General features: G+C 39.2%; 1 protein-coding gene across 6 annotated transcripts; it reads left to right on the forward strand.

The window, feature by feature from the left end:
• The first annotated feature begins 20595 nt into the window (after positions 1–20595).
• On the forward strand, positions 20596–119993 carry Tnfrsf19 (TNF receptor superfamily member 19). Of its 6 annotated transcripts, none has more exons than XM_026394920.2 (10): positions 20596–21048; positions 37820–37922; positions 39967–40077; positions 54632–54810; positions 72606–72691; positions 106428–106592; positions 107424–107549; positions 112214–112316; positions 112866–113271; positions 117277–119993. In XM_026394920.2, exons 2-10 carry the CDS (start codon positions 37854–37856, stop codon positions 117283–117285), a joined length of 1254 nt encoding a protein of 417 aa, XP_026250705.1. In that variant the 5' UTR covers positions 20596–21048; positions 37820–37853; the 3' UTR covers positions 117286–119993. The 6 variants fall into 6 exon arrangements, with proteins under 6 accessions (XP_026250705.1, XP_026250703.1, XP_026250706.1 ...); XM_026394918.2 differs by having other exon boundaries at positions 20596–21017; XM_026394921.2 differs by having other exon boundaries at positions 20596–21017; positions 112920–113271.
• Positions 119994–124330: the final 4337 nt, after the last annotated feature.

The raw sequence follows: 124330 nt of genomic DNA on the forward strand, positions 1-124330 counted from the left end.
TTACCTGAGAGTAACAACTTAGAGGAGGAGAGGTTTATTTTGGCTCACAGTTTCAGAAGTTGCAGTCCTTGGTTGGCTAGCTCCATTGCTTTGGGCTGAACATCATGGCAGAAGGGTGTGGGGGAAGAAAGCTGTTCACCTCATGGCTGCAGAAAGTCAAAAGAGAGAGAAAGGAAGGGGCCAGAGGAAAAATATGTCCTTTTATGGCATGTTTCCAGTGACCCAATCAGGTTCCACAGCCTATAGTTTCCATATCCTCCCCATAATGCCATCAAATATGAGTTGTTCAATGGATTAATCCACGGACAACGTCAGAGTCCTCGTAATCTAGTCACTTCCCCAAATACCCATTTCTGGACACTATTGCATCGGGCACCAAGCCTTCAGCACATGAGTCTGTGGGGGACACTTCATATCTCAACCACATCACCTGCATTCACTTGTTTAGTGTTTGGAGATCCCTTTTGGTGAAATGCTTAGTTGAAAAAATCAGATCGTTTTTCTTTTCCTCTTTCTCTGTAAGAAATTTTCATTTATTCTGAAGAAGTTTGTGTCTGGCACACTTATTTGTGAATATCTTCCCATAGTCTGTGGTTTGCTTTTCACTTGCCAGATGATGTTTTTGGTAAATAGAAATTTAAGATTTTGATGAAGTCCACCTGAATGCATTTAGATAGATGAAATACTTTTAATTAAACACTTAAAAAGAATATGAACGGTCGTTCCCTTTTCCTCTTAGAATGTTTTAAAGGATCCCTCCTTCCTTCCCTACTCAATTCCTCCTCCTTTTTTCTTTCTTTTCCTTCCTTCCTGATCTTTTTTCCTTTCCCTTTTCCTTTCCCTTCCTTCTCTCACTTTTTTTCTTTTTCCCTTTCTCCCTCCCTCCCTTCCATTTCCCTTTTCTTGTCCCCCTCCCCTCTGTCTCCCCCCCCCCTTTATATTATCACAGTGACCTCTAACTGAAAGATCCACCTGGAGGGTGATTTCTAAACAGGATCCACTCCAGCAATGCTCCCCGCTCTGCAGGGTCCCCTTGGCTGGCTGTCCCACTAGCATTCCTGGTATCGCCTCCCCCGACCTCCAGGACCCACAGCACCGAGTGAGAGAGACTGGGGTGAAGGGCCCAGCGCCGCCGCTGCCCACGTGGCCTGGGCACCAGTCACAGGGTGAGTGCACCCAGTCCCAGGGTGAGTGCTGCGGTGCAGAAAAGCGTGAGCTGCAGGCGCTGAGCAGCTGCAGAGGTTTCTGAGGCTCCTGTTTCAGCACTCTGGGAAATGGTCACCCAGACAACGCTGTAAGAAAACGAGCTGGCGACGCAGGACGGACCCAGAAACACTCACATTCTGGAATGTGCAGGTTCTGCTTGAGACGAAATTAAGTCTTGGTCTTTGCCTCCTCGGCTTCAGGCAGAGCCACGGGAGTCCACAGACCTGGCGTTTGATCAGTGTGCTGAGAGGGCAACCGCTCGCACCGAAGGCAGGAGGAGGAAATGAGCGTTCTGCTGGATGAACTTAATGGGCTTCGCATCCCCTCGGATTTATAACCCACATAATTGCCTGGGCAACAGAAAGAGGAGATGGGAATTCAAGTTGACTTTTTGAGTTCGGGGAAGACATCTTCTAAGAGGAAAACAGTGCCTACACTCCTGCAGAATCCACCTCTGGATAGACTTCAGCTTCACATTTCAGTTTGGAATTTGAAGCCTAACTTCTTACAGAGTCTCATTTACATATTTTCCACCAACTCTATATTTTCCAGCTCTCTATAGAGAGATATATGTTATTTGTGTACACATCTGTCCTTGTTCCTAGGTATAAGTTTCTTCAAGGTCAGATCTGTGTTTTTATGATGTGTCAATCATAGTGCTTTTCTAAGAACTACTTAATAAATATTTTTCTTTACTCAAGTTGTGATCACCTGGCATGCCAAAATGAAAGTCTTTTCCTAAACATCTTTGGATATGCTTTATCTTATTTTCTTACCACTCTGATACCAAATTCAGCTGAAAAATGTGTCCCTTTTCAGATACAAAACATGATTTTTGCAAAATAACTATAGTAGGAGAGAAAAATAGATCTCTAACTTCAAAACTTTTTACAAAAGAGTGAATCCTTTAAAACTCAAATGGTAGATGCCATCACAGAAATCTGCTTTGTTGCAGTTGCCAGTCAGAAAAGTCCTTCTGGGATTTCTCTGCATCTCATGCACAAACTTCAATAGTGTCCTTAAGTAGCAATGTCTACTTTGAGAAGTTAGATATGCATTAGTCTGATTCTCTGGTCTGTAACAGAAGGTTCTATTTTACTTCTGAAGGTAACTCAAAAGGGGTTGATTTAATCTACAAAGCTCTTCTGTCTATTGTCTAAAAATTCCTTAGAGATCTCCTCTCTCCTTTGAATATTTTTCACAGCCATTAGATGCTATGCTGTTACTGCTTCTGAGGCAAACCATCTGAGCTCCAGGGAGTATGAAATTTAGTATTGAAGAAAATAATAGCCTAAGTACTAATAATGTCCTATGTATTAACTCACGTTAGATTAAGCAAGCACAGTTTTTAATAATATCCATCTGTCTTTTTTAAATGCTGGAAACTAAAACTGGGTAGAGTAGAAAAATTTTCACATGAAACTGAGAAACACTATGAAAAAAAATAGGTTGGAGAAAATGCCAAATAATTTATTTTTTCCACATTTTTATTGGTGCATTGTACTTGTTCATATTGATGGAATTTGTTACTCATTCATACATGCACATAATATAAAAACTTAATTTGACCAATACTCCCCAGCATTTCCCCACTCCCTCCCAGGCTTCCACCCCTTGGTCCCTTTCCTCTACTTATCATCTTTGATTTTTAGGAGATTGCCCCTGCCTTTGTTTTCCTTTTTCCTTTATAGCTTCTGCATATGAGAGAAAACACAGGACCCTATCCTTACCCTTCTGAGTTTGACTTATTTCACTCAACATGAAGGTCTCTAGTTCCATCCATTTTCCTGCAGAGGCTATAATTTCATTTTTCTTTATGGCTGAATAAGGTTCCGTTGTGTATATATACCACATTTTCTTCATTTTCTTATCCATTGGTGGACTCCTAGGATGGTTCCTTGGTTTAATTACTGTGAATTGTGCTGCTATAAGCACGGTCTTCAGGTTAATTACAGAGAAGTGGTCTAGCTGGGACATGGTGGTTCCATGCCTAATCTTTTTAGGAGCCTCCATACTGATTTCCATCTTGATTGTACTAATTTCCAGTCCCACCAACAGGGTAAAAGTGTTCCTTTTTCTCCACATTCTCTCCAGCATTTATTATTATTTGTATTCTTAATAACTGCCATTCTGATAGGTATGAGATGAAATTTCAGTGTAGTTTTGATTTGCATTTCCCTAATTGCTGAAGACGTTGAACATTTTTTATATATTTGTTGGCCATTTGTGTTTCTTCTTTTGAGAAGCATATGTTTAGTTTCATTTGCCCATTTATTAATTGGGTTATCTGTTTTTTTGGTGTAAAGTTTTTTGAGCTCTTTCTATGTTCTAGATATTAATCCTCTGTCAGAAAAGTACCTACAAAGATTTTCTCCCATTGCCTGTGTTTTTTCTTCATAATCCTAATTGTTTCCTTTGCCGTGCAGAAGCATTTTAATTTAATGCTGTCCTATTTATTAATTCTTGGCATTATTTCCTGAGCTCTCAGGGTCCTATTGAGAAAGTCATTGCCTGTACCTATGTGCTGGAATGTTGACTCTACATTTTCTTCTAGGACCTGCATAGTTTCTGGTCTAATTCTGAGCTCTTTGATCCATTTTGAGTCAATTTTTATGCACAGTGAGATATAAGCATCCAGTTTCATTCTTTTACATATGGATAATCAGTTTTCCCAGCACCATTTCTTAAAAAGACTGTCTTTCCTCCAATGTTTGTTTTTGCAAATAATGTATTGAGGGGGGAAAAGTTTGTATATTACAAAATAAAGTATATCTTAGAAAAAAAGAATACAGAAGCAATGGATCAAATTTGAGAAACAGATCATTCCCTAACAAAATTTATTTATTTAACCACTTTTTTTTGTGTGTGGACCCATACTGTGCCATCCCTCATATGAAATGTGGAGAATGAATGTTAATTTATATAAGGCATTTATCTAATCCCTAAGTCAAATGGTGGGATATACAGTATTTGTCTTTTATTTTCATACTCATTTTTAAAATTTTATTTATTTTGTTTTTATCAGTACATTATTAGTGATACATATATTTTGACATAATCAAACATGCATGGAATATAGTTTGCTCCACTTCAGTTCCCAGTACTTTCTCTTTCCCTCCCCTCCCCCATCTCTCTCTTCCCCTTCCTCGAATCAGCTGATGGCCCTTCTATTTTCATGGGATCCCTGACATCCTGCTTTTTTCCTTTATTTTGGTCTAGGTTCTACGTATGAAGGAAAACATTTGACCCTTGACTTCTGAGTCTGGCTTATTTTACTTAGCATGATGTTCTTCATTTTCATCTACCAGCAAATGCCATATTTCATTCTTTTTTATGGACAAGTAAAACTCGGTTATGTATTTATACCACATTTGCTTATTCCATTCATCGTTGACAGGCATCTGGGCTGGTTCCATGACTTGGCTATTGTGAATTGTGGTACTATAAACATTGATATGCTTGTATCCCTATAGTATGCAGATTTTAGTTCTTTAGGATAAATTCCAAGGAGTTGGAACAGCTGATTCTTCTTAAGGAATCTCCATACTGCTTTCCAATGTGATTGCATTAATGTGCTGTCCCACCAACAGTGTAAGACTGTACCTTTCCTTCATTTCCTCACCAGTGTTTATTATTATTTCTACTCTTGAGGATTGCCATTCTAACTAGAGTGAGATGAAATCCCAATGTCCTTTTGATTTGTATTTCCCTAATTACTAAGGATGTTGAACATATTTTCATGTATTTGTTGGCCATTTGTATTTTTTCTTTTGAGAAATGTCTGTTCAGTTCTTTTAAAAAAGCATTTTTTACTTGTAATTGGACACAATACCTTTATTTTATTTAATTACTTTTATATGGTGCTGAGGATCGAACCCAGGGCCTCACACATGCTAGGCGAGCACTCTACTTTGCTGAGCCACAACCTCAGCCCTGTTTAGTTCTTTATCCTATTTATTGATTGGGTTATTTATTGTTGCTATTGTTTTTTATTTAGCTCTTTGAGCACTTTATATATTCTTCCAGTTATTCCCATTGGAGGAGTTGCTAGCTATGATTTTCTCCAATTCTATAGGCTCTCTCTTTATGCCCTTAATTTTTCCTCTGCTGTCCAGAAGGTTTTTAATTCGATGCTGTCCTGCTTATTGATTCTTTTTTTTTTTCTTGAGTTTCAGAGATCTTGTTAAGAAAGTCAGTGCTTGCAGCAGTATGTTAAGCCTATGTTTTCTTCCAGCAGTTGCAAAGTCTCTGGTCTAATTCCTAGGTCTTTGATCCACTTTGATTTGACTTTGGTGCAGGGTGAGAGAGGGGGATCTAGTTTCATTCTTCTACATATGGATAGCCAGTTTTCCCAGCACCATTTGCTCAAAAGGCTGCCTTTTCTCCAGTGTCAGACTCCTCATTTTGCAACCTTCTCCCAGCCATGTTCCTCTCTGTGTTCATTTTCTAATTCCAGACACTATAATTGAACACTGGTTTTAGGAATTTTATATATATATAGTTAATATATATATATATATATTATAGCTTAATGAGAATTTAAATCAATGTATCCTCTCTGTATTGGTTAGCCTATGGTATCATGAAATGTTATAGACTAGGAGGTTTAAACAACAGAAGTTGATTTCTCACAGTCCAGGAGGATGAGAAGTTCAAGATCAAGGTGCCAGCAGATTTGGTTCCTGGTGAGGGCCACGTTCCTTGGTTTGCAGGCAGCTGCCATATTGCTGTGAGTTATAAGCACCTCTTTGTGTTCTCACAGAGAGAAAGGAAGCAAGCTCTCAGGTGACTAATCCCATCATGAGGGCCCCACCCCATGACCTTATCTAAACCTTGCTACTCTCAAAAGCCCATCCCCAAATATACATCACATTGGGGAATAAGGTGTCAATATATGGATTTGGGGAAATGCAAACCTTCAGTTCTCAACATGCTTTCACTAGTATTCATAATACGTAACATCTATTTCAAGTAAAATACTTAGCTAGCTCCAGTTAAGCAAACCAGAAGAAGGTGGAGACAAATTCATCCGCAGATAATGCTTAAAGGGCTTTTTCTGTTATTCCACAATTAAAGCTACCGCACATTTTATTATTGATAAAAACTTGAAGGGCTACTGAACTGTAACGTTTTTCTTTTTCTTTTCTTTTCCTTTTTTTTTTTTTTTTTTAAGACAAGGTCTCATTTTGTTGCTCAGGCTGGTCTCCTGGGTTTACACAATCCTCCTGCCTCAAACTCCTGAGCAGCTGGCACTTAACATTAATCTTGAAAGAACTTATAGTCAGAAAGAAAGATTTGAGTTGGGTTTGATACTCCAGGGATTTACATCATGGAACAGTAAAGGAATATTCTGTGATCTGCTTTTTCCAAAGACTACAGTTGGAATTCTCAAGAGCAATATTTGTTAAGAGAAGTAAGTTGATATCATTGAGAGGTTCCAGAGCAAAGCACCAAAATGATCAAAGGAGTGACCTGCACATTAAGATTAAAAGGACCTGGCAGTTAGGCCCAGGTAATGGTGGAGAGGGGATACATGGGTACTTGATAAGAGTCTCCAAATATTTAAAAGTGTTAACACTAAGGAAGGTGAGTTCTTATTTTGCCTGCTTGGAGGTGACATAATATGAAACTTAAAGGTAAAACTAAAGAGAGAACAATGTGGCCAGATAAGGAAATATTTCTAACAAATAATAATAAGTTTTTTTGCAAAATTACATAAAGTGAAGCATTAGATCCACTACAGCTGTAGCAGAAACTAATGAATAATTTCCCTCATTAGCAAATTTATATGGCTTATGGTCTTTCTTGCCCATATTTACTACTTACTAACCCACCTCCTTCTACCTGATACCCCTACTTTTAAAATGTCATTTGGGTCCTACCAGTGATATTGTACTTATTTGCCATAGTTTGGCATCGTTTGAGTGTCTCCCAAAGGATCCAGGTGTTGAAGATTTGATCCCCAGTGTGGAGGAATTAGGAGGTACTGTGGAACCTTTAAGAAATGGGGCCCAGTGAGTCATTAGGGGTATGTTCTCTAAGGTGAATAAGGGAATCTGAGTTACTTTTCATGGGAGGGTTGTTATAAAAGAGTTATTCTTAGCCCCATCTCTCTCTCTGTTTCATGATTTGAGATGTGACAACATGTCCCTATATATTCTCCCAATATGATGTAAAGTCATGTACCACCCTCACCAGAAGCTGAATCAATGGGGCTGTCCAGTCATGAAATTTGACCCTCCAAAACTGTGATCTAAATAAACCTTTTTCCAGATATCCTCTTCAACAAATGATGCTGGAAAAACTGGAATCCATATGCAACAAAATGAAATTAACCCCCTATCTCTCACCATGCACAAAACTCAACTCAAAATGGATCAAAGACTTAGGAATAAAACCAGAGACCCTGCATCTAACAGAAGAAAAAGTAGGCCCTAATCTCCATCATGTGGGATTATGACCCAACTTCCTTAATAAGACTCCTTTGGCACAAGAATTAAAATCAAGAATCAATAAATGGGATGGACTCAAACTAAAAAGTTTCTTCTCAGGAAAAGAAACACTCCGTGAGGTGAATAGAGAGCCTACATCTTGGGATCAAATCTTTACCCCTCACACATCAGATAGAGCACTAATCTCTAGGGTATATAAAGAACCAAAAAAAAAATCAAATAACCCAATCAATAAATGGGCCAAGGACCTCAACATACACTTCTCAGAAGATGATGTACAATCAACCAACAAATATTTAAAAAAATTTTTATCATCACTAGCAATTAGAGAAATGCAAATCAAAACCACTCTAAGATTTCATCTCACTCCAGTCAGAATGGCAACTATTATGAAGGCAAAAATAATAAGTGTTGGTGAGGATGTGGGGAAAAAGGTACACTCATATGCTGCTGGTGGGACTGCAAATTGGTGCAGCCAATCTGGAGAGCAGTATATAGATTTCTTGGAAAATTGGGAATGGAACCACCATTTGACCCAGCTATCCCTCTCCTTGGTCTATACCCAAAGAACTTAAAAACAGCATACTACAGGGACACAGCCACATCAATGTTTATAGTAGCACAATTCACAATAGCTAAACTGTGGAACCAATCTAGATGCCCTTCAATAGATGAATGGATAAAAAAAATGTGGCATATATAAACAATGGAATATTACTCAGCAATAAATGAGAATAAAATCATGACATTTGCAGGTAAATGGATGGAGTTAAATAATATAATGATAAGTAAAGTTAGCCAATTCAAAAAAATGCTGAATGTTTTCTTTGATATAAGGAAGCTGATTCATAGTGGGATAGGGAGAAGGAGCATGGGAGAAATAGACTCTAGATAGGGCAGAGGGGTGAGAGGGAAAGGGAGGGGGCATGGGGTTATTAATGATGGTGGAATGTGAGGAATATTGTTATCCAAAGTACAGGTATGAAGACACGAATTGGTGTGTATATACTATGTATACAACCAGAGATATGAAAAATTGTGCTCTATATGGGTAATAAGAATTGTAATGCATTCCGCTGTCATATACAAATAAAAAACAAACAAATAAATAAATAAATAAATCTTTTTCCTTCATAAGTTAGCTATCTCAGGTATTCCATTGTAGTAACATCAAGCCAATTATTATATTACATTTTGGCAGAATTATGATTCAGATATCAATATATATAGATATATGTACATAGAAAAGTATTCGAATAGTTGCTATCACTAGATGGATTCCATATGTAGCATCTCTGTTCATCTAGGAGTGCATAGTTTAAAATCATAGAATTTTAAGAAACAGAAGCAAGCTTGAGAGGGCCCACTCTTACCAGAGAGGTTTAGATACCTTCTATCAAATATTCAAGCCGAAGCTGGGGAGAAGTCAAAGGAGATAGATTGTCTGTTGGTTCATGGAATCCCATCTGTTCCACACAGGTGGGCAGTCTCTCTCTAGTCCTTTGGAAGACATTCTGGATTGTGTCCCCTGACCTTTTCTTATCTTCCAATCCTCCTATCTTCTGTCCCCATCCCTATCTCAGGAGAGCTGTCCCCACACTTTAGGGGAGCCGTGTTATGTTTGCTTCTCTGGAAAATGGATAAGCCCTTGTCCCCTGGAAGGAGGGTGGACACAAATGTTCATCTGATTTCTCTCACCATGAAAGCTGAGGCAGACTAATGTCAAATACTTGAAGAAAACAAAATTAACCACTACTCTACATGAGGAACTTGTAATCAAGCCTAGGACTCCCACAATCTTGACTCAGATCCTATTCCTTAAAAAATAATGACCTTGGCTCCACCAAGGTCAAAAGCAAACTAAAGTTTTCTGGCCTGATTTCTATTCCTGAGATCTCCAGGTTAGCCAAGAATCCCTCTGCATGAGCCACCAGGGCAAATGGCACCACAATAACTTCTCCTTTGATTTCCAAGAGTCTCCAACTGAGAACAGAGACAAAGCTATCCTCCTGCCATATAAATGATGTTGACATGGACATTCTTGTCAACTCTCCTTGGACATAAGAGGGCAAGTTGGGTAAATGCAGCTATATCATCCTGCATGAATGTATGATTCCACCATCTGTGTGTGGCCAACACTCATTTCCCTATAAATGAGCAGCTCTTCATACATGGAGAGGGGATTTGGAGGCTGGGACAAAACTAGGTCAACAGTTCAGGGAGCTCAAGTTTTCTTAATTATAACATGAAATTCAGGAATCAAGGAAAGGAGGAAATGTGAAATTTTTTCACTTTCATTAATGGACAGGAGTTGTACTAATTAATTTTTCATTGCTGTGACCAAAATACCTAATAAGACCAAATGAGAGAATGAAAAAACTTGTTTAAGGCTCACAGTTTCATCCATGATCGGCCAACTCATTACTCTGGTCCTGAGTGATGCAGAACATCATGTCAGAAAAGCATGGTGGGAGGAAAACTGCCCAGCTCATGGCAGCCGGGAAGGGGGGGGGGGTGGGAGAGAGAGAGAGAGAGAATGAGGAGATAAGAACAAAATAGATTTCCCAAGGGCATACCCCCAGTGACCCACTTACTCCAGCCATGCCCAATTGCTTATAGATACTGTTCAGTAGTCCACTCAAATTACTATTCCATCAGATGGATTAATCCACTGATGAGGATTCAGTAGTTAAAAATGCCTAAATTTCACTGGGGATCACGCTTTCAAAATGTGAGCTTTGGGGGAAACATGTCTAGAACCAAATCATAACAAGAATGGATATGAAGGGAAGGGAATAGAAAATGACATTAGAAATGAGGCTAGAAAGGAAACTTGTAAAGTAAAATACAACAGCAACACCAAGCTGAAAGAGTCTGTGCAGACAATACTATGCCCTGAGCTAACAGTTCAGTTGATTGTGTCTTATACATATATACACACAACAGTTGGAAATAACTTTCTTTACTAAGTATATTTAATATACAAAAAAAATACTTGTAAAACAATATAGCAGAGTATAGCATAATCACCTTTTGTGTAAAAAAAAAGTGTGTCTATGTGGTTGCATGGGTGTATGAAACGTAGGTCTATGTGATGTATGTGTGGTGCATGTGCCTCTGTATGTGTATTTCTATGAGGTGTGGGGGGCTTGTGTATGTGGTACGTTGTGCATACTGTGTGTCTTTGTATGAGGTCTGTGTACCTGGTGTGTATGGTGTGTATGTGTGCATGTGGTGGTGGTGTGTATTTATGTGGGAGGTATGTGAGATTAGATGTTGTGTGGATGTAAGATAGTGTGGCAGGCAGGGTGTGTGTTGTGTGTGCAAGGTGTGCTATGAGATCTGTGTGGTGTATGTGTGGGCAGTGTTAGGTGTATGAGGTATGTGTGATGTATAGGTAGAGGTGTATGTAGTGGGTATGTACATGTGTGATATTTGTATGTGTGGGAGGTGTGTGTAGTGTGTGTCTGTGGGAGGTGTGTGTGAGGTGGATGGGGTGGAGTGTGTGATGCGTGTGTATAAGGCATGTCATATAAGATGCGTGTCTAGTATATATGTGTGTGAGGCATATGGTGTGTGTGTGTGTATCTGTGCCTGTGTGTGATGTATTTGTGTGAGGGTCATGCTGTGTATGTGTGTGTTTAGTATGTGATGTGGCTTGTGTTGTCTATGTGAGGCATGTGTACCACCTGCATAGGAAGCTGCCCTGCAGTTGGGCAGAGTCAGTGTGTGTAGTGAGACCAGCGTGGAGTGAGGAGGAAGGTGCTCATGTTCAGCGTGCACATGTCCTTTAAGACACTTGTTCTGATGTTCTGATCTCAGTCAAGTTCCTCTTTTCATGCTAGACCTTCAGAGAGGAAGTGGTGCCATTTCTTTCCTAGTTCCAACACAAGAGACCTTTCTTTCAGAAATCTCGTTTGAGGGCAGTGTCTTATTTTGCAATCTCTCCGCAAGTGTCAGAGATGTTCCTAGTAAAGGGAGTGATTGTCAGAGGCATTTGTTTCCTAAAGCTTTGCCATAAAGGCAATGGTGAGATGAAGCCGATAAAGCAGCAGCAACACATTTCAGGTATTAGATAGCACACTGAAGGAGTACTCGAGACCCCAACGAGAAGGTTAAGTAAACAGGAGAGGAAAACACGCTTGACAGCAATCACAGTGTGGAGCTACCTTCTCTATTCAGAATTGGCCAAAAGGGAAGAGAGGAAGCAACCAAAGTGGCTGAGCTGTTTGTGGTTTCAAATCAAAGGACTGTCTGTCTGGAAGGGTGTGAAATGACCATTGACAGGGGTTACCTCTGGGGCAGAATGAGGCTCTTGCTTCTTGCTTTGATCCTTTACATCTATATCATTTTTTAAAAGAAGAATAAGTTAGAATTACAGATAATATGGGTGACTTTTTTTTTACTTCTTCGTTTTTCTATACTTATCCATTTTTCTATATATGCTGTGTTTGTTACCAGAGAAAAGTAGAATTTGAATTTTAACACTTTGGGCAATATAAATATTCTCCAAGGCATTACATTTTAAAGGGGAAAATGGGAAAACTACAAATGCTGAAAAGAAAGGACTAGCAAAATGTATTGCAGATTAAGAGGCAAGTTAACAAAAACTCAAAGTGATGTTATAAAGGAAATTTTGTTAACATTGGAAAATCATCATCATTTATTAAGTGAATAACATAAGTGGCAAACAATATACCACAGAAATACATAGGAAGAAACTTAACGTTTTACAAAAGAGTTAGGCTCCAATCAGGGATTACCATGGTCCAAGGAGCCTAGGGTAATTTACAGAAGACATGAATGCTTAAGTTGGCAGAGCTACCTATTTGTGAAAATTAAAACTATTTTAGAAAGATATTTAATCCACAAGACAATAGTGAAATCCCAGAGCTCAGGAGGCTGAAGCAGGAGGATCCCAAGTTCAAAGCCAGCCTTAGCAACTTAGTGAGGCTCTAAGCAACTTAGTGAGTCCTTAAGCAACATAGCAAGATCCTGTCTCAAAATTAAAAAAAAAAAAAAAAAAGAAAAGAAAAGAAAAGAAAAGAAAAAAGAAAGAAAGAAAGAAAGTAAAAGGGCTGGGGATGTGTCTCAGTGGTTAAGTACCCCTGAATTCAATCCCTGGTACTCCTCCCCCCACCCCCACCCCAAAAAGACAATAGTGAAACAGAATGAACTTCATCGTTACAGGTTCCTGGGATGGATTTTAGCCACATGACCTTGGAAGGTGACTTAGCCTTTACAACCTCCAGTTTCCTGGCCTGTGAACTAGGAAGTAGATTAAGAATTCCACAGACCAGGGGTTGAGGAGTTGGGGTGTAGCTCAGTGACAGAGCACTTGCCTAGCATGTGTGAGGTCTTGAGTTCAATCCTCAGGCACCACCAAAAAATAAAAAAGAAGAAGAGTTCCACAGTGTTCTCAACCTCTTGGAAACACCAAATGAGCTGCCAGGTGCTCAGGGCATGCTAGGGAGGGCTGGACACATCCCCGCCACTGCTTCTCCCAGCACCCCATGTATGGTCAGCCTCAAGGCCTTTCTTCTCTGATCACTCTCCTGCCTTTTCCTAGTTGGACTTCTTTCATCTTTTACAGGTTGGGACTGTTATCATGCCTTCCAGGCAGCCCTCTGCAAGCACACTCTTAGACTTAAGCACAAGAGACCTGTTTCTTCCCAGGACCTCAGGTCTCTGCCCTCTTTTTAGGAAGCCCACACCAGTCCAGAATAGAAGAGTCACAAACGCTGCTCTCTGCAACAATCCTCCCACCTCATATACACAGGCCACCTCTATTGTGCTGCAAAGGTGCTTGCTGGTCCCCATGGAAACTCCTGCTCTTTGCCATACCTCCCCAAAACTAAAGGTAGCACAATGTCTTTATTTTACTTTATGTGGCACTGAGGACTGAACCCAGTGCCTCACGCATGCTAGGCAAGACCTGTACCTCTGAGCCACAACCCCAGCCCTAGTTTGGGTATTTTTGAAGGACCAAACATCCATCTCTCTTGTAGGGCTCTCTGTCCCTTTGATAGTGGAAGACTTGTTCAGCTCACCATCTTGCTGAACATATGCATATGAGAGTCCCTGTCAGCCTTAAGTTTACACACACACACACACACACACACACACACACACACACATGCACACACTCATATTTTGAAAGAATCTCATTTATAATGTCATATGTTCATTTAAAGAATGGTACATACTTAAGCTTAAATTCTAACATGAATGAAATACCCCTTCTGGAAAATGCCATAATATTCTTTGGATTTTTCAACTGAATATTACTGTAACATCATAGTAGCAATCTTTTAAAAATTAAAATTTCCACTTTTATTTAAAAAAAAATCAAAGTATTGATTGGAAAGTGAAATTTCACTTTCAAACTGCTATAAAATAGGTTGTTTGCCAAAATGCAAAGTAGCTTTTGGCTTCAATGTGAGAAATGCTTAGAAAAAGCAGAATACGGGGACTTTTTCTTGCAAAGGGAAGTAATTTTTTTTCTTAACCTGCTACAATCTAAAATGAAGTAGTTATTTTTTCAAAGCATTTTTTTCAAGTGCTGGGAATGAAACCAGGGCCTCACATATGCTAGGTAAATACCACCAGCCCCTTAGCAACGTTTTAAGTAGCTGAAAGTCAGTGTGGGTTCCATAATTACTATAAGCCATGGTGCAATTCAAAGGTTCCAAGAACCCTGCAAGGTAGCTACTCTCTGTCATGTTCTGGACCTTGGTTCTCTCCCAAGGGCTCCTATGTTGAAGGCTTGGTCCTCAGCCTGTGGTGCTATGAGAGGTGAGGGGACCGTTAGGAGGTGGGGCCTGGCTGGAGGAAGTGGGGACATTGGGGGTGTGCTCTCAAAGGAGACATGGAGACATGGCCCCTGCTGGCTGTCTGCCACCATGAAGTGAACAGTCCTCCTCCTCCATGTCCTCCAGCCATGATGTAACAGGCCACTACAGGCCCAAGCAATAGCGCCAAGCAACCATGGTCTCAAACCCTGTGAGCCAAAATAAACCTTTCTTCCCTTAAAGTTGATTTATCTCAGGTATTTGTCACAACAATGGAAAGCTGACTAACATACTCTTATTGTCCCCATTTCAGAAATAAAGCAGCTAAAGCTTAAAGTGACTTATTCACACTCAGAAGTTCACATAGAAGCCTTGGATTTCCAGCCAAAGCAGCCAGATGTGAGAACCCAAAGCAGCATGGCTCTAACTAGGTCTTTAAAAAGTGGAAAGTTAACTAAATTAGTTTTCTTTCACAAAATTCCTTATATCTACTTCCAACTATGTATCTCTTACTTGTTTTTTTAATTGTCTGTAAAACTGGAAAATAAATAGAAATTAAACTCTGAGGCCAACACAAGGTGGGCTGCCACTGTGATAAAGTGAAGTGTTCTGTAGGGGAGTTAATTTCTACCAGTGAGAAGTAGCACCTGTGCCATGGAATATGTTTTGTAGAAAGGTGATTTTATATTTAGGGAATAAATAATGTCGTACGCGGTTGGAAGTAACGCAAGGTGGGATAGCCACTTTGGAAAACAGTTTGGAAGATTCCCACAAATTAAACCTATCTTCCATATGAATGACTTAGCAATCCCACAAAGGAAGAGCAAAACGACTGGGAGAGAAAAGAGATCTATGGTTGTCAGGAGTAAGGGGGCAGGTTGAGCATTCAGGGGCAGTATGAGATTTACCTGTGCTGGGGCTGTTCTGTAGGCAACTGTGGCAGTGGATATATGAATCTAAGAATTTGTCAAAACCTGTACAGCTGTATACTGTAGAGAAAAATTTCTGAATAAATTCTGTAGATTGATAGGATGGAACCAAGACTGATATTTTGATTTTGACAGTTGTTCTATTGTTTTTTAAGATGTTCACATATGAAAAAGCTTAACTCTCTGTACTATTTTTTGTAATTCTTCTGTAAATATAAACTAGAGTTTTGTTTTCTCAGAGGTGATTTTATGATAAAGATCATGGCTGTGCCAGCTAGGATTTCTCACATAGTTAAACTGTCTTTATTTTCTGTTTTTAGTAGTAGAACAGAAAAAAAAAATCTAATCTGGCCTTAAAATTTTTGCTTTAAAAATATAGTGAAAGCTGATGTCTAAACATTTTCTTAGCCTATTTCTCATTGTCTGAAAGTAATGACTTGTCTCTACCACCTTCTTTGGCAGTTCAGTTTTACTTAGCAGGGATATTCTAATCTATTCTTTCCCCTAAAATACATTTTGGGTTTTCCTGAAACTTTTCTTTTTCTTTCTTTCTTTTTATTTTTCTTGACTGGGACTCATCAAGTTGCTTAAGGCCTCACTAAGTTGAAATTGGTCTCAAACTTGCAGACCTCCTACCTCAACCTCCTGTATAATGGAACTGGGGCAGTCACCCAATCCACAGTGGAGAGCTTGGTGCTGCAGTTCACAGCATTTTGACTGAGACAATCTCAGTTGCCCATAAGCAAGGGGGAGGGGACTTCAGGGACTACAGAATAATCCCTTAAAGTTAATTTAAGTTGGGTGAACATCACGGAGTGAGGGAGTGAGTATACCATCTGACATAAACCCAGATGGTATAGTCTACTACACACCTCGGCCACCTGGTGTGTGTGTGTTATCACCTACTGCTCTTAGGGCCACAATGAACAAAATGCATAAGATTAGATTACAGGCCCTAAATCTCTCTGGCTTATAGTCTTGCCATATGATATCTTTTACACCAGTTTCACCATGAGGTCCTCATAAGAGTTAAGCAGAAGCCAGTGGCATACTCCTAAATAAAAATGTGTTCCAAATAAAAATTTTTTCTTTATAAAGTACTCAACCTTATGTATTTTGTTATAGCAACATAAAAATGGGCTAATACTAAATCAGCTTGTTATCAACTGTTGTTGTTCTGAACCACTATATTATGCTATATTCTGGGGGAAGAATAAATAGGTGATGCAAAGGGGATGTTTAAGGCAGTGAAACTCTTCCATATGACTATAATGGAGGACACATGACATTATACATTTTTCAAAATCCATAGAAATGTATTCATAGTATAAACTATGGATATTGGTCAATATATCAATACCGATTCATTAATTATTACAAGTATACCATGGTAATGCAAGATGCTAATTACAGGGGAAACTGTGTGAGCACAGGGGGTAAATAAGAAATCTCTGTCCTAACCACTCAGTCTTTCTATCAATCTAAAACTGTTCACACACACACACACACACACACACACACACACACACACTGAAGTCATACTTACATGATATAATCCAGGGTATATCCTCTGAACAGAGTTTTTAAAGTTGACCCTTTTCTAGAGTTTTTTTTTTTTAATAACTAACTCCCAAAACTGTGAATCTTGATGGGGGGAAAAAGCTCATTACCTAAGTAGTCATCTTAAAATTACAGGAATTTACATGATCTACTACCAAGGTAATGAAACAAAGGAAGTGTGTTTCAGGTGATGGTAGAAAATCAGGACACATTGGCAACTGGGGAGACGCAGGCCCCTGCCCCTGGAGAATCTCAGGAAGTCCCCTCCCTCTTGCTTCTGGGCAACTGAGGATGTCTCAGTCATAATGCTGTGAACTGCAGCACCGAGCTCTCCACTGTGGATCAGGTGACTGCCCCAGTCCCGTTATACAGCCAGGTGGCTGAAATGCATTTTGGCAAATAGAATAAGATAGTTTATATGTACTGTGACATGGCACTGGGAGTCTAATAATAACTCAGTATTATTAGAATAGGTGAGCACAGTCATGCTTACATAATGATGCTTTGATCAATGACAGGCTACATATGAGGATGGTCCCATAAGAGTGTAATGACCTGAAAATTTTCTGTCACCTGATGATGTCAGAGTAAAGCATTACTCTTGTGTGTGTGTGTGTGTGTGTGTGTGTGTGTGAGTGTTTTGATGCTGTTATAAGCACATGCTGCTACATGCGTAAAAGTATAGCATATAAAATTTGGTACAGTAAATTATTCTTAATAATCAATTTCTGTGTTACTCATTTATGTATTTGATTATACTTTTTGTTATTATTTTAGGGTATACTCACTCTTCTTACAAAAACAAAAGGTTACTGTGAGACAGTATGTCCCGTTATTCTGCCAGCAGTCTGATATGTCTCATGTTCACATCATCACTTGATTGTTCCATTTTTCTCTTGTGCTTGATCTAATCTTATGCATTTTTTTTTTCATTGTGACCCTAAGAACAGTAGGCAATAACACACAGGCACCAGGTGGCCGAGGTGTGTGGTAGACTATACCATCTGGGTTTGTGTCAGATGGTATAGTCACTCTGTGATGTTCACTCAACAACACATTTCCCAGAAAAAAAAAATCGCTGCCATCAGGGACATGTGACTGTCTATAGCATGTAATGGTAAATCTCTCATCACTGGAGCATCAGATTTAATTTCACTAATCTAGGTTCTTGGTGTTAGAAAAGTGTCTTAGTACTCCCCTTCACCGTGTTGTTCAGAAACAACAGTAGTCCAGGCCCCTCTCAGGATGAAGGGAGCTCCGTTAATTGAGTGCAGTGCTAATGATCTGTGGGTCAAGAGGTCACTCCTCATTGGAGGCCAGCCTTTAGCCACACTCTGCATCTGGGCACAGACTGGGCCCTAACCTTTTATCTCACACGTGGGAGGTTCTTGACCACAAAAGGGCCCATTCAAGATTATTGTCAGTGACTTGGTGATATGATGGTGATATTGCATCACTAGATGTATCTTCAACAACCCATCTCGCTTGGTGAGGTTTGAATAAATTGAGGATAACTTGAATAGTGAGATCATCTAAGTCCTTGCTTTCCATAGAACTAGTTTTCAAATACTTCTGTAGGCTTTCAGTAGAACCATAAGAATCTGAGTCCAGTTCCTCACCCATTTCTATTGGTGTTGAAATCTATAAAGACAGGATCCACTTGCTTATCTGAATAACCTTGCTTACAGAGCATCTAGTTATTACTGTGTTAATATACTGATCATTAATATGTAGTAAACTTCATCCCAGGTTGATGTAATACAGATTCCTAGAGGAAGAGTTAAACTACCTCAGAAAAGAAATGAGCAACAAAGTTTTAAAATTAACTAAAGATGGAAAAAAAAATAGAAATGAGTGTCTTGGATACATTTTGTCCTCATTAATATTTTCTTTGTGTTTATGAGTTCAAGGAGCCCAGGAAATGTTGTGTGGAGTCTAGGTGCCACTGCTCTATCTGCTTTAGCGAAGCCATAAAGCATCATGATGTCTGGTTCAAATATTATCTGAGGTACCTTTGAGAAATGATGTATCAGGTACAGAAATTATGAAAGATACACTGGGGCCAGGGTATACTTCTGAGATACAGTGCATGCATGAGGACCAGGGTTCTATCCCCAGCATCGCCCCTGAAAAGGACAACAGAAGAAATATTGAAAAATAAATGGAACTATTTAAGTGTTATACTCAACTCATGCACTGTTCAAACCAAATATTTTGCTATCAAAATTTGTTCAAGAATCATACAAATTTGGAGTAAACACATCACAAACTATATCTTCAAATATTGCATCAAGAGGCTGAGGTTATGGCTCAGTGGTAGAGTGCTCGCCTAGCACGTGTGAGGCCCTGGGTTCGATCCTCAGCACCACATACAATAAATTAAAAAAAATAAATAGAATTTTTAAAAAAATATTGCATCAAGGAAAATTAGATGAATCCAATTAGAGAAGGATTTTAGAGAAAGAAAGATTAAATTCTACTGTCCTTTAGGTTTTCCAAAAATATTTCTCACTGACCTTCTAAAAGTTGATCAGTTTTCATTATAAATTTTGGGTGCTGGGGATGTAACTAAGTGGTATAAATAAATAAAAGAAAAGAAAAGAATTTTCCTTCATTCCATGAAACATCTGGAATTCAGAAATGCACCCTATCCCAGATTATATGAAGATAAAATTTCTTCTTCTTTTCTATTTCATTAAATAAATAAGATGATTTTACTGTATTGAATCTGCCATCGTTAAGGGAAAATAGTAATAAAATTCTAAGTAATGCAAAATAGATTTAATTTTAAAATATGGAAAATTAGACTAAGGTGGTGATTTTTACTGAAGAATCCAAACTGCGTGTTTTGAGAAAGTCCTAAAAGACAAGGGAACACAGCCTGAGGGTAATCACAGGGTAAGTGCTTTCCTCTGCATAATTCTCTTGTGAAATTTAAAAATGCTCAAAAAGTATTAATGAATCATGCCTAAGAACTACTTATTTTAAATTCAAATTTTCAGAGCCATAAATTGAGAGCACAAGACTAAAATTAAGCCTCTGCCCAAGGTGTTAAGTGAGAGGGTGACAGATCTTAGTCTGCTGATGAATTCATTATCAGTTTTTCTCCTCCTTAACTGCTTTAATGAATACCATTTGATTGATAGTCAAATCCTAATAATTTACTTTTCAAGGAAAGACAGTTTCCTTAAAATCCTTAAAGGCTTGTCGCATTGAAAAAAAAAATTTTTTTTAAATGTTATCCTGCCCCTCCATCAGTGTAACCTGAGTGTCTGGGGAGGGGGGATGTCTGAGAATGAGATGCTGCTGTGTAATTATTCTGAATATTTGACACACAGTCTTTGTAGGAAATGGTGATTTCTATCAACCAAAAGGCAATTAAATGCTGTCATTGGGAGCCCCCATTCATCAGGGACACTTGCCCTCCCTTCCAGCTGGGAGACAGATAACAGAATCTGTCCTATGTGAGGCACAATGGAGGAAGGTGATTAGAAATCAGGCAAACTCTGGCTTCTCTTTGAGCCCAACTCCCCCACAGGCTGAATTATAGCTCTCCTACCAGTCCCAGGGCGCAGAATGATGTCATGGGATCTGCAGTTCAGCGAGATGAAAGGGATAAAGCGGAGCCCGCTGGCAGGAGGAAAAGCTTCCAACACACAATCCACAGCACAGCTTGGGAACCCAGAGAGCTCCGGATCCAGCCACTCACCCCAAGCGTGGGGGAACCACCGGCATTGCCTCCTTGCAAAAAAAGAGGAGGAAAGCAACGTGATCCGTGGTTAACAAAAGAGTGTGTGGACGGATGGGAGGCGGGAGGGTAACTACCTACCTGCTGAAAGCGAACTTTCTTGATATCCATGCATATATATAAGCTCAGCCCTGCCTTTGATGTTCAGCAACTGATCACTGATCAGATTACAGGCATTTCATCTCCCTGCTCGTCTGCCTTTGATCTGCATGGTTAATTTCATTTTCCTGGATTTGAAGTTTTGTCCGGGCTTGTGCTGACACACATTTTTGGGAAGGTAGAAGTATTTGGCATAGAAGTGCTGCCAAGGAGAAACCAGGCTGCTGAAAGGGTGAGTGCTGGAAAGATCTCAGCAGTTGCAGGTACTGGGTTTTATTTTTGTTGTTGTTGCTTCCACTGCATTTTTCCACATGTGTTCTAAGAAAGAAAAAAGATGGTTTTGATCAGTTAAGAATGAACATATCCGTAGCCGAATACTACATTATGCTGTATGTGTGTATCAGGGTAAAATTGATGCTTGATGCAATTTTTTAGGAGTTTGTACAAGAAGGTTTGCAATCTGTCATGTAAATTTTACTTGGAAATAAGTTGTGCAAACAGGACAAAACAGAATGGTGCTAAATTTAGCATGCATGCTCCGCTGCAGCCCCTGAGACCTGTGCACTGTAACTGCTTCAAGTATTTACAGGTTACTCTAGTTAGTAAACAGGCAGTGGAACTTTGTTTATTGAAAATGCATTCCTTGTTGTCTCTATTATAAAAAAAAAAAAAAAAGAAAAGAAAAATGCATTTCTGGTAATCCTATTTCTTTAGTTTATTTACTCTTTCACCTTCAAGATGTAAATCTATCAAATACATTTCCTTATGCAGTTTGTAATCACAAGGGAATTGCTGAAAAGGCATTGGAGTGTGATTAAAGCCTTTTATGTGTAAAACTGAAGAATTTAAAAACAGTGTGTGGGGGGAAGTGGCACTAGGTTTTGGCTAAAAATACTCTAGCGATTTTCTGTAACCTTTGGAAACAGCACAAGCCTTGTTTACAGAAACATTCACAAGGTTAATATTCCTAAATTAACATTTACTTTAAATTTATAGTGACAGCTGTTGTAGGTTGCAATTCGCCAACTGTTTATGAAAACTATCTGAGTAATCAACAGTTATTATGTTACACAAAGTATTTTAGTCACATTTTCATTTTAGTGAATGCTCTACAAAACCAAATTATGTTGCTGCACTGAATTTGAAAGTTAATTGTTATATCTTTGTCAATTCAATAATATTCTCTCCTCCCAAAGTAAAATCTTTGGGCTGAAATGCAAGAACTCAATAGAGTGGAAAGTGATCTTTCCACGTGCACACTGGTTTGTTTTAATATTCTAGACCTAAGTTTATTTGGGCAAAATATTTAATTATCATCACAATAGCCTATTTTATGCTAGCTGAGCCACAAAGAAATTATAAGCCATAAACCAGTTATTCTTGACTCTGAAATTCTGATGAAACAGGAAAGGTCTTAATGAGTCTCCTTTCATATATAATTAATTTTCCAAGCCAATTAATTAAATGACTTTCTAAATTTTCCTCCTATTAGGAGGTTAATTAGCATTGTTTGCTTAATTTTAAAACTTTGATGGTTGTTAGGTAGATATTATTTAGAACCATTCTAAACAGACAATGTTTTTTAAAGTCTGTCAGTAAGAACTCAATGTGAAAGAATTAACTCTTATTTTTACTCAAGAGATCATTTAAGATTTTTTTCCACCAATAATGCAACAAGTCATATTGATAAATCCTGATTTTAAAAAATTTGTCTTAAAGTTCAGTATTAATATTCACATTCAGAGAAGAAAAGTTAGTTTTTAAATTAGTGCCTACAAGTGATGCCTAAAGAAATAGTGTGCTTAGGAACTTGCTCATTTAGTTCAGATTTGGAGTTTAAAACTTTTTTTGTTTTTGTTTTAAATGACTGTTTCTTTGGCTACTAGCTTCGTTTTAACAAATGCAGACTTTTCTTAACACAAAACAAAGGAGAGAATTAGCAATTATCTGATTAATTTAGGCTTTGTAGAAAACTAGCTTGGGCAAGTCAAGTCCTTGAAAAACCCACTTCAGTGTCTAAATTAATTCAGTTAATTGTTTACTTCTTGTGTCTTTGAAGAGATATGAAACAAAGTGCATTTGATTTTTTTAAAAGAAAAATGGCTATTGCTGAAGGTATAGTTATAGTCTTAAAAGGCATTTTTTAATTAATTGCCACAGATGACCTTGATGGTGATTGAGTAGATATATCCCATACTTCTATGGAACGGAATGCGTATATTACATTTTTTCAAAGCACTTTCCTAACCATTGCTTCAATGGCAGCTTTGTTACTGCCGAAAGGCCATGTCTTCAAAAGACTTTTATTTCTTGATTCTGTCACTGATTAGCTATGTGGCCTTAGAGAGTCACTTCACTACTCAGCTTTCTCATGTGTGAAGTGAGGGGGTTGATCAGATCATTTTCATGAAATAAGCATGACTGGAATTTTTATGGCCATTGTACAGATGAGGAAACTGAGATGATAGAAAAGTAACTCTGCAGCATTAACTAAGGTCACACAGCTAATTTTCTGAGGGCTGGCCCAGGGTTCTTTCCTGTCTACCACGTGTGGGCTCTTTTCCAACAACTGCTAAAACATATGCACGGTGGAGCTGATCAGAAAACAATGATATTTTGAAAGATAAAGATAGCCATTTCCTATTGTAGTCCTTTTTTTGTTTGTTTGTTTCCATGATAGAACTGTCACTCAAATGGATTTGCCCAATTAATTTCCAATAGTTCCTTTTCATATTTCTAAGCTGTATAAGCACAATTACTACAACACATAATTTACCATACTTCTAAAATAATTTTTACAAAAAATTAAATCCCCCCCCCCCCTCTCTCTCTCTCTCTCTCTCTCTCTCTATATATATATATATATATATATATATATATATGAGTTGACATTATATAAGCACATCTTGTTAAGTGTTTTCCAAAAATATTGATATCTTCTTAGGAGATGCCAGTGGGATCCATGAAAAGTTTTTTTTAATATCTTTATTTTATTTATTTATCTTTATGTGGCGTTGAGGATCGAACCCAATGCCTCGCATGTGCTAGGTCAGTGCTCCACTGCTGAGCCCCAGCCCCAGCCCTCATGAAAAGTTTAATAGTTGATTTAAATCTATTATTCCTCAAGGTAGATCTACAGTGGAGTTTTGTGAAATTTCATTGGTCAAATTCAACATGGTTTCATACATGATATGGGTTACATACCATATTTGATTATGTTGTGAATCCTTGAATGCATTTTTATTAACTCTTTTTTTCTTTCTTGGAAAAAAATATTTCTTGGGATAAAAATTAATTTAGTTACTGATGAAATTTTATGCCTATATGCTGCTTTCAAGACCAAAGAGTGGATCCTCACAATCTCTTAGATTCTTTTGTCCTAGCGCTATCCTGTTAATTCTTCCTATTACATACAGATGAACTTGATTGTCAGCAAACATTATAGCCAAAATTTTGCCCAAAATAATGGGTTCCACTTTCCTTCCTTGCTTCCTTCCTTCCCTTCCCCCTCTCTTTCTTTCCTTCTTTTGATGTATTTTATAAAAGCGACTAAACATTTTTAGTAGAGTTTAGCTTCAGCTGACCTATAACCTCAAGCCATAATCCATTCATCCTCTGCTTTGAGACAGAATTGAACTCAAGTACCAGCCATTGGTTGGTCAAAATCTCTCCCTGTGAGGATAACATCAGTCCAAGCCACTCTGGAAAAGCTAAAAAAAAAAATTGGTGACCCTTTAAAGAGTGATTCTTTAATTTTTTGTGAAACTATTTTAGAGGAATGGGTGAGAATGATAAAGGCAGGCAGAGAGAAGCTCCCTGGTGGCTGTGCTTCATGTCCCCTCCACTGTCGCAAGCTCCTCAAGGTGCATCCAGTTTCCTCCTCGAGGTCACTCACATTCTAGGTTGAGCAGGTAGCAGTGCACCATCCATCCTGAGTTGCTCTTGGATGAGAAGTGAGTCAGAGGAAAGGGCAGGTGGGGGGCCAAGTGATGCTATAAACCATTCCTTCCAACATAAACCACTCTCTTTGAGAGGCATTCTGGTAAGTACAGTTTTCTTCATCCTGTTCCATATCCCCAATTCTTCAACAGACCCACAGTCTTGCACCATAGACTGTGATCCACTCAGCCTGTTCCTTAATCTAGTCCTCTGTGGAGGAGTCCGCCACATTTATGGGGAAGGAGAGATGATCGCTCTCTCTTTTCTCATTAAATTCATGAAAAGAGTCTAGCCCATGGGGATGGTTGGGTCCAACATGTCATGAACTCACAAAGATCAGTGCACATGCTGCAACGTATATCGACTTCGCTCTACAAATATCACGAATTTGACATTATCTAAACAAAACAGCCTCCTGATCTTTGTGTATATTGGTTTATGCACTCCTGGTAGAGTGAAGATTACGTAAGGATTCAGGGAGACCACATTTTGATCTCAGTTTTATCAGTAACTTTTGGCATGACCTTGAGCCTATCACTCAGCCCCTGGCCTCACAGTCCTCTCCAACCCTCCATTGATAGTCTGTAATTGATATTAGAGGGTTCTGGGAATGACTTAAGTAGCTGAATCTTGTTGTTGTTTTTTTTCCATCTTATTTTCCTAACTATATATTGTCAAACTATTTCCCTTTCAGAGTCTCATTCTCAATAATTAATTCATTGAGCAAATGTTTAATGAATACCTACTATATGCTCAGCATTGTGAACTAAACCAATTAAATTCCATATTTTCACTTGCATTCTATTCCATTTTCCCAAGGAATAGTGACTTACAGTACAAATTACTAGGAGTCAGGCAATTTGCCCCTTGAGATTTCAGTGAGCCAGTTTATCACTGAAACCATTTTTGTTTAAGAAATACGTTACTTTGCTAGTTCAACTTTGTGGGGAAAATATCTTATAAAATATCAAACACATTTTTGCCAGCTCAGATATTGATAAAACTAGCTTCAGAAAATGAACCTTACATAAAATATTAAAAACAAACACCTCCATCAAGATCCTCATAGCAATTTGACTTTTCCAGTAAAAATTTCAACACACGCATTATCTCCAATCTTTTAAGGGGAGAAAAATGTTTCCAGTTCTGATTCTAAGCATCATTTTCATTCTGAAGGAGGCTAGGATCATATTCTTTTGGAACTGCCATTGATGCTGATTTGTGGGCCTGAGTTTCCAGTGGATACTGTTTTCAGATCATATAAACACTCAAGGCAAAGTAAAGTGTAGAATATTTATTTAACTTAATGGGCTCTTCTCTAAAGAATGAGATGCTCAGTCTAGAGTTCAGAGGTTCAGTGTTCTTTCCTCCCACTGTCAATTATTATTTCAGGTGTCATTTATTGATTGATGCTAAGTGTCCTGTGCCCTACAAAAGCAATATATTGCCATGGAAAATGGTACCACTTAGTGAGCACTTACTATGTGTGAAATATTAGCCAAGTGCTCTAAATACCTTAGGGTATTTAACAACCATGAAGGAAGCAACTCGTGTTACAGATGAAGAACAGGAAACTTAGGGAAGTTAACTAACTTCTCCAAGGTTATACAACTAGTGAATGCCAAGTTGGCGTCAAGACCAGATTGTCTGGTGCCAAAGCCCATGTGCATTCACAATGGAGTCTCTTTCCATAGTGAGCTAACAGGCTAACTGAGAAGATCAATCAAAGACACATGAAATGATTCAAGATTTAATGAACTAAATAATGTGCTACTGTCTCTAAATACAAAAGGAGGTCAGGGAGGAAAAGAGCACTTGGCTGAAGTCAGAGAATGTTGTTCCTGGGTTGGCAGATTGAATTCTACTCAGAAAAAGTTCATTGAACATTTGTTTGAATGACTGATACTATCAGAGATACAAGTTAGAACAAAATAGCCTCCTTCTTTGGAAGCATTTTAAGTCCTTGGGACAGAAAACTAAGTCCACAGATATTCATGACACAAGGCAGGATGTGGCAAGTGCTAAAGTATCCCAAACTTTGTTGAGAGGAATTATAGGTCATAATTAGGGGAAAATTCATATGAGTCGTGGCTTTTGAGCTGCCTGACATAGGAGAAAGAAGTCAGAGAAGTAAGGGAGACGTGTGAGCATGAAGAGGAGACTGCTGCCAAGGAAGGGCAACTTCAGGGCATATGTGCAGCAAGGCAAGCAGACCAGTTTGGTCAGAATATAAAGTGGAGGTTTAGAAGAGAGAAAGATAAGGCTGAAAAGGTGGGTGTAGCCCAAGTGGGAAATCTTTGAATGCTAATCAAAGAAGTGTGGAAGCTATTTTTTACAAGGTAGAACCGCCTGTAAATCTTCACTGAACAGTGGCAACCTGAAAGGCAGCCAATAGGACCCAGGCTGCAGCACTATTGTGGTGAGGGACTGGGAGGACCTGGACTGTGGGGGAGGTGTTGGGTCTGAAGAGAAAGAGATGCAGGAATGCCTGAGGCCTTGCAAAGAAAAAAGCAACAATTCAGTTTATTAAAGATAAACTCAGTGTCGATACTCTGTGTTTTAGGCTATGGAATATAAAAAAAAAAATTCATTCTAAAGGGATTCTAATCTAATTGGGGAAAGGAACACAATAGAGACATTTCTTCATCATAGTGCTGGAAGGGTATATGGGTGATGCTCGTTGGGCTCTAGGGACACTAGATGAGGGCAGTCATATAGGCTAGGAGAATGACAGGTACCTTGAGGTTCAAGTAAGGAAATGCACATCATTTGTAAATCATCTACAAATAAGTCACTGATGTGATTTAAGTTCCAGACATGTGATATTTAAAGCATAAAACATGGAGGTGTGATACTTAGGAATGATAACATTTTTAAGTATTTTTCACAGGTATCTGTTACACTACATTGTTTGAAATATGGGATCACGGGATGTGCAATTACTGATAACAATTCATCCATTCACCCGATGAATATCTACTCACCCATTTTAACGCCACAGCAAAGTAGGCATTGTTAGATCTGCTTCCTAAATGCATGAACTCAAGCTGAGGTTATGTAAATAGCCTGACACCAAGTACTAGTAAAGCCACAGAGCCCAGATCTTGTTCTCCAGTTCCTCGGGGTCAGAATATTCAGGTTCTTTGGGTGACTCTAGCTGCTGGACTGGGTTGGCACGTAGGAGATGGACACAGGCGTTGGCTAGAACGTACCCCTGTCCTATAGAGGATTCTGTCCAGCGAGCGAGCCCTGGGAGAGTATCTGTTGAAAAACTGCACGCTAATCAGTGAGGTTGCTATTAGCTGGGTCATCACGATCTTGACCCACCCGAGCTAAAGTGCCAGGCGCACAGATCTGGCCATCATTTTCTGGAGCCTTTCCTCTTAGGCAGAAGCTGGCTCTGCCTAGGATGTGATCCGGCACGGGAAAGGCACAAAGGTCTTAGGGAAATACACCCGGGGTGGGAAGGAAGGCTCCATCCTTTCTCCCAAGAAAGGACAAGCTGTTCACGGTCTTGGCTACCCCATCCCCTACCGTGGTTCTCCCCGACCCGTCCCGCATTCACCAGCTCGTGCCGGGGCTGGGGTCTGCTCCCCCAGCGCGGGAGACTGGGAAAGCCGGGAGGAGCCCAGCTGAAGTCAGCAGGGGGCGGGGCGAAGCCGGTGGGCGGGAGGGAGGTGGGCGGGGCTTCGGGAGGCGGCAGCCGTTGCCGGGCTACGGGAGAGCACCGGGCCGGCGGCGCTGGGAGGCGATCCGCTCGCGCGCCTAGAAAAGACCCCTCTCCCGCTCCGCGCCCTGCACCCAGTGCCCTGTGCCCGGCGCCCGCATCCAGAACGGTTCTGCGCTCCCCGGATCCCCGGCTTCAGCCCCGACCTGCAGGGCACGACGCGGCGCGCCAGCCGACCGAGCCTGGCAGGTGGCTGGGAAGGTAGGTGTCCCGCTCCTCCCAGGACTGAGCTGCGCTGCGCGGGGACCCCAGCCCTGGCCTCGGGTGGATCCTCTCTAGATAGGAGCCTCGGGAAGAGGCGGCTGCCTAACGGAGGGAGGGAGCAGGCAGGGGCAGCTCACACGTAGAAGAGGGGAGCGAGCGGACTGAGTTGAACCACAGGACCCCAGGAAGGAGTGACAACCGGGGGCAGCTGAGGAGGCACTGGGATGCACAGCTTTGGCCACAGCCACGGCAGGGTCCAGACCCTGACAAGGCTTGCTGGTCTCCTTCGGCACTGGGGATGAGGACGCTGACACTCTAGGGTTCTTGTGAATAGAAAATCTGCTTGTAGAGCAAATAGATGTGAGTATGTAAATAAATATGCCTCGTGCTTATCCCGGGCCCTACACGTTTGCCCCGCGTCCCTGCGAGAGGGACTCCCCAGCGCCCCAACTGGCGGTGGGTCTCCGGAGCACTCATCTGCAGGCCCCACTGCAGAACTGCAGCCTAGGAGGTAATAAAAGGACTTTTAATTCTATCATCTTCCTTCCATGGAAAAAGAAAAAAATTCTTAAATGTCAGCAGTATTTACTGGTACATTGAGGAGCAGAGCATGTAACAGATTTAGATAGAAAAGAAGTCAGTTCTCACAGCCCTTGTTAATGTTTGTAAGTAATTTCATGGAATAGAAATTTAGCTGGTATGTTCTTAGAGATTAAAGTTTGGTGGGGTCAAAATTCTGGGATCTGTTTTGGTAACAGTCAACTAATCATCAAGCCTGCATCTATCATTGTGAAAAATTCATGTCACTTTTTTTTTTTTTTGCCTTTTAATAACGGCTCAGTTTTCAAACAAAATCATAAGCATTGCTCAGCATTTCTTTAAACAGTTTAACTCAATATTTTATGAAGGCATTCTTTTTATTCCAATAAGTTTTCTTTGACTACAAGATAATTTCTTTATATAAACAGGAAAAGGGTATTGTTAAACATGACTTATGTAAACAGAAGATTTTATTTTAGTGTTGTTATTTCATGATCAGATACTTAGATTCGAAAGTGAGGATTACATTGCATTAGTTCAGGATTTACTAAGTATGTTGTCTATGGAAGAATTTCACCTCAGGCATTTTTGCCAAAGCTGCTTTCAAAAAAAAAATATTTTTATTTCAAGCACTGCTTATTATCTAATTTAAATATATATAATGAAAAGGGTGAGAATTAAGTCCTAATGTAGAAAACTGTTTCTCATGTATTCAGAGATGCAGGTAACTAAAAAGAATTTTTCTTTGTGTATTATTTATCGGGTTGTTCTGAAGATAATACAAAATATAGACATGCATTTTTCAAAATATTGCATTGACATTATTACATGAAGTGTTATCATGAGCTCTCTAAGTTCTTTACTTTTTAATTAATGAAAATGTCTTATTACATCCACTTTATTACCAAGGCCAAGGTCACGTGATTTTGTAGACTTTAGAATTTTTTTTTTTTTTTACAATAGATGTTAACTGGGGTATTGTGTTAGTATTTCCCTGTACAATCATGGAAGCTATTTCTTTCTTTCTTTTCTTTATGTTTTATCTATTTTTTATTTGGATTTTTTTTCTTTCCTAGAGTGTCTTGACAGTTCAGGCTGGGCTGGATCTTGAATTTGAAGTTAAAGATGCATAAAAGACCCTTATTCACTACAGTGTAAAATGCCTTTCCTATCAAAAGACTTGAATATGGGCCATTGCTAACATTTAAATAGCTATAAAAGAAGCTGTTCCAAAGAACAGAAGATAAATCAGATGATTAAACAGATGATTCTGAATTTTAATTTATGTATATTTTAGAATATAAATGAGTTGAGACAGCTAATGTCACATGTTGTATTTAATATATTGGTTTAATTTACTAGGTATAGCTCTGTTATACAAATTTAGAACATGTTGGGGACTTAAAAACCTAAGTAAGGAATTCTACTAACACTGATGAAGAGAATTTCAGTTTCCCTTTCCTCTTATTTAAATCTCTGACCAGCACCTTGCTTACCTCAATCTCCCTGGACCAGATCCAGCCTTAAAAATTAACATGACACAACCAAAAAAAAAAAAAATCCATTCATCATTAATGCTAAAAGAAAAAGAAAACAAGTGTCTTTTTTTAAATCTGATAAATTAATATTTAAAATTCTGGAGAAGACCAGCATATTTTAACTGTGTTGACTACAGGATGAGTAATAATGCCCACCTTAAATAAGTATATGTTCCAAATAAATAAATCAACAGCTGCCTATGTGAGAAGAAAGTCACTGAACAGTGAATACTTTTGTCCCATGGCAGCTGATTATTAAATGTTCATAGACTTTGTGAAGAAAACTTCTAGCTGAAGATAAAGAAAGATACAGCAGTATGAGCAGAATTTCTTTCCATGATTTACTGGTTGAACGGTGCATTCATTCATCATATTTTATCTGTCAAAAATATTTACATTTAAAAGTAAGATGTTTAAACAGAATTGGGTTATCGTCCAGTCCACACATCACAAAGCCTGTACCTTTTAAACTGAAGTTTTAAAACCTGGGGTTTAGGAAGAGAACGACCATCCATCAGCAATTACTTGGGACAAAGGAACTTGTATATCTGAAGATTATTATTTAGCCCCTCTGCAGTCAGCTTGGATGGGTCTAATATGAGGAAATTCTAAAAGAATGGAGCCTACTTATACTGGAGAAGAACACCCTGAATGGTGTAAAGACTGGTTTTGGATTCTATCCAGATTTCCTTCTAAAATAAAAATTTAGACAGCTGTGTTTTAGAGATGATTGTACACAGCTTTCTTAAGATCAACTGTGTAGATATTTGAGGCTCCCTTCATCATTGATGATACAGTTGTTCTATTTGTACCTCAGAATAGAGAAACATTTAATGAATTTTGGAAAAAGTACCTTACTATGTGCTTGTTGATTGAATATTTTATAAATTCTGACAATGTTTTCTCTGGAGTAAAGATGGTAGAGCCTACAACTCAGAAAAAACCAATTAGTCTTAGAAAACCACACCCTAGGTGAAGTTCTATTAAAAACAAACAATTAAATAAAAGAGTTTAAGACAATGGCCCTTCATGTTTTTGAACTTTGGAGGAATTGGAAATACTATATTTGGCAACTGTAAGTTTTAAAGCTTATAGAGTTTTTAGTCCAAAACAGTTCATGATTTGAGAAAGGGAAACCATTCTCCTTCCTCAGCCAACAAAAATATGTAGATTCTTATTACAGCACACCTTTGTGAGCTTTCTAGGCTGCAGAAGGGCTGCCAACTCTACCACGTAGAAAGAATGATTTTTCGAATATAGTGACATTAAAGGGTAAGTTGCAGAATAGCTAGAGGCTTGGGGTTATTGTCCTTTTTGGAAACAGCAGTATCCTAAATTTCTAATTAATTTTTCATTCTTTCAACATGTAGGATTGACAATATTTCTAAGCCAAAGTTTATGTTCCACCATTAAAATGTAAAATTCTGTATTTATAGCATTGGCTTTATTTCAATGCTGATTTTATAAATTGTAAGCCTGCCAGTTTGCTTTAGTGTTGATATATTTCTTTAATGGTTCAGCTTGTTACATATTTAAAAATGTGTGGGATGAATGGAGCTTCATTACATAATGTTAATATACCATTACTAGATGAAAACTGTTACCTATTGCAGGCGAACCACATGTGTTGGATAATAAATAGCTTTTAAGAAATAGAAAAATAAAGAAAATTAAATAATTTATTCTGAAAAATGTATCCAGATTATTCAAATTATTCCAAGCTTCATATGGGTCACTTACAATATCAGATATAAAGATAGTTCTAAGAAAAATTATGTATTGTTAGTTTGGCATGGTGGCACCTAACTGTAACCCACCTACTTGGGAGACTGTGTTAGGAAGATCACAAATTTGAGGCCATCCTGGGCCACTTTAACAAGAACAGTCTCAAAGTAAAAAGGGCTGAAGATGTAGCTCAGTGGTAGAATGCTTGCCTACCATGTTTGAGGCCCTGGGCTCAATCCCTAGAATCATAATAGAAAAGAGAAAAAAGACTGGTTACTTATTGTTTATTGTTAAAATTAGATTGATAAATACCAGACCTTCTTCGACAAAGTGATATTTGTCAGTACAAGCTGAGCATCCCTAATCTGAAATTCTCCAAAATCTGAGTCTTTTTGAGTGACAACACACCTCCATAAGTGGAAAATTCCACAGCATGAAATTTCCTTTCATGCACAAAATTATTTAATATGCTGTGCAAAATCACCTTCAGGGTATATGGATAAGGTATATATGAAACATAAATAAATTTCATGTTTAGACTTGGGTCCCATCCCCAAGATCCCTCACTATGTACATGTTCCAACATCTGAAGAAATCAAAAATCTGAAACCCTTTTGGTCCCAAGCATTTTGGATAAAAGATGTCCAGCCTTGAGTATAGAATACAGTCAAGAAATGGGATCCTGACCTGGATTTGGTTGGACCACAGTAACTTTTATTTCAATATTTAGTTATGTTTGCTCGTATTTTTCACATATATTGTTTCCTCCCTTATATCTCTAAGAGATAAAATATTATTCTTAATTAGTAAATTTCTTCATTAACATGTATTGGGCCTATACTTTGGATAAGTTACCATCTGGAGTGAAATCAGTGTCCTTGTCATGAAGTCCCCAGACCCTGATTGGTGGCAAACTTGAATGGCTGGATAGGTGCTAACATCAGTTAAGGGAGTCTAGTAGGACAGCAGAGCATTGTGGGGACGGGCGCACTAGGAAGTGTGTGGGCTTCCCCAGAAGGGCACCTGATGCTCAGTTTCCGCTCATGTTGCCTCCATGTGGACTTGTGTTGGCCAGGTTGTCTGCTTCATGAAAGTTCTTCATTTTTAACATCAAAAATAAATTTTAAAAATCACATGCTGCCATAGCTAAAGAACATAAATGCCAGTTAGATGCAACACAAAAGCTAGAAAGAGAAGTAACTAGATGAGACAGTGAGATTAAGTCCAGGGTATCCCTAGCTAGATTTAAGGAGATGCCAGAGACCTTAGACAAGACAATTTGGCCAGACAGGCATTGCAGACAGATCTCGTCATCTGCCCAGCCAATGAGGAATGAAACTTGGCGCTCCTTCTCCCCAGCAACACTCCCATAAACTGCAGCCTCTGAGACCTTGCCCCTTTGCCTGTGGACACACCAGCACAGGTATTTGTGATTTTAGTCAAGGAAGTGCAAGGGGTGTGCATTTATAGCACCTGTTGGATTTCTGTCTCTTTTAACGGAGGCCAATTACGACGCATTTGCATTAGTAATCATTCACTCAAATGAGCAGACTGAGCAGCTTTATTTGATAAGGAGCCACTTTTGGTGCAGCTGAACAGGATGTTTGCCAGCTCTGTGCTTTAGGTTCATGTCCGTTCTTTAATGCTTGCCTGGTTCTCCAGATACTGCCAGCCTGCTTAGTATTGCTGAATGGCAGACAGTGCTGCAGAAATTCTATGCTACTAGCTTAGAGTAAGGCAGGCATTATTAGCCTTTAAGTGCTTATCCAGGGCCAGTGTATCTACACATGTTCTGCAAAAGTAGATGCTAGATGGTTAGTAGATGTTGTCTGGTCTGGATATTTTGGTAGACTGTAAAAACTCCAAAGGACAGACCCATTTTACATACAATCATTTGTATGATTCATGCCAGTCCCAAATAAATAGAACTCTCAAACATATAGAAGCATTTTTCTATCTTTGGGCCAGATTCTGAACTTAAAAGCAATTTCAACAAATAACCTTTTTATTACCTTATTTTTATTTTAAATATCATTACTTACACACTGTTATTTTATTAAATTTTCCTTCTTTTATGAGAGCCAAAGAACTTCATCAGGAATTTCATTTTATTCCAGGAAATTCAAGGTCACACTCATAACACCCCACAAGCTAAATTGTTTATTTCTAAAATGCTCGTTGGCCAGGCTACATTCAAAGACATTTAGGAGACCACCACCCCAGCTAAGCTGTGAACTGCCTATAAGTACAACCTTTTGGTATTCTCCTTAACCTAATGCTGTCTTCTTTCAGGCTCCTGATAACTGCTTATCCAAAGTTGGTTGAATAAATAGATAAATAGTTAAATGTATTATTTGTCTTATATCTATCATCAGTTTTTGTTGATGAAATTCTACTGTCCCTAATGGAAGGTGTCAGTAGTATACAATCCTCCTGACTTGAAACCCTTTTTGGAATCACCAGGCATGAATTTAGTTTGATTTTTACCAGTTCTAGTATTTGTGTCTTTTCACCTTCAGTTTTTTTCTCCCATCATATGGGGGTAAATATATTCTTGAAAGTATGGTATTAAGGAGAAAAAGTTAGGCTTTTTATAAAGCTTTAGTATAGTATTTAACATCATAAATGCTTTGTTTACACCTTGAATTCTGAGTCTTCCTGTGCTTTCTGCAGGCCTATAGTTCTAGAATTCTAAAAGTAGCCTGCCACTTGTTAGTGGCCATCAAGTGTCTCTTATTGGTCTCACAGGTTGCAGTCTTCAAGGACTGTCATATATATTGGCTCGTTTGATCCTCAAGAATAATATCACAGCATGAAGGACAATAGTTGCTAACACTTCAATAACACTGAAAATGTTCCAGAAAGTTAACTCTCGGTTAATTGCTTTATGACTGGTAAACTCACTCACTCCTCATGCAGTCTCAGGAGGTGGGTACTATCACACTGCCCAATGGAGAGGTGAGGAACTGAGACTCCAGGTGAAGTAGCTTGTTCAGATTCATGCAGATAATTAGTGATGCTCCCAATAACAACAGCAACACAAACATCAGCAACCATCACTAATTAAGATTTATTCTGGGGCCTGGGGTTGTGGCTCAGATGGTAGAGTGCTCACCTAGCACATGTGAGGCACTGGGTTCCATCCTCACCACATAAAAATAAAATAAAGATATTGTATCCACTAAAACTAAAAAATAAATTAAAAAAAAAAGATTTATTCTGTTCTAGCCATTGGGTTAGCACTTTTTGTGTATTCTCCCAGTTAATTCTCACTACACCCTATGAGACAGATTCTATTTTTATCTCTTTATAGAGATATAGTCTTGGTGTAATCTTGCTAAGAAACACTTCACCATTTGTCTTCTGCATGTACGGATTCAGTCTATTGAGCTCTTTTTCTCTTATTGGTGTAAATGCTTTGGCATTGCAGGTTGAAAACCTCTAACCCAAAATTCAAAGACCTCCCAAATCTGAACCTTTTATAAGTGCCAATATGACACCAAAAGTAGAAAATTCCATACTGAAACTTTCTTTCATGTGCAAAATTATTAAAAATACTGTAAAAAATCACCTTTAGGCTATATGTATAAAGTATACATGAAACAAATGAATTTATTATAGAGACTGGGGTCCCATACCCCAAATATCTCATTGCATATATGCAGATATTCCAAAATCCAAGAAAATCTGAAGTCTGAAACACTTCTGGTCTTAAACATTTCATATAAGGGATAATCAATCCGTGTACCCTTTTTTTCATATTAATTTTAATCTTACATAAATTAGAAGCATTTAACTTTTAGAAATGACATTTTTCAATATTTAGGACTATTTCCATAAAGGGATAACCTTAAATATATGTTTCATAGAATGTGATTGTATCTTTTGACCAGCTCCCCCACCCCAACCCTTTGTCTACACAAGCAGTAAGGTGCAAGGTTGGATAGTTGCCAAAAGACCTTGAAATATGTCAGGAGAGACAAAGCTACCACCAAGAAGCTGAAAAAGTTTAGTTTCGCTCAAAATGGACCATTCATTCAACTAATGTAAAGTGATTCTCCTTGCCCTGGCAATGTGACCTGCTAAGGCAGCTGAAATGACACCTCTGGGTTTGGCACCCTGGGGCGGCCTGCAGGCTCAGCCCTCAGGGGCTTTGCCACCAGCAGCTGACAGCAGCCTGCCCAGCATGGATTCCTCTGTTGTTGTTTTTGTTACTGTTTTCCTTGAACTCTTTGGCCCATCATTCTGGTTTTTTGGTTCTCTGCTCTCATTTCTTTCTAAGGAATCAAATGATTGCTGGGGCCTCTCATAAGTTTAGGAAGATTCCACTTTAGAAGAAACCAAACCATTGTTTTTCTACCTGATAAATGGGGCCACTAGATGAGGCTTTCCTTATTTATTTTTATTGTCTTCTTTTGAATTGGCATATATTTGTGAACGAATCCAGATTTATTTCTGTTTTGGATCACTGCTGATGAAAATTAAAAGGCTGGGTTTATCTTTTATTGAAATGTTGATCAGTGCCTCCCATTGCATCACTTAGAAGTGACTTCTGCATGTTTCAATAACATGAATGTTGATTTTTCTGCCAATACATAATTTGCACAGTGCTGCTTTAGGGAAGAATTTACAAATGCTCAATCTTAACTGTCTGCTCCATGGTGGAGATGAAGCATCCAAGATCCAAGTATGGTGATTTTATTCAATAGAGTCCATTGTATTGCAGGGTGTATGTGACCCAGTAGAACAGGGACCCAAGAGCCACCCTGCTCAGGTTTGCATCCACTTCTACTTCTTACTAGCAGAGTAATCTTAGCAGGTTATCTAGCCCTCTTGCTGTCTCAGTTTTCCCATTTCTAAAATGGAAAGAATTATAGTATTGACTTTCTAGAGTAGTTGCAAGGATTAAATAAGCTAGCATGCTAAAAATAGTACCTGGCTCACAGTGCTTAGCAAGTGTTGTTATTTTATCACTGTTATTATCCTGTTGGCACCGCCTGAACTCATATAAATGGAAGGTTTATAAATCACTGTTTGAATGTAATTCTCTTCTGTATGAAAAAGATTGGACACTGTAAAGACCTGAGTAGAAAATAATGGCAGGTATTACCTAAGAATTCAGAGTCAGTAGTTATGTGTGTAATATGTGAGTAAGCACAGTACCATTCTCATCATCTAAACTTTAAATTTTAAAGAATTACATATTGTCTATTGTATCTTTTTAAAAAGTGGTTCCTTTTAAAACCCAAGTAATATTTAGAAGTCCAAACATATAGAAAATGGTAGAAATTATAGGGCAAATACAGAGCCTAGTCACTAAAGCTTTTGGTGTTAACTGTATCTTTCTTATCTTTGATTTAGAACGCTTCAGGGATAACTACATTTGATAAGAGCAATGGCTTTAAAAGTACCACTAAACCAAGAGAAAACATTCTTCACCATTATGCTTTTACTAGGCTGTTTGGTAAGTAAACTTTCCTTTCTTAAGAATGTGGTAAAAGATTCATATAAGATCGTTTTCTATTTCTCATCCCATACAATTTTCCTTTCTTTCAAATTGCATTTGATCATTTTTGCATTTGATTATCAAGTGAAAGGGTGCTGCTAAGCTGTGAAATTTTTAACAAGTATTGAAATTATTTTATTTAAACTTACATGAAGTCATAAAATTGCTTTGTTATAAATCCTGGATTTATAGACACCTATCTCTAACACATCCTAGACTCCAACAAGATCATAAATTCTGACTTGGAGTCTTTGACTTAGAGTTTATGAATACCCAGGCCTGGGTTCAATCCTCAGCACCACATAAAAATAAATAAATAAAATAAAGTTTTTTTTAAAAAGTAGTAAAGGCATATAGGAAATTTTAATGTTTGAATGTGTGACAAGATCTATGAAGGTATTCAACTTATTTAATATTGAGATTTAACAAGGATGTACAAATATAGCGAGAATTATTTGCACTGAACACAGTACCTAAAATCATGGAAGACAATTTAAGAGGAAATGGGATCAAATTGGAGTCTGGAATGTATGTAGATGTAAGGAACATTTCCTTTCTGTTCCTTAAAGTTGTTACACATTGCAGAAATGGCCTAGGAGGGAGATGGTAGAATTTCCTTCTCAAAGAAATTACAGTCTCTGTATAAAAAGGGAAATTCCTACTCTTTAGGTAAAATCAGTCCACCAATATGGTAGTTAGGTGGAGTTAAAAGAAGTAGGACAAGATTATTAGACCTTTAACCCCCAAGAATTTTTCTAGTCCCAGCCCTTACCTTGCACTTTCCCTCCCACTGGACATGGAGAGTCAGACTTTGACTTTATTTAAGGAGGCTGGTGGATATCATTACAGATATTCCTACTTGGTAAGGGTGTTTTTAGAGAATGATTGCTCCTTATTGTAAGCATCAAAAACAGTTTTCTGTGCACCTGTGTGTGATAGGCATTAGACACAACAGTGTCTGTTCCCACAGTACTCCCTAAGGTTTTCATTTTCACTTAGGAAAACAAAACTGAATGTCTTGACCAATCCTGAGATGCTATTAATTCCAACACTTTTAATAAAATATTATCTGTTAAGAAGCAGGTAAGCATATTTTTGAAGGATGATAGAAATAAAGTGAACTTATTTTTTGGGAAAATAGCTTATTTTGGAAAATGACCTACATCCTTTGTTTTTTTGCCAAAGGGTGGTTACTTCATTTAAGACGTATTCTATGAACTAAGTATATAACTAGGTCCCAGGAAATGACTTTGCATAATCAGTAAGGATGTAAGTTCATGTATAGGTAGCACTTTGGCTTTGAAGAATTCAGAGAATTTGGCCATTCTTATCATCTACAACACCACAACTACCATCATGAAGCATTTTAATGGTCTCATGATTGCCAGATAATATTTTTTTATGATCTCTAAGTTAATGGAGTACAGCTGGAAAAGTTGAAAATTCTCCATCAAAACCAAATGGCAGATATATCTCAAGGATCATTGTAAGTTCTTGTGGCTATGTGCATATATTCCATCTACTTATTCAATTTATTATACTTAAGTATGTTTATATTTCTTGAAAATCAAAAAATTTGGTTATTTAATTCAGATTTTTTTAGGTAGCAAAAGGACCTTAGGTCTCTGCAGGGCTATTCTTTAATATGTTGTCTTAGAAAAAACATCATCCCCTAGGTCAATTTTATCCTGAGTCCTCAGAAGAATATTAGAGGAAGTAGTTAATTCCAAGAAAAGGGGACGCCATTCTATAAAGAGTGAATGAATATTCTGTATTCTTTGGAATACAGAAAATAATTATTAGGTTTATTGATTTTTACTTGTTCCACTGACTCACTCAGAAAGTGGTTTTTCTTTTTAAAGTGAAAATTAAATTGACCTCACTCTAAGTTGATATTTACTCTCAGCGATTATGTGACTAATGGTGAAGATATTATTCCTTTCTTGCAAACAATATAATGAAAGTACTTTAAGATAATGTTTGTGAAACATTTTATTCCTAGTCATGTAAAGTCATTTGCGAAACCGGAGACTGCAGACAACAGGAATTCCGGGACCGGTCTGGAAATTGCATTCTCTGCAAACAGTGTGGGCCAGGCATGGAGTTGTCTAAGGTACATTCTGGATATGTGGTAAAGTTGTATATCTGTATTTGTAAAATGCATTGTTTTGAACTAAATTCTTTTAGTTAATTATTAGTGAAGCTTTGGATACTATTGACAGAATTCTTGTTTCATTGTGTCATTTAGTCATATATTATACAATTCCCATTTTAATACCTCTGATTCATGTGCCTTGCCAAGATAGATAGGATCTAAAAACTGAAATTCAACAAATGTTATTGGTTTACATAATTAAGTGTTTATAGTGTTTCATTGAAAGAATTACATTTTTAAGGTCTTTGGGGTTTAATTTTTAAAAAAATCAATGTTCTTCTGAAAACTTAAAGCATTCATAACAGAAAATGGTGATGTTACCATTTACTGGGGCTTCTTTATTTTAAACTGAATGTTACCATTGCTAGTCAGGAGACAGTCCAGCATTGGCCTAAATAAAGATGCACCAAGGTAGCAGTTCTTTTCCAAACTAGCATTTTGAACATCCCTTTAACAACTCAAGTATTATTAGTCTTACTACTCTGAGGGTATGTTACTTCCAGGAGTACTTTAAATATGTTCATTTAAACTGGTATTTATTAAGAAATAGTGAGTTATAGCAGGGCTTATTATATTTCACAGTCTTGCTTATTCAGAACTGTGCATTAATTTGCTTTATTTTTTGATCTTTGGAAGATGTTACTGGTGGTGAAGAATTGGTGTAATATTTTGTTCTAAGTGAAACATCAAACCCTTCCTGTTAGAAAGGGGACAATAGGTTTTTCTTTTTATTTAAAGTGACTTTTAAAGGAGAAGTTCTTTTCCTCTAGGACTACCATTATTTAAAGTTGAGTCTTGTCTTTCATAGATTTTTGATCAATGACCTATAAACAGCAGGAAACAAAGAAACATGCATTCCACAAGTAGGTGGTGGTAGATGGCTTTTCTCTGTGGTTGTTGTGTTATGTGAGCAGTGGCTTTCAGTGTCTTGAGCTTTTATATTTGGATTGAAACTGACTGACTTTCAAGCTCTCTGACGGCTAGTTAATTATAGCATCTCAATAGATATTTTTCAATCTCTACTGATTGTAGTAACTTGCATTTTGAGACATGGGTTTTACCAGGTTGGATGGGGAAAGATTCATTTGTAGCAGACCTACTTACCTAGGATCAGTGAACTGAGTAGTTAAAAATGCCCTAGGGCCAAGAAGAAAATAGTTGAGGATGTTTCTAACCCCGAAAAGGCCTTCTTTTCCTAAATCTCTGTGAAAAGTCCAAATGAAACCTTCCAGAGTCTGAGAGATGAGTAAATTATTTCTAAGAAGTTGTTCTCTTCTCTTTATCCTTTGAATCTGGAGAATATAACCTTAAAATAATTCGACCAGAAGATGATGATCCAATCAGCCCTGATTTTTTAAATGAAAAACAAAATTATTTTTCTAATTTATAAGTCCCACGTGTTAGGAGCTTGTATAAAAACTGAACAAGCTGAAAAATCGGTTCTTAAAAACAGTTCTTCTCCGATCTGTAAGAGAAGTAGGGTCATAGGAAAAACTACTGTCCCTAGTTGGGCAGATACAGAGAATCACAGTACACTGCAGCAGAAACCTCCTTGGGCACTCTAGATAGAGTACTGAGCAGGAAAACCTGAACTTGAACTAACAAATTGCCAGAGCCTAGGTATAGAAAGTTCCCAGAGTTCAAAACTCCAGAGGAAGCCCAGTCACAGAGTGACCTACATGCTTTTGTTTTACCTCCAACATAATCAGAATCTCACAGTAAATATCAGAAAACTCACTTCATTCTTCCCGCAGGGAGAGAAGAAAAGGAACTGTCCTGGAGAGAAACCAGTTTGCCAGAGAGTAACTTGCTGGGGTTTTACCAGAGCCTAAGTGACCTGGGGAAAAGGAGATACTCAACTCCAGCCCACTCTGTCCGTTGTGTCCCATGATAAGGTGGGGTGTGAGGAACTTGAAATACTTGTGAACTCTGCAGTCCAGGGGCACAGGCCTAATCACAGACATATAGAATGCTTCCCCTCCCCTCCTGCCTTATCTCCACAGCACCTGAGCCCTGTTTATAGCCATTCTTTTTACCCTGTACATCAGACATTGATTCTAACAAAAAACTACAAGGCATACTAAAAGGCAAAAAAGCAAGAGGGAAAGCGTCAGAATCAAATGCAGCAGATTCAAAACAACTATGATTAATATGCCATAATGAATAAAATAGATATTATGCAAGCATAGATGGACAGTGTAAGCAGAGACGTGGACATCCTTAGAAAGAATAAAAAAGAAAGTTAGAGATCCAAGACTAACAGATATGAAGAAGGCCTTTGATGGGCTTATAAGTAAACTGGTCATTGCTTGGCAAAAAAAAAAAAAAAAATCTCTGAGCTTGAAGATTTATCCATAGAAACCTCAAAAAAATAAAAATTAAAAGATTGAAAAAGAAAGAACAAAATATCCAAGAATTATATTACAGCTTCAAAAGGCATGAACATGCATAATGAGAAAACCAGAAAGAGAGAAAGGACCAGAAGACATATTTAGAGCAATATGACTTAGAATTTCTACAAATCGACATCAGACACTAAGCCACAGATCCAGGAAGGTCAGAGAATACCCAGAAAAATAAACACCCCCAAAAAACCTGTACATGGGCATTCCATTTTCAAACTATAGGAAAAACAAAAATTAAAGGAAAAGTCCTGAAGAAGCTAGAGGAACCTTACCTACAGAGGAGCGGTGATGAGAGTGACATCTGACTTCTCAGAGAGCATGCAAGCAGGAGGAAAGCAGAGGGAGCAGGAGGAGGAGAGGGAACTATTTGAAGCGTTGAGAGAAAATAACCACCAATCTATAGAATTCTGTACCCCATACAATTATCCTTTAAAAATGAAGAAGAAATAAAGACTGATGGAAGTGTAAAGATGAATCCACTATTATAGATGGAGACTTCACCACCCCTCTGTTAGAAATGGACAACTTCTGGCTGGGGATGTGGCTCAATCGGTAGCGCGCTTGCCTGGCATGTGTGCGGCTCGGGTTCGATCCTCAGCACCATATACAGACAAAGATGTTGTGTCCGCCGAGAACTAAAAAAATAAATATTAAAAAATTCATTCTCTCTCTCTCTCTCTCTCTCTCTCTCTCTCTCTCTCTCTCTCTCTCTCCTCTCTCACTCTCTCTTAAAAAAAAAAAAAAAGAAATGGACAACTTCTATAGGCAGATTGTCACTTAAGGACATAGCTGAAGTTAGCAGCACCGTCAGTCAACTGGATATAATTAACATCTACAGACAACTTCATCTGACACCAGCAAAATACACACATCTCTCGAGCTCACAAGGAAATTTCATCAAGCTATACTGCATTTTTATCATTAAATACTCCTTAACAAATTGAAAAGACTAGAAATCATATAATACCTGTTCTTAGACCACAGCAGAATAAAACAGAAATAGATAACAAAAAATAATGTATGCTGCCAAGCCAGGAGAAGACATGGAGTAATCTTAAGTACATAGTACTAAGTGACATCTGAAAGAGATCCGTGTGACTCTAGCTGTAGGACATTCTAAAACAGGCAGAAATGTGGAGACAGTGAAAAGATCAGTGCTTTCCAGATACAAGGGGGAGGAATTTATAGCCCTCCCCCTTGATAGCTCTCTCCTACATTGGCTACTTTTTACAGATTACTTATTTGAACCTTTCACAAAACCTGGACATTTGGATTAGGTTCATCTAATATCATGAATAGGCAGAACACAGGATTTGGGGGGCAGTAAAAATACTTAGTATTTGAACATTTATTCAAATCAATAAGATGCACTTCACCTAGTCTGAACCCTAATGTGAGCTACAGATTTTAGGTGACATTCATGTCTTCATGGATAGTAACAAATACACCATTCTAATGCAGGATGTTGATAATGAATGGAGCTATGTATGTGGGAGGAGGAGCAGGGCAACAAATACATACAATGTCTCTGTGCCTTCCTCTTTCTGTGAACCTAAAGCTGCTCTAAAAAAAATAAAGTCTTAGGTGGGCATAGTAGCATGTGTCTGTAATTCCAGCTCTTTAGGAGTCTGAGACAAGAGGATTGCGAGTTGGAGGCCAGCCTGGATAACTGAATGAGGCCCTGTCTCAAAATAAAAAGAAACAAAGTTTTTATAGTATTTTTAGAAATCTATCTTCTAAGAACATCATAATAGTTTCTCTATTTCATATTTCTGTGGATATCCAGAAGAAATATTTTTCCCTGGTTAGCAGCTTTCCTCAAATATTGAAACAGTGATTCAATTCTATTTCATTGGCATCGATGAAAAGGTGGCAGCCCTCATTCTGCTGGTACAACTCTGATACATCACGTTAGTAATGTCTGCCTTGTGGGCAGCAACACAGATCACCCAGCTTCTCACCCTCATTCTCATACTAAGAATGCCCAGCTCCCGACAGACACACGGTACTTTTTACCCTAGGAATGAATGAATCAATCAACCTCAGGTTATTTTTCAGTGGGGAGGAGAGTAACACTTAAATCTGGTAATATAAAAACTAATGAATTTGTGTATAGTATGAATAATGAGTTCTGCAAAGTCTTTAATCTTGATTTTTAGCTCACAGTAAATAAAATTAGTAATTGAACCTGGCTCATACACTAAGATGCAACATAGAAATAATATTAACATTTTTATTTCTCAGTTAACTGATCAAGGCAGAGAGCTTGAGTTTTTGTAAGCAATTACTTAGGAATTAGAAAGCTCTACATAGTCCATTCATTAAATTGCTATCTTCTTTCCAAGGTACATTTTAAGTCTTTAACAATAGTGTATATCTTTCAGTCAAAAGAAAAGCTAGCAGTATATTAAAATCAGATAATCACTTAAATTAACAAATAAATCCTATGAGCTAAATATCACTTCCAAGCTTTAGATATTTAGGGAAAATTTATTCTTTTGACTAGGACTAAGATATTTTTAGACAACTTTATTTATAAATTTTATATATATATATATATATATATATATATATATATACACATATACATATATATTTCTTAATTTGGAATGTTAAACATATAATTTGGAGGGCTGCCTTTTAATTTGTAATGAAGCAATGCGTCTGAGAGTCCTTGCATTTTTAACCGAGGCTTACAATTTTGGTTACTTGTGGTGTTTGAAATTTTGAAGACACAGTAAACAGAAAACATTCTAAAGTTGGTTATAAAAAGTAGAAAAGCTGGATCAAATTATTGATATCCACAACTAAAGTTTTCTTTATGTTTAGGGGGAAAAAAGGGCATTTTCACCAGACATAAGAGCCTTCAAATAACTTTCATGCTGACATCCTTATTTTACTTGTTTCACTCTATTAAACATAACTAAACTGTTTGTCTGTTTCCTAATACCCAGTGTCTAGGTCTATAAGTGCATACTTCTAGGTCATCAGGTTCTTTCAGATGCAAACATGTATCTGTGTCTTAAAACTAAAGCTTGGAAATGCTTTGGGTAAGCAGGCCTAGTTACACTTTCCATCTGTGGTTTTATTACTCCTAATTATTATTTTCTTTGGAAGGCATTCAATTCTATTTTTTCTCGAAATGTCTGGGCTACCTTACCCATTGTTAGTTAGGTTTTACCATCTAAAACATGTTGTTGGGGCATTGGAATCGTGTTCCTGGAGACAGTGTGTCCTTGGCACACCTACCGTTGTGTGGTCAGTGGCTCTCTGGCCTCTTTTCAGTTCCCTCTAATTATTAGACAAGGAGAAGTCTGCACAGCAGCTCCAGCCCTGGCCGTACATGGGTGATGTGCATTGATGCTCTCCCCTACGTTGGCTACTTTCTACAGATTACTTATTTGAACCTGGACATTTGGATTAGGTTCATCTAAAAGATGAACATCTCTTAACATGACAAAATGGACTTTCTCTCAAATATGTCTTTAGTTGTTGTGTCAACATAAGTATCATTCAACTGCAATAGGTTTCGTGCATCCAAAAGAGATGGTATTGGCCAAGCACTATCTGTGTGATCTTTGTATACTAAATAATGGAATCCTACACCACACATCTTAAATAGGTATTATAATTACTCCCGTTTTATAGATGGGGAAACAGACACCAAGGAATTAATTGATGTGTGCATTGGCACTGCTAATAATAGTGCCAGGCTTGGGGAGTGGTAGGGGTCACTTGAGAGTAATGGTCTTTCTGGTTTTGATGCTTCTCTAGTACGTTACTGTTCACTAGAACTGTCTGCCATGATGGTCTATGTCCTTGCCATCCAAGATGGGATTCACTAGCCATTGTGGCCTTTGGACACTTGAAATGTGACTAGCCAGTTTCACTGAGAAACTAGATATTTGACTGCATTTCATTTTGATCGATGAAATCTAAGGAAAGTTCCCCCATGAGGTTAGGTAGTGAATTGGATGATGAAACGTCTTCCAGAAATTCTGGCTGAGAACCAGCTTCTAAAACAGAGACCTATGCAAATCATGATGACCTAACAACACATGTGTAAGGTGGAGCTGCCTTTTTGGACACTTTCTTCCTCTCCTTCCTCTCCCCATCTGTTTCCACTGCTCCCACCAGATGATGTCCCTCCCTCTGTGGCATTTTGAACAGTCTCATCTCATCAGCTTATTGGGTTCCCAGTCTCTTTCCCCTAAAACCCAAATATCCTCTCTCTCTCATTTAGGTCCGTTTTAGTCATTCAGCTTAATAAATGGTTAGCTTTATAGTATTTTTGGGAAAATATATGACAGGTCACTGAGCCATTTGGAGTCTGTTTGGAGGATTTTTGTCCCATTGAGCCATATTTACTTTATTTCTCTTCCACTACAGAATTTCATTTTTGAAAGTTTATAATAAAGATGATAGAGAATAGTTTCCCCATTTCGGAGTCAAAAATGACAAACATCATCCACCTTGCTCCGTGTGTACCACCTGGTGGGTATTTTGATCCATTATTGTGCCCCAGAGCATTACTTGGCCATTGGGTATCTTTTCAGCTCTTGAAAATAAACCTAGCTTTGGGATATGTGGGAGAGGATGATTTTTGTTTTCCCAAAGTAACCACATTAGCCTTTTAATTCTTACTGCCTAGAATGCGCCAAGCCGCCACCCCTCCTCCTCACGGTGTTAATGCCAACAATGTGCTTTTAACATGATCGCCTCACAGCAGTAAATCAGGAAACGAGTTTTTGCATGAACCACTTGAAACAGGCTTCAAGCCTCTGGCATGATTTTCAAAGTAAGCTTTTCTAACCAATTATTGGGATGACTTTAGTTAATGTGAAAAAATTAACTCTTGTAAACAACAACATACTTTCCTCTACAGGGTGCACGTCCAACTTCATGTTTTTAAAGATGTCTCATTTTTGAAAACAGTTTTTACTCATATGAGGAAGGTCACCAAAAGCCCACATAATTTGCAACCATTAAAAAAAAAAAGATTTATTTCTGCCATTTAATTACAGCATTGCTCACTTTGTTTATGTTTAATGACACTTGATCAAGCCCAGGGATGCTTGGCAGATAATAACAAGCTCTCATTTGTAATTTTTCTTAAAAAAAACTCCACTAGAGATTTTCTTCAGTTGGGGGGGGGGCGGGAATATCTCTTTGGTGTTGTTTTATTAAAGGAAATTAAAAAGTTGATTTCTAAGCACTGGCCACATAAATCTAATTTGTCATTTCCATTTGCGTGTCCTAGATTTTCTCCACAAATAATTTCTTTCCTATCCAAATGTGGAATTTAACTTTTAAAGTTCAGAGAACCAAAGTTAATAACATATTGGCTGTACAAATAAATAGTGCATTTGACCTGAGGTCCCAGAATAAGATTCCTCAATGCTGCTGGGGGGAGGGGGGAGGGGGGGGAGGGGGTGGGGGTGTCATGAGGTTCTCCCCCATGGTGTGAGAAAACTGTACCTCCGCCACGGAGGAGGGACTCACTTCTGTTTCTGTTAAGTGCTGGATTTACCAAGAGAGAAAAGAGAAAAGGGGATTTGGGGAGACTGTTTTCTTTGAGTCATTTTGCTATTGGACAGCCACCAAATGTGGCTTCAAAATCTTGGGCATAGTGACAGAGCTACTGCTGCCGCCAGCTGGGGTGGGTGGTAGCAGCCCAGCTGGATCCAGAACCAAGATAAGGAAGCCTGCTCACCCCACCCCCACCCAGCACCCCCTTCCTACCCAGTCCCACCCCACTGACCCGCAGCACAGGAGCACTGTCTGGCCTGACCGAGCAGGAACCACTCCTGTGGCCTTCACATGCTTTTGCTCCCTGGAATTAAAAAAAACAAAGCCAGTCTGTAGGAAAAGCTGCCTTCAACAATATTTGTACATCCATTTGTTTACTCACCAGCACTTACTTCTCACTCACTGGCCTGTTATGAGTCAGGGACAGCCACAGGCCTTGGGGGGAAGGAGTGGGGGGGGGGTAGCATCAGACACCAAAGATGGCACCCTTCTGATTTTAGGGAGTAGGAACACTTTTTTTCATTGCATTATTATTTTACATATGTGTATAGTGTTCTAACCTGAAAGTTTATTCACCAAAAAGTCTTCTTAGGGATTTGGGGTAGTGCTAGGTATTTCCTTCAAGCTCTTTAGATACCATGTCATAATCTCAAAAATAAAGACGATGATATTTTAAAGCTAAGATATATTCCTACCATTGATTTTAACAGTAGACCATGCTCCATAAAAAGCCTAAACCAGTGATGGACTTATTTTTCCTCTACCTTCTTTTCTCTTCCATTCCCTCACCTGCCCCCTCCCATCTCTTCTTATGAAATGAAGACAAAAGAACTCCAGTGCAAACTGGAAAGGTCCAAAAAATCCAGAGATAGGAAATAATGTGGCAAAATAGATTTGACTCAGGACTATTGCCACATGGAGAAAGACCACAGTATAGGACTGGGCTCAACTCTGAATACAGCATGGGCAACTGGGGATCTGTAGCCAAGGGACAGGTTAGGGCTCAGGGGATGGAAAATTACCGAGAATGCATCAGGGGTCAGCAGGGATTTTGGCAAAACTGACCGAACAGGATTCTTACTAAGACAGGCCTGGGTGACCAGAACAGACATCACCCGGGGGATGGTGGAGGATAAGGGACCTGACCAGATATGGAGGAGGGGGAGTTCTGGCTAAACTGACTGAACTGGGCTCTTGAGGACAAGGTCTCAGGAAAACCTGGCTCAGAGGAGCTTGGCTGGAGTTTGATCAAGGAGAATCTTTGTTAAACCTAGCTCATTCCCGTACTTGTTTACTTACTGACTGACTTATTTGCCTGCTGCATTGAGTAATATATTTATAGAAATTACCCCTGTCTATATGTAAGTTATGGGGGAAAGACAAAAAAAAATGTAATTGTTTTCATTAGATGCACAATTAGGTCCTCTGATCAGTGCCAACACAATTGGTCAAACATGGATTCCTCTGTCCCAGCTCCATCCTAGGCAAATAAATTCAGCTACATTCATATACTGGAATACTCTCTCCATTTGCCGAGAGGGAAATCTCTCCAAGATGCCTTGAGTGGGAAAACCAAATGAGCTGCAAAACAGTGTGGTAGATGTGCACGTGTGTGCACACATAAGATATTTCTGCAGGCTACCCCCAAACTGGTGCCAGTGTTTGCCTGTGTGAAGTGGGAGGAAGTTAGGAACTAGGGACGGGAAGAGGGGTGACTGTTTGATTTTTTTTAAAATCTCAGTACATGTGGTACTTTTTAATATACAAAGTAATAAAAAGGAAAAGGAATGATCTCCAGCCAGGAAGACAACTCAAGTTTGCAAAGGCCCAGTCAGCCTGTGCCAGCCGCGATTGTGGTGGATCAGAGGCTGCTGAGTCTCCCTTTCAGATGCTGTACTTCTTCTTCCCTGGGTTATTTATTGGACTTACTGTGGAAGATTTCAAGGCATTTTAACCACCTGGTTTTACGGACTGAAATAAAAACATCAAAGCAGATGTTTATATTGAGGGTAATTTAATATTTATATGCTGTTTACTTTATAGCCTGGATTACAAATAATTACAGAGTCTCTGTTTATGGTGCTTTAGAATTATGACAGTCAACTCAAAAAGTGATTGCTGCTATGGACACTGTACTATACTTTAATTCCTTGGAAACAACTTCTCTGCATTTCTACTTGATTCAAGCTTTCCAGTAGCATGGTCTCTTCGTTTATTTCTTAGACTATCAGGAACTAACTGTAAGCTAGTTCTATAAGTTTAAAAATAAGAAGATTCTGATTTTCTAATATTATCTTTTTGGAAATGGCAAATACTTCAGAGAAAAATATTTAAAATAAAATTCTCTCAAATAAGCCATCTCTATACAAGCATTCAGGAAAGTGTATGATATATGCTCAATCAATGTTTGTATTTTGCATCTAGTACTGGATGCCAGCTTTATCTCAACTCCTGATCTAAACCCACCCCAGTGAAATTTACTACTGTTGACAGAAAAACACATAAACTCTAAATAGACATAGTAAGTTGATATCCAGATAAGGAAAGCAAAAATATGAAATGTTTGGAGCCTGACTTTGATTTCTATATATGATTTAGTCCAGTGTAGAATGGGCGAAAAAATGTCACGAGATGTTCATTCTACCAAATATAATGACATGTGATTGACACAGAACATTGTATAACAAAAACACATGGGTGCAAGCGTTCCTTATATACAATAAAATTCTAGGATATATTCAGGGATCCAAAAATAAACACAAAGGCTTCCCCTACAATAAAACTTTTGTTGTTTTTCACTTTTGTTCCACCAAAAAATGAGACCATCAAAACTCCTATTGATATTTGTTTTCAATTCATGTCTAGTTGGATCACTTCTCTAGTTCCTCATGAAGCAAAAAAGTGCATTGTTGGAGATGGTCACTCAGTAGGAGCCAAGAGTGAAAGTGCACTGCCTGGCAGGGATTAAGCAGGCAGAAGTGTCTGTGTAGACACAGGGTGCCATGTCTTTTGTGTGACAGCACAGTACAGCAGGTGACACAGTGAGGTCAAGTGCAGCTATATTTTGTGTACCATTCATATTGTTTAATTAAAATTTTTGGATTTGTTGAGGCAGGAGGGTTGCAAATTCAAGGCCAGCCTGGGCAACTTAGTGAGATCCTGTCTCAAAATAAAAAATAAAAGGCTGGGGATGTAGCTCAGTGGTTGACCACTTTTCTACTGAGTAAGACCCTGGGTTCCATATGCAGTACTGGGAAAGAAAGAAAGAAGGAAGGAAGGAAAGAAGGAAGAGAGGGAGGGAGGGAGGGAGGGAAAGAGAGAGAAATAAAAGGAAATTGCAACTCATTTTAAAATTATTTTTATTCAATTAAAGTATTTTAGATGGAAAGTGGTATGTTTCAAGTACCCCCGACAAAAAAAAAAAAAAAAAAAAATGAGGTCAGAAGTTCCCCGGGTTCCCTAATGAAGCTTTATTATACTTGAATCAGTAAAGTTGCTTTATTGGTTTGTAGAAAATCCAAAATAATAATAACCATAGGTATAATTTATTTAATGATGCCCACTCTGTGCTTGATGTAGAGTTTATATGTTTTCCCATTCATTTTTCAAAACAACCTCACGGGGCAGGTATTATCTCCATCTCACAGGTTCCATGAAGAACCTGAGGATCAGAGAGTTCTCAGAGTAACTTAGCCAGCAGCGGCAGTTGCGTGCAAACTCCATAAAGCTTTGGATCTAATGTAGGAAACATAGTTTCTTCTCCTATATCAACCTGACTTAAAAAAAATTCATACTTTGTGAATGTATCTCTTTTTCTGAGTTCTCTTTTCTCTTTCTCTTTATTTCCTCTTCTTCTACTTACCTTCCTTTTTTTGCATTTCCTTCTTTGTTGTGCTGTAACCTGTACATGAGTGTCTTGCCATCCAGGCTGCCAGGATCAAAGCATGATTTTGAAACCCTCTGCTCTTGCCAGAGCCTCTGCCATGGGGCTGCCCAGCATGTGAACAATGCGCGCCCCCCACATGTCACGTGCACTGTGCTTTGATCCCAGAGACTGTGTGTGGGAGGCTGTCTTCTATACTTACAGAAAGCCTTCGCCTGCTCACAGCTCTCTCAGCAACAAAAGTGCTCAGCAAAAACACACATCTGTCCCAGCACAGAGCCACAATGCCCAGTACAAAGCACCAAAGCCGTTCACAATGACCTCCCGGCAAAGGCCTAGCACAGGTCCAGAGAAATTCTTTTTGAATAAATACCTCTTTCTCATTTTCTTCATTTCAAGAATGATGGATGTTTTTGCAAACAATGAATTATTACAGAATGATGAAAAATGATAATTCCACCTATGGCCAGCAGCGATCATCTCTGAACGATTTTAAAGAAATTCTAATTTGTGGGTTAGTTCTTCAAATCATGTTGCTTTTTCTCTCTCTCCTGTCTGTGCCTTTGCTTTAAAACTTTGTGTAGCTGGAGCACTCAGGATTAAGAGACCCTTCACTTGTTTTCCTCCCCGACTCTTTGTGGTACATGTTCGAGATCTGTATTTCTTTGAAAGACAGGCAGAGTAACTGAGAGGAGGAGAAAAGATATTGCTCTTCCAAAATGTGAATGAGTTAAGTAGTGAAAAACCCTAGACTGAAGTGAATACTCAGTATCCTTTACTGAGTAGTTTACTGATTACAAGCAGTACTATTCTCTTAGTTGATTTTGATTTTAATTTTTGATCAGCTAGTATTTCGTAATTGGTTTTGCATACAAACACAAATGAATGGAGAAATTAAAAATATATAAATTCTATAGAAGAATAGGTATTTTGAACTAGTTGGAACTTACATTGGAGCATCCAGGGTTTACGAATGAGGAAACTGAGTCTCTTAGAGATTTCATCTGAGCCCTGCTCCCTCTGTTTCATGTAGCTAATATTCATGGCCTGATCCAGCCCCTCTCTGCAAAGGAGCTCTTCATGCAGCTGTCAAGCTGATGCCTATTTTTATTTAATGCACATCACAAAGTACAAGGAATCAGTTGCAAGAATGTCACCTTTCAGACATCTTCCTATGGATATGTAATACCTATATGTCAAGTACCCAGCAGTCGTCAGAGTGCAGCAGTTATGAAGCCTGACTGGCATTGAATTGTGTAGGTTCCAATCCTAGTCCTGATACCTTACTTAAGGTATGTCACTTCTGCAAAGCTGCATCTCTCAGTGCAATGGGCATAATGACAGTGTCCCTCATGGCTCTCATCATGGCTGCTTATTGAGATAGCATGTATAAAGTTCTTGGCCTGGAGTGAACACTGATTAAATGCCAGGAGTTATTTTTTTTTCTCATAATTGAGATTTTATGAGTTGGATTGAGAATCAATAAACAGACATTTTAATTTGTATGCCATTCTTCATGTGACTACTAAAAATCTAGAAAGCTATGAAATACGATTCCTTTTTCAACAGTTCCAGTGACTTTCCAGTTTCAAATTTGGTGGTGAATTTTCCTTAGGAGATGATCAAGGACCAGTATCTTTGAATAGTTAATAAACTGAGACAGAAACCAACCCGTTCCCAATTTTATATCATCTACACTGTATCCTCAAATTTTCCACCTTTCATAGCACATTAGCATGATTGTTAGGAATATTGGATTGCCATGACCACAGAGGTTACAGAGTGCACATAAACCTCACAGGGCAACAGTCAAGGAGTGGTTTTCTTTAGGAAACAATTCTACAAAAAAAACATGGGAGTCGGGTTATTGTGTTTGTAGGCAATGGGATCATACTTCTAATTCCATGTGATAACATTTTTTAAACACATCTGCATTGTTTTTATGGCTGCTTTGTAATCATGTTTTATGCCATACTATAATTTATTTCACTCTTGAACCTGTGGAAATGATCATCTGTGGGTCAAAGAGACATTTGTTTTGCTATCCTTGGGAAACAGCTCTGTGTTCTGATGTCCACATCTGGAGAAGCTTGAGACCTTTAGTCCCACAGAGTTGTGTCTGAACAGAAATTTCATGTTGTTTTAACAAATGTGTAAAACATCTTTCAACTTTCAGAAAATATTAAGCTGCTAAGCATTTCAAAGAGGTTTCTGCTGGATAACTTTCTAGGCTTCTAAGCTTTTGAACTCTTTCATGCAGTTGTCTTCATTTTCTAAACTATCACCCTTGATTTTGATGTACTTACTTTCTGCCTTGATAAGTGAGTAAGTGTCTGAACATTTCACCAGCTTCAGCTTCTGGACATTCACATGACTGGTTTAATTAGAAAAGAAGAAAGTGCCATAATTCTGCCATAAGCTAACAATAGTGCCACAGTAGGAGTCTGGGAGACCTTTTCTTATTCACTTGCTCATGGCTTCTTGAATAAAGTGGATGACTAAGTATACTTACCGCAGTAAGAGAGATTATTAGCAGTGGAAGACACATTTGAACTTGCTGAGAGGGCTGCTTTTGTATAGAGGAAGGGCGACACTTGGTAATTATTAGACCAGGTCTTCATTTTATCCCAGCGGTCTTTGCTTTTTCACGCTTGCAAAGTCTGAATAGCTTTCTATTGCCTGTTAATCCCTGCAGGAATGTGGCTTCGGCTATGGGGAGGATGCACAGTGTGTGACATGCCGGCCGCACAGGTTCAAGGAAGACTGGGGCTTCCAGAAATGCAAGCCTTGTCTGGACTGTGCACTGGTGAACCGCTTTCAGAAGGCCAATTGTTCAGTCACCAGCGATGCCGTCTGCGGGGACTGCTTGCCAGGGTGAGTCTGGCAATCTCTTATTCTCATAATTATTTAATTAAATCCTGTTTTCAAAGACATTTCTCTTGTTCCCTTCTAAACGTGAATGCACACTGATACTGGCCCACAGACATTTGCAGAGTGCATGTGACTCCTGGTCTCAACATTCACCACTGGATTCTCAGTGCCTACCACATGCTGTGCATGGATTGCTTACAAATCAAATGAAGAGGCATACTGACAAAGCAGCAGTGGCATGAAATTCTCTGGAATTCCTACAAACGAATCACAAAGAAAATTTGGACAAATGGACAAAGGAGTGAGCAGGGAACACAAAAGAGGAAACATATAGCTAGTAATCACATGAAAACGTTCATCCTCCTTAGCAATCACAGAGATGCAAATCACCCACCACTGTTTCAGTAGATGTTAGCCACACAGCTCAGAGGCGTGGCTCTAGGTCCTTGGTATATACTAGCAGATAACATGGCAAAGATCCCTGCCCATATGGAGCTTATATCCTAATAGGGTTTTTTAAAATACTTAAAAATAAAGAAGAAAAGTGTGCAGAGAGATAGTAGATGATAATTGCTATGGAAAAAAAAAGAATTTGAAGCAGATAAAGGCAATTAGGGGGATAGGTTACAGCAAGTTGCAGTTTTCAATTGGGGAATGAGGGTAGCTTGATTGCAAAGGGAGGTCTAAGCAGAGACTTGAAGTAGTTGAGGCAATTAGCCAAGCAGGTTTGTTGGGGAAGAAGAGTACAGAAAGAGGGAACATCAACGAGAGGCCCCAATGTGAGCATCTGGTATATTTAAGAAACTGCAGAAAGTGCAAGAGAGTGGCAGGAGAAGGGAAGATAGACAAGAAGGAGAAATAAGCAGGTATAAGTGGTAAGCCTTAAGTAGGCATGCTGAAAACTTATATGAATTCTTCATGTATTCTAGAAAAGATAGTCTTTTATAAGATAGATGATTTGTTGACATTTCCTCCCAAACTGTAGGTTAGTTTTTAATTTTCTTTGTGTGTGTGTGTGTGTTGGAGGGTGATACTGGGGACTGAAACCAAGTTTTTAATTTTGATAAAATCCAAAATAGCTGTTTTTTCTTTTGTTGGGTATGTTTTGGTGTTATGTGCCTGCATTTTGAAGGTCCTTAGGTATTGCGTCTCTGCAGAAGATTATACTTAACCCACTCGGCTATTTTCTACCCCATTCGGAGGGAACTGTGGCAGGGATGGGGACTATACCGGGGGCAGAATGAGTGCAAAGCCCAAGAGGAGAATGCTTCCTAGTGCCCATGGGACCAGACAGGCCAGATAAAACACATTTGGAGGGTAGAATCTGAATGAAGGGCTAGACTCAGAGGTGAGGGTGTCAATACGTAAAGGAGTGGGAGAATTGCTCTACTAGGTGAGAAGGGAAAGACACAAAACAGGATATCACAATAACTCAAGGCACATTGAGTGGAGCCAGGGTTCCTGAGCAAAGACAGAAGAGGCAGCAACCAAAACTGGAGCTGCAGAAACCAGGTTCATTGCAAAAAAAGAAAAAGAAAAGACAGAAACAACCAGAAACAGCAATGTTATAGGAGTAGCAAACATTTTTTGTTAGCTTTTCATTGCTGTGACCAAAATACCAGACAAGACCAACCTAAAGGAGGAAATATTTGGAGGGGACTTGTGGTTTCAGAGGTTCAGTCCACAGTCAGACTCCATGGCTCTGGGCCCAAGGTGAGGGAGAGGCATGGCCAAGAAGACTGTTCAGCTCAAGGTGGCCAGGAAGCAGAGAAGGGGAGAAAGAGAAAGTAGAAAGGGGCCACAGGGAAGATGAACCCTCCCAGGGCACACTCCAGTGACCCGCCTCCTCCAGCCAGACCCCATCTGCCCCAGTTACCTCTCAGTCCATTCAAACTGGGATGGACTGCTTAGGTCACAGCGCTCACAATCCAAAAATCTCACCTCTGAACACTCATGCATGAACACAGGAGCTTTTAGGGACTTCCACATATCCAAACCATAACACATTTCTTCTTATAATGTGACTTTACATGAATTATTTTCTGTAGTTTTCATAATGTTTCAAAATGAAGAAACCAAATCTTCTTCAGGGTTTAAGGTGATTCCGGCAAGCTTTCTTAGTGTGTATATTGTGAAGTTTGAAGTCATGTCCACAATAGTCAAAGGACTGGCTGGACTCTACAGATCAGGATGCTTCTTACCAGATGTCTTGAGGGCTCTTCTGTTGAGGTCAAGGGAGGGATAAAACTTTGGTCTTGGAGAGTGGAAAATGGGTAGGAAATGACTTTGTGAATCAAGAATGACCTTATACAGGGACCCAACCCCTAATGAGTTACAAAAAGTAGGGATCTGACACCAAAAACGCATGCAACAAGAAAAAACAATAGCTGTGCTGGACCTGATCAAAATTTAAAACTTTGTGCTATAAAGGACACCATAGGAAGGCAAAAAAACACCCCACAGAAAGGGAGAAAATATTTGCAGATCATGTCTCACTAGGAACTGTCTGTTTAGAATATATGAGGAACTCTTACAACTCAGTAATTTTTTCTTTCTTTCTTTCTTTTGGGGGGCGGTATTGGTGATTAAACCTAGAGGGGTTTACTACTGAGCAACATCCCCAGCCCTTTTTATTTTTTATTTTTTGAGACAGGGTCTCCCTAAGTTGCTGAGGCTGACCTTGAACTTGCAATCCTCCTGCCTCATCCTCCTAAGTCTCTGGGATTTCAGGAGTATGCCACCACGTCCAGCACAACTCAGTATTTTTTAAGAAAGACAAATAATCTAATTAAAATAAAGACACGGGGTCTGAATAGACATTCCTCAAAATAAAATGTGAAACAAATGGCCAATAGGCACACAAAAAGATGCCCAACAACAGTAGCCACCAGGGAAATACAAATCAATACCACAACAGGTATTATTTTACATCCACTAAAATGGCTCTCACCAAAAAAATGGACAATAACATTTGTTGGCCAGGATGTAGATACCTGTTTGAGTCTCTTGAACTCTTGGTGCAACTATGAAGTGGGATGGCCACCTTGGAAAACAGTCTGATATTTCTTGAAAATGTTAAACATACAGTTACCACGAGACCCAGCACTTCTGTTGAAAACCTACATCCACACAAGAGCTTATATACTGATGTTCATAGTGGCATGATATATAACAGCCAAAAATCTGAATCAACCCTGCTGTGTTTCGAACGTGTCTCCTCCCCAAATCAGGTGCTACAAACATAACAGTTAAAGGTGAGGCCTTTAGAAGGCAATTAGGTTAAGGGGACACCTGGCCTCAAGAGCAGAAGTGAGTGTCCTTATATTATGGAGGGCATTGACAGAGCACTTTCCTTTTCTGCCCTCTGCCTTCTGCCATAGGAGGCCACCATGTGGCTCCCCTTGAGAAGGCCTCCACCAGACACCAGATGCTGCTCCTTGGCTTTGGCCTTCCCAGCCTCCAGAGCTGTGAGCTGGGAATCCATCAACAGATGAATGGATAAACAACCTGGGTGTGTGGGAACAAGGGAACACTATTCAGCAATAAGAGGAAAGGAAATTCTGACCCATTGTGACAGAGGAACCTGGAAAACATTATGCTAAATGAAAGAAGCTAGTCACAAAAGACCATATATTACATGAGTCCATTTGCATGAAATGTCCAGGACAGGCGAATCTGTAGAGATGGAAAGTCAGTTAGGATTGCTGGGGACTCGGGAGGGGGTGGGTTGGGGAAAATGGGGGTGAAGGTTATAGGTTAAAAGCTTGCATTTTGAGGTGATGAAAACGTTCTAGAACCGGTCATGGTGGTGGTGACACACCTCTGTGAGTGTACTGAAAACCACTGAGGGTGCACTTTCCAAGGTGTGAGTCATATTGTATGTGAATTATATCTCAATAAATCTGTCATTTAAAAGGAAGTAACCGTCTAATCCGAGATCTATAATGATGTCTGTGGATATCATTACCCGGGATTTTGATCTTGTGCAAACCTAGTGGAGGAACATGACTTCACATCTGACCTATCTGTTGTCCATCTCCTACAGTTTTCTGATGAAAGTATGTCTGCGCATGTCTATGCCCTTTATCCAGGGGCTGGGGAGAAGAGGACGTCCCCAGGGGATATATGGGCTGGTGTAGGCAGTGTCCAGAGACGGTGGCTAAAAAGACAGGACCCAGGGACTTGGTTCATAAAAGCCAGCTCCTCCAGTTCTTTACACCAGAACCAGAGTGTATGCGCTATGCAGCGTGAGAGCAGGTCTCCCTCACAAGACCTCCCTCCAAACATGGCTCCTTATGCTTCTCCCCCTTCATTGTCGTCTGAGCCCATAGCTTTAGTTTTTACAGTGTTGGCTCATTCTTAAGTAAATACTTAAATGAGGGAAAGTTATAAATGAATAAATGCTTGAATGATATTTCAGTTTGTTTATATGATTAGTTTAAAATTACATCCTTTCTAAGCCAGCATTAATGTGAGAAGTCGGTGATAATTATATAGCAACTTGTACCTGGTCTTTCCAGAACATTTTATTTATTTATCTATTTAGTTATTGTTATTTGTGGTCCTGTACCGGGTGTGGAACTGAGGGTTGTTCTACCCCTGAGCTCTAGCTTCAGCCTTTTTTATTTCTTTATTTTTGGTTTTGTTTGGAGGCAGGGTCTCACCACATTGCCCCCACTAGCCTTGAACTTGTAGGCCTCCTTCCTCAGTCTCCTGACTTGCTGGGCACCAGCACACCCAGCTATTTTTTAGATCATTTTTAAAGTACTCTTCTAGTTGACTCTATTTATGTGAAGAAGGCAAATAGTTGAAACCTGTTTTTTTCCAACAGGAAAACTTAGGCAAATAGAAAACAAGTAAAATGCCTATTGCTTCCAGAAAAGTGAAGCCAAGGTCACACAGAGGGGGCATGGTTATTTCTAGTGCCATTTGCCCTCTGCAGCCTTAGCCTCACAGTAATAAAGAATTGCTGCTGCCCAGAGGCTCAGACCCTGCGGGACACCTGCTGTTATGAAAATTGCCTCTCCTCATGCCCTTGGAGTGTTAAGAGAAAGCCAGTCCTCTTGTCCCCTGACATTCAAGAGTTTCAGACCAGCTAGCTACTTACCTTCTCCAACATCCCTTCCTCTCCCCTGTAAAATTGTCACCTGATATTCAGAACAACCCGACGCATTGGTGGGAGGATCAAAAGATAATGCATGTGAAGTGCCAACAGAGCTCCTGGTCTTAGTAAGCACTAAATAAATACTGGACATGATGGCCCAGTCGTGACTTGGGGGCCAACAAAGGCATTGTGTAGTTGTTTTTTTGGAGTGTAGCCAAGGGGCCTCTCATGACCCCATGCCCCTTATGAGGGAAACTGGAACCCTGTCCTGAAGTCATACCTGCCTCCTGCCGGCTCTTCCCTTCTTCCAGTCACATGACAGCAAACATTGATTGAGCACTTACTTTGTGCTAAGCAGTTTATTTAATCACCAAAACCACTCTGTAAAGTAGGTTTTAATGACATCCCCTCTTTAAAAGGGAGGAAACTGAGAGTGGACAAATGACTTGCCCAAAGTCACGCAGCGTGTCACTGGAGGGACTGGGGTTCACCTGCACTACTGAGCCCCATGTTTGATTAAGCCCAAGTCCAGTGTCACTGGGAGGTCTTACAAGGAGTCATGGCTCATCACAATTACTGTCTCTGTTCACTCCGTGCCCTGCATCCACTGTGCCCTGGAACCCTCACTACCTGCCCCACCCCATCTGCCCTGAAAGCTGCCGGAATCCCCTTGCCCAGATCCCACTGCTGTTACCAAGTGGGTCCCCAGGGACCACGGCACTGTGTGAGGTCTGGGCTCCTGTCCGAACAATTTGTGTTGTCATTTAGCCACAGTAGGAAGCCAAGGCTGTAGGAGAGAACCGTCTTCTTCGGCATCTGACTTGTGTACTTCAGAAAATTCCACCCTGACTTGATGATAATTTACGGGACAGTAACTGCATTTGACCTGGAGTTAAGAAAGGCCATTATAGGAACAGAGGAAGTCTAGATATGGCAGAGGGGTGGGAGGGGAAGAGAAGGGGCATGGGGTTAGAAATGATGGTGGAATGTGATGGACATCATTATCCAAAGTACAGGTATGAAGACACGAATTGATATGAATATACTTTGTGTACCACCAGAGATATGAAAAATTGTGCTCTCTATGTGTAATAAGAATTATAATGCATTCCACTATCATATATAAATAAAAAATTAATGAAAAAATAAATAAATAAAAATAAAAAATAAAACCAGAGCTGGGAATTACATCATCTCCATGCAGAAATCTGTTCATTGATTGAAGAATTGATGGTCTACAATAGGTTTTCTTAAAATAACAGTTTTCAAACTCAGTATTCACTAGGTTAACCAGTATTATTTGGATTCAGATCAATTAAAATTTCTCTTCGCATTCACTGTCAGCTTACAAATACATTTATATACCACTTTTCATCAAACAGTGATTAGGTAAAATCCAATGTGGTTTTATTTTGCCTTTTGGCATTATCACCCTGAAAGCCAAGAGTAAGAGTTAACGTTGAGCTTTAGAAACCTGTTTAACCAGACGTCTTGTATAATATCTCTGTTCCCTTTCATTTCATTTCATTTTTAAAAATTGTGACCTGTGTCCCTTGACCAGAAAATGAAGTTGCAAATGTTTCTCTGTTCCCAAACCATGGCACTCTCCACAAAATAAAGAGAAAGTAAGGGACCAGGAGTGTAGCTCAGGCGTAGAGCTTGCATGAGCTTAGCATGCGAGAGACTGTGGCCTGTTTCACTTAGCATAATGTCTTTTTTTTTTTTTTTAATTTATTTATTTTCATGTGGTGCTGAGGATCGAACCCAGCACCTGGCAGGTGCTAGGCAAGCGCTCTCCTGCTGAGCCACAACCCAGCCCCACCAACAAGATTTCTTTTTTTTTTTTTTTTTTGCTTTTTTTTTTTTTATTGTTGGTCGTTCAAAACATTACATAGTTCCTCATACATCATATTTCACAGTTTGATTCAAATGAGTTATGAACTCCCAATTTTATCCCGTATTCAGATTGCTGTATCACATCAGTTACCCTTCCATTGATTGACATATTGCCTTTCTAGTGTCTGATGTATTCTGCTGTCTGTCCTATTCTCTACTATCCCCCCTCCCCTCCCCTTCCCTCCCCTCCCCCCTCCCCTTTTCTCTCTCTACCCCTTTTACTGTAAATCATTTCTTCCATTTGTATTATCTTGTCTTACCCCTCCTTTCCTCTTATATGTCATTTTGTATAACCCTGAGGATCGCCTTCCATTTCCATGCGATTCCCCTTCTCGTTTCCTTTCCCTCCCACCTCTCAACCCTGTTAATGAAAATCTTCGTCTCAAGCTCTTCGTCCCTACCCTGTCCTTGTTTCCTCCCCTTATATCAGAGGAGTCATTTGGTATTTGTTTTTTAAAGATTGACTAGCTTCACTTAGCATAATCTGCTCTAATGCCATCCATTTCCCTCCAAATTCTATGATTTTGTCATTTTTAAATGCAGAGTAATACTCCATTGTGTATAAATGCCACATTTTTTTAATCCATTCATCTATTGAAGGGCATCTAGGCTGATTCCACAATCTTGCTATCGTGAATTGTGCTGCTATGAACATCGATGTAGCAGTGTCCCTGTAGCATGCTCTTATTAGGTCTTTAGGGAATAGACCGAGAAGGGGAATAGCTGGGTCAAATGGTGGTTCCATTCCCAGCTTTCCAAGAAATCTCCATACTGCTTTCCAAATTGGCTGCACCAATTTGCAGTCCCACCAGCAATGAACAAGAGTGCCCTTTTCCCCACATCCTCTCCAGCACTTATTGTTGTTTGACTTCCTAATGGCTGCCAATCTTACTGGAGTGAGATGGTATCTTAGGGTAGTTTTGATTTGCATTTCTCTGACTGCTAGCGATGGTGAGCATTTTTTCATGTACTTATTGATTGATTGTATGTCCTCTTCTGAGAAGTGTCTGTTCAGGTCCTTTGCCCATTTATTGATTGGGTTACTTGTTGTCTTATTGTCTAATTTTTTGAGTTCTTTATATATTCTGGTTATTAGGGCTCTATCTGAAGTGTGTGGAGTAAAGATTTGTTCCCAGGATGTGGGCTCCCTGTTTATCTCTCTTATTGTTTCTTTTGCTGAGAAAAAACTTTTTAGTTTGAGTAAGTCCCATTTGTTGATTCTAGTTGTTAACTCTTGCGCTATGGGTGTCCTATTGAGGAATTTGGAGCCTGCTCCCACAGTATGTAGATCATACCCAACTTTTTCTTCTATCAGATGCCGTGTCTCTGATTTAATATCAAGCTCCTTGATCCATTTTGAGTTAACTTTTGTGCAAGGCGAGAGATAGGGATTCAGATTCATTTTGATGCAAATGGATTTCCAGTTTTCCCAGCACCATTTGTTGAAGATGCTATCCTTCCTCCATTGCATGCTTTTAGCCCCTTTATCAAATATAAGATAGTTGTAGTTTTGTGGATTGGTTACTGTGTCCTCTATTCTGTACCATTGGTCCACCCGCCTGTTTTGGTACCAGTACCATGCTGTTTTCGTTACTATTGCTCTGTAGTATAGTTTGAAGTCTGGTATCGCTATACCGCCTGATTCACACTTCCTGCTTAGTATTGTTTTTGCTATTCTGGGTCTTTTATTATTCCATATGAATTTCATGATTCTTTTATCTATTTCTACAAGAAATGCAGCTGGGATTTTGATTGGCATTGCATTGAACTTATAGAGAACTTTTGGTAATATCGCCATTTTGATGATGTTGGATCTGCCTATCCATGAGCAGGGTATATTTTTCCATCTTCTGAGGTCTTCTTCTATGTCTTTCTTTAGGGTTTTGTAATTTTCATTGTATAAATCTTTCACCTCTTTTGTTAGGTTGATTCCCAAGTATTTTATTTTTTGGGGGGATATTGTGAATGGAGTAGTTGTCCTCATTTCCGTTTCAGAGGATTTGTCGCTGATATACAGGAATGCCTTTGATTTATGCGTGTTGATCTTATATCCTGCCACTTTGCTGAATTCATTTATTAGCTCTAATAGCTTCTCTGTAGACCCTTTTGGGTCTGCTAGGTATAGAATCATATCATCTGCAAATAGTGATAATTTAAGTTCTTCTTTTCCAATTTTTATCCCTTTAATTTCTTTCGTCTGTCTAATTGCTCTGGCCAGTGTTTCGAGGACTATGTTGAACAGAAGTGGTGAGAGAGGGCATCCCTGTCTTGTACCAGATCTTAGAGGGAATGCCTTCAATTTTTCTCCATTCAGAATGATGCTGGCCTGTGGCTTATCATATATTGCTTTTACAATGTTGAGGTATGATCCTGTTATCCCTAATTTTTCTAGAGTTTTGAACATAAAGGGATGCTATACTTTGTCGAATGCTTTTTCTGCGTCTATCGAGACTATCATATGGTTCTTATTTTTTAGTCTATTGATGTGGTGGATAACATTTATTGATTTCCGTATATTGAACCAGCCTTGCATCCCATGGATGAATCCTACTTGATCATGGTGTATAATTTTTTTGATATGTATTTGAATCCGGTTCGCCAGAATTTTATTGAGGATTTTTGCGTCAAGGTTCATTAGAGATATTGGTCTGTAGTTTTCTTTCTTTGAAGTGTCTTTGTCTGGTTTCGGAATCAGGGTGATGTTGGCCTCGTAGAATGAATTTGGAAGTTCTCCCTCTTTTTCTATTTCCTGAAATAGCTTGAAAAGTATTGGTGTTAGTTCCTCTTTAAAGGTTTTGTAAAACTCTGCTGTATACCCATCCGGTCCTGGGCTTTTCTTAGTTGATAGTCTTTTGATGGTTTCTTCTATTTCTTCTATTGTTATTGGTCTGTTTAGGTTGTCTATATCCTCCTGGTTCAATCTGGGCAGATCGTAAGACTTAAGGAATTTATCTATGCCTTCACTATCTTCTATTTTATTGGAGTATAAGGCTTCAAAATAGTCTCTGATTATCTTCTGTATTTCTGAAGTGTCTGTTGTGATATTGCCTTTTTCATCCCGTATGCTAGTAATCTGGGTTCTCTCTCTTCTTCTCTTCGTTAGCATGGCTAAGGGTCTGTCAATTTTATTTATTTTTTCAAAGAACCAGCTTTTAGTTTTGTCAATTTTTTCAATTGTTTCTTTTGTTTCAATTTCATTAAATTCAGCTCTGATTTTGATTATTTCTTGCCTTCTACTTCTTTTGCTGTTGTTTTGCTCCTCTTTTTCTAGGATTTTGAGATGAAGTATGAGATCATTTATTTGTTGGTTTTTTCTTTTTTTGAGGAATGAACTCCAAGCAATGAATTTTCCTCTTAGGACTGCTTTCAATGTGTCCCATAGATTCCGATATGTTGTGTCCGTGTTTTCATTTAGCTCTAGGAATTTTTTAATTTCCTCCTTGATGTCTTCAATAACCCATATGTCATTCAGCAACCTGTTGTTCATTCTCCAAGTGATGCTTGATTTTTCCTTTCTTCTTTTATCATTGATTTTCAGTTTCATTCCATTATGATCAGATAAGATGCATGGTATTATCTCTACCCCTTTATATTGTCTAAGAGTTGCCCTGTGACATAATATATGGTCTATTTTTGAGAAGGTTCCATGTGCTGCTGAAAAAAAAGTGTAACTACTTGATGTTGGGTGGTAAAGTCTATATATGTCAATTAAGTCTAGGTTGTTAATTGTGTTATTGAGTTCTATAGTTTCCTTGTTTAACTTTTGTTTGGAAGATCTGTCCAGTGGTGAGAGAGGTGTGTTGAAGTCTCCCATGATTATTGTATGGTGGTCTATCAGACTCTTGAACTTGAGAAGAGTTTGCTTGATGAACACCGCTGCACCATTATTTGGGGCATATATATTTATGATTGTTATGTCTTGTTGGTTTATGGTTCCCTTGAGCAGTATGAAGTGTCCTTCTTTATCCCTTTTGATTAGCTTTGGCTTGAAATCTATTTTATTAGATATGAGTATGGACACGCCTGCTTGTTTCCGCTGTCCATATGAGTGGTATGATTTTTCCCAACCTTTCACCTTCAGTCTATGGATATCTTTTTCTATCAGATGCGTCTCCTGTAGACAGCATATTGTTGGGTCTTGTTTTGTGATCCATTCTACTAGCCTGTGTCTCTTAATTGGTGAGTTTAAGCCATTGACATTTAGGGTTATTATTGAGATATGGTTTGTACTTCTATCCATATTTGTTTGTTGATGTTACTAAACCTGATTTGTTATCCTCTTTGACTACTTTCCCCCCTTTACTGTCCTACCTCCCATTGTTGGTTTTCAATGTTATTTTCCATTTCCTCTTCCTGCAATGTTTTGCCAAGGATTTTTTGAAGAGATGGTTTTCTAGCTGCAAATTCTTTTAACTTTTGTTTATCATGGAAGGTTTTAATTTCATCTTCTAACCTGAAGCTTAATTTTGCCGGATACACGATTCTTGGTTGGAACCCATTTTCTTTCAGTGTTTGAAATATGTTATTCCAGGATCTTCTAGCTTTCAGAGTCTGTGTTGAGAGATCAGCTGTTATCCTGATTGGTTTACCCCTAAATGTAATCTGCTTCCTTTCCCTTGTAGCTTTTAAAATTCTTTCCTTATTCTGTATGTTGGACATCTTCACTATAATGTGTCTAGGTGTGGATCTCTTATGGTTTTGTACATTCGGCGTCCTGTAGGCTTCTAGGATTTGGGATTCTGTCTCATTCTTCAAGTCTGGGAAGTTTTCTCGTATTATTTCATTGAATAGGCTGTGTATTCCTCTAGTGTGGAGCTCTGTGCCTTCCTGTATCCCCATGACTCTTAAATTTGGTCTTTTGATATTGTCCCATATTTCTTGGATGTTCTGTTCATGGTTTCTTAGCAGACTTGCTGAGCTGTCTATGTTCTTTTCCAGTTGAAATACTTTGTCTTCATTGTCTGATGTTCTCTCTTCTAAGTGATCTACTCTGCTGGTAGTATTCTCAATTGAGTTTTTAAGTTGGTTTATTTTTTCCTGCATTTCTAGTATTTCTATTTGTTTGTTTTTTATTTCCTCTATCTCCCTGTGAAATTGATCTTTTACTTCCTGGATTTGTTTGTCAATGTGATCTTTCATTATCTGATTTTGCTGTCTCATGTCTTCCTTGAGACTCCAGATCATCTGAAGCATGTATATCCTGATCTCTCTATCTGACATTCCATCTGTTGCAGCTATTACCTCTTCTAAAGTTGAGTTGACCTGCATTGCCTGTGGTCCTTTCTTTCCTTGTCTTTTCATACTGCTGGCGTTTCTTTCTGCTTGGTGAAACTGTTGTGTTTTGAAATTTTCCCTCTATTTATTTATATTGCTCTTGTATAGTTGAATAATCACCCTTGCAGGGCATGTAGTGGCTGTGATCCTCCTCCAATTGGTGTGATCCGTCTACCACGCTGGCAGGCCCTAGGTCTGCTCTGCTGGTCGGTCAAAGGTCCGCCTACCCAGCAGGCACGAGGGGCACCTCTATCACTCCGCAGGTTGCTGGGCCTAACCTCCCGATGGGTCGAAGGTTCGCCTAGCTTGCAGGGGGCTGCTCCCGGAGCGAGAGCTAGGCCTCCCGGGGGAGCCCGGATGGTGGAGGCCCACTGCCGGTTCAGGCGGGGCGGGCCAAGCCGCACTGGGTGCCGGCGGCTTGCAAACGCGGCTGGTATCAGCAGGACTTAACTCCTGCACCCGCTGCGGGGGCACCTTTATCGCCGAGTAGCTGCGGTCGCGTGGTTGGGAACCGGGCGGGTGGGGCCGCTTCTCCCAGGGCGAGAGCTGGGCCTCCCGGGGGAGCCCGGATGGCGGAGGACTGCCGGTTCAGGCGGGGCGGGCCAAGCCGCTCCGGGATCCCGCGGGTTGCAAAGGTGGCTGGCGTCTGCAGGACTTAACTTCTGCACCCGCTGCCGGTTCAGGCGGGGCGGGCCAAGCCGCTCAGGGATCCCGCTGGTTGCAAAGGCGGTTGGCGTCTGCAGGACTTAACTTCTGCACCCGCCGCTGGTTCGGGCGGGGCGGGCCAAGCCGCTCAGGGTTCCCTCCAGTTGCAAAGGTGGCTGGCGTCTGCAGGACTTAACTTCTGCACCCGCCACGTGGGCACCTTTATTGTCGAGTAGCTGTGGCTGCCTGGTTAGGAACCGGGCGGGTGGGGCCGCTTTTCCCAGGGCGAGAGCTAGGCCTCCCGGGGGAGCCCGTATGGTGGAGGACTGGCGGTTCAGGCGGGGTGGGCCAAGCCGCTCAGGGTTCCCGCGGGTTGCAAAGGCGGCTGGCGTCTGCAGGACTTAACTTCTGCACCCGCCACGTGGGCACCTTTATTGCCTAGTAGCTGTGGCTGCCTGGTTAGGAACCGGGCGGGTGGGGCCGCTTTTCCCAGGGCGAGAGCTAGGCCTCCCGGGGGAGCCTGTATGGCGGAGGACTGGCGGTTCCGGCGGGGCGGGCCAAGCCGCTCAGGGATCCCGCGGGTTGCAAAGGTGGCTGGCGTCTGCAGGACTTAACTTCTGCACCCGCCACGAGGGCACCTTTATCTCCAAGTAGCTGAGGCCACCTGGTTAGCTTCTCCCAGGGCGAGAGCTAGGCCTCCCGGGGGAGCCCGTATGGCGGAGGACTGCCGGTTCGGGCGGGGCGGGCCAAGCCACTCAGGGTTCCTGGGGGTTGCAAAGGTGGCTGGCGTCTGCAGGACTTAACTTCTGCACCCGCCACGTGGGCACCTTTATCGCCGAGTAGCTGTGGCCGCCTGGTTAGGAAGCGGGCGGGTGGGGCCGCTTCTCCCAGGGCGAGAGCTAGGCCTCCAGGGGGAGCCGCCTGCCGGAGCGGCTGATGGTTGGGGGACTAGACCTCTGTGCCCGCGTGGCCTTCCAAGATCCACTTCTCTGGGGCAACCTGTCACTTCGAGTAAACCTACCAGTTCACGGCAGCTCTCCTCTTAAGGAAGTTATGCTAGAAGTTCCTCCGTAGCTAGGCTGCAGCTGTTTCGATGAGTCTTTCATATCCCGTTAAAGTGGAGACGTTGGAGTCGCTGCTTCCTCGCCGGCCGCCATGTTGGATCTCTAGCATAATGTCTTCAAGTTTCATCCCTCTTATAGCATGTGATAGGATCCACTTCCTTTTTACAGGTTAATAGTATTCCTTTGTAGCATACAGCATGTTTTGTTTGCCTACTTCTTTGTTAATGGATGTTCGAATTTCTTCCACCGCTTGGCTATTGAGAATAATGGTCCGGGAGGGGAGAGGAGGAGGGATAGTAGAGGATAGGAAAGGCAGCAGAATACAACAGACACTAGTATAGCAATATGTAAAACAGTGGATGTGTAACCGCTGTGATGCTGCAATCTGTATATGGGGTAAAAATGGGAGTTCATAACCCACTTGAATCAAAGTGTGAAATATGATTTGTCAAGAACTATGTAATGTTTTGAACAACCAACAATAAAAATTAAAGGAAAAAAAGAGAGAGAATAATGGTCCGATGAACACATGTGCAAATATTTAAAACTTGGCTTTGAATTCTTTGGGGTTTATACCCTGAAATTGGCCTACTGGGTTATATGGTAGTTCTATTTTTAATATTTTGAGGAATTGCCATAGTGTTTTCCACAGTGGCTGCACCATTTTACAGTCCTACCCACAGTACAGAGGCTTCCAGTTTCTCCACCCTGTCCAATACTTGTTATTTTCTTATTGTTGTTTTGTTTTGTTTTTGATAGCAGCCGTCCTAAAGAGTGCAAAGTGATAACTCAGTGTGGTTTTGACTCGCAGTTCCCGGATGACTAGTGACGTGAGCATCTTTTCCTGGGCTTGTTGATCAGGCGTATATCATCTTTGCAGAAAGTCCTTAGCCCACTTTTTAAAACCAGGTTATTTGATTTTGGTTGCCGCGGAACTGTCATCTTTATCTATTTTGGATATCAACCTCTTAACAGATACAGGATCTGCAAGTATTTCCTCCCATTCCACAGGTGGTCTTCACCCCATGGCAGGTCCTTTGGTGGGCAGAGGTCTTAAGTCTGATGTGGTTGTCAGTCTTTGCTCCCTGTGCTTTGGGGTCATGCAGAACAAGTATTGCCCAATCAAATGGCATGAAGCTGCCCCTGTTTTCTTCTCCGAGTTTTGTAGGTTTTTAAGATTTTTTTATTTGTTCTGTTTGGCTGTACATGACAGTAGAGGATATTCAGAGTTTTATAGTTTTAAGTCTTACTTTTGGGTCTTTTAGTCCATTTTGAGTTAATTTTTTATATGATGTAAGATGAGAGTTCAGGTTCATTCTTTTGTCCACTGTCCCAGCACCGTTTCTTGCAGGGACTCTCCTCTCCTTCCTGAGCAGTCTTGGCATCCTCGTCAAGATCCATTGACCATATGCAGGGTTTATTTCTGGGCTTTCCTTTTTATTCCACCAGTCTGTTAATCTGTCTCTATGTCAGCACCACACTGTTTTGACTATTTTAGCTTTGTGATGTGTTTTAAGAGCAGGAAATGTGAGTCCTCCGACTTTGTTCCTTTTTATTTTTACTTGATAAATTCCAAAATGAATAATTTCATTAAAATCAGATGGGAAGTCACTATATTAGATATCATTTGGACAGATTTTCATAGTCAAGTGAAAATGGAAGGTTGAGCAATTATTGAGTGTTATCTGAAAATTTGAAATGATTTACCTAGTTTCAAGGGCAAATTTTGCTTCAACCTTAAATTATACAGATGTGTTACTACATTATAAAATTTCACAAAATAATTGCATCTGACCTGTTCTTTTTAGACTTGATTTATATCACTATTTTTGTCCATAGAAAAGTTGGAAGTTATATGTCTAGAAAAAAGAAAAGTCACATGAATTTCTACCATCTAGAAATAGCTACTATTACTATTTAGTGTATTATACCCTTTTAAACGTTTTTAAAACGCAAATGTGTACACAAATTTTTTTATTTTTACATGCATTGGTTAATAATCTGAGTGGATTTACTGAAAGTTCATATTTGTACAAAATAAAATTATGTGCACTTCTCTTCTTTTTACTTAATGGTACTTTGTGAATTAAAAAAAAAAACGTGTATATCAAATCCACACTATCATTTCTAAAGGCAACTTTCTACTCCATTGCCTTGGATGTACCTTGGTGGGTTATTTGCACCAGTAGGCATTGGAATTGTGCTTAGTTGACTCCCACCCCCGTAAACAACGCTTTGGTGATTCTATTGGTACACATACACCTTTGCCCAGTTGATTATCTTTTTAGAATATATTTCTAAGAATGAGAATACTAGGTAAACTCTTTTATTGAGTTTGATGATATATTTCTAAATTTCCCTCTTAAAAGTCACAATTTACATTGCCCCTTGAAGTGTACCTATTTGCCTTTGATTATACCAACACTGCACCAGTTTTTAAGTAAAAATGTTGTATTTTCCCTTCAACTCACATTTACTTGATTAATAATGAATTTAAGCATTTACATAATGGATTTAAAAAATTTTTAATTGCATATAGCTTTTTTAGGGTTTTTGACATTGTCGTTGTTACTGCGGATTGAACCCAGGGGTGCTTTACCACCAAGCTACATCCCCAGTCTTTTTTTATTTTTTATTTTGAGACATGGTCTCACTAAGTTGCTGAGACTGGCCTTGGAATTGTCATCCTTCTGTCTCAGCTACATAAATTTCTGGAATTATTTTATTTACAAAATCTTAACCTTATTAAGTTTATGTTCTTTTGGGATGAGTGTTCTTTGCCTGTTTTTAATTGTAGTGTCACTTTTACTCTAATGATTAAGTTTCACCTTACAGACTTAAGTTATAGCTAATACTATAATTAGGATAATTTTTCAATTTTGTTACCTGGTATCTATGTTGATGATGCTTTATTTTCGCCCTTCAGTTGTCATCAAGTTTTTTTGTTTGTTTTTTGCCGGGGGGAGGGGGGGTACCAGGGATTGAACTCAGGGGCACTCAAACACTGAGCCACATCTCCAGTCCTGTTTTGAATTTTATTTAGAGATCGAGTCTCACTGAGTAGCCTCGAATCTTGCTTTTGCTGAGGCTAGTGTTGAACTCATGATCCTCCTGCCTCAGCCTAAAGCCGCTGGGATTATAAACCTGTACCATTATGCCCAGCTTCAAGTTTTTATTAAGGGGATGTAGCTCATGGTAAAGTGCCCCTGGGTTCAATTCCCAGTTAAAAAAATAATAATTAATTAAATAAAATAAAAATTTAGAAAAAAAAGTTTTGTTTGATTTTATTTTACTTCATTTCATTTGTTTATCTTTTATTCAAAGCTGTCAATCCCTTCCACTTTGGTTTCTTATCGTGCCTAGAATATCCCACGTCAAGATGTATAAGTATCTCTCTACATTTTTCCATTGTTTTTAGGGTTTGCGTGGCATTTTGGTCCTTTCATATCAAATGTTAAAAACCAGCACTTTATTCATAAAGTTTTCTAGTTCAATTTATAATAGAAATGCCAAAGAGCACTGACTTCATATTCCCTCACTAGTACTCCAACCCCAATATAGGAAAGGAGTGGACTGAGACGAATCTGTAATATAATGGAGTAGGTAATTATTAAGTGTCAGCTGCCTGCCCAGGAAGGCTCTAGATGTGCTTCTCTAAGACACTGTTGTACGGAAGGCTTTGCATACTTTTTTTTTTTTTTTAACCACAGAACTGGTAATGGAGACTGCAGGACAGGTGTGATGTAAATTTTGTTGGCTGCAAATGTGGGCATAGATGACAGTGCTAACAAGGATTATTTTCCTTTCTCTTCCAGATTTTATAGGAAGACTAAACTTGTTGGCTTTCAAGACATGGAGTGCGTGCCTTGTGGAGATCCCCCTCCTCCCTACGAACCGCACTGTGAGTGAACACGGTCAAGTCAAGCCAAAGCAGGGGCCTTTTACAAAGTTTTCATTTCTTAAACCTTTCTTCAGTTGGCAAAAGGAGCCAAATCTATCTCTACCACGGGGCTCATAGGATTCTTTTATCCCACTCCTAGAGGACATAAAGCGTCTTTGTTGTGTGTCTCAGTCTTTAAACTGCCGGTTGATTTGAATCTCAAAGTGAAATGCAGACATTTTGCTGCTGCTGTGCTCCATTCAATTCTTATCTTTCATTTAGATACATAATGCAAGCAACTCCAATTAACTAGGTGGTCCAGACCCTAATGCTAAATGTCTTTGTGCTGTGGCCCCATGCATTCCTGGGTTTTCCTTTCTGAGTCCCCAGACATGATCATGTGGTGGTGTCTGCCTTTCCAAAGACAGTCCTGTCTGTGAATCCTCTACCCTCATTAGCGTATCATTAGGTGGACTCCTAGTTCACTTGGTTTATTCCCTAACTTAACAAATAAATGAGAAGAGAGGTCTTACTGTATGCCAAGGATATAACCATTAATGAGACAATGGTACGTTTTCCTCTTCATATTAACATGAGTTAATCATTTTGACCCTATATTTCCTTAGCTATAAAAGGTATTTGTTACAAGTTATCAACCATATTGATTTGGAATAGGAAGAAGAGTAACAGGTCACTCCTCTTAATTCTAAACCCGCCAGTGAAAACCTGAGGATGCGGGGAAAGGGGAGAAGTCAGCAAGTGGGCTCCCCTCAGGGTCCAGGGGATGCTCCTCTGTGTCAGAGCAGGGCCTTTGAAGTGCTGTTATTCACATAAACCAGAAACAGCTAAGTCCAGGCAAGAGAAGGATGGAGAAGCATAGGTGGCACAAGTCTTTCTAGGGAGAACTGTTGTGACACAATGCCTAATACATGGAGTCAGTCCTTTTCCTTCTTTCTACAAAGAAAGTTCCCTCCAAAAGAATTGAAAGTTATTGCATCATTGGATAAGGGCATTCGTGTTATTTCTCTTTCCAAGAATGCCATGGAATTTTGTAGTTCATATTACCATATGAATTATGAACCAGAATGCATTACTCTCCATTCCTAATTTGAAGTGATAGAAAGCTGGGGGGGGGTGTAGAACACTCTAATTTCTATAGAAAATCTGTATTAACCATCATTTTGATAATATGTAAACATTCACCAGTTCATTGCAGTGAACAAATGCAGTACCGAATGCCTGTTAGTTGTCAGTCACAGTACAGGTGCTTTGCTTATTTGACTTACTCTTCTCAATAAATTCTATCATCAGCCCCAATTTGTCAGTGAGAATATAGATCCGGAGATGTTAATAGCTTTCCATGTTGGCTGGTACATGGCAGAGACAGTATTTCAACCCAACTATGCTTCACACCAAATATTGGGCTCTTTCTACCAGGCTCTGTGTCTCCCTACAAAAAAAAACATCAAACTATATGACCTGTCCTGCATGTTGACTTTTCTTATGTTGTTTGCTTTAATGTTTGCCAGTTAACAAAACCTCTAGAAATCCATTATATAAGGGATCCTGAGAGGTGTTCTTTATGCAGTTGCACAGCCCATAAAGGACATGTCCTTTTGCCAGTTAAAACTCAGCAAGCTGGCCATGCCCAGGGCTCAATCAGCTGTGATTTAAGTTAAGGAGCAAGTTCAACCCAAACCATCATGCAGACTCTCAGAGAAGTAATCAGTATTGCCCAGCTTAGAGTTAGTTAGTATTAAGGGTTTTTTTCCCCCCTTTATGGTATTTGGTTTAAATGTAATATAATCTAGTAAAAAGTTTGAAACTTTGGAACATTTTGCCTTTGAGGCTTTGGCTAAGCTTAGATGTCACAAATTAGCCTTTGAACATGGGCCACATGCATCTTTTCATGTATTATGAAGCCCTGAAAAGGTGTAATTTTGAAAAGAAAATTAGTTTAACATAGATAGATAGATAGATAGATAGATAGATAGATAGTTATTCTCCATGTGTGAAATTCTTTAGAAATCAAAGAAAAATAAATCATTTGTCAAAGTAAAAAATACAGTGTGCACAGCGAAGGACCTTTCAAACCACAAAGTAAGACAGTCTGGTCCTCTTTAGTACGGTAATTCTTATCTCTGGAAAAGAAAGCTTGCTGCCTTTGGCTCTGTTCTTGGGAATGATTCCAGAATGCAAATAATCTCCTCAAAGGACATCTTGAAGTCTTTGGAGGAAATTGTGCAAGGCGCCTTATGTTTTCATTTCTTCTACTTCGGGCTTTTCAACTCACCCACAAAGGCTGCTTCTTAGTGATTTCCCCTGAGGAGTTCCTGTATCGCTGAGACTCATGGCTGTAGGAAAGGGATGACTCCCATGCTTTCCCAAGGAATGGGGATTTTTTTCAGGGATGCATGGGGTAATGAAGAAGCCGGGCCTTCCTGGAACCCAGGAGTCAGTCCCAGGCGGCCCTGGAGCCGAGGGTCATAGTTCCCCGACAATCGGAGGTTCTGCACACTGTGTGGGGCCCTGTCGTCAGCACAACCACTGTGTCCTCTAGTTCTTCCTCATGCTTCTAACAGCCCACTTTGCTCTCTACTTGCCTGTTCACGGTTCAGAGCAGTCTGACTGGTCTAGTTGAATACCATCATCCTGTGAGGCAGGACCTTACTTGGTGACCTGTAGAAATAGTCATGCGCCACCTGATGTTACACTCAGTGATGGACTCAGTGATGGACCCCGTGACTCTGTAAAGGACCCTGCAGTGGTCCCAGAGGATTATAGCAGAGCTGAAAAATTTCTGTTGCCTCATATTTTTGCTGTATATTTTCTATGTTTAGATACACAAATACCATGTGTTACAGTCACCTACAGTATTTAGTACAGTAACACACTGTATAGTTGTAGGCGAGAAGCAATAGACTACACCATATAGCCCTGGTATGTAGAAGGCTGTAACTCTAAGTTTGTGTAAGTGTATAACTTACTCTATGCTTTTCACACAGTGACACAATTGCCTAATAAAGTTTGTTTTTTTTGTTGTTGTTGTTACTGGGGATTGATCCGGGGTGCTTAACCACTGAGCCACATCCCCCAGCCCTTTTTTATATTTGATTTAGAGACAAGGTCTCACTGAGTTGCTTAGGACCTCAATATGTTGCTGAGGCTGGCTTTGAACTCACAATCCTCCTGCCTCAGCCTCCAGAGCTGCTGGGATAACAGTGCCACCACACCTGGCCCCTAATAAAGCATTCTTAGAACATGTTCCTGTCATTAAGCAACAGCTGACTGCCACCACACATGGGGAACAGGCGGAGCCCTTCCTCTTTGCGGAGCTTCCAGTCTAGTGGGGGAGTAGTTAAATAAATCCTGACTCTGAATTAAACAGTATACACATACCCCACATGCAGATGCAAAACATGACAATGGTAGGTCCCCTTCCTGGCACCGTGCACAGTGCTCTAAGACTGTCTGTGTAATGAGCAATGGTGTGGTGGGGTAGGCATGGCTTTCCTGAACAGTGGCTTTTGAGTCATGATTGAAAGGATCATCCGGAGGAGAGGAAACACAATAGGAGACTAAACAGAAGGACCACAAGGAAGAGTGAAGCATGCCCTGACGCTTTGGATAGAGAAGTCAGTGATCACTAGAAATGTCCTCTGGACTTGGAAACCCTGAGGTCTTTGATGTCATCAATAAGAGCCCTGCCGTGAGTAGTGGAAACAGAGCAAGGTCATGATGAAATTAGAAGCTAACATCAGGAATGGAATGGAGATGGCCACCGCAGACCACCCATTCTAACAGGGTGATGGGTGAAAGAGCTGTGTGGCTGATGCCGGGCCTTTTAATTTAGCAGTTTTATGTCATTTACCAATGGGACTTGTTCTGAGAGACGAATCATTAGGCGATTCCATCGTTGTGTGGATATCATAGGGTATGCTTACACGAACTCAGACCCTGTGTTGTCAGTAGATGATATCATCTTGTGAGATCACTGCCATCACATTATGTCATTGACCAAAACGTTGTTATGTTGTGCACGACTGTCTCGGTTTTTAGGTAAGAGATACATCTGCATGTTTGAAGATTGGAGGGAAGGTTCTATTTGACGATTGAGGATTTCTTTCTTTCTTTCTTTTGAAATTGAGGATTGCCTCTGAGACAATTAGAGCGTGACCAGGTGGATGGAGGAGGATCCAAGCACAGGAGGTGGGCTGGCCAACCCACCATGATGGGCTTCTTCATTCCATGGCAGGAGTGTGGAGGGTTCTGTCTCTGGGAGGCAGGAGTAAGGCAGGAGCCAAGGAACTCCGAAGCTGGAAGAGCATAGGTGTTGGAGGTTCTCAGCACAGAGTGGGGAGGAGCTGTTGGATCAGTAAAATAGAGTGTCAAAAGTCCCACTGGAGACTGTGGTCAAAGTGTGGCATTAGTTTGCTTCTCCTAGGACATTTCTAGGGGCCTCTGCTATGAGGTTGTCTGAATTTGCCCCAAGACATCAAAGCCTCTTTAAAGAGGATGGCCATCTAATAGCATGAATATAACTTTAAATGAATGCAAGTACATTTTCTTATACTTATGCAATATCTGAGATGAACTAAGTAACAATAGAAAATGCCAGGCTGAAAACTTCCCAAGTTTCTGTCATCTGTCCAAGGGCCACCCTGGTTCCATGCCTGTTGATGGCTGGTATAATTTTGGGAAGTGACAAAATTCCCCTAGGGGCAGATTTCTTCCCCTATTAAATGGAATGATACCTGTTAAGGTAAGTGCTAAGGGAGATCATGTGACTGCCCTGAACAGTGTCTGGCTCTGGCAGGTTGACCTCCTGGCTTGCTCCTTTGGGCTCTTAATGACTGCTTAGCTCTTCTCTCTTGGTGTTTGGAGAAGCTGCTATCTTGATGAAGAAGCCCAGGACTGTCCAGGAGATGTGGTATTTAGCAGAGGCAGTGGTTCAAAGAAAAGCAGCGAGACAGGCATTGCCTGGCTCCAACCCCACGCAACAGGAAATGGTATGATGGGAAGTTGAGGAGAATTCAGCCGTCAGAGCACAAATAGGTTCTCTACAGCTTAAATGTGCAATTGAGAATATCTAAAATCAGGGCCAATGGCAGGTTCCTGGAGTCCCAGCTACTCTGGAGGCTGAGGCCGGGGGTTCAGATTTGCATCTTGGCTCTGTATTGTACTGTAGCATAAGCTCAGGCAGACCCTCTCCCTTCTTGGAATTTCTGTTTGCTCCCTAGAAAATGGAGATGATAAGGCCATGTCTATAAATTTGGGATAGAACTAGGTGAACTAGTATCCAGTAACATGATACCAGCCAGAAGAGCAGCTGGGCCTGTCTCCATGCTGGCCTGCCTTGTTCCACAGTGAACTCACCTGCCCTCCCTCCCCCAGGCCTGCCCCACCAGGTGTGCTGTTTGGAGGGTGCCTGGTGGGTGTACCCTCCTGCGAGGATCCCATGATGCATAGGCTTTGATGTTTGCCTTGCTGGTACTTCACCTCTGCTGGTGGGTAACCAGGGAATGATACTTAAAGGGGCCACCATGGAGTTTGGCATTTAGAAAGCTCTCATGGCTAGACTGGCTGAGGACACCTACCTTCAGCTGGGTTCTTTCCTTTGTAGCCCATTCCTGAGGCTCCAAGCCCCACTACTCACAGATGAGCACGAAGCCCCTGCCCCTGAAATAATGATGGATTAGTGATGGTCATCAGTCAGTCCCCTCATAACTCCTTCATCAGGTCACTGAGAGCATCAGTTGGTGATGATGACTGTGGGCACACAGGGGTGACTAGTGTGGCATTACTGTCACTTGGAGATAAATAAGAGGCACACTGTGTATGGAAATAACAACTGCAGGCTTTGCTCTTACTGAATCTTCTGATCCCATTTGGAACATTCAGGAGAAATAGAGAAAAACACACGTGAAATTTTAGAACTATATCCTGCCTTGGGGCTGATAAGGAAGAAATGCAGATTTTGTTCGATTTCTTTGAGCAATGTTTACTTAATTTGGAGCAAATACTGTGGTTGGAACAAATGGTTTTGAAAAAAAATTCAAAGTGGTTTTCACCAGAGGACAACTTTATTTAAGTGTATTTAACCTAGATGTTTGCTTTGTTCTCAGGGGCTTTGTAAAACAAGCCACGTGATTCCAAAGAGATAGAGATCAGATAAATCACTGCATGGGAGAAAAAAAAAAGCGGGAGCTATGTTGACCTGTAACTGTTTAGGAATTTTACGTGGCTCGGTACACAGAAAACAGTTCCTTGTACCATTAGGTAATAAATCACATTATTAAAAGATGATTATTTTCCAAAGGAAATTTAAAGTGTCTTCTTATATAACAAATACAAGTAATTTCAAAGTGAACTTTTAAATGAACTTTCTAAAGAAATATTTGCTCATTAAAGATAACTTTTTAAAAGGTTTTTTAAAAAATTTAAACTTTATTTTATTTATTTGATTTTATGTGGTACTGAAGGTGGAAGCTAGGGCCTCACCCATGCTAGGCAAGCGCTCTACTACTGAGTTACAACCCCAGCCCTATTTAATAGAAAAAAAGGGTGGGGAATAGCAATATTCCCCTAAACTAAACATTCTCAATGTTACAAAATACAGAAAAAAAAAATACAGCATTTTGAGGTTTTTCTTTCTAAATTAATTTTTTAAATATAGATGTAAGGGCTTAATGGTAGAGCACCTGCATAATATTTGTGAGGCCTTGGGTTCAATCCGTGTGTGTGTGTGTGTGTGTGTGTGTGTGTGTGTGTGTGTATAATGATGCTGTATATGCAATTTTTATCTTTTTCCCACTTTGGTTATAGTTTCTCACGTATTACTCATAAGCATTATTTTAAAGGCTGTATTGAATAATGTGTCCTAGAGGTATTTGCACTGAGCTGACTTTTAAGGCTGTCTGCAGTACACACACTGCCATTCAGCAGAAAGGGCAGGATGCAGGCAGGATGAGGCAGTCATTTATGGACTGACAGATTGATGCCCACAAGTCTATTAATGTCCAGAGACACTCCTATTTTTAATTTCTTAACATGCAATGCCTAGATATTTGTAGTAAGAATGCCTGGCAAACACCTCTTTTAAAGAAAACAAAAACAAATTTAAGAGGGCATGAAGTGTGAGTCTTTTGAAATCAATGCCAATATGGGTTTCAGGTTTTCTTTAAGAGAAGGGAGGGGAGGCAGAGGCATGGGAAGAGGAGAAGCAGCAAGTTCCTGGTGGCAAATTCCAAGTTGACTTCAGCTTCTCCTGAATATTTTATTTCCTAACCCTGAGGTTAAGAAACCAGTTCCTGGTACCCTCCCAGCACCTAGTACTCATCATTCCTGGGGACTTAAAACACTTGAATCTGATCAGAGAAAATGACTGTATAATGGGATACAGAAGGGAGTATATAGGATCCAAAATCACTTTCTGGAAACAGCATGTGATTTTTATTATGTGTAGGTATGATTTTACTTTTGTTTCTGCATCAGTTTTTCTGATGAGTTTGCTAATACTTGATGGCCTGATTTTCCAGAGCGCTTACTGGGGTGTCTCTGCATTATGGGTCCACAGAGTCCTAATGAAGGGCTCAGTTTACTGAGGGTTTTGAAGTCGTTTATGGTCCTCAGACCAAGACTCCTGAATGTCCAGCCAGGGGATTGCTGGCAGGGGTGCTGCTTGTGGTACCTGACTGTGGGGGAAAAGGATGAGTGCCCCTGCCCATTTTAAACAGATATCTACCTACTGCAATCCTGCTAACCAGAACGAGTAGGATAAGAAAGATGAAACAATAAGATCAAAGGAAATTTAGCACAGACAAAGCAGCCCCTAGCTTGTGGAATACAGATTAGAAAGCCAGCCATGCCCTCTGACATTTGAAGCAGGGATTCCTTCCTGTACTCATCCGCTCATTGGTTGCTTTAAATAGGATTGCTCTTTCTGCCTTTCTTTCCACTTTCTGTAGTGAAGTGCTTTTCTTTAACCTGTCTCTTTCTTGTTTGGGGTTATTATGTGATTTCATGATTTTATGGAAAACAGTCTGAAATAATGGTAAAGGTTGCTTATGTGGAAACCCAGCTGACAACACAAAAATCAACCCGTTGTTGATCAACCTGTGAAGTGCCAGCACTTTGACTCTGTGTTGAGAAAACACACCTTGCAAGCCCTCCCTTAGAATCCATTTTATTTGTTTGTTTGTTTGTTTGTTTATTGCCAGCATCGCTGTACCAAACCAGCCGTGGTGGAGGGAACTGTAAGAGAGGAAGAAACTCCTAGAGGCAGAGAGAGGGATGCAAGAGGAAATGAAAGGGCAGCCTGCAGTCAAGTAGGGAGGAGTCGGTTTTTACCAAAAAAGCAGCCACAAGAGCCCAAAACACTCTGTAATTTTGTGACATTTAGTGTAGAACAAACAGACCTCCTTATCCTAATGACTGACCCCTGAGGTTTCTCTCTAATGCCTCTCAGTATGATAATTATAGTTCTCATTATTATCCTGGACCCCAAAAAAGGGTGGAGAGGAGGATCAAATTACATTTGTGGAAGATTTTCCCCCTATGGGGCTGGGGATCCTAGGAAAGTGCTCTACCACTAGTTATCTGCCCACTCCCAGCTAACGTCTTTTTAAGAAGGCTGTTGCAATTCATTTCAGAATGATATATCTTGAAAATGATCAGTCTTTTATTTTAAAGTTTATCTGCTTATCATGGTCAACATTTGTTGTTTAAAATATGCTGAAAATTTGTTAAAGCATGCTTCTCATTTTCTGGGATGTTGAAAACCCTGGCTGGGCAGTTTACACATCCTGACCTCTTCAGAGAAAAAGTGCATCGTCAACATAATTGCTTTGTATGATTATTTGGCTATTTCCAACACATATCTTCCAAATGTCTTTCCCAAGCTCCAGTTTCACTAAGTTACAAGAAAACAGAAAATTCTTTTTAAAGTTTCTTAAACTTATGTGCTCTGCATTTATTCTTTTCTCCCAGTATAAAACTGCCAAATATTTGTAAGCCATTAACTTTGTCTGTTATCAGTGAAAAAAAAAAGAAAAAATAAATAATGAGACTAAATTCACAGCACCCCTTGAACCTGGCAGGAGCTGGTGCTGAGGGGTCCCTGTTTGCCTGAGACTGTCTGGGAGGCCAAAAGGCTCAGGAGACAGAAGACTTTGATCAGGCCCTCTGAGAATTGTCCCAGTTGCCTATTACCCAGTCTTCAATAAATCTAACTTCTTTAGCTCTTATCCTCGGTCTTTTTTAGGCATTTAAAGCTGGTGAGCTGGTTCAAATATTTACACATGAAGAAACAGGTTATGGTTTGTTAAAGGGTATCGCTAAATTAAGTGAATTTTAGATTAAGTGCAGTTTATCTAAAAAAATATAAAGTCCAGCAGGCCTCTTTCACTAAGTGTGGACTTTTACAAATGGACCAGTGACTTGTGTGTGTACCCAGTAAATGCTAAAAATAAATAAATGTGAGATTATGGAGAAAAACAGTCTAACAGTTGATGCCAACCCTGCAGTGGAAATACTCAGAGATCAGTTCTGGGGCATTTATTCTCGTGAGGTGGCATGTGCAGGAGACAACTCTGTCCCCTGTGGGCTCACACAATTATCATTTAAAAAGGGAGGAAGTGATTTTTTTTAAGACTCTTTCAACATAAGTTTTCTGAGACATAACTTCCATACAAGAGGATGCACCTATTGTAAGTGAGTTTTGACAGATGTGTTATACATTTTGCTAATGATTGTTCCTGATGAAGACACAGGATACTGCTGTCAACTCCAAAAGGAACGTGATGCCTTTTAAGCATTACCTTTCCTGGAGTGGCCTCAGAGGGGTTCTCTTTATGAACTATCTTCAGGATGTTGTTTAGACACCTTTTTATTCTCTCACTATTTTAAAACTCATGCACGTATGTATTATCATGTTCTAACCATGTCTCATGTTTCCATCAAGAGACCTAAGGGTTATGGTATAAAAATTTGTCTTTACATGACTTTCTGCAACATCTCCAGTATTGAACTTTTAAAAATATCATTGAAAATTCATAATTCCTGAAGAGCTTGCTAGAAGACTTGCTTTTCTTAAAACGAGAAAAAAAATGATTTAAAAATTCTTAGTATTTGACTGTTCAACTCAGGAAGCACGTCAAGGAATACCTTTTGAGTGCAGGAATGCAAAGTGCTTCGTAAAGACATCTCCCCTGTGTTGGGTAGCTCAGCTGCCCCCTCCTTCAGTGATAATATCCCAAGCACAGACGAAGGCACTAGGAACCCCAGGTGAAAACCACACACTACATTTCTTGTCCTCAGGGAGTTGAAATGATCCAGAGAGGAGATGTAATTTATGATAAGGTGTTGAGGAAAGGCCTGACTAAGGTGGGCTTTGGTCAGGGCCTAAAGGAGGGGCAAGGGAATGGCCCACTCAACAGGTTAGAGTCCAGTGTGTGCAGTGGATGGAGTGGGGTGTAGATCAGGTAGACCATCCAAGAGACTCTTGTGAGCTGAGAGATGTTCACTACAGGAATGGCTGCCATTGAGAACAGGCTTCCAGGGAATGAAGGAGAAAGCAGAAACTTAATATTCTAGTTAGGTAGAACATTTACAGCAGATATGATGAATGCACTTTGAGGAACAGGTTTTCCACCCTTTCTCAAGAGTTGATTATTAGTTTAATTAATTTAATCATTGCAATTTATTTAATTTAGCTTAAATATATTCTATTTGATTGCTTTAACTGTGTTATTTTTAAATAACATATTGGTCATACAGTTGGCTTTTCATATCTAAAGAGTTCACATTTGCAGATTCAACAAACGATGAAAATATTAGAAGAAATACATCTGCACTGAACATATACAGACACCTTTTCTTGTCATCATTCCCTAAACAATACTGTATAGCAACTATTTATATTTTATTAGATATCGAGATATCTAAAATGATTTAAGTATACAAGGATGCAGGTTATTTATGAAAACTTAGCTATCTTATATCAGGGACTTGAGCATCCTTGGACTCTGGAATCCAAGTGAAGAGGGGATATCTGAGATCAATCCCCCAAAGATACCAAGGGACAATTGTGGGGTTTTTTGGCTCCTTGTGAGGTCAGTGAAAATCTTGGAATAACATTTGGTTGATTTTTTTTTTTCTAAACCAAGGCAAAAAACACATTTGGAAGAGGTTAACAAGATTTTACATCATACCATAAGATTTTGCATCATCATAAGTGCTATCTATTATTTTAGGCCCCAGGGACACAGATAAAGGTCTAAAACTAAAATCAGGGGGTGTTCTCTCTAATCTCTAACACTAATTGGAACTAAAATTGGCAGTTTTGCATAATGAACACACTTTGATCATCTCAAGACGAATGCAAACTGGTCTGTATTTGATGTCTTTCATGGATTGGCTCATTTAATCTACACTGTGAAGAAAACTTGATTTTGAGCCCTGGTCCTAACACTGAATTTTCAGATAGATAATTTAATTTTTGTGTCTTTCTTCATGTACCAGAAGACTCTAATAATTGTAAGAGGCAACAAAAGATGGGTTGAATTCCTAAATCAGTTTCATGTTCCAAATCTCAAGAAAAGTGTAGTCTGTCTGGTCTAACCCAGAGTCTTTGGCTCTTTCCTTTAAGTCCCGTTAGTTGTAAAATTATCAATCAATAAGCAGTAACAATTTTGCTGGAATTGGAGTTAGCAGGAAATACTGTCTAATCTACATTTCTCTTTTCACAAACCAGACCCAATCAGTCCGGTTAAATTGTGCACATATACACAGTTTTTCTTAGTGGGAAGTTCATGGGTAGAAATAATTTGAGTTTCATCATCTGAGAATAATTTCACAGGAGATTACTTCTTTAAATACTGCAGTAAGGTAAATAAGAATGCTCCACTTTACTAATGACAGGGAACCTGAGATCACAGGATGCAGGGTCCTGAGGCTACAGCATGCCCATGTCAACCTGGCCTTCTCCACAGATGAGGTAACATGGACAAGGCCATACTTTCATAAGGACATGGAGTCAGGGTCTCCTATGGAGTCTGGCACTCAAAGAGTTAAGGAGATTCCCTGCTCTGAACAGGGAGGGCAGAGACCCAAGTTTTGTGTCTTTGTTCCAATCCCCAGATGGCAATCCTGTCTCAGTCCCAATTGAAGCACAACTATTTTTGAGCCTGCGAGCCCTCGGCACAGATGTTCAAGGCCATAATGATGTGTTTCTTTTATGGTGTCTTTTCTGTTTCTTGGTGTAGAAGTTTAAAAGCTTCATTGTTTCATCAGTCAAATAAACACAACAAGACCTTATAGGTCGGTGAGATAATAAAAAGAAGAAAAACATTCTTGAAAGCAGGAAAATTTCTTTTAACTTTATTGTCTTTGCAGAGAAAGACTGTAGACAATCTGTTGCCATTTTGTGGCTTATACTTTTTTTTTCAGTGTTAATTATGGCATTTATAGTAATTAAAGTACAAAACAGTTATACTTAGAATCCACCAAGTGCCAAAGAGGAATCTCAAGTAATGAACTCGCTCCTGGCATAACAGACTTTCTTTGAACAGGGCATGGTGGTAAATGTCTTCAATCAATCATGGAGTCAGAACTGTGGGCGATGATGGCCCGCAGTTCACCTCCCTGCCTGGCCAGCCTCTCTCCTGTGGTAACTGCTTTTTCTGTCTTTCCTTTTTCCCTCCTTTCCCACCTCAAAGACATGCATGATGATATTGGACCTATACAACCCCAGTGGGAAACAGATCTCTAGGCTAAATCATCTGGAAGCAAGATTGAGAATTGTTGGGTTTTTTCTTTTAAATATAAAATAGGATTTATAACTCACACCCAGTAGAACATTGGTGGGGAAAACTGCTTTGGTTTAGATTCCACATTTTCTTTCTTTCTTTTTTTTTTATTGGTTGTTCAAAACATTACAAAGCTCTTGACATATCATATTTCATACATTTGATTCAAGTGGGTTATGAACTCCCATTTTTACCCCGTATACAGATTGCAGAATCACATTGGTTACACATCCAGGTTTTTACATACTGCCATACTAGTGACTGTTGTATTCTGCTGCCTTTCCTATCCTCTACTAACCCCCCTCCCCTCCTCTCCCCTCCCCTCCCATCTTCTCTCTCTACCCCATCTACTGTAGTTCATTTCTCTCTCTTGTTTTTTTTCCCCTTCCCCTCACTTCCTCTTATATGTAATTTTGTATAACAATGAGGGTCTCCTTCCATTTCCATGCGATGTCCCTTCTCCCTCCCTTTTCCTCCCACCTCTCGTCCCTGTTTAATGTTAAAGATTGAGAATTGTAAGGACTCAATTCTATTATTTACTAAGTCTCCATTACTATGACCTTCAGTCTTCCAGCAGCCAAGTCCCTACCTTAGATTTTCTTCCCTTGTGATAATGTATCTCTGTTTCATGGTTAAACTTCAGAATGCTGCCACTTGCCAACCACATCCTGCATGCACCCACCAAGGACCTCTCAATCGTTCTAAATTTTTTTTTTTTTTCAGTGCTAGGGATTGAGCCCAGGGCCATGTGTGCACTAGGCAAGTGCTCTGCCACTGAGCCACACTCTCAGCCCTTCCTTCTTCACACTTGTCCCCTCCTGTCCCTGGGCTGCTGAGGATCCCTTCATGCTATTTTCTTTTAGTTTTATTGCAGTTTCATGATCGCATTTCTGCTAGTGTTAGATACTGTCTACATCTCAAAGACTGGAAGACTATATTTTTATCTTGTCCATCTATAATGTTCTTTTGTCTTGTTAAGAAGAAATCCGATCTGTTCAGCTCAATCCCTTACAAGGACCATTACTTTTCATTTTCTGGATAGAAACATTCACATTTTATATTAATAAATAAAATCCAGTCAAATTTAAAGAAAAATTTGAACATATTTACCACTTACTGTTGATAATAAAGCAAACAGTGAGTCAGTAACCAGTCATGACAGGTGTTGCTGGGACGCTTACGCAGATCATACTCCTTCTGTTCTTCTCCCAGGTGCCACCCCTTTGCTCCCACCAGTGTTGGGAGCAAACCATGAAGGGTGACAGCTCAGAATCCCTGCTTTCTGCTTGTTTCTTAGGTGGCTTCCCAGACATTAAAGTGTGGTGTGAGCCAAGCAGGCTTCTGTGGCCAGTCTGGCAAGTCGGGAAGTGGTCTGTGTGCCCTGAGCTGGCAGGACACAGGTCAGGTAGGAGGCCATGCATTTGAGAGGGGAAAAGGGAAACAAGAACTAAGGCAGCTGTAGGAGGAAGGAGAAGCAACCTCCAGGCAGGGGATTGGAAAAACAAATTTCTAAAGAAGTATATACTGCAGGGTTTAGTGGATATGCTAAAGTCTTAATTTTCCAGAAATAAAAACACAAAGAACTTATTATTGCAGTCAGAATGAGTTATGGTAGTGTGGTTTTCAGCTTAGGAACAACAGCAGCCAAAAAAAAAAAAAAAAAACAAAAAACCCTATATTGGCACAAGCACAGTGATTTGTGCTTATGTTGTTAAGTACCATCAATTTACTTCACAGTTTTAGATGATGTTTTCATTTGACTAACACACTTGGGTGCTGAGGAATGGAGCAGTGAGGAGAGTTCTGTGTGATGCTACCAAAAAAGAAAGGAGTTTGGCTGCCCGAGGGACTGTTAAAACACATGGAGGCTGTTTATGTGGTTGGAGGAGGTTTGCATGGAAAAGACCATCTCCATTGAACAAGGAACCAAGCCCACACCAAGTAGAGCCCTGGGCCCTTCTGGCTTAGTTTTCAAATCAGTATTAGTAACCAAGCAGATTAGTAATACAAGTCAGAAAACATAGCCAGTTATTTTCATCAGAATAATTAGAAACCCACATTTCTACCTCATACTGCCAGCTTATTGACAAATAAATGCTATCACCAACTTCCTTGACTACTAAGTGCATCCAGCTTTGAGGGCGAGAGATTCTCTCCAGGTAAAAATTAAAAGGTAAAGGCAAGGAGTGAAGGTAGAATTGGCTGGAATATCACCAACATTGGATGTGATTTTCATGGGTCGGTTTATATCTGGAGCTAGAAATGCTATGGAGAGCCAGGTGGTCTTCTGGTCTTCCTTCTCCCCTTCATCCTCTTCCTCTCAAGTGTAAGTATCTCTCTCTCCATGTTGGTCATTCATAATGTCACAGATGTTCATCTGAGTGTCACCAATCCCCTCTTGTGACTGAACTAAGTCCAACTGACTTGTCCTCAAAGAAAATTAGCATGTGCTCCTGGAACTTCTCTTTTCTACTACCATCCTTGTTAGTAACAGGAGACCCTTTGAATATTGACAGCAGACCTGGACAAACATGTACCTATGAAAGAAAATGTAGATTTTTTTCTCTTTTCCTTTCAGGCTCATTTCTATCAATCCCTTTTCCTTCCATGTCCCCTTTTGTCATGTGATTTAAATATGTGGTGATATTTTTGCTTAACGTTGGTTTTCGTTTCTATCCTTGATAGTTAAATCTAAACCATTAAAAAACAAAATTATAACAAATTTAATTGTTATGATCTTAATTGGTTTTATTTGCTATTTGAGAATCCGGCAGCAGTCACTACCAAAAATGGTTTAGATGGCTCTGCCCAGCCACATGGGCAAGTTATATTTATAGCCACAGAAAAGGAAGTGAGGTCCAGAAAATGAAAGAGGTTATAGCTCCTGCCTGTCTTATCTAAATGTCTGTCTCAGACTCTTGTGATTAGCTGAGACCAACCTGTTACAAGAGTAGGTTACAGTCTTTTACATCTCAAGTTAGGGAGCAATTCACTGTGTATGAGACCTTTAGGCCAAACTTAAGATATGTAGATGGGTAGCTTCAGACCAGACTTAACAAAGCCATGGTCTTAGTGCTGAAGCAGCTAGGGAAGAAAGAATCAGTCTGTCTAAATCCTTACACCAACAATACTCAATAAAAACCTTTGGAATATATTTTGAAATTACCACAGAAGTCATAATAATAAGTCATAATACTAAGTCAAAATACTATCAGTGTGCATCTCAATCATGCAGATGTAGTACTCCGAAGAAGTGTATCAGGAAAAGTAGGTACAGGTGCTATAGCTGGTCTTCCTCAACTGGAGTGAGAACCTTAACCATACGCATTCCTTTAAGGATTTGTCAGGGTTTGCCTCAGCACAGCATTGCAAGGGCTATCTCTGTAACTGATAAATAATATTCAAAATTTTCTTACTTGCCTACCACAGATTTTTTTCTTCTAAAGGGTTTTCTCAGTACTGGCTTTACCATTTTATTCACAAAATTCTTTGAGGATTGTTTTGTGTTTGCTAACTGTTGCTAAATGTTACCAATTAAGAGATCATTGTGGTAAGGTCCTTTTGAGATTTTTAGGTAAAAATAGTAGCATCTAAGTCTTTCGTAAAAAAAAAAACAAATGTAAACTTCCAGAGCAAACTATTTGGGTTTGTTTTTATCATTATCTTTCCTTTTTAACTTTCCCATGCTCTAGGGATGTGAGGACACATGCAGGAACAATCAGTTGTAAGTAATTTATTCCATCAATTTGCTCAGCCACCCACCTACTGTATAGATGGCTTCAGTTAAGAGACAATCTAGATCCTGACATAGCATAATATCTGATTCCAAATAATAATAGGAGATGCATGGCCTACTCTTAGGAAAGTTTGACTATGTGCCATGTACCATGCAAAAATCCTATTAAGACAGGTACTGTCACTTCTGGTTTTACAAATAAAGAAACTGAGACAAGGGGTTAACATTTGCTTGTAAATGGCAAACCCAGGATTTGAACCCCGATTGTTGACTGCAAAACTGTTTACACATTAGAGTGTGCAGCACCTTCTGATAAGTTTTAAAGCCAGGAGAAGAGAGAAGGGACTGATGGCCTGCTCATCTGCATGCAGCCTACAGCGAGGGAGGCTTCCATCTAAATCCTGCTTGTTATTTTTTAAAAATTGCTGTTAATTGTACATATTTGTGAGATACAATGTGGTGATTTGATTTGCATGTACTTTGAGCCATCTGAATCCTTTCAAAAATTCCATCTGTGATCCCTCAAAAACAAAGTGCTTAAATTGATCAATTAAGCACCACTTCAGGATCTGCCTCCACCAGAGGCCTCACCAAAACTTCAAGTCAGTTCTTCCGAATGCGTGTTTGCTAGTTTACTTCTCACTCAGTAAAATCAGGTTCGTGCACATACCACTTTAATATGTGAACTGTTTGTTGCACTGAGTCTACCATTTCCGTCTGTTACTATCATGTTTATTAATTTATCTGGGCTATCATTTCTCTCATTTTCTGCTTCATCTGTAGGTCTAATTAAAAGCAACTGTTCTTAATATTGCATTCTTATGTTAACTCTTTGGTTTGGAGTAATGTTCTGTCTGCACCAAACGATGAGCAATCAATCACATAACCTTATTTCTCTCTCTGAAAAGTGATCTAAAGACGCTCCGTTGCCTTTAGTTAAGATTTTTCAATGGGGCTGGGGATGTGGCTCAAGCGGTAGCGCGCTCGTCTGGCATGCGTGCGGCCCGGGTTCGATCCTCAGCACCACATACCAACAAAGATGTTGTGTCCGCCGAGAACTAAAAAATAAATATTAAAAAAAAAAAAAGATTTTTCAAGAGCAGAGATAAAGTAGCAGCTAAGAACTGACAGAGTAAGAAGTTGTTATTTAAAGAAGTTTCTATTTTTCTAATAACATACCTCTTTTGTTAAAAGAAAATCAGTAACATATTTTGATGAAAGCTTTCCAGAATACAACGGATGGCTTTGATTCATATAATTGCAAGATTTGGACCTCTCCTTCCATAATTCAAAAGTTAAAAATGTGATAATGGAAACCATCTTAGAACATTGGCTATCTTTTTAAGTGTCTTGTGGCTGAAAGTAATGTTTTATTAATAATCTAAAAGAAACTATTTTTAAATGACTCATAAGAATTTGAGAATAAATGTGAATCATTAAGTGTTTTAAACCTAAGAACAGATATCAGTACCCTCTTCCCCCCCCCAGTTTTAAGAAAAAAAATGGATTTTATTTCAACATTTAAGGTAACATTTCAACATTTATTTCAACATTTAAGGCAAGTGATTGATGGTGATAAAACAGTGATGGACAGAGGAAAACAGAAATGGACGTATTAGGATTAATGGAAAGAGAGAGGCCCAAACATCCTCCCCAGGGCATCTCAGGGCTGTGCTCTGCTCTGTAGAGTTCTAAATAACTACCTACCATATATTAGTATTAGCTGTAGTTACCCCACTATGCAACAGAATGAAAAAACTTATTCCTCCTAACTGAACATTGTACCCAGGGATGGTCTCCCCTTTCCCTCTCCACCCCTCCCTCTGGTAACCACCATTCAACTGTCAACTTCTATGAGATCAACATTTTTAAATTCCACGTATGAGATCATGCAGTGTTTCCTTTCTGTGCCTGGCTTATTTCACTTCCCACAATGTCTTCTAAGTTTCATCCATGCTTTCACAAATGACAGGATTTCCTTATCTTTAAGGCCTAATAGTATTCAATTGTCATATAATTCCACATTTTTTAATTCATTCAAATTTTAATGGATATGCAGGATGATCCCATATCTTGGCTGTTGTCAGTAATGTTGCAATGAACATAGGAGCACAGGTATTTTTTCCATATACTGACTTCACTTCCTTTGGATAAATAAATAAGTACCCACTAGTGGAATGTCTGGGTCATGTGGTAATTCTATTTTTAGTTTATAAACTATACAGAAGAGATGATTTTTAATGTTCTTACTACAAAGAAATGATAAATGATTGAGGTGATAGATATGCTAGTTAATTTCATCATTATACAATATATACATGTATCAAAACATCAACTTGGACCCCATAAACCTGTACACTACTTTTTGTCGATTAAAAATAAAATAAGTGGTACATATGCATAATGGAATATTATTTAGCCATAAAAAGAATGAAGTCCTATCATTTATGGCAACCTCGATGGAACTGGGGATCATGATAATTAGCCAAGCACAGAAAGACAATATCACAGGATCTCACTTATAAGTAGAATCTCAAAATGTTGCTCTCCTGTAAGTAGAGAGTAGAATGGTGGCTACTGGAGGCTGGGGAGAGTGGAGGGAGGGGTGAGGAAAGACTGTTCAATGGTGCAGCGCTTCAGTCAGACAAGAGCAGGAAATTCTGCTGCGGAGTGCACAGTAGGATAATCACAGAAAACAGCAATTTACTCAACACATTTCAAAAAGCCAGAAGAATGGATTTTGAAAGTTTTCACCATAAATGATAAATGTTTGAGGAGATACATGTTTAACCTGAATTAAACATTACACAATGTATACAAGTATCAAACATCACATGGTACCCCGTTAATAAGGACAATTTTTATGTTTTTAATCTATCAGTTTAAAATAAATAAATTAATTAATAGTAAAATTTTAAAAAATCACCCACATCCCCTAATGGTACAGTCGAGGGCAGGTCAGTGCCAACCCAACATAGGATGGAGCCCTTTTGTTCCAGCAATATCCTGGCAGCTTTTACCAGGTACTCTGCTCTTAGATACAACTTAAACACAGTGATCCAAGTGGGAAATAAAGACACAGAACTGTACTTCTTAGGGGTGGGTTCTGCTCATAATAAGAGCATACTGATGAATCATCAGAATGAGTATTATAACAAAGACAGCTTGGGGCACCATGGGGTTCTGCCTTGATTCACTTGCATTTTAAAGCATGAAAGGGCTGGTAATTAGGGCAGTGCCTACCAAGGGAACTTAAAAGGAGTATCAAGCTCAGTTCTGTATCTATAAACAAATGCTACAACATTGCTCAACACAGCTTGCAGCTTACATAGCTGCACTGTTTTTGATGTGCTCCTAGTTCAAAACCAAAAATCAATAAAAACAATATCTGACACTGAGTTAGAAACTTAGCCACAAGTCAAAGGCTGTGGTCTAACATAATGCACTTTACCTCCACTTCATGCACACACTGGCTAACCTAGATACAGATGTTAGAAGATGGCTGGGCTGGTCTTTCCAATTCCAGATGCTGGCAAGGAGAGAAATCAAGCAAAAAAAAAAAAAAAAGACATATATATATATATATATATATATATATATATATATATATACATACACACACACACACACACACATACACACACATACACACACACATTTAGGAAAAGCTTCAAAAGAGACCTATAATTTCTTAAGAAAAAGATGCAAATTTTTGTATAGTCCTTCTATTATCACTCATTTGTAAAGTGATATTTTTTAAATTAAAATAATCTTGCTTATATAAAGGATTCTACTTACTATGTATTATAAATTTGCACTGAACTGTGCTTCTCTTCTTCTATTTCATGGCATTATATTTCCAAATCACATTTGGGTTTCATTTTAGTTCATATTCACTCAATAATCAATTTATTTCCAGATTGGCAGAGTCAATAATTTTTGTAAAATCACAAACTATCAGTCTGTTCTCCAAAATGTTGAAATTTGCTTTCTGTACTTAATTCCCAAAATAAAATATTTTAATGTAGCCCAGTTATTTAAGAATCAGAAGAATTCACCCAGTTAAGCTTGATTTAACTTCTTTCTGGAAATGTATCCTTCTTCAGGCTTCCTTGAAAGTATACCTGCTTATTTTCTCCTTATCTCAGATGCTGGATCCTGTTCTATCTGACTTCACCACATACCTGGTTCTGCCCTGGATTCTTTTATCTATACTATACATGTTGGTGTTTTATCAGTCCTCTGGCTATGGATGTTACTTGCTTATATATTTATGATTTTCAAACTTATATCTGCAGCTGCTATCTCTTTTCTGCTCCAGTTCATACATCTATATGGATAGATAATAGATACCTCAAACTTAACATTTCCAAATAAAACTTGTACCATCTCTGTAAATTAATAGATGGCACCATAATTTACCTGGTGGTTTACTCCAAAACCTAGGTACTGTTCTTGACTCTATCTTTCCTTTACCTGACTCATAGTCGATCAGTACACCAATTGCTCAGACAACAAATATTGCTCAAGTTGAAACACTAGACATCATTAACACCATGGTTAGCTGAGTGTTGATTGAACATCTTTCCCTGCACATATTCATCATTTATGTATCTTCTTTGAAGAAATATTTATTTTGAGTACTTTGTCCATTTTTTTTCATGGATTATAATTCTATCTTAAAGCAATTTGTTCTAGGAGACCCAATTCTCTGTCTACAGGAGTGTTTGCCCATTTTTTAATTGGTCGTTTGTATCTTTTTCTTGTCAAGTTGTAGGAATTCTTTATATATTCTGAATATTAAACCTTTACAAGTATGTAATTCATAAATGATTTTTCTCATTCTATGGGTTATAATTTCATGCTCTTATTGATGGCCTATGAAGCACAAAAATTTTCATTTTTAGAAAGCCTTATGTATTTATTTTTCTTTTCTTTCCTATACTTCCATTGTTTATATAAGAAACCATTCCAAACCCAAAGTCATGGAGATTTTCCCCTATGTCTCTAAGAATTTTAGTTTTAGCTCTTCAATTTAGATCTTTGATCCATTTTTAGTTAACTTGTAAATTTGATAGGAGGTAGTACCCAACTTCATTCTTTTGTAGGTTTTCCAGCTGCAAAAAGATCGTTTTCTGAGCACCATGTTTAAAGAGACTCTTTCTCCTCCCATTGAATGGTGTTGCCAAAAATCATTTGGTTGTGAATGTAGGACTTTATTTCTGGGCTCTCCATTCTGTTCCATTGTTCCGTGTCTATCCCAGTACCACACTTTTTTTTTTTTATTACTATATTTGTAGTCATCAAAAGGAAGAAGGGGTCCTCTAAATTTTTTCTTCTTCAAGGATTTTTTTTTTCTATTTCAGGGTTCCTTGAAATGCCATTTGTATTTTAGGATGATTTTTTTTTTTCATTTCTGCAAAGAACTCTGTTAAATTTTGAGAGGCATTGCTTCAAATCTACATATTACTTTGGGTAGACTACTGTCATCTGAAAAATATTGAATCTTCCAATTTATGAACATTGGATGTCTTTCTATTTATTTTAGTCTTTTAACTTTTTTAACACTGTTTTTTTTAATTTTCACTATATAAACATTGTACCTCCTTAGTAAAATTTATTCTCAAGTATTTTAGTCTTTTTGATGATTTTATAAACAGAATTTCTTAATTTTTGACTCATTGCTGTTATATAAAAATATAATGATTTTGGATATTGATTTCTATGTTTCAATTTCATTGAATCCTTGTTAGTTCTAATAGTTCTTTCTTTTTTTTTTTTTAATTCCTTAGGATTTTCTATTTGTAAGATCATGTCATCTGCAAATAGAGATGGTTTTACTTCCTTTCCAGTTTGGATGCTTTTTTTTTTTTTTTTTCTTTTTTTTGGCTACTTGCTCTAGTTTAGGAGTTCTAGTACTAGTTAGGTAGAAATGATAAGTGGGCATCTTCATCTTCTTTATTTTAGGAAAAAGCATTCATCTTCCACTGCTAAATATGATGTTTTTCATATGTGACCTCTATCATATTGAGGAAGTTCTCTTTACTTCCTAATTGAGTGCTTTTATCATGAGAGAGTAATAGATTTTGTCAAATGATTTTTTAGCATCACTGAGATGACACTGTGGATTTTTTCCCCTTTCATTTTACTATTTCATAGTAATTGATTGATTTTTATATGATTAGTCATCGTTGTCTGGAACAAATCCCTTTTGGTCATGATGTGCAGTCCTTCATTATGCTTCTTAATTTGATTTGCTTACTGTTTATGCCTATATATTTATAAGGAATCTTGATCTGCGGTTTTCTTCCTTTATAGAGCTTTTATCTGGCTTTGGTACAAGGTAATGTTGACCTTATAGAATGAGTTAGGTAGTATTCTCTCTTTTTTAGATTTTTGGGAAGAATTAGGAAGGACTGGATTTAATTCTTTAAATATGGAGTAAAATTCATCAATTAAGGCCTCTGGTCCTGAGTTTTTCTTTACTGTGAGCTATTTGGTTACCAATTTGGTCTCCTTAATTATTATATGTCTATTCATATTTTCTATTTCTTCTTGTGTCATTTTTGTTCATTCATGTGTTTATAGGAATATGTCCATTTCATCTAAGTTGTCTCATATGTTGACATAAAATCTCTTGTAAATTCTCGTATGATCTACTTTATTTCTGCATAGTCAATAGTGACGTTCTCTTTTTCTTTTTGATTTTAGTAATTTGAGTATTCTCTCCTTTTTTAGTCAATCTATCTAAAGTTTTGTTGATTTTGCTTATGTTTTCAAATAAGCAATTTTTAATTTTATTGATTATTATTTTTTATCTTCTTATTTCATTGATCTTGGCTATGATCCTTTTTAAAATTATTCCATTTCATATTTTTGGTTCCTTTTTTACTTTCTAATGTTTCAAAGTAGGTTAGGTTGTTGACTTTAGATTTTTCTTTTTTTAATGTAGACATTTACTGCTATAAATTTCCTTTTAGGTACTGCTATAGCCATATCCCAAAAGTTTTGGCATGTTATGTTTTCATATTCATTCATATAAAAATATTTTCTAATTTCCTTTGTGCTTTCTTCTTTGACTCAGTGGTTATTAAAGAGTGTGTTGTTTAATTTCCAAATATTTGTGAAAATTTGTGGATTTTCTTTCCCTTATTGATTTCTAGTTTTATTCCATTGTGATTCAAAAAAATGTTTTGTATAATTTCAATCTTCTCAGACTTGTTGAATCTTGTTTTATTACCTTACATATAATCTATTCTAGAGAATGTTCCCTATACATTTCAGAAGATGTTTATTCTGATGTTATTGAGTACTTCCTATTTTTATTATTATAGAATTCAACTTCTCATTGTAGTTTGCAAATTCCTATTTTAACTGCCCCTCCTCAACTCATCTGGTATCATCTCTTTCAACTCTTCTAGTTCTTTCTCAGGAAATATTTTTAACTGACTTATAAATTAACTTAAGCATTAATGTCATATCAATAAAGAATCTTTTGATAGTATGTAGAACAATTATAATGTCTTTGTATAAAGTTTTGAAATATATAGGAAAAGCTTGTACACTCATATAGCATTATTCACAAAAGCCAAAAGATGTTAAAAAATGTTTATAATCTGACCAATGGATAAACAAATACATGGCATATTCATGCAATGGAATATCATTCTGCCATAAACAGAAATGAAGTTGTGATACATTCTAAACTACAGATGAGCCTTGGAAACATTATGCTAAGTGATAAAAGCCAGACACAAAAGTATACATAATATTATATGACATGAAATATGCAGAATAGGCAAATACATAGATAGAAAGCAGATTAATGCTTGCCAGGCACTGAGGCATGAGGGAAATGGAGTGACTACTTGGTTTCTAGGTTTTCTTTGGGGATGTTGAAAGTGTTCTGAAATGAATGATTGTAGTTGCACAACATTGTTATAGTTGCACAACATTAAGATAAATCCTATGGATATTTTACCCTGATAAGAAAAATCAGTCACATTTTTAAGAAATAGGTATGGATATGGATGGAAAAACAAATAGAAAAATCTCTTTTTGGAATAATATTTTATCAATTATTGAAAAAATAAAATCTACAATGAAGGAAACATAAATGACGAAGTCTCACTTTTATATTTATCCAGTGTCAGAGTGCTTGGTATAAAATGGATAAAAAATTCAACCATTTTGTTTATTGGCCGACTTTTATATTACATCTGGAATTCATATGTCAAATGTTACCATATATATTTTTGTCTAACCAGTTTAGATTAACAAGATAAAGCTTGCCTCAGTTAAGATTGCGAAGAGTTTATTGTTAATAATCTTTTTTTTTTTAATTAAAGGGCAAGGCTAGAAATAGATTCATCTTCAGGTCTTAATTTGTTACACCTTTATTTGGTTTGAGAGTTTTGCTGGTAACAGTGGAACAGCACAGAAAGCAATAGATTGAATTGTAGTTTACTTGAAACAAATATAGAAGTCCAAGAGAAAATACTTTAGTGAGAAATATTTTTTAAAAGTCTAACTTGTATGTTTATATTCCAGAATTAGCTGTTAATTGAACTGCGTGTGCCAAAATGTAGTCATCAACAAATAAAAATGCTCACATTTCTGATTATGTTGGAGTTTCCAGAGATAAGTCATAGAGCAGGAAACCAGATGTGTCATTTCATATGCTAAACTTTCTGATGAAAACACAAGATATTAGCCCAGACAGAAAACATAATTAGCTCATTTACAACTTGTTCTTCCCTACCATATTTATTCAGTATTCACCTAATTATACCATATAGACTATAAAAATAATGTCGAGAAAATAAAGTTTAAAGGTCATATGTTGCTTTTCCCTTTAATAAAATGCAGTAGCCTCTTTAATCTTAGGGATAAAACAGGTTGAATCTGTGAGGCCATATTTGTGTTTCTAATTAGGTCAAGCCATATTGTATGTATTAGCTGATTAACTAGAATTTATTCCCCTATACAAAATTTGAGGCAATAATCCTTCATACGACAGTATTTTTCTTTACTCCAGATGGTTGTAAAGAATATAGTATAACTTTAAAAAGAGAGAGAGAGAGACCATAAGTTTTAGAGTCAGACAAACCTAAGCTCAAATTTAGATCCAACCACTTACTAGTGGTTTGACATGAAAAAAAAAATATTCCTGGATACGTGTGGCTTTTTTCAAGTATAAAACCCTTACTGTAAAGCATCACTATGATTCCTAGGAAGTTAGTAAGCAAAGGGCTGGGATGTTGGGCACGTGGGAGCTATGATAGGGTGGGTAATGGCTTAGAGAACTGTCTACAAAAGAGAAATGATGCTCTCGTTAGCAGCTCTAGGCAATCTTATGCTACCTCTGCATAGTTTTGGAGGTTGGGGGTAAGTAGAAGCGTAAGATTCATATGCAGAATTTGATAAAAATGATGTGAAGACTCCATTGTTTCCTTTATCCTATCCTCCTAGTAGTTTCTGAAATTGGCTTGAAATAGCTTTTTTAAAATTTTTATTTATTTATTTATTCTAATAAGTTATATATGATAGAAGAATGCTCTTTGATTCATTGTACACAAATGCAGCACAATTTTTCACTTCTCTGGTTATACAAAAAGTAGGGCCACACCATTTGTGCAATCATACATGTTCCTAGGGTAATGATATCCATCTCATTCCACCATCTTTCCTACTCCCCATGCCCCCGCCTATCTTCCCTCTCCTTTGCTCTACCAAAGTTCCTCCATTCCTCCAGTGTCCCCCCACCATCACCCTCACCCATTATGGATCAGCATCTACTTATCAGAGAGAGAGAAAAAAAAAAATAAGCCTTTAGTTTTTTGGGATTGGCTTACTTCACTTAGCATGATGTTCTCCAACTCCATCCATTTACTGCAAATGCCATGATTTTATTCTCTTTTAATGCTGAGTAATATTCCACTGTATATATATACCACAGTTTCTTTATCCATTCATCTATTGAAGGGCATCTAGGTTGGGTCTACAGTTTAGCTATTGTGAATTATGCTGCTATAACCATTGATGTGGCTGAGTCACTGTAGTATGCTGTTCTTAAGTCCTTTGGGTATAGACCGAGAAGTGGGATACCTGGGTCAAATGGTGGCTCCATTCCAAGTTTGAAATAGCTTTTGTTGGAAGAAGAGACTGAAAACTGCAGAAAGGAGTATGGCCCTTACATCAGAGATGGAGATCCAGTAGGAGACTTTCACTGCTCTGCAATATATGCTCCCTGTCTCAGCTGCTGTGCTGAGCTCCAGATTCCTGCCTCCAATAAACTACTGACCATCTCCCCTCAGATGAGGGAACACTGTAAACTCAACAGCCCAGAGAATGAGTTCCTCATTACAACCATGACCATCTCCCCTAATAAAACTCCCTGTTCCTCTCCCAAAAGGTCTTTTGAGTTTTCTGGCTTCTTTGGGGCATCCATTATAAATCAGCATCATTTAAAATGTATTATTATTTTTTTTTAAAGAGAGAGTGAGAGAGGAGAGAGAGAGAGAGAGAGAGAGAGAGAGAGAGAGAGAGAGAGAGAGAGAATTTTTAATATTTATTTTTTAGTTCTCGGCGGACACAACATCTTTGTTGGTATGTGGTGCTGAGGATCGAACCCGGGTCGCACGCATACCAGGCGAGCGCGCTACCGCTTGAGCCACATCTCCAGCCCCTAAAATGTATTATTAATTAAAATTACATTTGGCATCTAGGAACTAAAGTAAGGTCCCTTTTGTGATGTCTCCCTAGAGTGCTAATCAAAATTGTCTAGGAAGGCTGTTTTTGTTTGGTCTTCATTCTGAAGAGACAGCTCCTAACCTTCAGGTTTGTGTATTGATCAGTCTGAACAGCCCTTGCCTTTTCATCCACAGTCAAACTAATATTCCATTAAGTAAGTCCATGCAAACACAACTGTTTTTGCTCCAGGCTGTTTCCATCTGCATTGTCACCAGCTACATTGCCAGAGATAGGAGATACCCAATAAACATGTCATTGCCATAATCTCATTTTATTGATGGGGCAAGTCCCCATTAAATAAACTTTTTGGATTTCTCAGAGTGTTTCATTTCTTTTATAAACATTCATTCATTCTGTTATTTAACAAATATTTATCCGGAACCAGCTATGTGCCAAGATCCTTTAGAAGTATTGTAAATGCAGTAGTGAACAAAACTGACAAAATCCCCTGACCTTGGGAAACCGTATAGAGGAAATACTTGGTTAGGTCAAAGGCTAAGCTGTGATAATGAAGAGGCCCCAAAGGATTTTGGCCTAAGTGTGATGGAAGTTTCTCTCTCTCTGATGTAACAGTCCAGCCAGTCCCACCAGGCAGACAGCTGGGCTGGATGAGTTCAGAGGCCAGCTGCCCACACTGCTGCCCTGTAACCTCTGTGTCTCTACCTGCCTCACCCCTCCAACCACAGCTAGGTTGCTGCAGTACCCAGCTTCCAGCTCTCAGTGCAGAGAAAGACCAGGGCAAGCAATTTGTCCCTAAGTTGAAATGATCCACAGGCCGCACACATCTCTTCTGCCCACCCCACCTTCCCAGTGACTCTACCTTGGTCATTATCTCACGTGGCTGGGAAAGAGGCTGGAAAGCTTGGCCGCTTGCTGGGCCAGCCTAGCCACAGCCAGATGGGTTCCATAACTCCCACCTTGAGGGAAATGACAAGGAACCCAACAGGTCAAATATATAAAATGTCAGGTGCAATAAGTACCACAGAGGGAAAGGAAGCAGGCAAGCTGGTAGGAAGCAGTGGGGTGAGATTGCAATTTTAGTTTGGTGGGGAAACCTCACCGAGTAGATGAATTTGAGGAAGGACCTACACAGCTGAGGGAGTGATCCACGCAGCAGAGGGAGAGCATGACAGAAAGCAGCAATGACAGGTGAGAAGGATTTGGGAGAGGAACAGGGAGTTTTATTAGGGGAGATGGTCATGGTTGCAATGAGGAACTCATTCTTTGGGCTGTTGAGTTTACAGTGCTCCCTCATCTGAGGGGAGATGGTCAGTAGTTTATTGGAGGCAGGAATCTGGAGCTCAGGACAGCCGCTGAGACAGGGAGCATAAATTGCAGAGCAGTGAAAGTCTCCTACTGGATCTCCATCTCTGATGTAAGGGCCACACTCCTTTCTGCAAAGAGAAGCCACCAGGCCCCAGGGTGGAGGCCGCACTTCCCTGACAGCCAGCGTTTCCAGGAGCGCATTGCAGCTGATCTGCACCAGCTCCTCTGGCCTAAGAGGAGTGCGCAGTGCCTCCGCCTCACAAAGGATCCTGGAACTGTCTCGTCTTCCCTGGGAGGAAACTGAGACTCAGGTGAAAAATCTTGTTCCCAGTCCTGGTGGGAAGTGGACCCCAGTTCTTCCTCCTCCAGCCAGCCCTGCCTGAACAGGGCCCTTTGTCAGGAATGTTCTCTGGGAAAAAAAAAAAATGAATCTTTTGTTTAGCAGATTTCTAAACATCAGGTACTAGGAAGTTGAAGGTACACAAGTAGGGCAATCAATAGAAAGCAAAGCTGTGGCTCTGGAAAGCGCAGGCAGGGTCCGGATGTGATCCTGGTGCTTCCAGGGTCTGTCTTTGTGTGTCCTTGTTCCATTTCTCTCTCTGCATGTGGCCTTTCCGGACCCCATCACCCCCATAAAACATCCTCTGCTTCTTGCCATGGAAGAAGGGACTAGGAACAACATCCATGGAGCAGTACAATCTCCCCATGGGATCAGAAGATGGGATTCCAGCCCAAGGTCCCTTTGCTCTGAACCTTGAGCGGGGGACACAAGGTCTTCCCCACCTGGAGGGCACAAGGGGTCATGGGTGAACTTTCCCCACTCTACCTAAGTAAGACCATGAAATCCCTCTAGGGGTGTGAGCAAGGCACATGGCTATAAAAACGCACACTCTGAAGGAATTTAATAATTTAATTGGTTAGGGTAAGCATGCCTTTGTTTTCTAGATAAAGTTGTTTCCAAAACAATGTGGCTGTTCCTACTCCCAGTTCTTCAGAAGTATTGTCAGAATCCTAATAAGGTATAGGAAAAATTCCTTGCAGGCATTTAATATGCTTAGTGAACTATGGACAAAGTATTTGGTCCAGGCATGTGGGTGGAATTAATCTTTAATGTTAGCATCATTGAAGTATCCACAGGTCAACAAAACAATACTTTTTAGTTTGTAGTAGATAAGTTGTTTTCTGGGAAATTCTCAGTAGCATCTCAATTAACCACAACTTAATAGAAGTCATTTTATAGCTAGTACAAAACTCCCTTCTTCCCCTCAACACTTTGTTTTTACTGTTCAAATAAAAAATAATTATACAAAAGTAGGCTTTTAAAACAAAGCACATATGTGAATAGTTTTTGGAGCTCAGACAATATTCATCCCAGTCTCCACAGCTTTACCTTATTTATGTCGACCTTGCTATATGTGACAAAACCAAAAATGATGAACCAGAAATGATGAGCCCATTTTCTGTAAATATCATGGTTTGCTCAAGTGTTGTCACAAACTTGCACATATAAGCAAGAAGGCAGTTCTATTTACTTCTTACCTACTTACTTTGAAGACTGAGGGTGTAAGAATCAACAGGATGGCTTTTCTTATATAAATGTCAAAAATTAGGAGATAAAACTTGTGTATTTTTCTTGTTTGTCGTTTACATGTTATTGCATAGGAAGGTGAATAGAGAATGGACGCAATGGGTGTACTTATCAAAACTGATATTATTATGGCAACTTGATGTCATTGAAATTACCATATTAATAGGCAAGGGAGGGAGAGGAGGGGAGGTTCACAGGATTGGACAGGGGCGTAGGGGGAAGTAAGGAAGGATGGAATGGGAAAGACAGGAGAATGACATTATATAACTTTCCTATGTTCATTATGAATACAAGATCAGTATAACTCCACATCATGTACAACCACAATAACGAGAAGTTACGCTCCAAGTATGTATATCATAATACATTCTATTGTCATATACAACTAAAAAGAACAATTCAAGAAAAAAAAGAAATTACAGTATTAGTTTTCTGTCTTAGAAATGTGTATATTATCGAGACTTTTATGTTTAGAGAAAATAATTCCAAGGTTACAAAACACCAAGTTAAAAATAAATCCTCACTCCATTTACAACTTATAAATCCATTTATAAGTTAGAGACAGTTCCTTTTATTTTAAGGCAAATAAGTTGACCAATACAATTTGGAAGGATTTTAAACATTGACAATGTAAAGAACTCTACAGCAATTCTACTTTAACCCGAAATTCCTATTCTTAGGACTGTTTTCCTGAATATCCAGTTCTATATAAATTGATGACCTTAACTTAAAAGTTACAACATGGAAACTTTGAGATCTTCAGCTTACATCAACGTTTTATGCCTTATTTTGAATGACATCTTTTGCTAAAGCCCACTATTAAGCAGGGCTGGATTATGTGATCCAGAGTTTAGCTAAGGAAACTGTTTTCACTCTGAAGTGAACAAATATAAGTGGGATGACAGTTTCCCACAGCTTTACCCTTTGGCCCAAATAGATAATGCTTATGCTTCTAAGTCACTTCCCTTCAGTGTGGACTGCTATTTTAACTCAGTTATTTATCTGCCCGTGTTTGTACAGCTGGGCCTGTGTTCATACATCCTTTGTGACTCTGTCCACTGATTGAGGCTGTTTCAGATTTAGATTTAATCTCTATCAGGCTATGAATGTAATTTGTTTAAATCACTGTATAATCAACATTTAATATGTTCTATTTGATTATTATAGCATTTCCATATAGTTATGTGATTTAAATATTTTGTGAATATTAAACATATTTACAAATAAATCGCCTTTAAAACACACAATTTGGGCCCCTGTTCATCCAAGCCCAAGGTACAGATGAATGGTGAAGAAACTTTGATCTTTGTGGCCCAAAATATTGAGACAAGAAATACTAGGACTCATTCTCCACTATAATTGTTCCTGATATCCTGTTTTCATGATTTAGTAATATTAACCCAAATGTTTCTCTCTGGCTCCAGCCTCAAGTGTCATACTATGAAGAACAATCTTATTGGGGTTGGGGAATGTGTAGCCAGAGCTGAAAAGAAAAATACCAAGACACCAGAAGACAAGTTGTCCTGCATTTAGGTGCCGTAATATACAAATATAGATAAAAACCTTCATTCTCTGGAGTTTTTATGTCCTGTATGATGGTCATCAGCTATTGGCTACATGTAGCTACTGAGCACTTGAAACGTGGACAGTCTGAACTGAGATGAGCTGTCTCTGTAAAATCACACTGAATTTTGAGATTTTTGTACAAAATAAAGAATGCAAAATTTTTATATTGAATACATGTTAAAATATTTTAAGAGCTTCTGGTTAAGTAAAATAGATTAAAGTTTTGTTTTGTTTTGTTTTTTTGACTTTTTAAAAATGTGGCCTCTAGACAATTAAAGTTACATGTGAGGCATGCATTGTGCTTCTTCTTTGGACAGCACGGAGGGAACAACATGGAGCACTGAGGACCCAAAGCAGAAGCAGAATGAGGCCCACTCCAGTGAGCTCACTTGAGATAGATTTATTCAAGGGTAGAAAAATTGTAATTTCCCCTCCATTTAGATGCTATTCCTCTCTCAAATTCATTTTTCTCCGATTCATTTGGGCTGAGTTAAATAGCATCTTCTGTGATCCCATTGTATATAGATTTCTGATTTATACGTGTGTGTTCAGCTGAGTAATTTAAGGATAATAGAAATGCTAGCTATGATCATCATCACCACAATAGCTTATGATTCTGTAGCACTAGGTGCACTTAAGCCCCTCCAAAGTACTTTCCATAATACTTCATTTAATCCTTTAATAAGTCAACAGCTGGATGACTTATTCCACTTGAACAGATGTCAACTTGGACTCAGAGAGACCAAGTCAGTGGCTCAAGGTGATACAAGTAGACACTGACTTAGACCATCAGTCCCCAAATCTACCCTTGACCATGAAACAGTACACAGCATCTTGTTTTGGCTTTCATAGTGCATTACTATACCTGCCTCTGTATACAATAGCATGAGTCCTTTCTGCTAAACATAGAGGTTTTAATTTAATAAAAGTAATTATATTATATAATTATAATAATTATAATAATTGATAATTTAAATCTAAAAGAACTCAAAATGTTTACTCTATCAGAAATGGGAGGCCTACAATTAGTTTGTGGATGATCCAACTCTTTGTTTTACCTTATAGTTGCTCAAAAAAGTATATTTTAGGTCAGTATTCCTGAAAATATAGATGGCCTAATTCCAATTATTTACCTAATGAAGGAGTCCAGAGAATATCCCCTCCAAATAAAAGACACTAGCATGTGGATTATTTTGAATTAAAGACACTTGGGAATCAGCAGATGCTGGGAAAATACTTTTCTCGGATACTCCCTTATCTACCTAGAGACCTGACCTGCCTAAGGTGAACACAATTGAGTTAGGTCCACGTCCTGAAATTCCATCAACCAGAGAAAGTTAGATTCATGTTGCAGGAAAGGAGACCAGGAAGGTCATCACACCTGGGCAGACTTGTTGCAAGCTATTGTCTGCTCCTTGATCTCGTTCAGTTTGCAAAGAACCATTCACAAATCCCTGTCTGGTCTCAGGGCCCATTCCTTCTTCCCAACAGTCATTTACTACCCCTCAAAAATGGTGTACATTTCTATCTCCTCTCCCCTGTGAGGAAGGGCATCTGAACCCCTGTGTTATTGGCATTTACCCTCCTAGAGAGCCCGTGAGCCTGGAAATGGAAACGCGTGTGGCTTTTTCTCCCTTTAACCTGCCTATTATCCTTCACGTCAGTGAGCCTTCAGAGCAAGGGGAGCAAATTCCCCTTTACCCCACCACTGCTGTGTGCCCAGTAGGAGATCCAGAGGTCGAGATGCCAGCTCTCTGTTCTAGTGGACCAAAGACGGTGTATGAGGACTGTGGGTCTGCAGTGGGGAAGGAACAAAGAGGAGGCACATCCAACAAATTTAGGGGTAGAAGGTGGAGATGTAGACTTTTTAAAAAATCTTCCAAGAGGAGAGCACTTGATTCATCTTAAAATCTCTCACACTGATTTTCTTAGCTCTTATTTTTTGGCCGTATGAAGGCCATTGCTAAAGGTGCCCACCAACTATGGATGGTGTCAGTACTTTGGGTTGCTGAGAACACGCTAACCCATTGCTGTGATTTTCAGGCACCAGCAAGGTCAACCTTGTGAAGATCGCGTCCACGGCTTCCAGCCCTCGGGACACAGCCCTGGCTGCGGTCATCTGCAGTGCTCTGGCCACTGTGCTGCTGGCCCTCCTCATCCTGTGTGTCATCTACTGTAAGAGACAGTTCATGGAGAAGAAACCCAGTTGTAAGTTCCTAACTCTTTATATTTCCTTATCGTTATTAATTATCATTGTCATCCAAGGGTTTGACAAGAGCGGTGGCAAAGGCAAGCATCAGTAGTTGCTGAAGGATAGTGAGCACATGAAAATGGACCTCACCAGGGATGGCACAACTTTATGACAACACTGACAAGGCTGGGGTGTCCCTGTGCCACAAGGCAAATATTAAAATTGTCCTGAGATTTGGCAACATAAACACCCTAAATTCTGAGCTTTCTTAACCAATCAGTTCATATTTGTGTATCAGAAGAAATAGTCCTTGAGCTTACCTGATTCAACTTAACAGATTTTTGACTGTACAGTGTCATGAAAGCATGCCCACACAAGAGCTATGTTCAGCACAGCATTCTAAATTATATGGGATATTCAACACTTTACTATCCATATGCTTTGTGCTAGATGATTCTGCCAGACTGTAGGCTGCCGGAAGTGTTCTGAGCACATTTCAGGTAGGCTAGGCATGCTATAATGTTTAGGAGCTTAGTTGTATTAAGTGCATTTAAACATCTTCAACTTTCAATGGGGTTTTCAGGTGAAAATTGGTTTCTTACTTGGGCAAATGTGGGCAAAGGTGATACCAACTTTCTCTGTCACTTGAATTCATCAGCAAAATGATTCTATCACTACAGGTCCCATGCAAAGTCGAGCAGGATCTGTAATCAAAAATTGCAGTGATAGCGGACTTTTTCTCTAAAAATACAAAAGCTAGCATGGTTCCAGTCTGGGTTATGGTGTTAATGGAACTCCCTTATAGAGGAAATTCTGTTCACTGATAGAATTGTCACTCCTGCCTTTAGGGTCTCTGAGACCACAGGATATTCAGTACAATGGCTCTGAACTGTCCTGCTTTGACAGACCTCAGCTCAGCGAATATGCTCACAGAGCATGTTGCCAGTGCCACCAGGATTCTGCCCAGACCTACGGTAAGTTCAACCACAAAGGGCCTGTCAGACAGCCGGTGGAAGGCAGAGTTTGAAACTGCAAAGCATTGTCCATATGGGTCTCACTGTGAGGTGGCTGAGCTCAGTTTTCTAGTTATAGTTAATCTTGTTAAATCATTCTCCACTGTCTCTTGTTGGTTGGGGTGTGTCAGATCTCTTCACGATTAAAAAGAAAATAAAGCCAGGGGCAGTGGCACATACCTGTAATCCCAGAGACTCCAGAGGCCGAGGCAGGAAGATCGTAATCTTGAGGCCAGAGTCAGCAACTTAACAAGAGCCTATGAAATTAAAAAGGCTGGGGGTGTTCTCAGTGATAGAATGCCCATGGGTTTAACTCCCTAAGTACATAAGCAAGCCAAGAAAGTCAGCGTCTCATTGAAACCCTAACATTTTTCAGCAACTTTCTAGGGCAAGATTGCCTTTCCTTTTCTGAGTCAGGTTGACTTGAAATCATGTTGACCTGATGTAGAGTAGAAGTTTTTAATCCTTTATCTTGTGAATTCAAAGGAAACCTTCAAGTCAAACCACTGAACTCCATGCCCAACCCTAATGTTTCCATTTTAATGTCTTTTGTGATGTCTTAAAAGGAGCAAAGAAGTCCATGTTAGAGTTTTCCTCAAACCATAATTGCTTCTCAGATTATAAACAGACATGACAGTTTAGGAAAGTGATTTAAATGGAAATCGGTTTCTCACTTGGGCAAATGGACCAAAGGTGAAACTGACTTCCTTTGCTATTTACATGTATTCATCAGCACGAGGTTTTTGCACCTTACACGTCCCATTCCAGTCCCCACCAAATGATCTCACTACTCTACAAATGAAAATTGCATGTGACCAACAGCCCTCCCTGAGTCCATCCTAGCTTCCCTTCTCTCCCTAACTGCATTTCTGTTAGCACCCACAAATGCCAGGCTAAATTACACCAGCTTGTCTCTCCTAAGCACATTTTATTTGCTTTAAGTTAAATATATCCCCGTGAGGTTGGCTTGTCCTGACACTATCCAATCTTGCTTTTCAAAAAATTGCAGGCTGAAGTGTTTCCATCTCATAACTGATTTTTTTTTTCCTACTGATCATGACTATCTTCTATTTTAGGAATGGGTTAAAAAGCAAAATACAAGACTTTCTGTGATGGGTGTGGATCCAGTTTTGCCTTTGCCTATAGATAATGGGCTCTTAATGATTGACAGTAACTTTGTGGTCCCCAAACACACACAATAATTGTGTCCTCTTGAATATTTCATGGACACTGCTACTAGAATCAGAGTAAGTAGGAATAATTTCTTAAGAGATGAACTCTAATTTTAATTCAAAAGATTAATCTGTAATACAAAAGATGAAACCTACAGGTGGCCTGGTTTATACAATCTCTAAACAGAACACAGAAGATTCCTTATACCAATGTCCAAGTTCAGTGTAGCTTGTCATCATAAGCATTTCCTCCTCATGACAGCGCCCCTTTTTTTCTTTTAACATTTTATTCTGGGGGGCTGGGGATGTGGCTCAAGCGGTAGCGCGCTCGCCTGGCATGCGTGCGGCCCGGGTTCGATCCTCAGCACCACATACCAACAAAGATGTTGTGTCCGCAGAGAACTAAAAAATAAATATTAAAAATTCTCAAAAAAAAAAAAAAATTTATTCTGACTTAAGTTCTGACATATAAACATTGAAAGGATAGGACAAAGAATTTCTACTTATCTTTTGCCCATATTTCAAAAATATTAATATTTTTTTCTGATTTGCTTCATCTCCTCATAAATACATGTATATATGTACATACTTTTATTTGCCATCTAAATATCAGTTACATAGATGTGTGCATTTTCCCCTTAATATTTCAGTGTTTATTTCCTAAGGACAAGAACATTCTCTTACATAATAGCACAAGTATTAAAATCAGGAAATGAGCACTAATGCGATGCTGTTTCACAATCTACAGAGCATATTCGGTTTTCTTATCTATCCAATAATGTCCTTCATGGCAAAGAAAAACAGATACCACTGCAGCATTCAGTTGTCAAGTTTCTTTGGTCTCTTTTAAGCTGGAGTTTTTCCTGAGTCTTTCTTTGTGTTTCATGGCATTGATGTTTTTGAAAAGTACAGGCCAGTCAGTAGTTTTGCAGGGTGACCTTCAGTTTGGGTTTGTTTACTCTCGTCAGGATTAGATTCAGAAATATTGCAGAGGGAACGCCACATCCTTAGTACACTGGATCAGGAGGCACCAGAGTCCTTCTGTCACATGTCTTGGCAGGTTGACTTTGGCCACTTAGTTAAAGGGTATCTTCCAGGTTTCTCCACTGTAAAGTGATTGCTATCTTTAATTAGTAAACATATGGGGAAAGATACTTTGAGACTTGTAAATTATCCTGTTCCTACCCCGACTTTGACCCAGGAGATTAGCATCCCTGATGATTCTTACCTAAGCCAGTCATTAATAATAGTTTCTTTTTTAAATTTTTGTATTTGTTCTTTTTAGTTATACATGACAGTAGAATGTATTTTGACATGTCATACATATATGGAGTGTAACTTCCCATTTTTGTGGTTGTACATGATGTGGAATTACACTGGTATTACTAATGGCTTCTAATTCCATCATTCTTTCTACATTTACAACTTGGCTTCCTATGAAAAGAAAGAACCTTCCCTTCTCCCCCACTTATTTATTTACTTCAGTTAGTCTAGACTAAATTCTTTTTTTTTTTAAGAGAGAGAGAGAGAGAATTTTAATATTTATTTTTTTAGTTTCGGCGGACACAACATCTTTGTTTGTATGTGGTGCTGAGGATCGAACCCAGGCCGCATGCATGCCAGGCGATCGCGCTACTGCTTGAGCCACATCCCCAGCCCAATAGTTACAGATTCTTTGGAATCATTTTTAATTTTGATGTTCAAATTCTTCTAGATGTGGTCAGTAGAAGTTCCCTCAGACTGGCTCATATGCTATTTTGACATGTCCCCTTTAAATTTCTAGCACCTTATTACTTTCTGGCACAAAAAGAATTCAAGGTTCATCTTGTACTTTCTCTGAAATTAGCCATTTTTACCTGGAATGATAGTGCCTTTTGCTTTTAAGTGATTTGAAATGTCCCATAGTGAGCATGACACATTTGTTGAGTTAATTAGTGGTAGAACCAGAGCAGTCCCAGTTCCCAGTCACCATGGTGTGTTCTAATGTACCATACAGAGGTCTTGCTTTGAGAGAGATTTAGATAAAGTCTACCTGGATGTCCTTCTTGTCAACAATGGTTTGCAGTTGCATCTCAATATATGAAATTATTTTTTTGAGAGGGAAATAAATATCAATTTCATAATATTTCCCATTTATAAAAATAGATATTCCCCATGGAAAAATTTGGAACACACAAAAACAAATATAAATACATGTAGATATATATAATTTCTTCAAGTTTTTTTTTTTAACTATGTACACATGTCTTTGTATTTTTGTGCTTTGGTAACTTAATAGTTTCATAAAAATCAAAATTATACTTAAATGTGCATAGAGAGCAAGAAGTCTAGAAGGCCACTCACTAAAATGTTGGCCAAATTAATATTCCCATCTTATAGGATTGGGAAAGATTATGCTTATCTAAAAAAAATCTTTATATTTTTTAATTTTTTCCTTCTTCAGTGAACATAGTGGTTTGTGAAGCTGAGGGCACACATCTGGTTATGCTTTAACTTACATTGTCAGCAATTAAAAATAGGCATATGTGTTCATTGAGTTAAGGACTTGGAACATTTTTAGGTTCTTGTCTATATTACTACACATTCAGCAGAGGAGTTGTACTGTTTCTCCTGTCATCAGCAGTGTGTGAGAGTCTCATTTCACATGCTTTCCCATAGCCTTTTATCATTTTTTTATTATGGTAAATACATATAACACAACACTGACCATCTTAACCATTTCTAAGTGAACAGTTCAGTGGCGTAAGTACATTCACATTGCTGTGCAACCATCAGCGCCATCCACCCCCAGAACTCCCAGAACTTCCCAAGCTGAAGCTGTCTCCATTAAACACTAGTGTAATGTAGGAACCAAACCCAGCATTCTGTACAACTACAATGCACCAGTAAAATAATGTGGGGAAAAAATGAAGCCTCGTAATAAATAAATAAATATTTAAAAATTTTTCAAGTCCAAGAAAGAACAATTCAAAATATTCTAAGGAAATGAGCAACATTACAAGCTTGTTCCACAATGAAAAAAAACAAAAAAAAAAAAAAACAAAAAACAAAAAAAACCTAGTGTACAGGACTGGGGCTGGGGCTCAGCTGTAGCGCACTTGCCTGGCATGTGTGAGGCACTGGGTTCGATTCTCAGCATCATGTAAAATAAATAAAGGACTATCAACAACTAAAAAAAAAAATTTTTAAATTAAAAAAAAAAACCAAGCCTACTGTACAATTCCATCCCCACAGCTCCTGGAAGCCCCTTGTCTACATATGTCCCTGTGGGTTTGACTATTCTAGGTATCTCATAGAAGTGGTTCATCTTTTTTTTTTTTTAAGATAAGGAAAAAGTTAACTTCAAGTTAACAAAGGGGAATAGCTAAATTTCCTAGAACCATGCTGAATTGGTATTAAAGAGAAAGTTCCAGAGAAAAGCACTATGCCTCATGCCTCTGCTGGCTTCCCCAGGGCCTGTCCACTTGATCCCGTCCTTGTGCTGTGATGAGGCCTGCGGCACTGACCGGCCAGCACTTGGTTGTGGGGTGCATTCCAGGGCCACCCTTCCAGAGAGGTAACAGTCATTTCAATGATTTCACCTTCCCTTGTGCATACTACATTCTTCTGACTTACTAATTTTCATGTGGAACTATAGAAACATTGCTTTTTAAATATTATTAATGGCATTCTGGATATTGGAGGGAGATAGTTCTTTGGCAAAAATTAAGGAGGTCTCTCAAGGCGCTAATAGACAATGTAATATTCTTTGTACTTTTCTCTCCACAAAATTTATTTTTGTCCTATATTATGACACCTCTGTCATCTGTAACTTCCATGTACTTACTGTGTATTCGTTTAGCATATTCATTTCCTATAGGAAATGGCATATCTCATATATTAGCTTAAGAATATTAATTAGAAATATGTATAGGAAATCAGTTTTAAAGTAAATGGAGTACTTTGAGTCCCTGTATTGATGCAACTTTGTAATAGGAAGCAGTAGAATCCTGACTTAAGAAATTGCTATTTCATTTAGAAGACTTAAAATCATAGCTGAAATGCTGCTTTGTAGTAGTGTTCTTTCTCACCGTGAAATTTAAAGATCCTTTGAACATGTGTTCAGAAACGCAGTTCCAGTGGGGGAGACCATGCCAACTTTCTTCGGGTCCCTTTCAAGGTCCCTGTGTGGCGAGTTTTCCGATGCCTGGCCTCTGATGCAGAATCCCATGGGTGGCGACGACATCTCTTTTTGTGATTCTTATCCTGAACTCAATGGAGAAGAAATTGATTCTCTCAATCCAGAAAACAAAAGCTCAACATCTTTGGATTCAAACAGTTGTCAAGATCTGGTTGGTGGAGCTGTTTCAATTCAAGCTCATTCTGGAAACTTCACAGAAACTGCTGATTTATCTAGATACAAGGAGACAGTGGCAGAGTCAGCGCTAACTCAGGAAGCACTAAGTACTGGAAGCCAGCTGGATCTGGAGGGTGGAGATACTGTGCACCCCACCACTCCCACATCCCTCCAGGTAAGGCAGTGTTGAACTTCAGCCTGAGTGCAGTGTTGACTTGTGGCCGACCCGAGGGAGGGGAACGGAACTCCCTGCAGTGAACAGTGGGCTAGCCTGGGCTGTGGATGTCCCTCAATGGAAGGGCACTTGCCTAGCAGGCATAATGTTCGGGATTCCATCCCCAGGGGGAATCCTGATATGGTTTCTCCATTTTTCATAATTTCACGTACATTGTAGAATATGTTTTAAAATAAATTTCAATAGTCTTTTTTTTAACTAATAGAGCTATTCTATAAGACCATAAAGGGCAGCTGCATTTTTTTTATTCTTCTTTATAAATCTGATTACTTAGTACAGTCTCCTTTACTGACTAAAGAGACAGATTAGTTACCAGAGCATCTTGCAAACAATTCCAGACCTTCATTTTCTAAATATATTCTTATGGCCAATCTTCAGTGCACTTCACTCACTGTCAGGGTGATCAAAATTTAGTTCTAAAACTACTCCTCCCCTGTTCCCTATTGTTTACTGGATTGTTCAACTTTGGGCAATTTATTGATTTGGTTGAATACTGATTGGTGGTTGTGATCTAGAGGCAAATGCATCATAAGATTCTCCCATGTAGAACATTTTAAAATCAGGTTTAGGGGCAAGAGGGGGAGTGGTGGCCAGTGCAGATAGATGGGGGCTGGTACCCTGCAGTGCTGGGGCAGGAAGGATTCTGGTAGAACTGGCACCACCTCTGCTTTCTCCTCCAGGTGATAGGGACTTTGCTGAATTTGACTTGATGCTTCTGTATGTTTCCTTAAATGGAAGTGCCTGCATTATCAGCATAAGTTTTGGAATGAGGTCAGCTTGAGTAGAAAGGGCTAGTCCCAGCTGTGCCATCAGCTCTCAGGGCCTAAAATACCTTGCCCTGCACCGCAGCCTTGCTGCTCTCACTGTTTGGTCCTTGGTGCATCAAGTCCAGGGTTTCAGGCCTGAGCAAGCAGTAAAAAACATACTGCACATGCTGCGAAGTGTGGCCTCAGCTTCCGGGAGACTTCATATCCTTGTCCACTTATATCAAAAACTTAGCCCAAAGTCAACATGATGTAAATGTGTTCCTTTTTAGGATCACTACATAGATAACAACTTTTCTTTTAAACTACAAGGAAATTTGCTAGAGGGTTCTATGCAGCAAACATTTTTTAGCTTTGAAGGGAAAACACTGTTGTTCTTAGTCTCAAAATGTGGAAAATGGAGAAGAGATAAATAAACAAAGAAAAAACAGATTGGCCAATTTAAAAATGTAAACTACATTCATCTGAACTCTACTTGTGGTTAGGGAAGGTTACTTACTGATCCTGTTTTTTTGAGTCACCCCATAATTTATATAGCTTTCATGATGATAAATAAGAAAAGGGTTAAGAATTTAGAATGGATTGTGCCCCACAAAACTTAGGGACTGAGAAGGCCCAGCAGCCTCCAGCAGGTAACAAGTCCTACCATCCAGGGAAGGGAGGGTGCAGCAAAACAGGTGGAGGCGAGTCCCACCCTTGAGCAACAAAGCCCTGGATGCCCTGCCAGCTACCCCAGTGAGTTACCTTCCCCCAGGCCTGTTGCACCCTCTGTGTGTCCATTGTCATGGAAAAGTCTGAGTAAGGAGGATTATCAGCTCCCAACTGACTAACCAGGGTTTTGCAGAGTCTTGTCAGTCAAGAGAATTAGTTAGCATCATCCTCAATCTTGTAGTTTGTCCCCTGGTTCATTACGTAAATCGCTAAGAGGGGGGAATAAAACAAACACTAAGTCTTATCTGAACCAACTCATGGTCCACCTTCTTCTGTTTGTGGTGTTGGAGGATTGGGGATATGGCTTGTAAGCACTGCTACCACAGCTTTATGAATGTGAATTTGAGAAACATATTTTAATACATAAGATTGGCACAGGTGACATTAATTCCCTTTCAGAAAAGTCCAGGAAATGGTCAGTAAAGATACTTTCAACTCCAATTATTATGAATTGAAAAGAAAGCTGTAATCACATCTAAAATGAACCTGCTGAGAAAATGTTACTATTCTATTGCATAACATGATTTATTAACAGCTGTTAATAATTTTTCAAGATGTGTTACCTTACAATTATTAGATCACATAGGTAAACCTAAGTTTGACATTCTGAATTTAGAAAAGAATTATTAAAATGTAAACCTTTTTGATTTCCCCCCTACAATAAAAAACAGTAAGTAATAGTTCAAGTCCACTTTATTTATGTGTGTAAGGGGGTTCTGGGAATGAAACCCCCTGAGCTATACCCCCAGCCCTGAGCCCATTTTAAGAGATAATCTTTTCCAGATTCTAAAAAGCATTTTCCATTTAGTTGCATTTACTGAATCCATGAAGTATACTGAACAAACCCTAATCTTCCAAGGAAAATAGAGGCAGCAACAGCTGTAAACCTTCAGAAGCTAGGCCTCTTTACTTTAGGGTTCAGCCAGGTGTTTAACTCAATTAGTTTTTTCTTGTTGTTGTTTTGTTTTCTAAAATACAAAATCTTAAAAAGCAATCACATTTCTCCTAACAGGTTCAATTTTCCAAGACAGAGGACACATTTCATAAAGAATTTGATTTCAGCAGCTTATTACTAGGAACACACAGGATTTCTAGTTAATTCTACCCATTCCTTGGTTCATTTTAAGTTAGGTCATATTTATAATATGGGCTCATTCAGAATTCCAGAAGGCACTGTATTTCTGGATGTGAGTCTGTGATTTCTAGTGCAAGATAGGTTTGTTTCCAAAAACAGTAGTTTTCTTGTGAGTGGTTTAAGACCACCCAGAATTTGATGATGATAGTTACGGTTCAGGATAAAGCAAATACATTTTGAGAGCCTTCTTTAGTCTATATGACTCAATTTTAATCAAGTTTCCTTATAAATTTCTCCCCCAGAGGGGAACAGAACTGAGGCATATAGTACATCATTTGCTGAGATATTTGGGAGAATGAAGCCAGTGTGTTAGCTTACAGGCAAAGCTTTTCTTGATGTTAATTTTTAAACATCATCTTAAATGTGAGCCTAAAGCAACAAAAAGAAGTTTAGAAAAGATATGAGGACACCAGGATTCTAGTCCTTCAGTCTACTGAAATCTACTTTTTCCACATAGGCAAACTGAGGATAATTTGCCTTTTGCAGTAGAGTTAATGTGGTTATTATGATGAGGTCTATTAACCAACACATTTGATTAAATAACCTCCTAGTATTCAAAAGAACATCAGGAGCTTTTATTCTAGTTGTATCTCTTAAGATCTAAAAAAAACTTTTCTACAAACTTATGTAGGTCACTGATGCTAATTAATGGTAAATAAGTCAGTGAAGGGTTAATGAGGGAGAGAAGGTTCCACTCCCTTTTGGTCACATTCCGATGGCTGAAGCTCCTCCCTTCCTGAAGTGAGGTCGGTGCCTTTCCTGATAAGGACAAATTAAATGGCTCCCCTTCACTGAGGATATTTGTCCTGTGATGATTGTGATATTCCAGGAATATCTGATAAGAACAATTTCATTCCCTATTTCTATACCTTCTCCTATAGTGGGGTGGAAGTCTTGAACTCAGAGACTAAGTTGACAGATAAAGAATGGCTCTATTCATTGATCATTTTTGTTCTTGGAAAGAAGGGCATGAAGAACCCTGAGATCTTTACCTATCAATGCTCTAAAGGAGCCAGCACTGAAGAAACAGGATTTCAATGATTGGAAGAGGTTGGAAATCAGCAAAAACATTGTTTATTCATTGTGATCACTGTGGGTTACATTAACATCTTTTAAGTAATCTTGGCAAAGATTGAGTGACCGTGCGTTGTTATGGAAACCTCAATTTCATTATCAGGAGTATATGGGTTCCTGGATATTACTGAATGAATTTCTTGTCCATGCATTATTAAATTCATGGTAACTGCTAGTAAAAACCATGCATAGTCCTCTTGTATTAGAGTTTAGCAGCTTGAAGGGATTGTTTTTAAAGCTCGTCTTCTCTCACTGTTTTAGGAAGCCTAAAGGCCCTTCTTCTTCCTGCAGTGGAACTGTGTGTCTGGAACCCAAAGGGCACCGCTCTGTTAGGCTTATGGACTGAGCAGTCTGGACCCTGCACAGCTTCTGGAGAAAAAGGAAATCTGAACCAAACTGATGGCATTTTAAGCCTTTCAACTAGTTGCTTCTGAGCCAGACCAGCTGTAAGCCGAAACCTCAATGAGAAGCAAGGAGATCCTCTAGGCAGACTATTTGCATCTTTCCTAAACCAGAAGTTTCCAGTCTTCAAGAACAACTTCAAAGACTGGTGGGTTGAGAGTAGCCTATGAGATGATGGACACATAGCAAGATACAGCCAGGTGTTCATGCTCATTTTCATGGTGAATGTGGTCTAACAAGGCTGAAGACCTGGAGTATCCATTGTCACTGACATTTTCTTTCCAGGAATAGTCTCATTTAGTCTGTTATCCCGCTAAAAGTACATGTCAGATTCTTAATATTAGTTTTTATGTAGAATGGGTTTGAAATTTAGTGTTTCTGTTGAATAAGGTAACTTCTTCATCGTCCCAAACTGGCTGGCTTAGGTGGTTACATCGACTTTGTGCCACCTGTCTGAACCTTGGCTTTATTAAAGGCAGTTAACTGACCAGGAATCGGAGAACACCTCTTTTCCAGAATCTCACTTCTAACCTCAGGCTCTATCACATCGACACCTTCTGGTGCTGGTAGGAGTTGGAACCTGAGTTACTGTGGGCAGCAGAGGGTGGCCCATCACCCTGGCATCAAAACCACTTGACGTGCATATCCTAGAGACTTGGATGCACAAGTTAAATTCATTAATATTCATGTTCAATTAGTTGATATGGAAGCACTTGTCACATCTGTCTCTATGCCTGAGCTGAGACGGTACAGGATTTCTTTTATGAAAAGGAGATATTTATAAACATGGTGATCTCTTATTTGTATTGTATCTTATACTAAAGGTTTTGGGGATCTCAGCATATCAGGTTCCCCCTGCTACTGAAGTCATCTTCCATGAGAATATGCTACACTACATAGTAGAAGAAAAAGTAGAAAAGTCTGTAAGAGGCACAGTGTGGTGTGACCAGAACTCTGCGGCTGTCCCTCTAATATTACTTATGAGATTACACAGCACATAATCTCCTGTATTAGCCAGATGATATGGAATTGAGAAGTCTGGTGCTTCTGTCGGGGTGCTCCATCTTCTATCACCTTAGGATTTACAAACGATCATTGTCTCCAGGACTAAGAAAGAAATGAAACCAGTTCAGTCATGAAGCAGGGGATAGCTCATTTGCTCTTCATCTTAAGTAGAAAGGGATTTAATTGAGCAGGATTTTTTTTTTTTCCCTCTGAAAGATTCATGATCAGAGCTGGCCTTTGTCTTTTAACTGCTCCTTCCTATTAGCTGTCACATTTACACTTAAACAATAAATAAACCTTTGAACATCAGTGTGTTAGAGGGCTTTAAAATATTTGTTTGGGCTCATATTAAGTGTCTTTTACCTAACATTTAAATTAAACATTAAAATTAATCTGTCTTTTCTAGGTCATTTTTATTACCCCAACATTTTCTTTCTTTCTAAGACATTAGTAAAATTTAACAAGCCCTCTTCCTTGTGGCCATTTCTGTATTCATAGTTTTAGGTTCTGACATGGGTATACTAGCTGTCTGTGTCTGTTTCTGCTCATGACTTCAGTTCTTTTTTCCAAAATAGAAAATCACAATGTCTCATGATAACCCCCATTTATTCATGTTTATGTAGTGCCTGGTCATAACCAATGGACTCTCTTTTTTTTGTTTCCTGTTTTAGTGGAAGCTAGTCGTTCTTAAACTTTGGTAATCATCAACTCTTATGAAAATTGCCCTTAGGTAATTCTAATAAAATATTTAGGATTTGGCCACAAGACATCTACGAAAATGCAAGTCCAATTTTCCTTGAGTGGCTTCCTGTATTTCACAGAAGTATGCCATTGTTTGCAATCCGATCATCTCTGTTATGACAGGGATGATCAAAGTAGGCAGGGTTGTGTTCCTTTGTGTAACCTGAATATATTTTCCATATGGAGAGTCCTGATTAACTTCAAAGACAGATGCTTGCTGAAGAAAGCCAGACTGATGGGAAAGAGACTTTGGCCCCAAATCCCAAAACATCACTTTTGATCAGTAGAGAGAGAGGCTTAGGGTTGAAAATGGATTTCATTTGATTCTACCTTCGAAAAGTCCTGGGTTATTTTTATCAAGATGAAGACATCTGACACCACTTACTCTAGAAACAGATTATGTTATATTTTACACTCTTTGTAAACAATTGAGGAAAAAATTCTATTTGTATCTGACAGTGTTGGAATATCCTACAACTTTCAATAAGCTCAGCTGCTGGAGGCAGGAAATCTACATGGAGAAACACGGTCCAGCGGGCATCATCGCTGTGTTCCATGCTGTGGAAACTCATGACAAGAATGAGACAAGGGTTTCAAGCACAACCAAGTCAAGTCATGGGTTTTCTAGTTTTGTGTCTATGGAATATATTTTTTAAATACTCTACTTTAGATCAGGTGTTGCTATTAGGTTAAGCACTGCTGTCAGTGCTAGTAAAGAAAAAGAAAAAAACCATCATGGCTTTAAGATAGTTTGAATAAATTTAGATTTCATTACTGTTTTGCAAACTAGAATTTATAAATTTGTAAATTATCATTTTCCTATACAAATAGTTTTGTAAGACTTTTTTATTTGTGAATAAAATCAATACTTGTTGTTCTTATGTATGTGTCCAGTAAGAAAATCATTGGTTTTGTGGATACAGGTATATTTTTAAATTTCTTACCAGAAGTCCACTTGAGGGTTGTGCAAAGTCCTGTTCCTTCAGAGAAAACCCTCTTTGGTCTCCCAAACTTTAAGAGGGTGGATGCCACAAAATCCTTAGTAAGTTTCCTTGTGATATTTCTCAGGTATGTCAAGCTACTGAAAGATTCCCAGAATTACTTTGAGAAGTTTTTTTTCCAAGATTTTATCATGATCTTATTTTTTCTCTTCATTTTTATGACACAAAACAGTGGGAGAAAAACTTTTTAAAAAGTTTTGTGGTCCTTCATTTTGTAGGTCAGTTGGGTGTCTACCAGCCACAGAGTAGACTGAAGGAAGGAAAGAATGTCCACAGAGCCACAGTGGTCACTGCAGGAATGTCTTTTTCCTTCATGGCTCGACTTTCCTTCTTTCTCTATCTCTTCTTTCCCCTCAGCAGAGCTTGTAAGAAAGTTACTAGATTTTGAGAGAAGAGTTTACACTTCCTGAAAAAAAGGGTTATGTTCTTATTTTAAAGTGACACCCTGATGTCCCAATTGGCAAGTCTCTTGTGTTAAGTGGCACTGGGTTCCATGTGGAAAGGACACTCGTTTCCCATTATTAAGGTCTTTGCTGTTGGCGACTTGCTATTATGAGTTTGTTCCATTATAACTTGAGAAGGTAGTAAAGAATCAAAATGGCACAAATAAAAAAGTTAAATCAAGTATCATAACCAGTCAAATTATGAAAGTAACGTTTAAATTTATCAAGCCAATCATTTTCAAACTAAGTGGTGTCTTGAGAATTTCCAAAACCTTCTATCCTATCTAACAAACATCAATAAAACTTGGTTATGTGATTATATAGATATAATTATGTTGAATAAAGGAGATGGTTCACGGTAATTTTCATTCTCTCACAGTTCAGCCAAAGGAGGATCACAAGCCTTTTACTCCAAAGATTGAGCAGACCCAGTTTGGGTCATTTCATGAACTATCAGTAGCATTTAAGTCAGAGTGATTTATAGCTGCTTTCAAATTAGTCTTTCCAGAAATCTTGAATTTTAAAAACTTTGCAGCAAAAACACTTTCTCTAGATCCATGGGTGGTCTTCTGAGGTTTCAATTCTAAGTCAATAAAGACAAAGGGTTCTTTCTCTTTCTTTGAGTTTGATGGCATAAGCTATTCCTAGGTAAGAGCAAAATAGCTGTATCCTATCAGGTTTTGTTTAGGGTGAAATGTAACCAGCAGAACTAGGCAGAGGGATTTTCCTTACTTGGGTTGACTATTGACAGTAAACAGAAGATCTGCAGAACGCTCTGCTGGCCATCTCTTAATAGCAGGTTGGGAGAACAGGCGGCCACACATCAAGGCCCGAGGCACCATGTCGCTGCCTCCATCTATCAGATCTGAATCGAATCCCCTAAAGTTCTGAACACAGTCTTAACTCCTCTCAGAAGGCGCAATCTCCTAAGAGGCCTTTCCTTATGTCAATCCTCAATTCAGTCATTTAAAAGGTGTTTATATAGGAGTATAGAGTGTCTGCCAGATTCTAAATACAATGCCAGGGCTTAAGCGGATATTGCGAAATATGAGGGGGACAGACCTTTCAACTATTTATTAAACAGTTCTTAACTCTAAAGACATCGATGCGAATTCTTGGGCCCAGGGGAGCAGTGATGCTCTGGGCAGCCAGGAAGGAGCACGGGGTGGGAGGGAAGTCGACTCTGAAGACTCCCGTGGCACTTACCAGGCAGGTGGGAGGCTGAGGTGGAAGGGGGTAGAAGTGCACGAGGAAAGGCACAGCTTGTTGAGGGGACGTGAGGAGCAGGCTGAGGTGGCCGAGGCTGACAGGGGTCCCGTGTGCCCCTCCCAGGGACTTGAACATCCCCCTCCAGAGGATTTGCTCACCTTTAAGCAAATGTCATGACATGAAAAACTCTTTAAAATGGTCCATCTTCCAGGAATTTGGAAGTGCAGAGTGAGAGGGATTTGACCTCTCTCCAGAAACAGAAGATTCCCACTAATGAGAAGTGGCCACTGTCCAGGGATAGAGGTGGAAAGTCAGTGCCCTGGTTGGAAATATGGAGCGTGAGCTCGTTTCCCCCATCATCTAGGTCACCTTGAGCCTGTCCCAACTTCCACTGCCCGGGGCTGACCATCAGGTGGAGGTGGAGGATTTGGCTGAGGTACCTACCTGCTAACATCCAGCCAATATTCTGAGTCTTTGAGGATGCTCCAGGCAGGGATGACAAATCTACTTGTGTGGCCTCACCCCTCCCTGCACCTGTAGAGAGCACCAGGCTTCAGACTCAGGGTCCTGCTCAACCAGAGCTCTAGCCAACCTTGCCTGCAGGTCTGAGTCAGCCTTGAGGGCAAAACGTCTTTGTCTGCCTACTTCCAAATCAACCAGTCATCCTTACCTGAGGACTGACATCTTACCAAATCATCTATTTTTTTCTCAACACTGCCCCCACAAACACCCTTGTCTTAGAAATGCTACTGCCATGGCTGTTTGTTCTTTTCCTGGCTGAGCAGCCTCCACAGGAAATCTACAGGGACTGGGAGGCTGGCCTGTGGCTTGGGGAAGGCAGCAATGCATGTGCATCCTGTACCTGTGGGCTTTTCTGCCTGCTCACCAGGGTCACGCCCTCCATCCCTCCATGGCTCCTCAGCACTAGCTTCTGATCATGTCCAAGAACTGTTCATATATTTTAACTGCGAATAAATTCACTGAGGCATTTAGGTTAATAAATGAGCCAACCAGAGGTGGAGCTCAAGCATAAAGTTGAGGGAACCCAAGAATCCTCCCCATATTCTATTATCAGACCTGAAGGAACATGCTAGTATATTTTTGTTGTTGCTGCTGTTTTTCAGTACCAGGGACCACATCCCCAGCCCTTTTAATATTTTATTTAGAGACAAGTTCTCACTGAATTGCCTAGGGCTTCACTAAGTTGCTATGGCTGGCTTTGAAATTGCAATCTTTTGGCCTCAGCCTCCCGAGCTGCTGGAATTACAGACGTGCCCCTCTGCACATGGCACTTGTATGTTCTTGAAGGACCTAGAACCAATCAGCATCAATTCCCATGGTGATGTGACCAGAGGGTTGCATCTTTCTGTAGAATGAAGGTGTTGACACTAATGTCACAGAAACCTAGCACTGGATCTTGAGAGAGAAAGCTAAGAGGGAGCTACAGTGTCTTTCAAATGGAAGATTCAGGAAGTATGGGGTTAATGAGAGAGAGGCGCATTGGAATGAATTCTTGTAGGAAAGAAGTTGTTCCTTCTTTCGTTATTGCCTTCTCCTTCCTTTCACAGCCCTCATAGTGTTTCTAACAACTCCTAGAGTCTTGGTCTCCAGCTCTCCAGCAACATTGTCTGTCCAGCAGATGGAGAAGCAGTTTCCTCGGGGTCTAACAGCCACTGAGTCAAATCATAGAGCAACACATGAAATGGAACAAAGGAAATGCAGCCCAGGGTCCCATCCCTGTGCATCTTACTGTAGATTCTATTTCCTGGAGGAACCTAATGTGGAATAAATCTGCACAGGAATCCCCGAGCATGGTGATTGACCCTGAGGACAAAAGCACGTTTGCAGATGGTATTTCCTGAGGTAGAAGCTTGGTGAGGATGTGATGGAAGGTCTCTTTGGAAAATGTCTGCTTTCAGTTTATAAACCTGTCAACGACCAGTAACGTTGTGGATCTCAGATACTGAGAAGGGGTCCAGGGATGTTAACTTTATGTGTCAGCTTGACCAGGCCACAGTCCTAGAATATATGGTCAAACACTAGTCTGGATGTCGCTGGGAAGATATTCTTTGGTGAGACTGACATATAACTCTCCATGGGTGGGCTTCATCCAATCAGTGGAAGGACTTTAAGAGTAAACACTGAGGTCCACCCAAGGAAAAGGGAATTCTGCCCAAACTGTCTGCATCCTCTACACTGAACCACAGCTCTCCCCTGGATCCCCAGCCTGCCCTGCAGATTTTAGACTTGACAGCCTCACAATGCATGAGCCAATTCCACACAACCGTCCTAATTCCCTCTAGTAAGATAGATGGTAGATAGATTGATTGATTGCTTGATAGATAGAAGAATAGATAGATGATAGAGAGAGATGAATGAATAGGAGATAGATACAGATAATATATACAGTAGTATATTGATTAGAGATAGCTGATAGGTGACTAGGAGTGAGAGACTGACAGATCAAGAGATACACACACACACACACACACACACACACACATACACACTATT

This window comes from Urocitellus parryii, chromosome 2 (assembly GCF_045843805.1).
Source record: "Urocitellus parryii isolate mUroPar1 chromosome 2, mUroPar1.hap1, whole genome shotgun sequence".
Classification (NCBI taxonomy): Eukaryota; Metazoa; Chordata; class Mammalia; order Rodentia; family Sciuridae; genus Urocitellus; species Urocitellus parryii.

What these genes read in the sequence shown, in the direction of transcription:
- Tnfrsf19 (XM_026394920.2), top strand. Translation starts at nt 37,854, where the DNA reads ATGGCTTTAAAAGTACCACTAAACCAAGAGAAAACATTCTTCACCATT. An exon ending in CAGGCATGGAGTTGTCTAAG is followed by an intron (nt 40,078 to 54,631) that starts GTACATTCTGGA and finishes TAATCCCTGCAG; the next exon opens with GAATGTGGCTTCGGCTATGG. An exon ending in TGCGGGGACTGCTTGCCAGG is followed by an intron (nt 54,811 to 72,605) that starts GTGAGTCTGGCA and finishes TTTCTCTTCCAG; the next exon opens with ATTTTATAGGAAGACTAAAC.